This window comes from Symphalangus syndactylus, chromosome 14, assembly GCF_028878055.3.
Source record: "Symphalangus syndactylus isolate Jambi chromosome 14, NHGRI_mSymSyn1-v2.1_pri, whole genome shotgun sequence".
In the NCBI taxonomy this organism is placed as follows: Eukaryota; Metazoa; Chordata; class Mammalia; order Primates; family Hylobatidae; genus Symphalangus; species Symphalangus syndactylus.
In genome coordinates, this window is record NC_072436.2 from 37,468,605 (window position 1) to 37,612,783 (window position 144,179).

The 144,179-nt window shown below is 39.3% G+C and overlaps 2 protein-coding genes and 1 non-coding gene across 5 annotated transcripts; 1 reads left to right on the plus strand and 2 right to left on the minus strand.

Annotated features, from left to right (window-relative positions):
* The first annotated feature begins 2,354 nt into the window (after positions 1-2,354).
* KDM3A (lysine demethylase 3A) lies at positions 2,355-53,809 on the plus strand. 2 transcript variants are annotated; one of them, XM_055240468.1, is made up of 26 exons: positions 2,355-2,505; positions 3,079-3,294; positions 10,551-10,706; positions 11,853-11,963; positions 15,838-15,940; positions 17,172-17,296; positions 17,535-17,607; positions 17,710-17,798; positions 24,743-24,906; positions 27,051-27,562; positions 31,179-31,383; positions 35,562-35,776; positions 38,695-38,847; positions 38,987-39,082; positions 39,425-39,552; positions 40,970-41,162; positions 42,726-42,898; positions 43,250-43,486; positions 44,778-44,949; positions 45,738-45,825; positions 46,831-46,961; positions 50,418-50,537; positions 50,620-50,759; positions 51,974-52,150; positions 52,232-52,366; positions 53,125-53,809. In XM_055240468.1, exons 2-26 carry the CDS (start codon positions 3,109-3,111, stop codon positions 53,203-53,205), a joined length of 3,963 nt encoding a protein of 1,320 aa, XP_055096443.1. In that variant the 5' UTR covers positions 2,355-2,505; positions 3,079-3,108; the 3' UTR covers positions 53,206-53,809. The 2 variants fall into 2 exon arrangements, with proteins under 2 accessions (XP_055096443.1, XP_063473626.1); XM_063617556.1 differs by lacking the exons at positions 15,838-15,940; positions 17,172-17,296.
* A 10,917-nt stretch (positions 53,810-64,726) lies between these two features.
* Positions 64,727-119,829, minus strand: CHMP3 (charged multivesicular body protein 3). 2 transcript variants are annotated; one of them, XM_055243617.2, is made up of 6 exons: positions 119,617-119,829; positions 102,579-102,639; positions 89,917-90,096; positions 71,583-71,704; positions 68,724-68,838; positions 64,727-67,218 (listed from the first exon to the last, which is right to left on the minus strand). In XM_055243617.2, exons 1-6 carry the CDS (start codon positions 119,806-119,808, stop codon positions 67,073-67,075), a joined length of 816 nt encoding a protein of 271 aa, XP_055099592.2. In that variant the 5' UTR covers positions 119,809-119,829; the 3' UTR covers positions 64,727-67,072. The 2 variants fall into 2 exon arrangements, with proteins under 2 accessions (XP_055099592.2, XP_055099593.1); XM_055243618.2 differs by having other exon boundaries at positions 71,583-71,654; positions 89,987-90,096; positions 119,617-119,791.
* LOC129463278 (U6 spliceosomal RNA) lies at positions 76,347-76,451 on the minus strand. Its single transcript, XR_008651082.1, has one exon. It is a non-coding gene; the product is annotated as a U6 spliceosomal RNA (small nuclear RNA).
* Positions 119,830-144,179: the final 24,350 nt, after the last annotated feature.

The following is a 144,179-nucleotide window of genomic DNA, read 5'->3' on the forward strand; positions in this document are numbered from 1 at the left end:
TTCCATTCCATTTATTATTAATAATTTTATTTATTCCTTCTCCAACTGGAGTACACTTACGTTATTTGCAGATGTTTTCTTGTTCATATGTGTGTGGGTGTTTTTCTGTGGTATATAACTTGTATTCCTAGGTTTTTAGAAAGTTTAAAAACATTTTTTAAAAATTATGGGTGGTATTGAGTATGTGTGCACTTATAATCTTCTTAGTTTTCTATGTAATTTAAAAATACTCTTAAAATCACAACTGTTCAATGTGACTGCATGCTCTATTTAGCCCTGACTAAGGTGAATATATGATTTTTCTCTTTTAACCTGTCATGGTGAATTTTAGTAATTTTCTAATCTTGAAGTGTCTTTGTATTCATATAACACTAATTAATCATAGCAATTACCTAAAAGATATGCTGCTGGATTTAATTTGCTGGTATTTTATGAAAGAATTTCCCATCTATGTTCCTAAGTATAATTGAACCATAGTTTTTCTTTCTTATACTCTCACGGTTCAGAATTTGTGAAACGGTTTTATAACTTTTGTAAAATGTATTGGATATCTTTCCATCTTTTCTAAGCTCTGAAATACTGAATTCAACATAGAAAGTATATGTTCCTTGAGGTTCAGTAGAATTTTTCCCTTAAGAGTTGTTTTTCAAATTAATATTTAATTACATAATCTAAGTTCTCCATATCTTCCCTTATACTTTGAGTTGCATATTTCCAAGATATTTATGTCTTCTACTCTGATAACAAATTGTCAAATTTGTAAAATTTCTCATCGTTCACAGCATCAGCTTAGGATAGGCCATGTTTTTAGATTCGTAACAGTTCAGGAGACCATATTGTCTTCATGGACTTTGTCCTTTAATATAAAATCCTTTCTCTTTTGATACTTTTAATTGTATTAATATTGCTATATTACTTTCATTTGGCTACCATTTGATTAAATATTTTAGCCCGGTATTTTCAAGCTTCCTGTGTTGTAAGAGTTTGCTTATGGTCAATTTATAGCTGGATTGTCCTTTTATTCCCAACTGTCTTTTAAAACTTGTGAGTGAAATTAATCCATTTATATTTATTGTAAATACTGATGTTTGGACTTACTTTACACATTAAAAACATTTTTACCATATGTTCTGGTTTCTTTTGCTTATCCCGTTCCCATGTCTGCCTTCTGTTCAGCTGGATAGGTTTTTTCTTCTCATTTAGCAGCCCCCTTCCTTTAAATGGTCTGCAGATTATAAATCCAATTTAATTCTTCTGTGTTACTAACTTTAAAAACTTAAAATCACATTCAGAATATATTGAAAATCAACATCGAGTTAATTTGCATCTATAATCCCTTATATGTTTCCAAACATTCTCTGATTATCCGTTTCCACACTTATAAAATGGGAGGCATGAGTTCTTCTTAAGGATTAAATGTGATGTAATGTCAAACACCAGCCTTTATGAACATGTCTTCAATTTCTTCATTCCATTTCTTTTTCATTCAATCAAAATACTTCAGGTCCAGAGCACACAATCACCTCTAAACTCCTTTGTCCTTCAAAATCACCTTCTCTTTTATCTCTTGCATCATTCATTATGGCCTTCAACTACTTTAAATTTCTTTGTAAGTCTCTGAATACCTTCTCAATCCCCCTTTGGAGAAAAAAAATGCCATTATACATTGTATTTAAAGGTCTCTTTTCCTCTAAATTTAATGAACGTCATTATCCAGTAACTCCACGCCTTCCTTCATTTATCCTTCAAAATGGCGGACTTTAGACGTTCCACGATCAGCACCACGTGCGCCTGCGCCTCCCGCAGCCATTTCGCCCAGCAGCCTAAGCTCCGCGAGGCGCCTGCGCACGAGCCGCCAGAGCACTGTCGCTCCTCCCTCCAGCTGAGTACGCCTGAAACCGCACGTTCTCTTCCCTTCCCTCCCCCGCTAACCCTGCACCGCCCTCACCCTTTCCTGTGAGATTCTTCCGCCAAGTGGAAGGCTCATCTTCGGTCGACAGCCTACGCACTTGAGGAACAATCCAATAGGCACTTATAGCTCAGGGTCTCGCCATTCAGTTTTATCTATGCGCCACAGCAATTTTCCTCCGGGGCCCAAAGTTAATAACCGATTTCGCGGGACTTTTTTTTTGCATACTGTTAGGCAACAAATGGAAAGAATGGGCCTGTGGCGGAGGGATCATTCGCTTATTCTCTGTGTACTTTAACCTAATGGGGGTCGCCCGGGAGTCGGAAGGGGGAGGGGAAAGGGAGGAGGCAGCCAAGGAATTGTTTTTTTCTCTGGCCCCGCCCTCGCCCGGGCGGCCAATGGTGATGGTCTGTTTCCCCCGGAGCCTCGCCCAGCTCCTGTGTCTCAGCCAATGAGCGGCGGAAGCGGCTCCGAGGGGGCGGGTCCGGGAGGCTGTGCGTGTCTTGTGAGAGCTCTTGAACCAAGTCAGTGCTGGAGTCGGCTAGGCGGCTGGAAACGGCGGCTGCCGCCGGTGACTCAGGGAGGCGGGAGGCGGGGTAAGAGCGCCGCGGCCTCGGCTGCGGGGAGAGGGGGAAGAAAGGTGAAAGCGCCGAAAACATGGGCCCGCCGACCGTTGGCAGCGGCGCAGGCCCGGGAGACGGGGGCCGGGGGGTCGGGGGCCGGGGAGCTGGGCACCGGGGCGGGGCGGCGGGGCAAGTGCGGAATCGCGGCTCGCCCACCCTCCCCCGCGGGGCCGCCCGGGGCGGGGACCCAGCCGCCCGGGACCGGCGCTCCGCACCAGGGGCCTTTTCTTTTCGGGGCTGGGGGCTGAGCACTTTGAAATCCATTCGAGCCCCAGATAATTTTTCCCTCACTCCCTCTGCGTTTGCGTTTGAGCTGTTAGAAAAGCCAAACTTGGGAGAGCGAGGGTCACGCGGCGCTGGGGCCCGGGTGTGTGGCGGGGGAGGGCGCCGGGGGGCGGGAGGGCGCAGGAGGGGGGCTCGGTGCGGGTCCGCCCGGGGCCGCGTCCTCCCTCGGGTTCGGCGCCCTCCGCCCGCCCTCTCTGCTGTCTCCGCCCGGCCCCCTCCCGCCGGCCGCCCCCGTCGCATTTTGTTTTTGTGTTTTTGCAGGGAGGAGCTCTTCCTGCAGGCGTGGAAACCATGGTGCTCACGCTCGGAGAAAGTTGGCCGGTATTGGTGGGGAAGAGGTTTCTCAGTCTGTCCGCAGCCGACGGCAGCGACGGCAGCCACGACAGCTGGGACGTGGAGCGCGTCGCCGAGTGGCCCTGGCTCTCCGGGACCATTCGAGCTGTCTCCCACACCGACGTTACCAAGAAGGATCTGAAGGTACAGGCGGCTCCGGGCCTCTGCCGCCGGACGTTTCGCAGTTACCTTGGTAACGCGACTATCGGTTCCCTCCTTCCGTTTTCTGAAAACAGAGACCAGAAAGTTGGCATATGATCTGAAGGTGCAGGAAGCTAGATCTTGAAAGTCTTTGGAATGGTTGTATAGAGCCGAGTTGTGTTTGGCCCACAGCTCCTGGCTGCTTGGCTTTAATAATGGGCTTAGGGTTGTTCAGATACGCTTCATTAATGCCGGTGCTGTGTCCCACTAGGACTGTCTCATCTTTACTGCAGAGGAGGAGGAGTATTTTTGTTAGCGTTAGGTTGGGCCTGTAGGTGACGTTTGGAGTCACTAAGAATTGAGGGTTAGTGCTTGGAAGTACTTTCAGCTGGTTTTGTTTGTTCCTGTTAATTTATTCGCTCAACTTTAAAAAAAAACTTTCAGACTTGTTAAAAATGAAGTGAGTGTAGAGGGAGGAGCTTAAGTTCTGTTTGGCGTATTAGGGTGGGTGTTTGTCCGTATATGGTGGGTCAGGGCAGGAGTGGGTTCCTGGTTGTCTGTGATGAGCCTGTGGGTGGGTGTGGGATATGACCATATATGGAGGGATGGGGTGGAGCTGTCCCATATATGGTATATTGGAGGACTGGATTAGAAATACTGCACTTGGACGCTTGAGGGGAGGGAGAGAATTGGGAACAAGTGCGGCCAGTGATTTTTTTTTTTTTTTTAATCATTATGACACTCAGAACCTTTTTCTGTTAGATCTTTTCAAAGACAGATGAATTCTGATTGTGATCCCTAATAGAAGTATTGGTGTGAAAGGATTGTCTGGGAACAAGCAGTGAGGAAGCCATTGTACCAACAAAGACTCCTTTGTGCAAAAATAACTGAAAAAAGGTTACTAACAAAGACTCCAAAGTGGTGATAACTTGAAGGAAGCTTGTCAGAACAGAAGATATTTCCACCCTGCGTGGTGGATGTGTTTCAAAATCTTCACTTGGCCGTCATCTTTGCTTTTTCTTAAACTATGTTCAAATAAAGGCAGCAAGTTTTAGCATTGGCAGTTGATTATATGTTGATTTCTGAAACACTGTTCATTTGAACACTTTGAGGGTGACAGTGTATGCCCAAACTGGTATTTATCTGTAAAGAGTTGTAGGAAAGGGGTATGCTGTTAAGCATGTTTTAAAGCTTCGGTGTTGTGCCTTGTCTCATGTTGAAAAGGAGGAGTGACCGAAGAGCATTTAACCGTGTGCCAAGCACTTCACAATTATCTCGTTTAATCCTATAGCAGTTCTTGGGGGTAGGTACTAATATTGCCCCCATTTTATGGATGAAACTACTGTGCCTGAGGGACATTAAGCATCTTGCCAGGGACACATAGGTAGGAATTGACATAGCTTGTATTCTGTCAAACCCAGGAAATTTTACTCTAGAAGCTGCCCTCTTAACCATCAGGCCAGTGATCAAGAGCTGTGCCACAGCAGAGCTCCTGTCATAGGCTGTGAGGTTTGGTGTTTTCCTCCATTCCGCTCATTCTCCTTCCAAATCAGGTTTTGATGTTTATAGAGATAATATGTTGTGGTGCAAGAATGGCCAACCTTTTTGCTTTGGGCTTATAACCTTTCTGTAAGATGGGCTTTGTGTACTACATGTCAATCATGCTTGTTGTGGTTTATTTCGCCTGCCAAATAAAATTTTCTCTAGTGTATTTGTTTTTATGTGATTTGAATGGAAACAAGATTTTATTTAAACTTTCCAGTCTTTAGTTCTTTGGCAGATGTTGAGAGACTAGGCGTTCCCTTCCCTTCTCTGGCAGTGATTGAGGACCTGTTGGGTTAGGCAGGCAATCTAGGAGGAACTTCACATGTATATATTTTTTAAATCTCCTCCCTCTGCCCCAGCCTTTGAGGAGGTGGTGATATCTTCATTTTCAGAATGAGGAAATAGATTTAGGAAAAGGAATCTTGTCCAGATTTGCGTAATTAGCTGCTAAGGGAGGCTGCGAATCCAGATTGGGCCGAGTGTCTTCTCCACTGCACTTTGGTGCCTAACCTGAAGACAACTGGGAATTCATGTCAAAAACAATTTTGGCTAGGTTGGATTTTTGCCTTACTTGTACACATCACAACTCAACCCTCATGTAAGATGCCAATCTTATGTCTGTTTTCTAGTCATGATTTATCACTACATTCCTTAGTTGAGTAGCAGATGTTAAGTTTGGGGGCCATGTTGCATTAAAAAAAACCAGGATTTTATTTTGCCTTGATTTTAGAATTGGGGGGTCTTGTTGCCCAGGCTGGTCTGGAACTCCTGGGCTCAAAACACCAAAACCAATTTGTGCTTGGTGAGATGGAGGCAGGAACCAAGTAACTAAGACCATGCTTACACTAGGGTTTAGGGGCATTAAGTTTTTGGGGGGTGGGATGGGGGTGGGGCGAGGGGCTGAGATGAATGTTATTTATTAACATTCAAGTAATGTGTAACCATTCTTCTATTATTAGGACAAATACAAGTCTGTCTAGACTGGCTTGTTTAGATAGTTTTGGATGATATTAATGAGGCCAAGGCTTGTTAACTTTGTTTCACCTAGAGAGACTTTGTAACCGAATCACTTACTTAGATGACGAAAAGATAATATGTCTAGTAGTTGGTTACAGAGAAGTTAAGGTGAAGACATAGTAACAGTAGGTAACTATGATTAAATGGTTACATCAGGATTTAGCAAAGAAAAAATAATCATTAAGTGGATATTATGTGGCGATTACTTCATTTAATCCTCACAAATATCCTAGATGGTAAACTACATTTTTAGTGTCAAAAAACTGAGGCTTAAAGAAATTAAGTAACTTGAGTTTGTCTCCAGACCTTAAACACTAGGCTTTAATATTCAGGTAGAGCGAGGTTAGAGCATTTTATTTTGCTAGCCTCTATATCCCTAGCACCTAGAACACTGCTTGGCATGTAGTGTGTGCTCAACTATTTGAATGGATAAGTGAAGGAATCATAAAATTATTACCTCTTCTATGGAGAAACAGTTTAGAAAGAATCTACTGATGAGGCAGTAGCATTCTCTTCATCTGGAATAACAACAGATCTTAATTAGATGTGGCTATAAAGACTGCTTTAATCTTATTTTTATCCTGCTCTTTCTACTTGAGTATGAAATGAGTTGCTTCCTAGCTGATTTTGTTCACATAATTATGCATGCTGGGAATGCCCTGCTTCCTTAACTTGTCCTTTTCTTCTTTGAAGCCTACCTTTTCCTTGAGTCTAATGCCCCTTCTTAGTCCTTACAGGTGTCCTTAGCAGGTAATTAGTCCTTGCCATCTGTATGTACCATTTCCTGCTATTGTCAGCAGTTGGGTGCCTTGACCAATGCCTAGCCTTTCATTTTTGCACACCATTGAAACTTTAATGTTAGTGCAATCTGCTGCCAGTCAAACCATATAAAATGAAAAAACTTCTAGCACAGTATAAAAACTGTTTACCCCTTTTAATTGAATGCTGGACCTTGGGATCTTAGACAAACATTTAGGCATAAGAAGACATAAGTGGAAGCACAAGGAATTAATTTCTTTGTGGAGTAGTGAATTAAGTGGTATCCTGCATTGTAGTGCGAGGCATAAAATAGACATGTAATTAAAAATTTGTCTAAAAACCATATCATTTTGTGCTCCTACTTTTAAACTTGGAAACATTTTCCTTGGTGTTTCTGATGGCTTTTATAATCATATAGTCAGGTGAGATGAGAGTATGTAAGAGTGGGAGATTTTGATATTAGTTTATTAGATATAATATTAATTCATGTATCAAGAGATTTTCTGTTGGGGAAACATTGACTTGAAAAATGTTCTTACTGAATTTAAATGTCTTTTTAGGCCAGGCGCAGTGGCTCACGTCTGTAATCCCAATAATTTGGTAGGTCAAGACGGGTAGATCATCTGGTCAGGAGGTCAGGAGTTCAAGACCAGCCTGGCCAACATGGTGAAACCCAGTCTCTACTAAAAATACAAAAATTAGCCAGGTGTGGTGGCACACACCTGTAATCCCAGCTACTTGGGAGTCTGAGGCACGAGAATCACCTGCATCTGGGAGGCAGAGTATGCAGTGAGCTGAGATCACACCACTGCACTCCAGCTTGGGCAGCAGATTGAGACTCTTTCTCAAAAAATAAAATAAGTGTCTTTTTGTAGAAATGTCCACAGAAGGTTTTTTTGGGGGATGTCATTAAATGTAAAACCTCAGACCTCAAGGCACAAATGAAAGATGCTTTGTTTTTTCTGGAAATGGGGTCTCTGTCACCCAGGCTGAAGTGCAGTGGCACAATCATAGCTCACTGCAGCCTCAACTTCCTTGGCTCAAGCAATCCTCCTACCTCAGCCTCCTGAATATCTAGGACCACAGGTGGGCACCACCACTCCTGGTTAATTTTTGTGTTTTTTGTAGAGACGAGGTTTCCCCACGTTGTCTTGGCTGGTTTAGAACTCCTGGACCCAGGTGATCCTCCTGTCTTGGCCTCCCAAAGTGCTGGCATTACAGGTGTGAGTCACCATGCCTGACTGACGTACATGGTTTTGATAGGAAACTTTTGAACAATATTGAAGAAAACTCACAACTTGTTGGTTTTTTTTATATATTTTTTAAAGTCATTTTTTTCCAAACCAAAATAATGTGATTTTTGGCTAATACAGCGTAATATTTGAAAGTCATAAACTTAAATTGTTTTTAAGGAGCTAAACTTTTTTTTTTTTTTCCAAATCACTCAAAAATTGGGATATGAAAAGGGGCCCTGTCTGACTTTTGGTTTAGGGTTATCTTAAGCTTTAGATAGTGATCTGGTAAGAACTGTGATGTTGCTTAAGTTTTGGGAAACCACTTAAGATCTTAATCCTTCTTAATTCTGCACTTTTTTTTTTTTTTTTTTTTTTTGCTGAATAGATATTAGATAATCATGTTGAAGACCCTCTTTCCCCTTCCTCCAACTTAATGATACCTTGATAAGATTTGAATTAACCATGGAGGTATTAAAACTACCTAGTTGTCTTGCCAGACACTTTACATACGCTGTCTTTTAAAATATGCCTAACTATGCAATGAGAGGTGTTACATTTTCATTTTGAAAAACATCGAGAGAACTTAGATTTTCTAAGTGAGGGTTCTTAACCTGGGGTGCAGGTTAGTTGGTTTCCTTTGTAATCATAAGTATTTTATTTTATATATGTAAAATCATTCTAAGAGAGATTCAGTGTATCTGGGAATTCAAGATCTCTAAATCTGGATCTGGAATTTGTGCGTGCTCATTCCTGTTATACCACATTGCTGATAAATAAGAAAACTGTCTACCTAAAGCTTGGTTGAGTTTGAGATTGATGTGACTATGGAGCAGAAAGACTAGCCAATTGAGGGGAGATGTCAGAGCATATGGATTCTGTGGCTGGGAAACAGAAAGGAAGATAGGCAGTCTCTGCCCACCTTTATGAAAGACCATTTGGTTGATTACAGTGATAGAAAACATATAACTAGGGAGAAACGTACGTGGGCCTTGCCACGTGGGTGTTCACGTTTATTCTGATTCAGAAAGTATTCAGTAATAACTGCAAAGTTAAAAGCCTAAAATACCAAGAAGATACGTAGTTTCCTAGGTAAAGTTGCCTGGGAAGTTAGGGATGCATGTTTTGTTGGCTGAGAAGGGTAGGATAGATCTTAGATTTCGTTTATTTTTATCCTGTAGACTGGAGAAGGTTTGGGATTGGGGCTAATGTGGGAATTTAGTGCCTTCTAAGCAGATGGGAGAGACAAGATAGGAACCCAATGCAGAGGGAAATTTATTCATTAATCTATTCTAACAAGTATTTGAGTGCCAATTAGTTTCCATATACCAGTGATAATACAGTGGTAAGCAAAAGCAGAGACAGACTTTGACCTATTAGAATTTATTTGTCAATCAGTTAACCACAAATAAATAATGCAAAGTGTGGATAAGAGCTAAGATGGAAAAGTACAAAACTTTGAGTACAATTAGTAAGGGGACCTCTCTTGGGAGAGAGAGGTTTGATAAGGGAAGGTTTGTTTGAGGCAAGGCTATGGATTGTGTTCTGATAGATGAAGTTAACTAGTTAATAAACTGAAGGTTGAAAAGGGATGTATGAGTGATGTCTGTAAAATTATGAACAGATTTGATAGATGATACATGTATTAACTAATTTCTAGAAACCAAAATCAGAGACCTCTTTAGTAAGAGGAGGAATTTTAAATCAAATAAAAACAGTGATTTTTACACTGAATATTGAGGGAGTTTATTGTCGTTGGTAGAATACAAAAAGCATTAAAGAGGACCTAGAATAAGTTAGGGGGTAGCATATTCATAATGGGTTAAGGAAGCTGGAGTGTTTCAGTGCTTTTATATGACTTTGAGTTTTATGGTTTTGTGAACAATTCCTACTCATAGATCACTCCCAGAAGCCCACTTTCAGACTGAATTTTTTTAATGTCTTTAAATATGTATACAAATTTTAAGAGTTGTAGCCTTAGGGTTAAAAGTGTTATGCAGGTCAGAAGCAGAAAACATTACAATTACTTGGAAAACAATATACAAGGTAGTGTAACTTTCATGTAAGAAGCTGGAGGTAGTTCTGAAAAACTCTGGTCATTTTGTTAATCACTTGTTTCTATGTTATCAAACAAGTAATTTTAGACTCCAAATTCTGTGGTAAATTTCCTAGCTTATTCAACTGAAAGGGATATTGAAGATGTGCTATATATTAGGCCTTGTGCTAAATTCTACTCATTTCAGAGGAATTCAAAAGCAGGTGGTGGATTGTGGTGATGGGGGGTCGTCTTAAGCCCACTTATATTGTCAACAGAGAATTACAATGCAGTTTTATTAAGTACATCTTTGAGTTTCAAATTTTTGTCTTCCAATTCCAAAAGCTCAGATGTCTAATTAATGTATGTAAACACCTGATAAGTAGGGGTTGTTTGGTTTCTGGGCTTCCCAGGGGTTTACTTTAGGGACAGAGACTGGCCCAAAAAGCCTTGACTTCTGCATCCCAAAGTGAGTTGGGAGCCAAAGCCTGGTTCATGTGTGATAATGTATTGTGGGCTGTGACAGGAAGTGAGGGAGCTGGAAGGGGGAAAGCACAGCCAGATCAAAGATTCAAATAGAATAATGAAGGTATAGTTCAACTGGGGCATTTGTAATGCTTATTTTAATAAATTGAATCTGCTTCCCCTACCCCCCAATTTTGTCTGTCTAGGTGTGTGTGGAATTTGATGGAGAATCTTGGAGAAAAAGAAGATGGATAGAAGTCTACAGCCTTCTAAGGAGAGCATTTTTAGTAGAACATAACTTGGTTTTAGCTGAACGAAAGTCACCTGAAATTTCTGAACGAATTGTACAGTGGCCTGCAATAGTGAGTAAAACTTTGGCTTATTGAACTCCTGAGAAGAGGGCATTTTATCCATTGTGGGTAAAACAAGGAATATGTAAACGTAATGCCAGAAAGTCAGAAAAACTCCCAGGATCTCCTGCCAGCCCTTTTAAGAACTCTGCACTTCTGAGCGAGTCCCTTGACTTTGTTGGACCTCATATTCACTTGACAAATGGGGATGGAGGTAGTAGTGGGAATGTCTAGGTCAGAAGGCAGGAACTAGCAGTCATATGCAAACATATAGATCTGTTTGGTTTGGCCCTTGCAGTACTTTCAAAACATTTGAATTAATTGCCTACTTTAAAAAATGTGGAGAATACATCTAAAAATCTAGATTTCCATTGTCTCTTAAAAAATCTACAAGATAATGGCAACACTGGAGCCTTATGGCAGCAATAGGCTGGAGCCGAATAGTAGCTGTTGCCTTGCTCTCTGTAGGGTTTCCAGTCTTGATCTTATGATCTTTAAGGTTCCCTCTGGATTATTATATTTTTTGGCTTTAAAGATACTATAAGTCAGTATATGATTGTGCTATATCCACATTGTAAAGTGTGGTGCAATCAAAGAGAAGAGTGAGTGCTGTCTGGAGAGGGCACTTTAGTCTTTATAGGACTTGAGCTGGTGCTTCAAGGAGGGAAGGTTGGATCTGGATAGTTTGGAAAGGCCGGGAGAATGGTTGAAGGCTGATCAGATTGTGATCTGATTTTGCCCATGAGTGAAAAGAGCTGCTATGGAGATTCTTGAGAGATGAGGGTTGTGGTTAAAGTTTTATTTTGCTCTTTGTATTTTTTTTTTCCAGCTGTTTAGAACTGGTTAAAAACACAGGCCTGTCTCCCCAGAAAAGTGTGCATACAAACAGTTTTTGCATAAATTTTTGGGACACCGTGAATCTGTGGACCCAGTCTTGAATATTAATAACTCCCAAATGTCTATCTGGTTTAAATTATTGGGTTTGGATAAAAATTGTATTATCTATGGCTGCATAAATAGTTGTTATGAGATAACTTGCAGTAAATAAAAAAAATTAGTGGCTTTATCACTTTCTCTGTGTATGGAAAATTGACAGTTCCTATTTTCAGAATTATGCTGACAGCAGTTATGATGCTAAAGTGTTTTCTTTTGTTTTAGATGTATAAACCTCTGTTGGACAAAGCTGGTTTGGGATCCATAACTTCTATTCGCTTTCTGGGAGATCAACAAAGAGTATTTCTTTCTAAAGACCTTTTGAAGCCTATACAGGTAAAACATAGAAACAGTAGTAAACCTTAGAAACAGAAATACGAACTCCTTTAACATGAGAAGTAAAGTACAGTTGAACCTTAAATAGTGTGGGTATTATGGATGCCTACCCCTTGCACAGTAAAACATCTACATATAACTTTGATTCCCTCCAAACTCTACTAACAGCTTACTGTTGACCATAAGCCTTATCGATAAACAGTTGGTTAACATATATTTTGTATATGTATTATACACTGTATTCTTACAATAAAATTAGCTAGATAAAAGAAAATGTTATTAAAATCATAAGCAGAATACATGTAGCATTCATTAAGTGGAAGTAGATCATTATAAAGGTTTTTGTCCTTGTCTTCATGTTGAGTAGGCTTTTGGTCTTGCAATCTCAGGGGTGGCAGAGGTGGAAGGAAATCTGTTTATAAGGGGGCCTGCACAGTCCACACCTGTGTTGTTCAGTGGCCAACTGTATATTGATGTTGATTGCTCTAATTTAAATACCTAACAGGAAAGAACCCATCCCATCAGCAGTTAGGTGTTAGACATCATTCCTCAGTGTTAGCTTTTGGGTTATTGCTGTCCATTTACGGCTGAAAGGACAAGGGCATTATAGTTGATGGTGTGTGTGTATGGAAACACTTAGGTGATATGAAAATAATATTTAAAAGTAGACCGTTGTTTATATACATAATATGTGCATGCATATATAGACACTCATGCATACATATATACAAGCAATCCTCATTATTTGTAGGTTCTATGTTTGTGAATTTACCTACTTGCTAAAATATATTTGTAACCCCAAATCAATACTTGTGGTGGTTCATGGTCATTAACCAGTACTTGCAGAGCTGCAAATAATTTGAGTTGCATGATGCAGGTTCCCAGCTCCTAGCTAAGGTTAAATAAGGTGATGTTCCACTTTGTTTCACTTATGCTGTAAACAAGTGTGCTTTTTGCAGTCTATTTAGTGCTGCATTTTTGTGCTTTTTTTTTTTTTGGTGATTTCACTGTTTAAAATGGCCCCCAAAAGCAGTGCTGAAGTGCCATGATGTGTCTTAAGAACAAAATATATGTGTTAGATAAGCTTCGTTCATCTGAGTTATAGTGCTCTTAGCTGTGAATTCAAGGTTAGTGCATAAGCAGTATATATTAAATAAGATGTCTTTCAACAGAAACATATAAAACAAGATTATGTGTCAATTGGTTGATGAAAATGTGACCAGAGGCTTGAAGGAACCTACACCTGTATTTCCTCTAGGAGCAATGTTTCAGTATTTGCTAATAAAACGTTTTTTGCAACTTGATAAAACATAACTACTGCAAATGATGAGAATAGACTGCACGCATGCACACAAACACACATTATAATAATATTCATCTTTTAGATATCATTTATAAAGCTGAATAATCTTCTTTACCACCTTCTGTTTTGTGACTTCATACCTGACTTGTTTCTTTGGGGTATAGAACTATGAAATCTATTTGCTAAAAGTAGTTTGGGGTCAGTGGTTACCAGGTTGCCAAGCCTGTATTGGGAAGCCCAAAGCACTGGCTTTTCCTCTACTTGAGTCTCATCCATATCACTTCCATATCTGGAAAGTGAGTGAAGACAGGATTCATAATCTGAACCTTATTTTATAATGTTTAAGTAATGGAACAGAGAAAGATGCTTTCACTTAGTTAATTTCAGACACAAGTTCTTAGTTCTTATGTTAATACCCATCTTGATATTTTTCCTGCCTTAAAAGGAAGACTGACTTGCTTGCAGGGATCAAATAACATACAGGGAGGTTGTGGATATTTTGCTTTACTGAGTGATAAAAGGAATTTTTTATTCTTAGTGCTGTTTTCTGAATTTACATCTTTCCTGTATTTAAGGTTTTCAGTTAAGGTAGAACCCTAGTTTTGTTTCTTGGGATTGAAAAAGAAACATCTAAATTAGTAAGTTTATATTTGTTCTCGGGAAGAGGGGCTGTGAGCCATCAGTGTGAATGTTGTCATTAATACAATATTAATATATAATTAACTGGGAGAACTATAATGTGTGGTCTTGACTTTTAGTGATGTTGAGTTTTCAAAGTTTAGTACTTCAGAGAATTATCTTGTAGATACGGGTGATCACAGTAGGCTGTACGAAATTCCACTTTGAGGGATGTGATTACCTCAGTAGGATACTTGCTCTAGATAATGCACAGAGCACCTGAAAATCATTCGGCATGTGCAGAAATTGGGGTTGAAAGTTAAGGTCCGTCTTTAGATTGAATTTTACTCAGTTATCTGTGGGTGAGAAAAAGATGAGGTATCTGGACAACCATCTTGCACTTCCGTTAAGCCCTAAACTCTCCTAGGCAGCCTAATATTTTTCTACTTTATTGAAGCCCTTTGCAGCTCTTTCCGTTGATGTGTACTTTCATTTTGTAGTGGGAATTGGAGAATATAATTAAATTTTTTGAACTCACATAAACAATACATGCATGAGAAAAAAAACAAAAACTAACCCATTCTGGTAATTAATGTTGATCTCTTATGGAGACCCTAGGTTTTTCTAATGTTACTTGGCAAAAGAAATACATTTTTCTAGCACAGCTTCTTTAACAGACTAGTTATCCTTCCCAGTGGGAAAAATGGATGACCCATTCTTGGTCACTATCCATTTCACAGTGGCAGAAAAGCATAAAGCCCTGATACTGGGAAGGGCTTCTGTGTTTAGCACTGTTTTTTCTTTGCCCTGCTAGAATTCGGTTTGGCAGGTTATTCCTATTGACAGTTTCTGTATTACATTTATCATAACTGGGTGTGCACACAAAGCCAGAAGACTGTGGAATAGTGCCAAGAATGGAGCTGCTGCCAAGAATTGAATGTTTCAGAACTGGCTTACTCTGACGCCTTAGGCTATTCATTCAGATTTTCTGTTTGTCCCCCCACCTCCCTTTTTGTAAAAAAGAATGCATTTGTAATACTAGTTAGGTTAAATGAATCTGTGTGAGATGAGTTGTTAAAAACAGCAGTTTCTTACCGGGAAGGGAGGTGAAGCTTGGTCAGCTTTAAGGGGCCGTAGAAAATAGGGTTTTGGCCTAGGTAACCAGGCCGAGATGTGGTTCAAGATTTTCCCTAAAATTGCCATCATGGGTGCATGCTTGCTCATCCCCAGAGTGGCCACTGGGCACAGCCATGAGTTTACTAATGGGAATATGGAAAAAAGGACTGCCCATTATCAGTGGACTTTGGTGGAAAGAGATATGTGTACCTCTGGAGTTAATCTTTACAATGTGTCAAAAGGTTTGGAGAACATTGATTAAGGAAACATTTTTCTGATTGATGAATAAACTAACTCTCAGTTATGGTCATCTACCCGTGCTAGTAGGTTACACAGTGTATTAATACAGTACATGCAGTATGTTACATAAAATAAAAAAAAACCCAGACAGTAATTGCAATGAATTGACCATATACATCTGTCTCTTGTGTGTCATATCGGTGTTTTTTGTCCGTTGGATTTGGATTATGATTTGCCCATCCCTCGTATTTAAGATACAGAGTGTTTTTTTCTTGGATTGACCAGCTGTTTGCTTACTTTTTTCCCATTGCCAATGTTAGTCATATTTAAAATTATGCTTTGAGCTCCTCTTAATATTTCTCATGCTTCTAGCTTGGGATGACTTTACTTCAGTCTGCCTTATAGCTGTGATCATTTGATGGTCTAGGACTTTTTGAGCCATCTGGTTTACTGGAATTGGAATGATTTGGGCTATCACATGGTTTGTTGACACTACTTTAACCCATTTGATTAACCAATTGAAATAGCCCACTGGAATTTAAATAACTCTTCTTATTAACTGTTACCCTTCACATGTAATGATCTTTCATTTTTCAGGATGTAAACAGTCTTCGACTTTCTCTTACGGATAATCAGATTGTCAGTAAAGAATTTCAAGCTTTGATTGTGAAGCATTTAGATGAAAGCCATCTTTTAAAAGGTATATGCATTATCTAGTGGTGATAGTTCACGAGTTGACCAATAATTAGCTTGTGAGAAACTAGGATTTAGCCTCTCATTCATTTGCTCATTGAAATTTCTTTTTTCTTTTTTTTTTTTTGAGACAGTCTTGTTCCTAGGCTGGAGTGCCAGTGGTGTTGTCTTGGCTCACTGCAACCTCTGCCTTCCAGGTAGCTAGGACTACAGGCATGCACCACCACACCCAGCTAGTTTTTGTATTTTTAGTAGAGACAAGGTTTCACTATTTCACCATGTTGGCCAGGCTGGTGTCAAACTCCTGGCGTTAAGTGATCTGCCTGCCAAGTGTGAGCCATCACGCCCGGCCATTTCTTTCTTTTAAAATTTAAAATTCAAAAAATGTGTGTGTTGCTAAAACCTCTGAAATTTGGAAAGTTCAGGGATTATATGAAACTAACAGTAAAGTAGGGCCAGGCACAGTGGCTCAAGCCTGTGATCCCAGCACTTTGGGACATCCAAAGTGGGAGGATTGCTTGAGCCTAGGATAGGAGTTCAGGACCAGCTTGGGCAACACAGGGAGACGCCAATCTCTACAAAACATTTTTAAAAAAATTAGCCCGGTGTGGTGGTACATGCCTGTAATTCCAGCTACTCAGGAGGCTGAGGCAGGAGGATCACTTGAACCCAGGAGGTCAAGGCTACAGTGATCCCTGATTACACTGCTACACTCCAACCTGGGTGACAGCAAGACCCTGTTTCAAAAAAAAAAAAAAAAGATATTTTTAAAGTTCAGCTGTATTTTGATGTGGAATTTGGTATGTTTGGAATATCAGCCATATAAAATGGATAAGGCATTAATTTGATACTCCTTACCTTCTCGTTTATGTTACTGAGTTTCTACAATCATACATTTTTTTTCTGTGTTTTTTACATTATCAGACATAGTATTTCTGTTGGGGTTCCTGAATTTGATTCCTCTAAAACTACACAGGACAGTGAGTGAGGTCTTGATGAATTGTCTAATACTACCTTGGTCCGATGAATTGTCTAATACTACCTTGGTCCGATAGAAAATAAAAAGTTTAAATTTTCTCCTACCTTTTCTGAAATGTCAGTCATCTTATGTTTGTAGTGATTCTTTTAAGGTTTACTTTTGCATTTTTTAAAAAAAGACTTAGGAAAAGATTGTCCTGGATGATGTTGCTATTGGGAGATAATGCAAATTGCTCTAAGATTTTATTTTATTTTTTAAGGTGACAAAAACTTAGTTGGTTCAGAAGTAAAAATTTATAGCTTGGACCCGTCTACTCAGTGGTTTTCAGCAACCGTTGTAAATGGAAACCCAGCATCAAAAACTCTTCAAGTCAACTGTGAGGAGGTAAAGACAACAATAACTCTTTGTAAGATAACTCGACAAAGCATGATAACTATACAAAGCGCTTATGATTTTCTAGGCACTAAATATCTTTATTATTTTATAGGCTAGAAATAATTACAGTTGTTTTAAAAAGAAATTATTCGTAAGAAACTCCTATTGTTATGTTAATGAACCTGATTTTCAGTATGTTCTTGAGCATTTTTTATTTTCCCGTATCTTTGTTTCATTTATTTTTAAGATTCCAGCACTGAAAATTGTTGATCCGTCACTGATTCATGTTGAAGTTGTACACGATAACCTTGTGACATGTGGTAAGATACGTTATTAAAATCTTTCTTCTCCTTCTTCCTTTTCTCCGTTCTCACGTTAAGAGAAACAGGGAAGCCAACTTAACCTATTTTTAAATATTTTAGGTAATTCTGCAAGAATTGGAGCTGTAAAACGCAAGTCTTCTGAGACTAACGGAACCCTGGTTTCCAAACAAGCAAAATCTTGCTCTGAGGTAACTTTTGTTTATGTCACTTGTGTAAAACTTTCCTTAACTCTAACATTGCACGGCTAGTTTTTATTTTTTATTATTTATTTAATTATTTTAATTTTTTTAGAGATAGGATCTCACTCTGTCACCCAGACTGGAGTGCAGTGGTGCAACCAGAGCTTACTGCAGCCTTGAACTCCTGCCTCCATAGTAGCTGGGACTACAGGCATGTGCCATGCATGACACCTGGCTAATTTTTGTGTTTTTTGTGGAGACAGGGTCTTGGTATGTTGACCAGACTGGTCTTGAATTCCTGGGCTCAAGTGATCCTCCCGCCTCAGCTTCCCAAACTGCTGAGATTACAGTCATGAGTGAGCTGCTGCCCCTGGCTGCATGGCAAATTTTTTTAGTGTTATATTGCTGTCTGCTGTTCTTTGCTAGTTCCAGATCTTGGCCATAATTTCTACACTGAAGGAGATGGAGATAATATAAGTTTATGGTTCACTATTTTGTGTAAAAAAGTTTCATTTTTTGGTATTTGCTGGAGATTCTCAATAGATTTGACAATTTCGCGATGTGGAAGTGTTCTTAAAGGTAAACTGAGTTGTGTGTGTCAATGCCTGGCATGAAAAGAGGGAAGGAGCCTTAGAATTCTGAGCAGTTTGGGTGTTGAAATAGGACCCTCACCTTCTCAATAATAAGGAATTTAATTGGTCATTTATGATTGGGTAAACAAATGTATTTCAAGGAAAGTGATTGGTTTGCCATTACTAATTTTTGTCCAGGAAAGTATAGGCTTTTGTGAATGTTACTGTGGGTTCAGGTACCAGATTTAATTCTGTTCTGAAATAGTTATCATTTGGACTAAGACTATTTCTCTTTTAGGTGAATTAAATCATTAGGACCTATTCCAATACAAATAACTTTTTGGCACCTTAGGAGTCCAAATGCACTTGTCACATGGATAGTTTCCTGTGTTATAATTATCAAAAACTCCTTTATAATGCTCTGCCCCAGGCTGGAGTTGAAAATTTAAAAACTGACCAAGGCCAGGAGAAACGGCATGGGGAGTGGGCCAGGTAGCCAATGAATAAATCTAGGTTTCTTGATTAAGGGCAGACTGGACTACAGCATCGACTAGAACCAAAGCTAGCACTGTGCCACACAAACACTTGAGTCTGTGTAGGTAGCTAGGATGGTTGATTGGCTTTCTGGAATCTTTGCCTGTATACAGGCAACAGGAACTTTGATACTTCACCAAAAGCTTTGTAAACCAGTGTCTGAAGCCTCTGTCCTCCTTTGAAGGGTATAGGCTTTGACCTCTTGAGTGGAGGCTCAGGTTGTTTAGGAAAGAATGAAGACTTAATTATGGAAATTAGTCTTACTACCTTTCGTTTTTGCCTTAAAGTTTACAAGGTAATTTCAAGTACATCCATTCAAGAAACCACAGTTACTGTATTAAGTACTCACTGTGTGGTGGATACTTGGTCCTGGAGATTGAAAGGTATCTGGAGTTCCTGTCTCAGATTCCATAGGATAGTGAGGGAGACAGACTTGCAAAGTGCTCCCGTAAGTGCAGGGAGAGTGCTCTGGGCAGGAGCTCTGCAGGTGCCTCAAGAAGCAGCCTGGGCAGAGCGAAGACAGGGAGGACTTGTCTTGTTTGGTGAAGGGCAAGTGTTTCATTGTGGTTGGGGTACAGGAGGCATGGAAAAGAGAAGCAGGGTCAGAGTTAGGAAGTTTGGGTTTAATGCTGCAGATGAAGAGGGGGTGTCTAGGGTGTTCATGGGTTTTATGTTCAGGAGATTGACTTAAGCTCTGTAGATGATGGATGAGGGAAGGACATGAGAACAGAAATGAGGGCACTGATTAGGTTAGTTGTATTGCACATCATAAATAGGCTTGAGGTGAGGCAGTAGCTAAGTGGGTGGAGAGCTATTTAGGAGACAGCAGTAGTTGGATTTGGTGGAAGACTAGGTGTTAGGACTGAAGAAGCACAGGAATCTAGCTAATGAAGTAGGTAGAACAAATGGAATGTCTACCTCAAAGAACATGACAGTTCTAGCTTAGGAAGCCCAAGTGACATGGTCAGGCAATTATTTATGATAGTATATAGTCTCCCAGTATAGAAAGGGGCTGAGCTGGTGAGGAATAGGGGTCCCTGGTCTAGAAGGGAACAGATAGTAAGGCTCTGGGTAATTAATGTGGCCAGGACTACACAGAGGATGTCAAGCTCAGAGACAATATTGTCAAGTAATCCATAGTATTAGAAGCTGAGAGATAAACAGGATATAATAATAATTTCTTTATGTCAGGTTTTAACATTAGAGAAATTGTTGGCAGTCTAGAGTTAGAAGTAGTAAATATCAGTTTGGAGAAGTTGGTTGTGTGTTGCCTGTCATGGGGAATGTGTCAGTGTAAATTGGGAGTATGATGAAAAGGAGAGCTGAGCTGTGAGACTTGCTGAGGATGAAGAGTTGGGAATAGGAATGACGTATCCTGTTGGATGGTGGAGCGGTCAATCTGGGGTGCAAGCAGAACTGAGGTCAGTGGGAACCTCCCTTGGGGGAAGGTGCCTTCAGAGTGTTGAGTGTGTCAGCAATGGGAAAGGTGTTTGAGCAAGTAAATTTCTAACCTTCAAGGAGGTACTTGTAAAATGTGGGCATATAGACATATATGATATGATCCTGTCTCCTTGACTCAAATTCTTGCAAGGCTGGAAGCATTACTTTTTTATTTTTCTCAGCATGTTGCCCATACTATGTGTGCTATTGAGCTGATTGTTGGGCACATTAGAAGGTATTAAAAAAATAAGCCTGCACTTTAGCCTGGAGATAAGTTTCTTAACTTCTGCATCTAAAATGATAAACTAAATTAAGTGTTTTAAAAATGTACATTGCAGCTCTTGAGCTCTATGCTAGTCATGTCATTCTAAAGGAAGTTGAAGGTGGATTTTTACCTGGGTTTCAGAAGTTTTTGAAAATATTTTTTTGATTATGAAGCTCATCTCATTTTGAAATTTTTGGTTAACCTAGAAAAGTAAAGAATAGAATCATCACTTGTAATCATACTTCTCAGAGACTCTCTGTTTACATTTTGAAATACTTCCCTTCTCTCTCTTTTCTTCCCCTGTATTTATCACAGAGACCTGATTTTTTTTGTTAGTTTTTTAAAACTAAAAACCATACTCTTGTAGCCTCCTTGATTCCCTTGCAATGTATTATAACTATTATTTCATATCGGTAAATATCTTTCGTTCTGGGTGATTTCTTGTAATCAGATGAGTTTTGGATACACTGGCCTGGCCTAGATTTCAAGAGGGCTGGAGAGATAAAGGGAGCAGTGGGGAAAGAAAGTTTTTGAAAATGTTTGAGTGAAAGGTGAGTACAGTAACGCACTCAGCACGATTCTCACTGTGTTTGCACTTCCCAGATGTGTTGGACTGGCACTTTTAGGGTGGTCTTTAGAAGACAGGCATTTGGGACTAGGTAGGCAAGACTCTTGACTGTCTTGATGAATACTTCTGGTTAAGATAAACCTGTTTGCCAGTGATACCTGGCTCCTTGAAGGTCTTCTCTGCCTAGCAGACTATTCCTCAGAGTTACGACGTTGCCTGGTTAGTTGGGAAAGAGTCTGCTGAGGAATGTGAGCCGGCAGTGTCCTTTTTAGAATTCTATCATACACTCAATTATATTATCTCCGTCTGCTGGCAGGGAGGAACTATTGCCATGACTGGTATAGAAGACCTTCAGGGAAAACTCTTCAGGTAAGAAGAAACTTTGACCCTTTGTTGAGTCAGAGGCTAGTGCAGAGGTGCACTCGTGAACAAGGGTTTGGGAATTGGAGTCCTGTTCCTGTTGAGCTAAACCTTAGGAAAGTTGTAGAAGGAAATACTTGAGTTTCTTAAAGGAAAAGCACGCTAAGTTGTGCTAATTCTAACACACGGTGACAGAATTGAGAAAATTTTCGCAATGTTTTTCTGCTTTAAGACAGCTCATCTCTAAAATTGATTTTAGAGCCAGGCACTATGGTAAAAGCACAGCCCTATAAAGTATACTTCATGGGAAGAAAGTGCTAGGAAGTGTTAGAGACTGAATTTCAAACCAAAGGCTAACACCAAAATCCAGTACTCTTCATCACTGTGCTGTTGCCACTGCTCTCCAAATCTCCTTGGTGTGGTGAATCACCCTCGTAAAAATAGCAGATTTCTCCTTTCTTCCCTCCTTCCCTCTGTTCCTCCATCCCTCCTTCCAACAAGTATTTATTGCATATTTAGTGTATGCTAGACTGATCTACAGTGGTGATCATCACTTCCTGTCACTTCAGGTAACTCATAAGACTTATTGATTTATAGCTATTTAGAAATGTTACGTGCTAACAGCATTCACCCATTCGTATGTTCATTCCACCAGTCTTATTTATCGAGCATCCACTGTATGTTTGGTTTTATGAGGTTATAACAGTGGACACAAGAGCAGGGCCTCTGCCCATAAAGAGTGTGTGTCCCATTGTGAGGAGACTGACAATAAATAAGTGAAAGGTACTTTCATGGTGTGATAAGGGCTATGAAAGGTATAAACAGAAAAATGATAAAGAGTAAGGGACGGCTTTTGGGATGCTACTTCAGAAAGAGTAATCAGAAATTCTGAGAGGGTGACATATTAACAGACTTGAGAGTGAACAGAGAGAACCAACCAGCCACTGAAAATGATGTAGCCAGAGAGATAACAAGTTCAAAGGCCCAGGCAAGAAAGGGCTTAGAACACTAGGAGATGAGAAAGGAAGCAAGTGTAGTCAGAGTACTGTGAGCAAGAGGGGCAGTGAAAGAGATGGGGCGGGGGGGAGGAGCAGGAGTGGGTAGGAGACTGGACCACATGGGATTCTTGTAGGCAGTGGACTGCCATGATTTTATTTGATTTATGTTTTATAGAGATTGCTCTGTGGTAGAAGCTATTTTGGGTAGGATGCAGAGGATTCAACAAGAATGGAAGGAAGGTTGGTTAGGAGATGTGTAGCTTAGGGGAAAGATGGTAGTAGTAGTGACATGGAAAGAAATGGGTAGATTCAATACATACTTTGCAAACAGAGGCAAGATTTATTGGTTTATTGATTACGTGTGGGAAATTAGATGGAGGGTTTTTTTAACTTGAGCGACTTGATTTTATACAGAGTAAAAATTTATGCTTAGGTTTATAATCCAAATTTCTTAAGTATGTTGCTCTTGGGAGAGTAAGGAAAGGTATTAGTGCATCAATTCTAAACATACTCAGAATAAGGAAGGTGACCAATATGAGGAAAGATAATTGGTAAAATTGAGCCTTGAATAAGCATTTCAAAATGATTTGGCATTAAACTTTGGGAGATTAACCTCAGATTAACAGGGAATTGTAAACTATTATAACCAAAAGGGACTTTAGGAATAAACTAATTTCCTCATTTAAAGGATTAGGAAACTCAAAAAACACCCAAAACCAACCATAACACCTTCTGGAGAACATTAAGGTACTATTTAACCAAAATTGAGTTGACTGAAATAGTGTAATATATGATCAGATAATTTAGTGCCTAAAAATAGCTGAAACTATGCCAAAACTTTGCCAGTGATTAAATTCTTATTTTTCAGATATGTCTGTTTAGTATATGCTAGCTAGTCTTTTTAAGGCTGTCAAGTAAATTTCTGAGAAAAGCATCCATGAGTAGAGTACATATAAATATATTCAAAATTATCAGGTTTTGAAAACCTGCTGGCCAGGCACAGTGGCTCATGCCTGTAATCCCAGCACTTTAGGAGGCCAAGGCAGGCAGATCACTTGAGGCCAAGAGTTGGACACCAGCCTTAACATAGCAAAATCCTGTCTCTACTAAAAATAGGAATAATTAGCCGAGCATGGTGGTGCATGCCTGTAATCCCAGCTACTCGGGAGGCTGAGCCATGAGAATTGCTAGAACCCTGGAGGCAGAGGTTGCAATGAACCAAGGTGGCACCACTGCACTCTAGCCTGGGTGATAATAGTGAGACTGTCTCAAAAACAAAAAACAAAACAGAAAACCTATTAGTGGAAGTTGTAATCAAACTTTAGAAGTTAATAACTAGAAGACGAAGAAACTTTGGAGATTCTTCAAGTTTAGATTTGGTGGTAAGGCAAGATGATTGAGAAAGGTATATGACTTAAAAATTTAAGCACATGTGAGGAGCCTGGTGAAATGGGTGAATTGGTTTCACCTGGTTCAGCCTTAGACTAGTTGTCTTGAGTTTCTCCTTTCTTTTTTTCATGGTGGGAAGTTTATTTTTGTGAATGGTATAAACTGTTAAGAAGTGGATTCAATACTTACATTTTTGTGAAGATAAAATTACCTGAAAAGGGAACGGGGACAGGTATCCCAACTTTGCCCACAGGCCTGTCATAACTTGATATTTTTTGCAGCTTGGGATGACTTTCGTGACTTGATGAGCCACATAAGAGCAAGAACTGTCCTCAACTTTTATTGCATTGCAAAGGCTTATCTGGGTACCAAATAGGCATCACTGCCTACAAGAGTCCTATGTGGTCTGGTCTCCTGCCAAACTATGCAGTAAGTGCGTGGTGGGCACTCAAGTCATGCCAAAGTGAATGCATGTGAAGCTGCCACCATTTAAAACTGTCACTTAAAAGTTCACCTCTGCATTGCGTTATTAAAGTAATTGCCACCTGACTGTTTTCCTGGCACAATGGTTCAGAGGTCTGAAAAAAGATAAGCTTGTGATCCTTTGTGGGAAGACATAAGTTTTGTGAAAAGCTGGAGTGATTTATTTACAGTCTTAAAGCCCTTAATTGTATAGTTTGTCACTTGTTTCACTTTCCTGTTTCTTTTTATTTGGCAATGGTATTATGCTTGTTTAGTATTAAGCAGATGATCTTAAATTTGATAGCATTTTATTATTTCCTAACTAGGGACTTCCTTTTAATATCTTTTGGTTTGGTATCTTCTAGGCCTCTCCCAGTATGTGTCCTGTGCAGTCTGTACCTACAACAGTTTTTAAGGAGATACTGCTTGGCTGTACTGCAGCAACTCCACCTAGTAAGGACCCAAGACAGCAAAGTACTCCCCAGGCTGCCAACTCTCCACCTAACCTTGGAGCAAAAATTCCTCAAGGGTGAGTAGTGATTTGTTAAAGATGTTTAATTATAATAATAAAAAATTATTTTAGTCATGTCTCATTGTTTTTATCCCTGGTTGTCCAGGGAGGTTTTTCATTAGAGTTTCCGAGAAAAGATGGATAGATGCTATTGAAGGTGAAAAGTATAGAAGGCACACAGAGCAACATGGAAAATGGTATAGAAGTGAAAGGGGGCATGAGAAAAGAGACTGTCTTGATACAGTGAGAAGGATCAATTGAAATAGTACAGACATTTGTAAAACAGGTGTCTTCTTTTAAGGAAAAGGGAACAGATTGGTTGTACATGGAAGACTGAGGTCAGTGGGAGTGTGAAGAAGCAGTGAGACATGGTTACAGTGAGAGATTCTCCGCAGCCTCGATATGAGTTGACCCAAGTATAGTTGAGAAATGTGGCAATAGAGAGGATTCTAAGAATAATAGAAATGAGGAAGCAATAGCTGTAGGTGGTAACTGTTACTAACTTGTAGAGGAAGAAAATGAGTACGAAATGTAAAGTTTCACTAGAAAGTTAAAGTAGGTACAAGGTTGACAGAGCAAGTAGTTTTAAGGGAAGGATCTCTTCTGGGAAGTGGTGGTGGCCTGCGTAGGCAGGCAGTTGATACAGACTTAAGATATAGGTCAGAGAGACTGTGGTATAGAAAAGTAGGTTTGGAAGGTGGGAGAGTGGCTGAGCACACTGGTTCACTGGGAAAAAGTAGTCAGTCTGGGATAGAGCTTGGAGGATGGCCATGTGGCAGTCAGACAGGAGGAGGAGCAGTCTTCAAAATAGAAAGGGAGGGAACATTAGGAAGTTCAGTGATATCCAAGGAAAGATTTTTCATCTGAGTGTTTAAATGAAAAATTCTTCTCCAGGGTGAAGTCCTTTGGTAGAGGCAGGAACAAAAAGGTATAATAGATAAAAAGGACTTTGCATTTTTCTGGAGAAAGAATTATAGGATGCTAAGAAACAAAAGTTCTTCAAGGCTATCCCTAGTAATATGTACAGGGAAAATACCAGATCATTCTGTGAATAACCAAGAAATCAATCAGCTATTCTATTTGCTATGTGTCCTGATCACTGAACAAACAAGAATGAAATTATTCCCTGTTAGGGCTGGTTACATGTTGCTCATAGCAGAAAAGGGTTTTGTGCTGCTGCCAGTTTGTTAGTTTTTTTTTTTTGGTTTTTGAAGTTTTTTAGAGACAGGATCTTGCTCTGTTGCCCAGGTGGGAGTGCAGTTGCAGTGGTACAGTCAAAGCTTACTGCAGCTTTGAACTCCTGAGTTCAATTGATCCTCTTGCCTCAGCCTCCCAAGTAACTGGGACTACAGGCACATGCCACCACACCAGGCTAATTTTTAATTTGTTTGTAGAGATGGGGGACTTGCTATTTTGCCCAGTCTGGTCATGAACTCCTGGCCTCAAGCAGTCCTCTCATCTTGGCCTCCCAGAATCCTGGGATTACAGGTGTGAGCCATTGCGCCTTGCCCATTGTTCGTTTTTAATTAGATTTTGTGTGAATATCTTTGAAGGGATTTCTAACATTTTTTATATACATACATATTTTAGAATTTTTATCTTGACACATTGACCTTTACTAGAGGTTCAATTTTTGACTCTTGGCAAGTAGCAAGAATGGAGTTTTATCTTTGAAATTCAAACATAATCTTCATTATAGAAGAAAGAGTTTTAGCAGAGATTTCTCTGAAATTTACAAAAAAAAAAAAAAACTTTCAGAATTGCCCCTACACAGACTTCTGATTTTGATACTTATAAACCACAGAGCTGCTTATCTGCTGAGTATATTGTTTGGTTTCATACAATATTTTGTTTTGAGGGAAAGCTAAGGTTCATTGTGCTGTGAGAAGTAGAACTAATGTATGAAGTTAAAGATTTCTGAGAACATGCATACATAATTTAGGGTTGCATTTTTCTGAGTGTTTATGATATTTCTGCAGAACCATTGACTGATAACTTTTAACTCTAGCTCACAGAAATCTATCCTAAATTCTGTAACATATAAGAAATTATCTTTTTTCTTTCATACTTATTACCTTAGGGAACCAAACAGTTTGTTTGGGGAAGATAATGGAGAGATAAAAAGAGGCCTGGATGCTAGCTTTCTATATTATATTTTTCAGATGTCATAAACAGAGTTTACCAGAGGAAATTTCTTCCTGTCTAAATACAAAGTCTGAAGCTCTGAGAGCAAAACCAGATGTCTGCAAAGCAGGGTTGCTCTCAAAGTCCTCTCAGATTGGAACTGGAGACTTGAAAATTCTGAGTGAGCCAAAAGGCAGCTGTACTCAGCCTAAGACAAACACTGATCAGGAAAACAGATTGGAGTCTGTTCCACAAGCATTGACTGGCCTTCCGAAGGAGTGCTTACCTACAAAGGCTTCTTCTAAGGCGGAATTGGAAATGGCCAATCCTCCTGAACTGCAGAAGCACCTAGAAAATGCACCTTCCCCATCGGATGTTTCAAATGCACCAGAAGTGAAAGCAGGTGTCAATAGTGATAGCCCTAATAACTGTTCAGGAAAAAAGGTAGAACCTTCAGCTTTAGCTTGCCGATCACAGAATTTAAAGGAATCTTCAGTAAAAGTAGATAATGAAAGCTGTTGTACAAGAAGCAACAATAAAATCCAGAATGGTGAGTGTTTCTCAATGTCTTTATTGGTAGAAGGTAAGAAATGGTAATATCTCTCTCTTATCCTATGAGAAACTATGCGAAAATGACTTTGTAGAAATAGTTTATACAGTCAGAAAAGTTGAAAGAAGGTATAATTCCCAAATCTCAGAAACGATTACTGTTAATACTTTGGTGTACCTGGTTTCATGTATATAGAAATACAGATAAACTGTATTACACAAATGGGTTCATGCCAACAATTTTACCCTGTGAATTAGTGTAGGTGTCTATTAGTATTTTAAAGCAAGGATTCCATTATGTTCATTTACCATAGGATTTAACTGGTTCCTATTAGGTGGGTAATTAGATGGTTCCCAATTTTTAGGTTAAGAAAATTTTGAAACAAAATCTAAAGTAATCTGGTGATTACTTTATTTCAGCTTGTCACCGATCTTTCTGTAACATCCAGGTTGGAGTAGAAGAGGTGATCTGTGACAGGTAGCTGAGATTTGAAATTTTAGAAAAGATGCAGAACTGTATCATTACTGGAAAAAGGACTTGGGTTAAAGATGTTAAGGATAGGGCTGAAATACCAGGAAGAGTCTCTTTGCTTAAGGGGAGGTCCTGCTGCACCCACAATTTATTAAACTACTCTTCTTATGGGGAAAATGGTACGTTGTACTTGATGCTACTTATATGAAGTTTGAGGATGCATTATAATGGTGGTAGTTATCAGAAGCTCTGTTACTAGAGTTAGAAGAACAAAATGGTTTCAGCATGTCAGAAGGGTTAGAGCTATTAGAATTTAAAGATGCCTTTTGATCACTGTTAGCTATGTGGGAAATTGGTATGGATTTTGTTAATCTTTTAGGCTGGGCATAGTAGCTAACACTTGTAATCCTAATACTTTGAGAGGCCACTGTGGGAGGATTGCTTCAGACCAGGAGTTTGAGACCAGCCTGGGCAACATAGACCCCATCTCCACAAAAAATTTTTTTAAAAATCAGCCGGGCATGGTGGTGCACACCTGTTATTCCTAGCTACTGGGGAAGCTGAGGCAGGGGGGTTGCTTGACCCCAGGAGTTGGAGGCTGCAGTGAGTTATGATTGTACCACTGTACTCTAGCCTGGGTGACAGAGTGAGAGCTTGGCTCCAAAAACAAACAAATGAAAACAACCTACGAAAACTATTTATTTGGATCAGTAAAAATGAATATATCTACACTACCTTTTTAACTGCAGGCCTCTGTGAAATTAGAGGGCAAGATGGCTGGATTTGACTTGCAAATCTTTTTAGTATAGCATTGGAAGAGTAGAAAGAACTTTCTTTACCTAGCAATACTTCTAACCTAGCTTCTTCATTGAGGTTTAAGTTAATATAGCTGTTAATTTGCATAAAATTAATTGCATAAGATTATCCTGTTCTCAGAAATTATGTAACACTCAAAAGAAAGTACATATTCATAACCGTATCCTTGTTCTATTTATTCTTTTTGAATCATGAGCTCTCACACTCAGCTAGTTTTTGAAGCAAATTACTTTAATATTATGTGAAGAAACAGTAAAGATTCTAGTGCAATAAGCACGTGATAGATACACAAGTGAGTTACGGAGTACAGCTTTGTCTCATTTAATATATTATGCAGCTATTCCCCATCTAATGGATTTTAAAAGAAGTGAAAAACCTACTTACATCCTGGACTAGCACATCCTGCTATCTACTGTGACTTTTTTTTTGGTTGAGGTGTGAGAGTGTGATCAGAAGCCTACTGGGACTTCTGAGCTGTGTCCACTAGTACTGCATGTAGTACAGAAGGCTTGGAAAACTTTCTGCTCCTTTCTTCCACTTTGGGTCTAGAAAACAAAAGCAAACTGGAGTCGGGCCGGGCGCGGTGGCTCACGCTTGTAATCCCAGCACTTTGGGAGGCCGAGGCGGGCGGATCACGAGGTCAGGAGATCGAGACCATAGTGAAACCCCGTCTCTACTAAAAATACAAAAAAATTAGCCGGGCGTGGTGGCGGGTGCCTGTAGTCCCAGCTACTCGGAGAGGCTGAGGCAGGAGAATGGCGTGAACCCGGGAGGCAGAGCTTGCAGTGAGCCGAGATCGGGCCACTGCACTCCAGCCTGGGTGACAGAGCAAGACTCCGTCTCAAAAAAAAAAAAAAAAAAAGCAAACTGGAGTCAAAACAGCTGCCTTTTTTTTCTGTTCAGCTAGATACATGGCTCCTCAGAAGTGGGCATTGCATTTTTCTCTTGACTTGGCTTTGAATTCAGAGAATCACTGATGGTAGCACCTGTTGCTCTCCTCAGTAAAGAGCTAGATTTAGACAGCTCAACTTTCTTGTTTCTAGATCTTTCCTCTTGTGAGCCAGGATAGAACAGATAAGATAACCTTCTTGCCTGTGATCTGTGGAAGCCTGGCTCAACTCAAAGGATGATGTCTTTCAGTATCTGAGTAATTAAAATTACATCCTTGAACTACTAATCTCTTTATTTTCTCTCCTTTCTTACTTTACCTTCTCTTTCACTGTAACTAAGTAGGAGTGTTTAAGGGATCAAGGACTGACAGCATCATGTAGAAATTTACATGTGGTCTAGTCTTGCTTTAAAAGAGAGGTAAGATTAGATCACCTCTAAGGTAATTATTGAAGATGTTTACTTTATTTAAAACCTTCTTTGGTTTGGGATCTTCCAATGTTCTCCAAGACTGATCTCTCCCACCCATCTCTCAGCTAGTTCCCCAGAAGCTGTTGGTTTTTGACTTTCGTTTGTTTGCCTAAAAACCCACTTCCCTCTTCTCAGCTCTCTTGGACCCTAAGAAAAGGTCTTTTCTGTTTTCTATGAAATATTCCTTAAGGCTCTTGACATACAAATGGATTCCTTACTTTGTTATTTTGTCTGACACGGTGATTGCTCTTTCCTGATACATGTCTACCTTTTCTTTAGAAACCATGTTAAGATTTCAAATTCTCCGGCCCATTACAAGTTAAAACATAAAATCTGCATTTACTTAGAATGATAATCCTGTCTGTAGCCAGTGCTCTTAATCCTGCATGGACCACATGTGTGAAAGAAGTGGAAGACATGTCAGGAGTCAAGTGACAGGCATTTAGAAGATGCTCTAACTCCATAGACCCAGGGGCTACGTAGGAAAGCGATTTGTTTATTGTTATTTTTAGAATGGTTAGCTTTTGCATTGTACTTTTAAAAACACACCTTAAACCAGTCTTTTTTGAATTTGGAAAGTGACAGAATGGATGTCCACTAAGTCAGGCCTCTGCGGAGGTGAACCTCGAGAGTTTGAATTAAATATCTGATTTGAAAATGTCCTAAAATGTAGGGTTGTGAATAGAAGTATACATTAACTTTGAATTGTGAGTCTGGCTGTTTAATTTGGGGTTTTATGTTGCCAAATGGATTCAGCAAATAAGAATTGTTTTATAAAGAGAGTAAAACTTTTCTAGTTATTCTAATAGTTGTCTTCTGTTGAGCCATTTTTAGAAATTACAGTTGAACCAGGAATTGAGAAGGGAATTCTCTTTAAGGGAATATTGGGTTTTTGAATAGAATTCAGTCACATATGAATGTGATTTTTAAAAATTTGAGGTCTTGTCTCCTTAATCTTTTGTTTTCCTAGCCCCATCCAGGAAGTCGGTTTTGACAGACCCAGCTAAACTCAAAAAGCTGCAACAGAGTGGTGAGGCCTTTGTACAGGATGATTCTTGTGTGAACATCGTGGCACAGTTGCCGAAGTGCCGAGAGTGTCGCTTGGACAGTCTCCGCAAGGATAAGGAGCAACAGAAGGACTCACCTGTGTTTTGCCGCTTCTTTCACTTCAGGAGGTGAGGCATTTTGGGAAAAGTTCAGATAATCTGGGCATACTTGTTATGCCAGATCATCTGGCATACTTCTGTTACTCTTTTATCAACAGTAAATCTAGAAGTAAAAAGGTGGTAGATATTGCATTTATAATCTCTAGGTTGGAGAATCTGGATCTTATTGCATGTTACTTTTCATTCTTATTTTTGATTTTTTTTAAAGTAACAAAGCTTAAATATATAAACTTCTATTTCAAAAAGTGACAGTCATTACAGGAAAATGTTGAAGGTTCTGAAAAACCACTACAAATAACTACTGTTAACTTTTCAGTGCATTGTATGATCATAAAATGTATACCTAGTTAGTATCTTGCACACCCTGTTTTGAATCTTACTTTCCCATTACATAGTAGGAACCTCTTGATCATAACCTTTTTCTTCAAATACTTTTGAATTTCTGTGTAAGAGCACATTATAGTAATGTTTGATAATTTATTTCACCAATTCCCTTGTTGGTATTAAGATTATTTTGTATTTTTTGTGACTGGAAATAATGCAGAAATGATCTTCTTGTCCATGTCCCTGATTATTTGCTTTGGGAGGATTACTAGAAGTGGCATTTCTGGGTCAGAAGCTGTGTGTGTTTTAAGGCTTTGATACACCTGTTCTGCCAAGTTATCCTCCAGGAAGGTTGCACCTGTGTCCTTGACCACTGCAGGGTTTGAGCGTGCTCCCATGGTCTCTGTACCATTGCCAGCAGGGAGAGACATGTCTTTTTAAAAAATCTTTTCCAATTTTATAGGCAAAATTTTCATATATATATATATATATATATATGTGTCTGTGTGTGTATATATATATATTCAAAATCATTTTCTTTAAATTCTTCTATCCTGAGTGAAGAAAAAAGCAGCTCTTTTTTGTTCATATAGAAATGAACAGTGTTGGTATAGTTGAACTTGAGATATAATTCACTTTCTCAGAAATCTAGGTACTTAAAGGTTGGACTAACTCTAATCATAAACAGAAGTGTTGATTTCAATTTCTTCCTATTCTCCTCCTTCCTTTTCATTTTATCTAAGTTAAAAGTTTGCTGATGAGCTGAATTAAATGCACAGGGAATTTAGATCATTATACCTGTGCTTGTAACATTCAGATTCAGGCTTATTTAACGAAGTAAGAGTTTTTTAGGTACTAGTTTGCCCCATTCATCCATTTGTAAATTGCAAAAGCACGTCATAAAGCATGTGGGTAGCATTTAGAGCTGTAATACTGTTAACGTATGTTAACATATGCATATATTAATATATTCTGAATAACGCCTGGCCCAGAATAAGCTGTCAGTAGAGGGTAACTCTGTTTCCCTTCCTCTCGAGAATTTTCTTCTTAAACAGTGTGTTACAATGCATATTCATTTGTATGTGTATGTATTTTGAAGATACTGAAATGGTTATGCGTTGTACAGGTCTTTGTGTTTCTATTCACTTGATTGCATGTTGTTATGGCTCCTCTGCTATGAGAAGTATAACTAGATTGGATGAGAGAGTGGTTTAAGTTGCAAAGGCATTTTAGGGAAGGGATAATTTTTTTTTCTTTTGTTCTTTGTAATATGATTAGAGCTTTTTTTTTTTAACCTACTGTATTTTTGTAACAGTCTAGAAGTCATTGACTTTATTACTTAGTTGTTTTTTTCATTTTTGACATCTTTAAAGGGGAAAGTACCTTTGCCTAATGCTGCATAGTAGAAGCCAGTGTAGTAGAAACTAGAAAAAACTCATATCTTGGTAAAAGAATATCATAATTTAACTTTTTTCCTGATGTTTAGAGTGAAGATTGAGGCTGTCATTAGCCTCCTCATCAAGTTTGTATCTCATTAAACTCTTCTGCAAATAAAATAGGAGTAGGGGTAGGGTCTCAGTGGTAAGGCTCAGCGGCTAGGTCCTATTGCCATTACCTCCCACTTTGAAATGCTTTCAAATTTATTTTTTTGTGTTATGACTATCTCTAATTTGGACCGTCTTAAAAAATAAAAACTTGGATCTCTCATTTGGACTGCTTGAAATAATTTGCATATGTTAGGTAACAGTGTCTTGTCCTTCCAGTTTATTCTACACTCTTTTGGACAAATGGTTTTTCTAAAACACAACTTTGAATGTGTCTCACATGATGACTTTTGATAGCTGCCCAGTGCCTAGCAAAGTCAAGGTCCCCAGTGAAATACTGAAGGCTTTCAGCAATTGACCCCAACTTACCTCTGCAAGTTTTTCCTGATTCTTACCTATTTGAATAAACCCTTTAGTCTAATTAATCTATTGTCACCCTGTTCACCTGTAGTTTTCTTCCCTTTTATATGAAATACTGTCTCTTGGACATACCTTCTTTACCTAATTGTCTACCTTTTCTTGCCAAAGCAAGCTCAGTTACTCTCTTTACCATGAAGTCCTTGTCATATTGGCCCACAAACCTCAGTCAGCAGTCAGCACTTCCTCCTCTGCTCTTATAAGAATTAATGACTGTTACGATATCTGTTACAGGCTACTTCATTGTGTTTTATATCTATTTCTTATGTCTCCTACTAGAAATATTTGTTTGTTTGTTTGTATGTATGTATGTATTTACTTATTTATGTTTCGAGACAGAATCTTGCTCTGCTGCCCAGGCTGGAGTGCATTGGCACGATCATAGCTCACTGTGTAACCTCAAACTCCTGGAGTCAAGTGATCCTCCCATCTCAGCTTCCCAGGTAGCTAGGACTACAGGCTTGTGCTACCATGCCTGGCTAATTAAAAAAAAATTTTTTTGTAGTGACAGGGTCTTGTTGTGTTCTCTGGGCTGGTCTCAAACGGAATCCGTCTCAGCCTCCCAAAGTGCTGGGATTACAGTGAGCCATTGTGCCTAGCCAGAATACTGTACTTTTAGGCTGGGTATGGTGGTTCATGCTTGTAATCCTGGCACTTCAGGAGACCAAGGTGGGAGGATCGCTTGAGCCCAGGAGTTTGACACCAGCTTGGGCAACAGGGCAAAACCCTGTCTCTACAAAAAATGGAAAAAGAAAATTAGCTGGGTGTGGCGGCACATGCCTGCCTTCCCAGCCACTTGAGAGGCTAAGGTGGGAGGATTGCTGAAGCCTGGGAGTAGGGGTTGCAGTGAGCCATAATCGTACCACTGTACTCCAGCCTGGGCATTGGGCCTGTCTCAAAAAGAAAAAGAAAAAAAAAATTTTATGTTTTAAAAATTTAAAACTAATACATAGCTTATGAAAAAAACGTTCAAGTGTTACACAGTATTGAAGGCAAATAATGAACAAATGTTCTGCCCTTTGTTCCACTTCTTAGGTTCTGAGGCCCATTTTAATGCTTCCCTCTTTCCAGAAGCTTGTGTGCAGCTGGAATTTGTATAGGCACCAAGTACCTCACAGACCGGTGTGGTCATTGCTTCAGTGACTGTCTAGGGGTTACTGTTCTTTAGCTGAGCGTTTTTCTTGAAGCAGTAGTTGTATTTAAATCTGATCAGGTTATTTATCACCTTCTGTTTGTTAACGACTTACTTCTGTAGTAACTTGTGATTTTCCTTGCTCTTAAGCGCCAAGTCCAGCAAGTCAAACAACTATCCCTGGAGGCAGTATGATTATATTGGTTTGAGTGCAAAATATACCTCTCTCCCCTTCTCCTCCCTCCTCTTTCCCCTGTCTAGCTCGTCTTTTGGGGAAAAAGTGTTTTTAATCTTCCTACTGACATTGCCAAATAATCATTGGCTGTGATTAGCCATGGAGATTACAGAAAACTAGGAAGGACTTTGTTGATTTAAATAGTAATTACAGGTTGTGGATGGGCATGGTGGCTCATGCCTGTAGTCCCAGCACTTTGGGAGGCTGAGGCAGGCGTATCACCTGAGGTCAGGAGTTCAAGACCAGCCTGGCCAACATAGCGAAACCCCATTTCTACTAAAAATACAAAAATTAGGCGGGAGTGGTGGCAGGCGCCTGTAATCCCAGCTACTGGGGAAGCTGAGGCAGGGAGAGTTACTTGAACCTGGGAGGCGGAGGTTGCAGTGAGCCGAGATGGTACCACTGCACTCCAGCCTGGGGAACAGAGTGAGACTCCATCTCAAAAAAAAAAAAAAAGTAATTACAAGTTGTAAATCAGTTTTGTGTGTGTTTGTGTGTGTGTACATTATATCTTTTTTTCCCCTGCCTCCCCTAGGTTACAATTCAACAAACATGGTGTGTTGCGGGTAGAAGGCTTCTTAACACCAAACAAGTATGACAGTGAAGCGATTGGCTTGTGGTTACCTTTAACCAAAAACGTTGTGGGGATTGATTTGGACACAGCAAAGTACATCTTGGCCAACATTGGAGACCACTTCTGTCAAATGGTGATTTCTGAAAAGGAAGCTATGTCAACTATTGAGCCACACAGTAAGAGCATCTCTTAGTGGGTAGGATTTTTGAGCCCAATTTGATTTTTGTTCCTAAGTGACACCTAAGTCCTAATTGCTTGGGTTTTTTTTTCACCCAGAAGTTTAGGTAACTTTGGTATAATGAGGTTGCATTTTTCCTTTTGCAACAGGTTTGATCAGAGTTAGCCACCTATCTTTGGGGTTTATTTTGGGCCAATTAACAGAGGAGTGGAACTCCTTTTTTGTTAGGAAAGGTGAAGGTGAAGTGATGGTGGAATTTGCACAGCCTCACCAGCAGTGCAGTCACACTAAAAGGGGATGAGGTCTCAGATTGGTTTATTTTAAAACAAAGGTTCTTAATCATGAATACATTTCGAGGAAAATAAGAATGGGAAGGCTGACTCTTAGACCTACTGAGTTAGAGTCCGCAGGGCTGGGTCCCAGACATGAGAATGAGAACAGGTTCAGAATGGAAATGATTGTTAGAGTCAAGGTTTGAAGGGAATACTTGGAGGTTCTAGATGTGCACGTGCTTGTGTCCTCCCCTCTTTGGGAGCACTCTTACACCGATCTGGCAGCCCATTAAGCCACAGGAATCAGGGTAGGTGGCACGTTAGAGCCAGACCTCCTTCATGACATCTCAAGCTAGGATGTTTGGAGGACGGTACAGCGTCTTCCTGTCCATGTTCCTCTGTGGAAATGAGTTATCCGGCCAGAAGCACCATGGGGCGTCTGTCTTATAAGCCTCATATTTTCTTCCATCATTTTATCTTTACCAGTGGTTGAAAGTTAAAAGTGAAGCCTTTCTATTCCTCTGGTATGTCTCTTTTTAGACTTTGCTTAACCAAGTATGTTTGAATACAAGCATCCATGCCAGTCTTAAGAATTTTGATTTATTACCAGCAACTAACTGAACCTAGCTTAAGCACAAAAATAACTTACTGAATATATGTGGATACTGTCTCAGAGTCCAAGGAACAGGACTAGGTCATTCCCAGCCATAGGAATCCAGAGCTGCCTGGGAGAAAGGGAATTGCGAGTGCCTGGGACAACCAGAGTTATTCTTTAGAATTACTTCATTCTGCTGGGGTAGTGGAGACGCTAAGTCAAGAGTCTTATTATACTTTTCCCCCTGTAGTCTGTTTAAGACAAGCAATATTAGTTTTCCACTTTCAATGGAGATACAAATATATTTTATTTGTATTATATTATTTTATTAATTATATTTAAGTAAAAGTAGTAGATCGAGAGAAAAATTCCTAAGTAACTGGTCTGGCAGTGATACATACATGACTGCAATGTGGAAACACTTCTTTGGAATGTATTAGTAGCTTTGCTCCTGAATCAGCAGAGCTGTTTTAAGCAAGTGATGGCTTTTTCTTTGATAAAGATGAGTCATCTAAAAAATGTTTTTTTCAAATAGAAAAAGGCACAGTTATCTTTTACAGCATAATTAAGAAACTCTCTTCCTTGAAGATTTAAATGTGATTAACCTTTCCTCCTGGCCTTTTTGATTATCCTGTTGCTCTTTCTCTTCTCTGTGACAAGCTGGTCAGATTGGAGAGAGAAACTCAACTGTGAGTGATACTGAAATATGCCATCATACCCAGAAGAGTTTACCTCTGATCCTGAGATTAGGGAGCAGATCTCGACTATTACTACTTTTATTCTGTTATTTCAGTGACAAATAATCATTAAACAGGTGGCTAAGAGATCTAAGAGTACTTTCTGATATAACAGTCTAATCCAAGTGTCCAAGATGAAGTTCATAAGATCTCATTCGTAAGATGCCTAAAGCTGTATGAATTGTGCCCTGTGCTATTACATTATAATGTAATGGCAGAAGTTCATTCAGCAGTTGGATTGATTTTGTATAAACTAAAGCTTGGTCATTTGGGTTGTGTTCAGTCTGAAGAAGGAATGAGTTAACCCCAAACTGGATTAGGAAAAAGATATTCTCCATAGAACAGGAGTGCAGCAGCATTGATCCAGTGTTGTTCAGGAGAGAGACAGACTGACTGCCAGGAGTCTCCTAGTCAGGAGACCTTGGGCTTTTCTGTGACCCACAAAAATGTCCTCCCTTTGCTTATACTTCTGAAAGCTTGCTGATACCTGGTTTGGTTGCCTGATTTGGCACTCCTCCATCTGGGGGAAGGGTTCAATGGCCCATCCAGTTTTGGAAGGCCACTCCCTCCAGTTGTTAGGTCTTGGCCACTGGAACAGAAAATGCTGCTTTGTGGAATCCTGGGTCGTGCCTTAATCTGCTGGATGTTTGGTTAGTGTGAGTTAGTCCTGGGTGCCTGCATCATTCCTGGCACTGGCTAAATCGAATTTCTGACTGACTGGTGAAGGAACTGATTTTGGACCATTGTGCCTGCACAAAGTTAATGTGCAACTCCCTCCAGGCCCCCTGAGAACCTTGGAGTTTTTAATGGGCAGTCTGAGTGGATGTAGGGTATCTGAATAACCTGATGCTCTGTGCAGATTACTGGGTTTGTGGATCTGAGTAAATTTTTCTTTTTCCTTTGGAGAAAGCCTGGAACATGCTGCCTTTAAATTCTGAAAGGGACTCATGACTCAGAGGTTAAGAACCACTGTTGTGTGATACCCGTGTCTGAGCTCCAACTTGTGTAACTACTGCTGCACAGTCTGAATAGGGATTCTGCTTGGAGTTCAGTCTCCTAGAGAGAGGTGAGACTGTGCCTGAATACATACAGTGAGAAGAAGCATGAATCTGAAGTACAAATTCAAGTTACTAGAAGTGCTGAGGGGATCCAGGAGCACTTCATGGGGTGGAGGACAGCATTTGCAATGAAGGCTGAACAAAGTTAATTTGAAGTCTAGTCACGGGGAGGAATGACAATAACCCCTACCTTTCATGTTTGGTTTCAGAAGCCCTCTCCTTCCAAAGACTAAGTGATTTATTGATTTTTGCAGGACAGGTTGCTTGGAAGCGAGCTGTCAAAGGTGTTCGAGAAATGTGTGATGTGTGCGACACCACCATTTTCAACCTGCACTGGGTGTGTCCTCGTTGTGGGTTTGGAGTATGTGTGGACTGCTACCGGATGAAGAGAAAGAATTGCCAACAGGGTAAGAACCGATTTGATTCTCCTCCAGCCCCTCTACACAGTTAAATCAAGTTTTTTGTTGATTTGTGTTTGGTGGGTTTCTTGAAGCATGTGGAGCCAGCGTCTGTAAAGAACAGTTACTACAAATCAGTTATTTGCAGGTGCTGCTTACAAGACTTTCTCTTGGCTAAAATGTGTGAAGAGTCAGATACATGAACCAGAGAACTTAATGCCCACACAGATCATTCCTGGAAAAGGTATTTCATATGGTGCAGTGATTTTCTTTCCCCTTGTCTTGGTTAACTCATGGGGGCTGGTAGTTTGGTTTTCCTTTATTACTGGTTAAGTTTATTTTAGTGTGTATTGTAAATTGTCCAGAAATATATTAAATAAATCCTCCAACACTTTTCAAGTCAAGTTTTGTGGGATAGTTTTGTAGTAGAAAAGAAAATGCATTTTGGGGAAGGCCTCTGGAGCAGGATGAAAAGGAGGGAGTGGGAAAAGTAATCCTGTGGGGAATGCCAGCTTCTGCTCTGTAATGTTGAGGTTGAAAGTACCTAATGCCCGTGTTCAGATGTTTGCCTCTGCCCTTTGTTTAGCACTCTATGATGTTGGAGACATTGTTCATTCTGTAAGAGCGAAATGGGGAATAAAGGCAAACTGCCCTTGTTCAAACAGGCAATTCAAACTCTTTTCAAAGCCAGCCTCAAAGGAAGACCTAAAACAGGTATTTACTGCTTATGTTAAATTCACCATCCCTTGTAATTGTCATTTGTCTGTTTTTCAAATAACTCAAGGATTTCTATCAGTAAATTTGAAAGGAACCTGGGGATAGCTATCAGTGGAAAGAGAGAGAGAAAGAATTCATACAGTTCATGTGACAGTTCAGAGACCCGTTCTGACTTTTCACATTACTTTCGTAGACTCCACTGTGGCCTCTTTTAGTAGGTTTTACATTTTTGTTTCTTGAAAAAGCAAAAAGTTCTAGTCTACCTAATAAGTAGCTGTCAAATCTGTAAAGGGTTTAAAAAAAGTTTGTGTATTTTGCAGAATTAAAATTATTAAGCTTTAACATTTTTAAAATTACTAAATATTTTTCGCCTATATTTATGAAGAGTTGAAGGAAATGATGAAATGAACCTTTAGTTGCCCATCACGCAATGTAAAAAATGTTAATTTTCTCAGTCCTCATATGTCTCTCCTTGGTGGCATCCCTCTCCTCCCCACCATCACATGTACGTCTTGCTGTCCCTTCTCCCCCTCGTTCCAGTAATCAGTATGCCGCATTGTGTTTAATAATCAGAAATTTACATTTCTATAAAGCTGTGGTGTCATAGGCAGGATGGGAGAGCAGAAGACTTGTAATATTTGGAGTCAGAACTGAATTTGAGTTCTTTTCCTTCCACTTGCTAGTTGTGTTACTTTGGCTGAAGTGAGCTGATTTGTATGTGCTTCAGCTTCCTCATCAGTAATATAGAAATAATAAGTAATATTGATGATTGGGCATCACAGAATTACATCACATGTAAAGAGAGGGCCTGGACCACAACAGGAGTTTGAATATTTTTTTTCCTCCTTCTTATGTATGTATAAACTCGCTCTTGCCAGTTTTTAAAATTATTTTCTTCTATAGCAGTCATCTTAGATTTAATTTATGAGTTCTTTTAAGAGCTCCTCATCACATTTTTAAAGCTAAGTCAAAATAGCATTTTCTCTTTCTCTGTATTCCATTTCCTTCTGAAATCACAGCTTTACCTTTCCTGCCTGCCATATTTATTCGTTTTCAACCATGTTTTCTGTGCCTATGCTGGATTCTGGGATGAGTTCATAGGGGAGACACGCACAAACTGGTCATTTTAAACCAGCATGGTACATAGAGTAATAGGGATATGTACCAGCAGGGGCTGGTAAAAGGGTGCGGGGGTAAAATACCTTGCTGTGTTTAAGTTGCTAACATCTCTCCTACCTTGTAGTTATTCTCTACTAGTGCGGGATTACTGCAGCTGTGGGGATACCCAGGGCTATTAGGTGGTTTTGTTCTGGATATTTATCTTACTTGTTGGTCGGCTATTAGGAGAGAAGAAAAGAAAAGGAAGCTGTCATTCTTCAGCTTATGTAAAATCGTCCTTTAATGCTTAACACAGACTTTAGCTGGAGAAAAACCGACTCTTGGTGCAGTGCTCCAGCAGAATCCCTCAGGGTTGGAGCCAGCAGCTGTGGGTGGGGAAGCAGCCTCCAAGCCAGCCGGCAGCATGAAGCCTGCCTGTCCAGCCAGCACATCTCCTCTAAACTGGCTGGCCGACCTAACCAGCGGGAATGTCAACAAGGAAAACAAGGGTGAGTGTTTCTGCTTTCCTGTTTGTTCTTGAGTATTTTAGTCCATTCATGGAAGGAGTTGGCAACCTCACTTGCTGAGAGAACAGTGGTTAGAAGTCTTGTGGAATGCAAAGTGCTTCTCTGGAGTCATCCTGGAACCTGCCACAAATGAAAGTGTTTTTGAAATGCAGCACTGAAGAGGAATTTTGCTGCATTAAAATTTAGGGACTTCCACCTTCTGGCTGTGTTACAGAAGAGAAGAATTGCAGGCCACTTCTTTCATGCAAAGATCTGGAACAAAATTTTAATGAATCAAATTTGACACTGTAAATGAAGGAATATTTGAATGTTAGACTACATCTGAATTTCTGGAAAAACCTTTATATAGCTTTAAAAATGTGATAAGGAGCTCTTAAAAGAACTCATGAACTAAGTCTAAGATGACTGCTGTAGAAAAAAATAATTTGAAAAGCTGGCAAGAGCACAGCTGGTGAGTTTATACATACCTTAGAAGGAGGAAAAAGAATATTCAAACTCCGTTGCGGTCCAGGCCCTCTCTTTACATGTGATGTAATTCTGTGATGCCTAATCATCAATATTGCTCATTATTTCTGTATTACTGATGAGGAAGCTGATGCACATAGAAACCAGCTCATTTGAGCCGAAGTAAGACAATTAGCAAGTGGCCGGAAAAGAATTCAGGTTTTTCAAGGTCTTTCCAGAAATGAAGATAAAGTCTGACATTCAAAAATGTAGAAGAATCATGGGACAAGATGCAGGAAAACATTAAGTAAAATTCAGTACCTGTTAATGATTTATAAAAAACTTCTTAAGAACATTCTTAATCAAGAGTTGAAACCAGAAAACAAGACTGGAGACATCATAAATAGTCGTTGAATTTTTTTAAAAATTTGTTTTGAGTTTTTTTTGAGACAGAATCTTGCTCTGTCCAGCCAGGCTGGAGTGCAGTGGCAGGATCTTGGCTCACTGCAACACTGCACTCTGCCTCCCAGGTTCAAGCCATTGTCCTGCCTCAGCCTCCTGAGTAGCTAGGATTATAGACACCTGCCACCACGCCCTGCTAACTTTTGTATTTTTAGTAGAAATGGGGTTTTGCCATGTTGGCCAAGCTGGCCTTTGAGGTTTTTGTTTGTTTTTTTTTAAACAGTTTCTATGTTCAAGAACAAGACAAAAGATATCTGTTTTCACTCTTTATTAAGCATTGTACTGGAAGTCCTGGTCAGTGCATTGAGGGAAAAAAAATGTGTAAAGAGAATGCTGCCAATATTTGTAGACAGTACACGCAAAAAATCCAAAAGAATCTACATTTACTAAACATTTGTCAGGGTTGCTAGATACAAAGGTCAATTTACAAAAATCCATTGTACTGGATAGTTATTGTTTTTAACATCAGTGAGGAATCCTTGTCTAAGTAAATCATATCGTTCATACTTACTCCCTAAAGTATTTTTTTTGTTTCAGTAAATAGAAAGCAAGTTCTAAAGTAATTCTGCTAGTAGAATACTAATAAGGGATTTGCCTTTCAGAATGTTTTTTCATCTGAATGTTTTGGTTTTATTTTAGAAAAACAACCAACAATGCCAATTTTAAAGAATGAAATCAAATGCCTTCCACCCCTCCCACCTTTAAGCAAATCCAGCACAGTCCTCCATACGTTTAACAGCACAATTTTGACACCCGTAAGCAACAACAATTCTGGTTTCCTCCGGAATCTCTTGAATTCTTCTACAGGAAAGGTATGTGTTTGTTTGTTGGTACTCCATGTTGCAAAGTTGAAGACAGAACAGGAAGAGAGTAGAGAAGTTGGAACTGAAAGTAGACTGAATCACATACTTACCTTTGTGGGTTCAGAAGGCTGAGTCACTGGAGGATGGGTTTTATGGGACTATAGTTCTGGGCCGGGCCACTTTCTCCTGTTACCTCACTTCTATGAGTTGTCAAGGGGGGACAGGGGACGTACCTCTTTGCCTGGGGGTCCTGGCTTGGAATCTTCTGGATATGTAATCTATACTCATCATTATGGGAATGGAGTTTCTTGATGGTAGGGGAATGACATATTTGAGACTTCTGTTCTTTCTCCAATTCAGACAGAAAATGGACTCAAGAATACACCAAAAATCCTTGATGACATCTTTGCCTCTTTGGTGCAAAATAAGACTTCTTCTGATTTATCTAAGAGGCCTCAAGGACTAACGATCAAGCCCAGCATTCTGGGCTTTGACACTCCTCACTATTGGCTTTGTGATAATCGCTTGCTGTGCTTGCAAGACCCCAACAATAAGAGCAACTGGAATGTGTTTAGGGAGTGCTGGAAACAAGGGCAGGTAATGTAGGCCTCCTATCCTCCAGCCCTATTCAGAACCCCCTTCTCAGTTCCTTTAGCAGACTTCTGACAACCCCACCCCAGCCTTCTCCCCCTCCTTCACCTCCTGTTTTATTCTTTATTGTTTCGGGTGAATATAATCAGGTCAGGATGTGGCCATGGGTCTTACTTTTTAAAGCAGATGGTCCTAAGCTGACTTTTCCAGTCAGGTTTTTGTTGCTTCCTACCAGTCCCCGTTGGGTTTTTGATGAGGGCATCCAGGCTTGGTGATTCCTATGGTAAACCTCAGCAGAGGAAGTGAGTATGACTACAGGCTGATGGGATTTGGGAGATTAGACAAAATGTGGTACAAAATCATGCACCCCTCTTACCTGAATGAAAAGCCTGTGCTGAAGGCAATTCTAGGTGGGCTAGGGCCATGTGGTGTCACATAGTCCCCAGGTGCCTGCTTCAGAGGGCAGCGTTGTTGGATCTTAAGTGCCGGTTAATATCTTTAGGAGAATTTCTAGGCCTGCTTCTGTGCTTTCTTGTTTTGGTTCTGTTTTCTGGATCTTTGGCTTCTCTGTTTGGCCAGATAGGGTCTTTGCTAAAGGAACACTCTGCTCTTGGACAAGAATTTGGGAGAACTGCCAAACAGAAAGATGTGAGTGTTTAACCAAAAATAAATTTTCAAAAATGTTTTTCTCCATCCAGTGTACTAATAGGATTTGCTCATTTAATCATATATAGACAAGAAACAAAATGATGGGCTGAATACAGTGTATCAGCAGGCTTGCTTTCTTGCTTGTCAATATTTTAATGTTAGACTATTTCACGTAAAGGTTAGAGCTTCTGGGTTGTCTTAGACAGCCAAAAGATTTGGCACCCTCACACAGCCAGTGGTAGTGAGGGGTGTCACAGGCCATATTCCTGCTTGGCAATAACAGGCTCAAGTACAGTGGGGTCAGTCACCCTGTTTCACTGGTGACTGGTGTCACTGGACACTCCTTCCAGCGCTTGTCTTCTTCACAGTCCGTCTTGCTGTGAGTAATGAGATCTTACTAGGAAAGGTGATCGTTTCTCCTAGATGCTTACTCATGTAGTTTGAGAGCAAGGGTGTGTAGCAGATGAATGGTGAAGGTTGGAGGTGCTTTGGGAGCTCAGAGAACTAAGCCGAAACTGTCAAATCACCATCTGAGACAGAGCACCAGCTCCATGGAAATACACCAATAGCAGTGTGAAGAGGGACTGCCTTCGGGAGTGGGGACAGAGCTGCCAGAGTTCAGACTAAAGTCTTCCTTCTCTTCATTTAGCCAGTGATGGTGTCTGGAGTGCATCATAAATTGAACTCTGAACTTTGGAAACCTGAATCCTTCAGGAAAGAGTTTGGTGAGCAGGAAGTAGACCTAGTTAATTGTAGGACCAATGAAATCATCACAGGAGCCACAGTAGGAGACTTCTGGGATGGATTTGAAGACGTTCCAAGTATGTATGAAAGATCTTTTAAGGGGGTTGAGGATATGAAAGGAAGGGACACAGGAATGGCAGGAGTCTGAGACCCATCAGTAGCAGCCGCAGCATTTTCCGGGATTTTGGAGTTTAAAATTAATGTCTCTCCTCCCCTTCCTTGTTACAATGTTTATGCTTTTAAACCCTGAGGCATTATTACCTGTTCTGTTGGTCTTTGTTGTCCCTGGACAGAACGTCAGACAGGGTCAGTCTCTCTCTCTCTGAGCAGAATAAGTAATTTCTGTTGCATGCTGGCCTCAGAAAACTGGGTTTACTAAACACCTGTCACCCTTGATGGTTGACGTGCATTGCTGTTGGTTAGTTGGGATGCTGCTCACTTCTTCCGGAACACTGTAGAGGAGGAGCAGATTGGATCGATGACAGCTGTCGAACCACCACCTACATGCAGTGGGCAAAAGGGAGCGGCTGAATCTCCCAAGAATGAGTAGCAGCTTAATAAGCTTCTAGGAAAGACAAGGCCCTGACACAGATCCATTAGTTGGTATCTTTATTTTGCTGCACCTTGCTGCCTCCTGGGTACAAATGGATTTCTTTACACTGCAGAAATAAAATGGTGGATAGTTGGTAGGAGGGGAAAATTAAGGAAAAATAATATTTGTTTACTAAATTTATCAGGTTATGAAAAACTTGCAGAGATAAATATATTTTATTTGTATTGTTGAGGCATAAAATGCTAATTTGTCATTTATTTTGGTCTGTTTCTGAATTATAAATAGTAACAGCTAATTCTGGTTACCTTTCAGATCGTTTGAAAAATGAAAAAGAACCAATGGTGTTGAAACTTAAGGACTGGCCACCAGGAGAAGATTTTAGAGATATGATGCCTTCCAGGTATGATTATGAAGGTGGGGAGAGATGATTCTGTCCTTGACTTGGTAGGATAAATTCTTTTTTGAGGTAGTGAGAAAACAGTTTTCAAAGAAATAACAAAAGTTCTGTAATTATACTGCCGCTGATTTTTCATTTCTAGTCTGTAGTCATCGGAGGCATGTTTATTTTTAGAAGAGATGAAGAAGTGATTGGCTTTTAGGCCTGGCTGACTAATGGAACACCACACATTTTCCATGGTAGGCCCTGCTAGAGAAGAGGCTCACTTTTTCTTACAAGTCTGATTTGGAGGCAGTTGTGGAATCTGACCTGTCAGGGTCAGGACAATATAGTCACAGCACTGAGTTAGACAAGAAGACATCTACTGGGTAGATTTGTTTTCCTGACTGAGCTTGAAACTTTGAAAAGGGTGTCACAACTAATCAATGATATATCTCTAAGCATAACTTTTTGTCTAGAATTTATTGCTGAGATCTTTTGTCTGAACTGTTACAGCTGATTTTGACACATTTGTGTGTTGTAGGAAAGAGAGAAGATATCTTTGTAACTACTGTAATTCTTTTTTTTTTTTTTTTTTTGAGACGGAGTCTCGCTCTGTCGCCCGGGCTGGAGTGCAGTGGCACGATCTCGGCTCACTGCAAGCTCCGCCTCCTGGGTTCACGCCATTCTCCTGCCTCAGCCTCTCCGAGTAGCTGGGACTACAGGCGCCCGCCACCACGCCCGGCTAATTTTTTGTATTTTTAGTAGAGACGGGGTTTCACCATGGTCTCGATCTCCTGACCTCGTGATCCGCCTGCCTCGGCCTCCCAAAGTGCTGGGATTACAAGCGTGAGCCACCGCGCCCGGCGTAACTACTGTAATTCTAATCTTAAATATTTGATGGCTCTCTCAGTCTGCATGATCACAGATGTGTTTGTTCCTTTTGGTGTAGAAGGAATAAAACAGGTTATACAATAATGAATTAGAAAAGCAGTCTTACTTTGCAAATTCCTGGTTCTGTTGTTCTAGGTTTGATGATCTGATGGCCAACATTCCACTGCCCGAGTACACAAGGCGAGATGGCAAACTGAACTTGGCCTCTAGGCTGCCAAACTACTTTGTTCGGCCAGATCTGGGTCCCAAGATGTATAATGCTTATGGTAAGGAGGAGATGGCTAACTTTAAAATGGAAATAAAACAATTCAAAATGTTTGGAAAATTGATTTTGTGGGAGGGAGAGGTGGAAAACACCCATAATCTTAATGCGTAATACAGCCACAGCTTTCATTTTTACATATTTCCTTTCATTCCCTGGCCACATGTTTGTGTATTTCATTTTCATAGTTGCAGTTGTAGAGTATATGCAGTTTTGTGTTTTTCCCTTTACTGTACCTAATTTTACGTTGTAAAATCTTTACATGTTACTTAATAGTCTTTAGATGATACTTGATGGTGTGTGATACATCATTGAGAGAATGTACTTTTATTAGTGATTTCAGTGTTCGGACATTTAGGTCAGTCTGCTAGCATTCTAGCTGTCTTAACATCTGCTACAATTAAATGCAGTGTTTTGTGTTGGTGAGTAGAAGTTAGTTACTTAGGATTCAAAGTACTCTTTGAATTGGACTTTTATTCTTTTGACATGACTCAATACTGTCTAACAAGGAGGATGCCTGGGATAAAGATTGGTTTCTCTGTTTACCAGAGCTTTCTTTCATCATCATCATAACTGAGATCATCGTCAGTTTTACACATGGCCTTTAATTAGGGCTGGATTTGAGTTGGCCATTTTGAAGGAAGTATGTATTGTTGAATGCAGTTCTAGTTGTTTGAATATTTCAGTGAATTTTATTTACTCATTTTTACTATCTGGCCCCTACTTTTCCAGTCCTCTTGGAAATTACTTATTTTCCTCCCATAATTACTTCCATGTCATTTTCCATTTCCAGCCTTAGACCTGTGGGTGTCCTTCTCAAAAAGGACAAGGTCTGTTGTTGTCTTCGCTATGTTCTCCGAAGACTGTTGGGGGAGAGAAGGGAAAGAGGGGCAAAGACTCCAGCCCCACAATTCTGTTATGGTTGAGTCAGCTCAGGGAACCACCAGGAGTGTAGTTGGGGACTATTGTGACAGGGGAGTGTTTTTGTGTGCAAGCTCCCAGCAGTCTTCATGCCCAAGATAGTTGTGCCAGGGTAGGGGTACCAGAGAAATGGTGTGTGGGTGAGAAGACCCGGTGGGCACTAGACCTCTTGCCTGTTCCTCACTTCTCAGATCTCAGTTGGTGAGTCCTCCATGTGCTGTGGGTCTGCAGTGTGCTCTCTCGAGGTCCTGTCCCTCGAGCCCCTCAGAGACTGATTAAAGCAGCTGCATGGTTGGGATCTTGGGCAAACTTAAGTATATAAGAGCATTTTTCCAGTAAATTATATAGTTTATCCATGCTTTATAGAAATCCTGAAGCTTTAAAGGTGGGTATCTGAGAAATTTTCAAAAGAATTGCTTGCATGGTTTAACTAGCTTGGCAGCAGGTCTTTCCCCCTAGACACTAATAGATGGCAGTGTTACTCTATAAAAGCTTTTCCTATGACAAAATGGTTCCCATCCAGAAGCAAGCATTCAGGGGGTGAAAATAATGATGTGTTCATTTTCAAACACCTTATATCTTATTGTAAACATCATTAAAGAGTGGTCTTTTCAAAGGTTGCGTGATTGAGCTGTGACTCTTCAATGAGAATAAGTGCAAAGGCTCTTTGGAGAGATCATATAATCCAGCCTCTCTTCAGTTCCTGCAACACCCCCCATTTTGCAAATGAGGACCAGGACTTGAGGACAGTAGAAGGGACATTGACTTCTTCAGGATCTCCAAGGGGCAGCTAGTGGCAGGTCTGAAACTAGTACTTAGATCTCCTAATTTCCAACCTAGAGCCCATTTCTCTACTCTTCCCCCACTCTTAACTCCCCATCACCCAACAGCCCCTACTATTTCAGCTTTTTTCCATCTTAAAAGTCCATGGTGTTTTGTTTCAGGATGTTTTGTTGTCTGGCACTCCTTTCCCTTTGACCATTATGTTTTTACAATTTTGGTTTCATCTGAGTTTACCATGGTTTAGAGTCTGGTTTTATCAATGTACAGTTACCCATGACTGGGATCTGATGGACTTTGGGCCAGTGGCTGGGCAGCAGTTATTTTCTTGCTCGTTTTGTACTGTGGCACTGGCTGGATCAGCAGGCAGCCAGTCCTGCTGAGGCTTTGCCTCCTAGTCTCCTTTCCTTTCCTTCCCAGCTCCACCCCTCTTCTATTGCCCTTAGTCTTAACCACTGTCTTCAAGTCTGTGTTTATTGTTTGCTTATATTTATAATTTTAACATATATATTTGTATTCATGCACAATATTCTTTCAGTTTTTAGCCTGCTTTTGAACTTCATATAAATAGAATCAGTTTTTTAATATTCATCCATGCTGTCATATAATTATATATCATTCATGTGTTCATTTCATTCATTTTATTTCTATTACATTAATTGCTTTTTTCTGAAATTTTGCTTTTTACTATGGAACTATTTTTCAAATACACTGAAAACTTGAGAGTCTGGTAGTGACTCCATATAATTCATCACCCAGTTATATAACAGCTTCTAACTTTTTGCCATAATTGTTTCATTGTCTCCTCTCTTTATATTTTTTCATCATCCTCTCATCTATCCTATGATTTCACCCTAATACCAAATGCTTTACCTACTCCTAGGACTGATATTTCAGCAAGCTGGAAAGAAAGGAAAGTACAGCAGGGCTCTGGGGGCCCTGGTCCCAAGCTGGAGTGAAGAAATGTGCCCTCTCAAAAGTATAGCCCCTCTAAAACCAAAGCCCCAGGCAAGCCAGAGATAAAGGCTTCCTCCAAAACAGTATTACGGGGCGTTTTCAGAGGCTGGCAGGTTAGAAAACAGCCGCTGCTTGCTCACTACAAGCTATGCTTCTCCCTACTGCCCAGTCTAAGAAGCAGAGTCCTGGTGTTAGAATGGGTTGCCCAAGGTGACTGCAGGGTAAGCTTCAGGATGATTGTTGAGCAAGGTGAGCCTTCTCCTGTGAGCAAGGAATTAGCCACAGACTATGAACACTGGGGGGGACCTGTCGTTCTGGCTCACTCCTTACCCCTCCTCTTTTACAGTTGAGAGAACCAAGGAATGCATGGGGCAGTGTTCCTTCTTATACTCATGATAGCCATTTGACGTTCCAGGTTTATGTGTGTGTGTGTGTGGGGGGGGCTTTCCCTTGGACTCCCCATCTCGAGTGGTCCTTGGTCTTTGTCTCTTGCCCCAGAACTCCTAGGCTGTGGCAACAATCAAAGCCTGAGCTCACTTGATCTAGCGGATGTCCTTTTGGCAAATCCTAGCTTCGGAAGCCTGCTTTACCACTTGCATTTCCTGCTGTTTTTGGCTTCTGAGTATTCCTTCTTTTCTTGCTAGCACATTGATTAAAGAATTTTTTTTGCAATAATTTGATCCAGAATTTTTATTCTCAGCAGAAGAGTCAATCAGGGACCTACCATCCCCCAGGTAGGTAGTGGAAAGACTGTGGCAGCCTTTGTTGTCTTTCGTAAACTTAAGGCACTTTGTTTTTGCAGGATTAATCACTCCTGAAGATCGGAAATATGGAACAACAAATCTTCACTTAGATGTATCTGATGCAGCTAATGTCATGGTCTATGTGGGAATTCCCAAAGGACAGTGTGAGCAAGAAGAAGGTAGGGTGCTGAGCATAAAAGGAGGGCTTACTCTTTGAGCCAGGGCCTGTGGTCTGATATTTGCTTTCTCTTCTTGCTCTAGAAGTCCTTAAGACCATCCAAGATGGAGATTCTGACGAACTCACAATAAAGCGATTTATTGAAGGAAAAGAGAAGCCAGGAGCACTGTGGCACATATATGCTGCAAAGGACACAGAGAAGATAAGGGAATTTCTTAAAAAGGTGTGCTGCTTATGGCATGTGTGAACAGAGGCATAGAGAATAGCAATATTATGTTACTACATGTGGTGAACTGACTAGCTTGGCTAGGGGGATTGTCACAACCTGAAAAGTTAAATCTGTACCTGTCAGATTGAATAGGCTGAAGGTGGTTGCTAAGGAACAAGGATTCTAAATGATTAGGGTTACACTCCTAAAAAAAGCAGGCCTTGTCTTTTATGTCTGTGTTTTGTGTTAAAGTGCATTTAGAGATTTTTGTTATCTGCTTTCAAGTTAGTTCATCTGATCATCTCCCAGCATATATTTGTTTTTATTGCCTTGACAATCTGAGCACTTCAGATGTTCATGTATCCTTGGCCCTGAGTGACCATGTTCTGAGTGAGTTACTAAGTTTGGTTTTGTCCACTGTCGTGTAGCAAGTGGCCCTACCTGTTATTAGCAAGGGATGCAGGGATTTGGAAGATTCTAGGTTTCCCCTGTAGTTGGCAGGTTGTTTTTCAGCAAGGACCATGTGTGGAAATTCTAGGCAACTAGAAAGATGAGTCGTGTTCAGTTTTAAACTTGTTTGGCACTGAGGCTGCCGGTTGCAACTCAGGTGTCTCTGGCTGATATTCTTCAGTCATTCATGAGTCTTGGATATGAACATTCCTAACCTGTTAGCTGGCCCCAAGTATGTCTTTAACAAGCATTTGTTTGAATCAAAGTGTTTCTGGCTAAGGATCATTTGGCTCTTCCAGAAAACCTGCTTGGTCACCATATTGTTCTTTTGATATTGTCACTCTGAGTCTCTGCTTTACCAGTTACTGGATCAAGGATAAACAAGTCTAATCTGCAGCTGCCTTGGGGACTGTTCCGTAAGTCCGATTAAGTAAAGACAGGTTTCTAATAACTTTAAAACAAGTTCATTTATAAGGAGCCTGAGCCTACTTATGTTTAAAAATCTAGACTAAAATATTGTTTAAATACAGTATTTACAAACTTATGCAGAGCCTGTCAGTCATGGTTTATGGGAACTGACATCACGTTTTCTTCGTCATTCTTCTGTCGGTTCATTCAGCTGAAGTTTTTGAGTACTACTTGTCTTTTTCTGCCAATGGGGGCACTTAAGTTGAAGAAGGCCTGACATTTATGAACTGCCAACACTGTTTAGAGAAAAAAAATGGCTTATTGGGCCTTAGCATGTTACTGAGTTGCATAATATTTTGAATGTATTCTAGGTATCAGAAGAGCAAGGTCAAGAAAACCCAGCAGACCACGATCCTATTCATGATCAAAGCTGGTATTTAGACCGATCATTAAGAAAGCGTCTTCATCAAGAGTATGGAGTTCAAGGCTGGGCTATTGTACAGTTTCTTGGGGATGTGGTGTTTATCCCAGCAGGAGCTCCACATCAGGCAAGAATCATTACTTTTTCTTTAATCTCTTTATATTATGAACTGTTGGGTTTGTTACTGGTATCACTTGGTGTTTTTCAGGTTCATAACTTATATAGCTGCATCAAAGTGGCGGAAGATTTTGTTTCTCCAGAGCATGTTAAACACTGCTTCTGGCTTACTCAGGAATTCCGATATCTGTCACAGACTCATACTAATCATGAAGATAAATTACAGGTAAAAATAGCACCAATTCCTAGCATTCTCTGGCTATGGCTTCATGGCCCATTCTTCACCTTATAAAGAGAGTCAGTGAACTTGGCCATATCGTACTTAGTACACAGTGAGTCGATGAACTTGCTTTATATGTAGTACTACTATCTACTTAAGTGAGGGAGGAATAAGAGGAAATCTCACCTTGGTTTGATTTGATATTGTTTAGAATCTGTAAGGGACTGTCCCCACAGAGAAAGGCCTTAGTACTGAAAATGAATAGATGTGACTTCTGATCTTGGCCCAGCTGCCTGTCAGGGGTCTTGAACACAGTGCTTAACCTTCAGTGCTGCAGTGTTCTCATCACTCTTAGGTAGAGCAGAACTGAATCTCTGAGACTCAAAGAGGTCTGAGGGGGTGGTATTTTCAAAAGGATTTCAGTAATGAATTATGTAACATAATTTTATGTTTGGAAAATTAGGGAAAAATAATAAAAGTTGTACCTTGGAACTTGCCTCTCCCTGTACTCACTGTGAGTAGGTCTACGTGGTATCAAAACCTCTAAAAGGGGGAAAATGGGTTCTTGAAATCATGGGTTTAAAATGTGTAAGAAATACTGGTCTGAAGGAGCCCAGGAACCTTTTGCAGTGTTGACATTTCATACGAATATTGAATTTTAAATTCTGAGAGAAGGTAACAAAATTGGTAGGAGGAAGTTTATTCTTAGTGACAGGTTTTAGATTTAAATGTAAAATGCCCATATTTTCTCCTATTCTTTATAGGTGAAGAATGTTATCTACCATGCAGTGAAAGATGCAGTTGCTATGCTGAAAGCCAGTGAATCCAGTTTTGGCAAACCTTAATCTCCCTGCACATTGGAAATGAATTACAGGCAGCTGTTCAAACTCTTCAGGCAGGATTCCTGTGGACTTTGAGATTCATGTTACCTCATCTTCTTTTTTAAACTGTACCCAACTTGTGAGGGTACTCTGTCTAATGTATATTTCTAGTGTTTACAGACAGTAAATGTGTATATGTAGTAACTATTTACAGAACATGCATCCTTAAACTGTGACTTCTCAGCTAGTGCAGAACTTTTACCAGGCTGTAAAAGCAAAACCTCGTATCAGCTCTGGAACAATACCTGCAGTTATTCTTCAGCTGTTTGGACAATTTAGATTGGGTTTATAACTATTAGGAATCACTGCACAGTTTATTTGGGTTGTATTTTGTTTTGTGTCTGAGTCCCCTCCCTCTCATCCCTTAGGGTCCAGAAGAGCAATGGAGGAAGTGACAGCTAATGTTGCAGTTCTTATTGTATGGCATAGGACTGGCATTATATAGCAGAAATCAACTACTGTACAATTTCTTGGGGTTAACCATCTTTAGTTAAATGGAATTTTAATTTAAATGAAGCTTTGCTAATTTTAAGTGTTAAGCATTTTGCATTAAAATATTCATATAATATTTTGGCTCAGTTTATTGGCATTATCTTGTCATTGTGGTTTCAACACAACTTTCTTCAAATGCGGGTGTAATGGATTGCTCCAAGAACTCTTCTTAAAAGCAAAGAAATTGGATGCTATAGTGATTTTCTTAGTGATTATTACAAAGCTAACATGGAAATTTCTGCTCAGCCAGGTAGAAACCCTGTCACACTTTGTTAAGGAAACACCACCAAATTTAGAAAAAGGAATTAACCAAGAAACCAAATAGTGCCAGGTTAAATGGTTCTAAAAAGGTAATAATGAAACACTTTGTTTTATGGCCCTTCATAGTGTAAGTTTATGAAGGAAAATGAAATTATAAGTTCTAGGACAGTACTACCTAAAATACTCATCTCTGTGAAGGAAAAAAATTCACAAAGAAGCGCCTTTCTTTAACCCACTGATTCTCCTAGGCCACTCTTTCATTTAATTTCTTTAAAAAAAGGAATTAAACATTGAAATCAGATAGTACATAGACAAAGCCTAGAACCTGAGTTTTAACTTGTGAGCTGAGGAGGAGGCCAGAGGATCAGTATTAAATTTAAAAACCCATTGCCAAATCCAAGGTCAAAGATTTGCTCTAATGTTTTCTTCTAGGAGTTTTAAAATTTTAGCCCTTAAATTAAGTCTTTGACCTATTTTGAGTTAATTATTAAATATGGTGTAAAGATTCAACTTTATTTTTTTGAATATGAATATCCAGTTTTCCCAGCAACATTTGTCAAACACTTCTTTCCCCCATTGAATGGTCTTGGCACTCTAGTTAAAAATCAATTGATCATAGATGGGAAAGCATATTACTAGGCTCGCATATTCCATTGGTCTATGTATCTGTCTTTATGCCAGTACTTACTGTTTTGATTTCTGCTACTTTGTAATAAGTTTTAAAATCAACAACTGTGAGTTCTCCCACTTTGGTCTTCCTTTTCATGATTGTTTTAGTCAGGGTCACTGGAAATTCTGTATGAATTTTGGGATAGGTTTCTTTATTTCTGCAAAAAACACCATCTGGGTATTAATAGAGATTGCATTGAACCTGTATGTTCCTTTGGGTAGTGTGTCATCTTAACAATCTACTTCTTGCAATCCCTGAGCATGGGATGTTGTGTTTCCATTTATTGGTGTCTTCTTTAATTTCTTTCAGAAATGTAGTTTTCAGTTGCATGAGTTTTGTACCTTCATGGTTAAATTTATTCCTAGGTATTATTCTTTTTTTGCTATGATAAATTATTTTTCTTTTTGTATTGCTAGCATTTATGAATGCAACTGATTTTTGGCGTTGGTTTGTATTTTGCAACTATACATATAAAATCATGCCACCCGTGAACAGGGATAATTTTACTTACTCCTCTATATAATCTGGATACCTTTCTTTTTCTTGCCTAATTGCTCTGGCTAGAATTTTCAGTTCCATGTTGAATAAAAGTAGTGAAAGTGGGCATCCTTGTCTTGTTTCTCATCTTTAGGGGAAAGCTTTCAGAGTGATTTAGCTGTGTATTTTTCATCTATGGCCTTTATGCTGTTAAGGAAGTTCTCTTAAGTTTTTATTGTTTTCTTTTTTTATCCTGAAAGGATGTTGGATTTTGTCATATGTTTTTTTCTGCAACAGTAGAAATCACGTGGTTTTTCCTCCATTCTTCATTCTATTCATGTGGCATATACATTGAATAATTTTCATATGATGAACCACCTGTGTATTCCTAAGATAAATCTCACTTGGTTGTGGTGTATAGTCCATTTAATAGGTTACTGGTATTAATAGGTTTCTAGTATTTGGAGGATGTCTGCATCTGTAACCATAAGGGTTTGTTGTAGTTTTTCTTGTGGTATCTTTGTCTGAAATTGGTATCAGGATATTGCTGATATATTGAGATACAATTGTTTATAGCATTCTCTTAAAATCCTTTTTATTTGTGTAAAGTGGGTGGTGGTTTCTCCTATTTCATATCTGATTTTAGTAACTTCTGCTCTCATCCTCATTCTTCTATAATCAGTATAGCTCTAGGCTTGTTAATTTTGTTGGTATTTTTATAGAACTGTCTTTTGATTTTGTTGATTTTCTGTACTGTTTTTCTGTTTCCAATTTCATTTTTATCTGCTCTAATCTTTGTCCTTCGGCTAGCCCTGGGTTTAGTTTGCTCCTCTTTTCTGGTTCCTTAAGGTGTACAGTTAGGTTATTGCTATGGTCTGAATGTTGTTGACTCTCAAAATTCATATATTGGAATCTAATATCCAATGTAATAGTATTAAGAGGTGGAGCCTTTGGAAAATAAGTTACGAGGGCTTCACCTTCATGAGTGGGATTAGGGCCCTTTTCAAAGAGGCTCAAGCAAGTTCCCCTAACCTTTCGGGAATGTGAAAACACAGCTAGAAGGCACCATCCATGAAGCAGAGAGCAAGCCCATACCAGACACCAATCTGCTGCTGCCCAAATCTTGTGCTTTCCAGCCTCTGGAAAACCTGTGGTACTGTCACCAATAAATTTGTTTTTTTTTTTGTAAATTACCCAGTCTAAAGTATATTGTTATAGGAGTCTGAATGGATGACAATTATTGATATGAAATCTTTCTTCTCATTTAGTATAGGTATTTATAGCCATAAATTTCCCTGAGCATTATTTTTGCTGCATCCCCTATGTTTTGGCATGTTGTGTTTTCATTTTCATTTATCTCAGGTTTTTTTTTTTTGAGACAGAGTCTTGTTCTGTCACCAGGCTGGAGTGGAGTGGTGCGATCTCGGCTCACTGCAACCTCTGTCTCCTGGGTTCAAACGATTCTCCTGCCTCAGCCTCCCAAGTAGCTGGCACTGCAGGTACGTGCCACCATGCCCAGCTAATTTTTGTATTTTTGGTAGAGACGGGTTTTCACCATGTTGGCCAGGGTGGTCTCAATCTCTTGACCTCGTGATATGCCCACCTCGGCCTCCCAAAGTGCTGGGATTACAGGCGTGAGCCATGTCTCAGGTATTTTCTAATTTCCCTTGTGATTTCTTCCTTGACCCTTTGGTTGTTTAAGATTGTGTTAATTTCCACATATTTGTGAATTTTTTAGTTTTCCTCTGTTACTGATTTCTAATTTTATTCCATCCTGGTTGGCAAAGATACTTTGTATAATTTCAGTCTTTTTAAATTTCTTGAGACTTGTTTTGTGCCCATATGGTTTATGCTGGAGAATGTCCCATTTGCATTTGAGAACAGTGTGTATTTTGCTGTTGCTGGGTGGGTCATTCTGTATGTCTGTTGGGTCTATTTGGTATATAGTGTCATCCAAGCCCTCTGTTGCTTTATTGATGTTCTGCCTGGTTGTCATGTTCATTATTGAAAGTGGGATACTGAAGTCTCCAGCTATTACTGTAGAACTGTTTCTGTCTTCAATTCTGGCAATTTTTGCTTCATGTCTTTTGGAAGTTCTGTTGTTAGGTGCATATATGTTTATAATTGCATATATGTTTACAATTATCATATCTCCTTAATGGATTGGTCCTTTTATCAACATACAATGTCCTTCTTTGGTGTCTTGAAATCTTAAACTGAAATCTGTTTTGTCTGACAATTACATAGATAACCCCAGCTTTCTCGTGGTTACCATTTCTATGGGCTCTTTTCCATCCTTTTACTTTTTTAACCTTTTTTTCTTTGTATCTAAATTGTCAGCATATAGGTAGATCATGTTTTTTATCCCTTCCATCTGCCTTTTAATTAGAGTTTAATACATTTAGAGTAATTAGATGACTGACTTCTGCTTTTTAGCTGTCTTCTGTATGTTTTATCTGGTTTTTGTTACTTAAAATCCCACCATTACTGCTTTATTTCATATTTAGTTGAAACTTTGTACTGTACCATTATTTCCCCTTTTCTTTTATGTATATTTTTAAGTTATTTTCTTGGTTATTCCCTCAGGAACTGCAGTTAACATCTTAAGCTTTACAAACTTTGGGAGTTTTTCTTGTTTCATTTTTGAGACAGGGCCTCACTGTGTCACCCAGGGGCACAGTCTTGGCTCACTGCATCTGTCACCTGGGCTCAAGTGATGTTCCCACCTCAGCTTCCTGAGTAGCTGGGACTACAAGCATGCGCCACCATACTCAGCTAATTTTTTTGTTTTTTATTTTTTTGTAGAGACGAGGTCTCACTGTTGCCCAGACTGGTTTCAAACTCCTAGGCTCAAGCAGTCCACCCACCTCAGCCTCCCAAAGTGCTAAGATCACAGGCGTGAGCCATTGCACCTGGCTTATAAACTGCAATAGTATACAAAAACTCTGCCGCTATACATCTTCATCCCTCCTTATTTACAGTGTTATCACAGATTACATCTCTATACATTGTGCCCATTAACATAGATTTTTATTTATGCATATTTGCCTTAAGGCAAAAAATAGGAAAAAATGAATTACAAAACAGAAGTATAACTGGCTTTTATATTTACTTGGAATTATCTTTACTAGTGCTCTTATTACTTTTTTGTATGACTTTAAGTTAGTCTAGTGTTCTTTCATTTCAGCCTTAAGGTCTCGCTTTAGCATTTACTGTATGGCAGATCTGCTAGAAACAAACTCCCTTCATTTTTGCTTTTCAGGAAATGTCAGTTTCTCCTTCATTCTTGAAGGATAATTTCCCTGGAATATAATTCTTCACTGACAGTTTTCTCCCCAGCATCTTGAATATGTTATCCTTACAGCCTTCTGGCCCCCATGGATTCTGATAAGAAATAACATTGAGGATCACTTGTACATAATGAGTCACTTCTCTCTTGCTGCTTTAAAGTTTGTTTTTTTTTTTAAGTTTGTCTATCATGATGTCTCATTGTGGATCCCTTTGGGTTTATCCTGTTTGGAATTGAGTTTCTTGGATTTTTATCTTTCAGATTTTGGAGGTTTTCAACCATTACATCTTCAAATACTGTCTTTTTGTCTCTTTTCCCTCTGATACTGACATAATGTGTATGTTGGTGAACCTGATGGGCTTCCACAAGTCCTTTGGCTTTTCTTCATTCTTTTCTCCTTCTGTTCCTTAGACTGATTTTTTGAGACAGGGTCTCGCTCTGTCACCCAGGCTGGAGTGCAGTGGCATGATCACAGCTCATTGCAGCCTCAACCTCCCAGGCTGAGGTGATCCTCCTCCCAGTTCAGCCTCCAAGTTGCTGGGAACTACAGGTGTGTGCCACTATGCCTGGCTAATTTTTTTATTTTTTTGTAGAGATGGGGTCTCACCATGTTGCCCAGGCTAGTTTCAAACTCCTGTGCTCAAGCAGTTCTCCTGCCTTGGCCTCCCAAAGTGCTGGGATTACAGGCATGAGCCACCAAGCCCAGCCTCAGACTGTATTTTTTTCAATTATTCTGTTTTCAAGTTTGCTGATTCCTCTTTGTACCTACTCAAACCTGCTGCTGAACTCCTCTAGTGTATTTGCAAAAATTTCAGTTATTATATATTTGAGCTCCAGCGTTTCTGTGTGGTTCTATTTTATACTTTGTTTCTTTATTGAGATTTCATTCATAGTGTTTTCCTGGTTTCCTTTTTAGTTCATTTGTCCATGGTTTCTTTTACCTCCCCAGCTTTTCTTCCCAGGTTTTAGGCAGTCCATTGTATATTTCAACTATAATCTTTCACCTCAGGTAAAAGGTACACTTTTTTCCTGATTGCCTTACAGTGTTTTCAAGCAATGCCTGCAGCTTTTCTGCCAAGGAGGTTCTCAGGCAAACTGGAGATGAGCACCTTATGTTAGTCTCCCAGACAGGTTTACAGCAGACACATATAACTTGTGAATAAGGCCTGCTTTGTTCCCTCTGGAACCAAGGACCAGGGTCTGTGGACTGCTGTATTCAAGACCACTGCCATGCTGAGAGGAGCAAGTAAAAATGACACAAAGCTTTCTTACCATTATTAAGTTTCCTTTTTCTTAATCCAGATTTACTTGGTTGCTTTACAGTAATCTTTGTTTTCCAGAGCTCTGACAAAGTGGGTTCAGGGGTGTTCCCCTCTCTGGAAGGATAGGTGTTTGAACCTGTCTACTCCAACATCTTGCTGATATTCTATAAATCTATTTTTGAAACTATAATTATGTACAGGAAAGAACTTCCTTACCCTAAAACAAGGTATTTCCCCACTATGGCTTAGATCTGCATTTCTGAGATGGTTCAGTGGCTGTGGGATGTTAATTCTGATGCCTCAAAACTATTGGTCAAATAAATTTGGAAAAAGCATATGAAAGCCTTAGAAACGTTCTAAAGAAAACCTGTTTTATGTTTATTTTAACCAGACATTTCCAAGTCTAAGATCCTTTTCTTTTCTTACTGATAATCAAGATTACCATTTGAAAAGTACCTGTCACTACAGTAGGACAAGAAAAATGGTCCCAGTTAATGAAAGCTTTGAAAGCTGTATGATTTGTCAGTTGTGGGATTGGAAAAAGGCCCAAAGCAGACATGACTAGTACTATTTGGAAACAAATGAGTCAGAACCCCATCTCTCCAGGAGTGAGTTCCAAGACAAACACCTGGAAATACATAAAATCAAGGTGCCTAAAGCCATGTGAGCTGTATAATTGCTAAGTGTTCTGGAAGACATCTTTGATAGAAGAGATGAGACAGGAATGGTCAGGTTACAGCCTGCCTGGAGCGAACTACTAGGTGACCACCTCAAGCTGAAAAGTGATTTTTAAAAAGCTATGTTTCAAAACAAAAATGAGATGGTGGTATGATAGTTTGAGTGCCCTTGGAAATGAATAAATGGTTTTATTAGGGCACCAAGTAGATCCTATATGTGTTTGGGGTGAGATGTGGGATGGGGTGGGTGGGAGCTGATGCTGCTATTGCTGGATCCAAGTTGAGTACCTGAAAATGGAAAAACTTTTATTGCACATCTGTATAACCATTATTTGCCTTCCACATCATACGCCCTTCTAGGACTAAGTGTCTGACTCACTTTGTCTCCAGTGATGCATGTGTTAGTCCATTCTCACACTGCTATAAAGAACTACCTGAGACTGGATAATTTATGAAGAGGTTTAATTAACTCACAGTTCTGTGGGCTGTACAGGAAGCATGGCTGGGAGGCCTCAAGAAACTTAACGGTCATGGCAGAAGGGTGAAGGGAAAGCAAGCATCTTCTTCACATGGCAGAGGGAGAGAGCAAGCAAAGGGGGAAGTGCTACACACTTAACCAGATCTCATGAAAACTCACTGTCATGAGAACAGCAAGGGGGAAATCCACCCCCATGATCCAATCACCTTCCACCAGGCTCCACCTCCAAGACTCAGGATCACAATTCAACATGAGATTTGGGTGGGGACACACAGCCAAACCATATCATTCCACCCCTGGCTTCTCCCGAACTTCATGTCCTCACATTTCAAAACACAATCAATCATGCCTTCCCAACAGCCCCCTAAAGTCTTAACTCATTCCAGCATTAACTCAAATGTTCAAGTCAAGTCTCATCTGAGACCAGCCAAGTCCCTTCCTCCTATGAGCCTATAAATTCAAAAACAAGTTACTTACTTCCAAGGTACAATGGAGATACAGGCATTGGGTAAATGCTCCCATTCCAAACAGGAGAAATCGGCCAAAACAAAGGGGCTATGGGCCCCATGCAAGTCCAAAATCCAGGAGGGCAGTCATTAAATCTCAAACCTCCAAAATGATCTTTGACTCCCATGTCTCACATCCAGGCCACACTGACACAAGGGGTGGGCTCCCAAGGCCTTGGGCAGCTCTGCCTCTGTGGCTCTGCATATAGCCCCCACAGCTGCTTTCACAGGCTGGCATTAACTGCCTACAACAACTTTTACAGGTGCACAGTGCAAACTCTCAGTGGATCTACAATTCTGGGGTCTGGTGGATGGTAGCCCTCTTCTCATAGCTCCACTAGGCAGTGCCCCAGTGGGGATTCTGTGTGGGCTCCAACCCCACATTTCCCCTCCAGACTGCCCTTGCAGAGGTTATCCATGAGGGCTCTGCCTCTGCAGCAAACTTCTGCCTGGACATCCAGATGTTTCCATACATCCTCTGAAATCTAGGTAGAGGTTCCTAAACCTCAACTCTCCTGCACACCTGCGTAACACCACATGGAAGCCACCAAGGCTTGGGGCTTGCACCCTCTGAAGCAGCAGCCCAAGCTGTACCTTGGCCCCTTTTAGTCACAGCTGGAGCTGGAGTGGCTGGGATGCAGGGCACCATGTCCCAAGGCTGCACAGAACAGTGGGGCCCTGGGCCTGGCCCACAAAACCATTTCTCCCTCCTAGGCTTCCATGCCTGTGGTGGGAGGAGCTGCTGTGAAGGTCTCTGAAATGCTCTGGAGGCATTTTCCTCACTCTTGGCTATTAACATGAGGCTCTTCTTAGCAAATTTCTGCAGCCTTGAATTCCTCCCCAGAAAATGGATTTTTCTTTTTTACCACATGGTTAGGCTGCAAATTCTCCAAACTTATAAAAGCTCAGCTTCCGTTTTAAATATAAGTTCCACTTTCAGGTCATTTCTTTGTTCATGCAAATGAGCATAGGCTTTTAGAAGCAATCAGGCCACATCTTGAACACTTTGCTGCTTAGAAATTTTTTCTGCCAGATACCTTCTCGAGTTCAAAGTTCACAGATCTCCAGAGCAGGGGCACAATGCCACCACTCTCTTTGCTAAAGCACAGCCAAGAGTGACCTTCACTCCAGTTCCGAATAAATTCTCATCTACCATCTGAGACCAACTCAGCCTGGACTTCACTGTCCATATCACTATCAGCACTTTGGTCACAACCATTCAACAAGTCTCTAGGAAGTTGCAAACTTTCCCTCATCTTCCTGTCTTCATCTGAGCCTTCCAAACTGTTCCAACCTCTGCCCATTACCCAGTTCCAAAGTCACTTCCACATTTTCAGGTATTTTATAGCAATACCCCACTTCTCTGGTACCAATTTTCTGTATTAGTCCGTTCTCACACTGCCATAAAAAACCACCTGAGACTGGGTAATTAACGAAGAAAAGAGGTTTAACTGACTCACAGTTCCGCAGGCTGTACAGGAGGCATGGTTGGGGAGGCCTCAGTAAACTTAGTCGTGGCGGAAGGGCAAAGGCACCTTCTTCACCTGGTGGAGCGGGAGAGAGTGAAGCAGGAAGTGCTATACACTTTTAAACAACCAGATCTCAGGAGAACTCACTATCATGAGAACAGCAAGGGGAAAATCCACCCCCATGATCCAGTCACCTCCCACCAGGCCCTACCTCCAACACTCAGAATCACAATTCAACATGAGATTTGGGTGGGAACACACAGCCAAACCATATCGGTGCCCAACAAAGTGTATGAGGGAAAAAGGAATGCATGAACCAACAGTGCTCTTTCCTTACCTGAGAGCAAGAATGGAAAAAACATGACCTCTCAACAATTAAAACAAACCAACCCTATGTTTACATCATTTTATTTGAGTGGCTGGAAAAGAGGTTATCACTATTCTGGCTATCCAACCATCTACCCAGAAAAAGTTTAATTATCCACATAAAAAATACTCACGGATTATGAGCATCCCATATTTCCAACATCATCCTGTGAAGAAACTAGCTGGATTAAGGTTATCATAAAACAAACTGGCATTGCTGTATGTCAGTTTTTGCCAACTTGACCTGTGGATTCAATGCAATCCCAATCAAAACCCAGCAAGGTATTTTGTGGATCTTGGCAAACTGGTTCTAAAGTTTACATGGAGAGGCAAAAGACCCAGAATAGCTGGCACAATATTGAAAGAGAAAAAGGTCAGAAGACTGATACTACCCAACTTTAAGACTCACTATAAAGCTACAGTAATCAAGATAGGGTGGTAATAGTGAAAAAATAGACATAATCACTGGAAACAAATAGGGAGCCCAGAAATAGCCCCACACAAATATAGTCAGCTGATCTTTGACAAGGAAGCAAATGCAATACAATGGAGAAGACAGTCTTGGCTAGGGGCAGTGGCTCATGCCTGTAATCCTAGCACTTTGGGAGGCCAAAGAGGAAGGATCACTTAAGTCCAGGAGTTCGAGACCAGCCTGGGCAATATAGTGAAACCTCATCTCTACAAAAACACCTTTAAAAATTAGCTGAGCATGACAGCATGCACCAGGGGAAGGATCACTTGAGCCCAGGAAGCAGAGATTGCAGTGAGCCAAAATGGCATCACTCCACTCCAGCATGGGTCGACAGAGTGAGACCCTGTCTCAAAAGAAGTCTTTTCAACATCAACAAATGGTGAACAACTGGACACGCACATAAGAAAGAAAGAAGAAAGAAGAAAGAAAGAAAGAAAGAAAGAAAGAAAGAAAGAAAGAAAGAAAGAAAGATCTAGACAGACTTTAACACCCTTCATAAAAATTAACTCAAAGTAGATCACAGACCTAAATGTAAAACACAAAATTCCTGGAAGATAACAGGAGAAAATCTAGATGGCTGTGGGTTTGGTGATGATTTTTTAAAATACAACACTGAAGGCACAATCCATGAAAAACCCAGATAAGCTGGATTTCAATAAAAAACCTCTGCATTGTGAAAGCCGCTGTCAAGATAATGAGAAGACAAACCACAGACTGGGATAAAATATTTGCAAAAGGCACATCTGATAAAGGACTGTTATCCAAAATCGACAACACTTAAAATTCAATAATCAGAAATACCCAATTAAACAACAGGCAAAATACCTGAAAAGACAACTTACAAAGAAGCAAGCATATGAAAAGATGTTCAACATATGTCATGAGGGGACTGCAAATGTCAATCAATCAGGTACCACCACACAACCATTAGAATAGCCAAAACCCAGAACACTTACACCACCAAATGCTGGTGAGGGTGTGGAGCAACAGGAACTCATTAATTGCTGGTGGGAATGCAAATAGTACACTTTGACAGTCAAATGAGACAAACCATATGATCCAGCACTGAAGCTCTTGGTTTTTATTCAAATGAATTAAAAACATGCCCACAGAAAAACCTGCACAAAGATGTTTACAACAGCTTTATTCATAATTGCCAAAACTTGGAAACCACCAAGAAGTCTTTCCATAGGTGAATGGATAAACTGTTCATCTAGACAATGGAGTATTATTCAGTGCTAAAAATAAATGCACTATTAAGCCATGAAATAACATGGAGGAACCTTAATTGCATATTACTAAGTGAAAGAAGCCAGTCTGAAAAGGCTACATACTATATGATTCCAGTATGACATTCTAGAAAAGGAAAAACTGCGGAGACAGTAAAAAGTGGTTGCCAAAGAATGAGATCATGTCCTTTGCAGGAACATGGATGGAGCTGGAGGCCATTATCCTTAACAAACTAACACAGGAACAGGAAACCAAATATTCCATGTTCTCACTTGTAAGTGGGAGCGAAATAACATGGACACAAAGGAATAACATACTGGGGCCTACCTGAGGGTAGAGGGTGAGAAAAGGGACAGGACCAGAAAAGTAACTATCGGGTACTAGGCTTAGTACCTGGGTCGCTAAATAATCTGTATAACAACCCCTTGTCACGAATTTACCTGCACATGTATCCCCTGAACCTAATTTTTTTTTAAAGTGGTTGCCAGGGGATTAGGGAAGAAAGGGATGAACAGGTGAAGCACAGAGAAGTTTTAGGGCAGTGAAACTATTCTGTATTCTATAATTGTAGATATCATTATACGTTTGTCCAAGCCCATACAATGTACAACACCAAGAGTCAATCTTCATGTAAGCTATGGACTTTGGGCGATAATGATGTGTCAATGGAGGTTTATTATTGATTGTAACAAATGTACCACTCTGGTGTGGGATATTGATAGTAGTGGGAGGCTATGCATGTGTGAGGGCAGGGGATATATGAGAAATTTCTTTTTGTTCACTTTTGCTGCGAACCTACAATCGATTTAAAAAAATACTTTATTAAAAAATTTTTTTAATTACACTCTGAAGATGAAATCAAGAGTAATAGGAGGGTCCTCTGGACTCAAAAATGACTTTTTTTTTTTTTTTTTTTTTTTGGAGAGACAGGATCTTGCCCAGGCTGGTCTTGAACTCCTATTCTCAAGAGCCTCCCACCTCAGCCTTGTAAAGTGCTGGGATTATAGGCATGAACCACTGCACCCAGCCAAGATTGCCATTTTGTATGGTGAGACTGGAAGGACCCCATTGTTTCAGGATTTTGCTACAATATACAAAAAACAATCCGTGAGACAGTGGCTGGGCTTTTTTCCTGCCTGATTAGTTCAGTGCACATACAACTTGGACCAGAGGATCTGGGTTTGAATCCCAGCTCTGATACTTCCCAAAATGAGCTGTTTTCCTTATTTGTAAAGACTAAATGAGATCACATATGTCAAAGAGCTCTGTAAACTCTCAACACAAAGTGCTACTGCTGAAATGATTTATAAATGTATCTTAAGAATATCCCAGATGAGTGAATGTTGGTTATGATGCATGACCACACCTTAGTGTGCTCCTGGTCAGCTCCTGACTTTGAGAAAACACAGATAGGAAGGCCCATGTCCCATGCACAAGACAACCAGCTTGAAGCAGGGACAGGCAATGAGAGGTGAAAGAGACCTAGTCCTACAGCTGTCTCATCTGGGTGCAACTTGCAATGGGAAGGAAGGGACAGAAGCTCTAAATAGACCCACATACACACCCCAGGACATAATACAGCCACCAGCCAACAGGACAAGCAGCACAATTCCCAAGCATCCTCTTGGTTAAATAGATAAAAGAATGTCTGCCATACCATGTCTGTGAAAGCCGGGGAGCAGCAACCACAGAGCAGAAGTCACTTCTGCTGAGCTTCCAAATCCCATATGCCTGGCCATAGCAACTGTTTCCACACCCAGCAAATGAAGCAATCTGGGGCAGCCAACACCTTGAAAGTTTACTGCACAGGGCAATCTACAATGGGGCCAAGTGCTAAAGCAAAAATTTATTAAAATTCATTTATATAGTGTTTTATAGACAAAAGTAAGAGTCTTCGACATTCAGGCAATCACCTGTATTTTCAGAAGTGCTTCATGAGCAGATGGATTTCTTTCCCCTCCCCACAATAAGATAGATCTGTCTATACTCCTAAAAATGATGCATTTATTTATGCCACTTTTTTAAGAACAATCCCTTTGTGATCCCAAAACCTGGGCAGAGAGTGAAAAGAGACAAACAGAACCTTCTCCAAAATGGTAGTCCTCACAACAGAGGTGTAGTGCAAGAGATACATAAAATGGCAGCTCTTGAATGTGTGCACACCCAGCAGGGTAGGCAGCCCCTAGCTGCGGAGTGTGGCCAGCCGGGACTGCATGGCCTCCAGAGCCTCTTCCTCCTCCTCCTCATCCTCTGAGGCAGCCATTGCTCCTGAAGGTTCTGGCTCTGGAAGGGCATCGGTCACTTTACTGGGTGCTTTGCCCAAGGCCCCTGAAAAGAAAGAGCAAAGATAAACACCACATTGGCTTAAGGAAGCAGCCCCTCAATCTTCCCTGCCTTTCGTTCCTGGACCAATCTGACCAGATACAAAAATGGGACAGTAAAGCAAGCTGTTTTTGGGGGGTTTTACTCACTCTGGGAAATGTGCAAATAGCTACCTGTAATGATACCAAAGTCATAATAATGGTAAGGATTTTAAGAATCTTGGTTCTGAAGCTCCTAATCTAAATTCCTAAATGCTACTGAAAATTTTAAATCTTCTTTCTGAATAAAACTAAATTGTTTCTAAATCTTCACAAAATATTTTCTTGGAGTAACTGTCTTCCTTTCCCCAACAACTTAAAACCAACAAATGAACAAATAAAAATTAAACCCCACCATTTTTTTAATTAAACATAAAACTCAGAAAATCTAGAAGTAAAAATAAAGTTTAAAAACTCATTAACCATCACTTGGAGATTACTATTTTTATCATCTCCCTTCCAGGCTTCTATAGACATCTTTTTACACAAAAGTATGTATTTCAGTAAAAAGGCTTTATTCACATATTGTAAACATCATTCCATGTTAATGAGTATATTTCTATACCATCTCACAATATATAGTATTCCATTAAAATAAATATAACACAAATGATTTTATTAGGCATTTAGTTTGTTTCGAACTTTTTTTTTTTGATACAGGCTGGACTGCAGTAGCGCGATCATGGCCAACTGCAGCCTGGACTTCCTAGGCTCAGGCAATCCTCCCACCTCAGTCTCCCGAGCAGCTGGGACTAAGGTGTGTGCCACCACACCCACCTAATTTTTATATTTTTTTGTAGAGACAGGTTTTCACCATGTTGCTCCTGAGTTCAGCCAATCCACTTACCTCAGCCTCCCTCACAAAGTGTTGGGATTACAGGCATAAGCCACTGCACCTGGCCTTCAAACGTTTCATTTTTATAAATAATGCTACTACAGACATCCTTGAATTAAATATTTCAGCACATTCTTAATTATTTCATTAAACTCCCAGAAGTCAATCTGTTAGGTCAAATTTTTTTTTTAATATATATTTTTTTGAGATGGGGTCTTGCTATGGTTGCCCAGGCTGGTCTCAAACTCCTGGGCTCAAGTGATCCCCCACCTGAGCCTCCCAAAGTGCTGGGATAACAGGCATGAGCCATCGCACTTGGCGAAGGCAAGGGCTTTTGAATGGCTACGGCCAAATTGCTTTCAAGAAAGTCTACACCAGTTTAAAATCCCAACAGCAGTATATGAGAGCAGTATCTTCCTTTAAAATCATGAAAACTCTAAAAATTTTAAGAATTATTTGTGTTTTTTAAAAGATGGTTATAGATATTGTGCTTACTTTTCAAGAAATAAGCTGCACAATGTAAAACGTTAAAAATGTAGAAGGGAGTTAATGTCTAAAGAAAAAGCTACTAGCTAATTTAGTGAATGAAGGAAGAATGGCCATAAAAAGAGGAGAAAGGATAGATCTCACGGTCATACCTGCTGTAATTTCAAACAGAATTCTGTCAATTTCCATTTCTGCTTCTTCCTCCATTTCTTCCTGATCGTCCATGCTTTCAAAAGTGTCCTCTAACATCTCCTCTATGATCCCAGCCTAAGCACAGAATAAATATGTCACTTCGGTCAACTGTTAAATCTGTTCCCATCAGACACCCTACACATCACCTAGACCGAGCTCTAGCCTAAGTCCAGTCCATCCTTTCAAGAGCTGACACACAAGACAGCTGGCCAAAGGAAATACTGGATGTTGTCCTCTCTGCAGAAATGCAAAAGCCCCAAAGGGAAATGGCTCTCTAAATTTAACACCCTAGGGGTGGGGAGTGCTACTACTGGCTGTCAGCAGAGTCCTAAAGTAACCCAGACTTAATATAATGGCAGCACCTGAGAAACAGCTGACAGATGAGTGTGTTTCCAGCGCTGTTTTGGGAAGCATCTGCCCTAACACTGCAAATATAATCTGTGAACGCAGGGGTTGGAATATGGTATGAAAAGTGGTTGGAGCCGTAGTAGACGCTGTGATAAAAAAATGCCAACAGCAGGGCAAAAGCCAAAAAAGGCCTGAAGAGGACTCCAGCTTGTCCAGGTTACATCTGCCAGAATGGGGTAATCTGGTAGGTCTGCAAGGATCAATTAACCAAAATCTGATCACCCACTCCTGGGAGAACTAAGACAATATTTCTGGACTCAACAAGGTAAAGGCCAGACACTTTTCTGGAAGTCCTGTGCCTGGCAGCCCGCAGAAGCCAGCCAGTCAGTCTCCTCTGTTCTCAAGGCAGCACGGCACCACTGCAGGACACAAGCAAATGGCTTTAACACTGGCCCAACCCAACCTAGCCCTGCAGTCTTTGTGCTCAGCAGTTCCTCAACTCCCAGATAGAGCTGTACTGAATGTTCTTTGTTACTGAAGCAAAGGGTCGGAACAGCAACCTCCAAAGTCAACAAGAGGGCTGCTGACATCCCTGGGCAGAACAGGTACTGGGGGGCTGAGTGGCTGTGGTGGAGGGCATGGGTTCAGGTTTCTGTGAAGCTGCTAGAAAAAGAAAATCCTGGTTGTCTTGCCACCTGAAAAAACTAAGTCCCTTGCTTTGTACCTTGACGTTTTGGTGATTCAAGGAGCAGAAGGTCACATGTAGCAGCTCCAGCCCTGGCTCCCTTGTACTCAGCCAGGGTAGAGTTCTCAGTGACTATGCTGAAGGGTTCAGATTTAAAGCAACCCTCTATCCTGCCTGCCTGAATCTAACTAGCACCCTATTCTGCCCATCCTCAGATCTGCTCTTCCCAACCAAAATGAACAAATAAATTCACATTCATTTTCACCCAGGTGGAACCCTAGGGCCTTCCTAAATGGGATCATCTTAGTACTGGGGGCTACCATAAAAGAAGTGCAATAAATGCTTGCTAATTGGTTAAAAAGAGTCCACCAGAATCCTAATTGTAATAGCCCTTCACACTCTGGAGGTAGAAGTTGTCATTTATTTATTCATTCAATCAACAACGGTTCATCAAAGTCCTGCTCTGTGCCACACAATAGGCCTGGGATAAACAGAATGACTAAGATGTGTTCCTGCCCTTGAGGAGCTGAGCCCCTCCTGGGGCCTTCAGAATGTACTACACGCAAGCCTTCCTCCAAATCTGTATTACTCCCAGTATTCAGAAACCATTATGAAAAAGATCCCAGATTCTGAAAAGGGCTTCCCTCTCAGATCCTGGTGGCCCTGAGTTAAAATGAGCAAGCCTGAAGGCACTCCAAGAATGATCTTATCTGGTTCTAGATGAACAGTGATCACCAACTTGGGGGCAAGACACCTACATGCTATTTGTAAAGGACATACCCTTCTGACCCAGTTCCTTCCTTACTGCTACTGCCCAAGAGTTCTCATTCAAACAACCTGGGCCCTGGGCTTTCTATGTTGTTTTTCTGCAATTTTCTTTTCCAGCCCCTCTCTCCCATGCCCTAAACCCTGTACATAATTCAAGTTCATAAATGAAATTCCCTGAGAGGAAGGGAGGTGATTTCTATGCACAGCCTCTATACAAGAATTTGAGGTGTACACTCTTGGTTGTCAGCCACAGGTCTGAAGCATGAAACAGCATCTGTGTGAGGGACCTCCCATCCTCATTTCCTCTGTGACAACTCACGTGATAAGGTCAGACCAGTGCCCCAACTCCAGATCTTCACTTACAACCAAGGTGACCGTAGGGAAACTACCTGATGACCCAAAGGCTCAGTTTCTATGTAAAACGAGGACAAAAATCCCTACCTCTCAAGATGGCTAGAAGAACGGACTAGGAGATAGGACAGTATGTGGCTGCCGGGGCTCGGCAGCAATGTCTTCTTTATCCCTGTCTTTGTCTGAAGGCCACGAGTACAGGTCCTTGCCAGACCCTGATCCTGGGGGTGGCAGGTATTTACGCACCTTCTATTTGATTCTCAGTCTCTCCTTTTTTAGTTTAAAACAGGGATCAGCAAACTACAGCTGTTGCAGGCCAAATACGGTCTCTGCCTGTTTTTGTAAATCAAGTTTCTTTCCATCTCCTTGCCTATGTTGGACCCTGCAAACTTTATTTCCTTGATCCCTAAATGGTTGCTCCTTGGATCCCCCACCTCCTCTAGAGCTCTGGGTAGACTTTTGCTTCTTCTACAGAACACTCTGGCAATCTGACCCAGCCTCTGCTGTGCTGAGCTCAAATGGTTTCAATCAATGTTAACAGCTACTCCTTAAAATTATCTAGCAGGTGTAGTCTGTTCCTCCCACCCACCCTCATCTCTAGCCCCCTGCTACTTGTTTAGAATGGCTCGGGGGTTTGGAAAGGAAAGCAGGGCTAGCCCCAAGTCACCTTCATCATTTCTTTGGACAACTCCCTCATGGTGGCCTGAATCTCTGGAATCTTCACAAGACTTTGCATGGCCTTCATCACTTCTGTGCTCTTCTGCAGGGAACCAGCCACTCGCAAGACCGCTGAAAGAGAATGTGTACAGTCAGGAGTGTTCAACAGGATGGAATAAAGAGAGACAGCCAAATTATGAGCCATTCCAATAAATGACAGCAGTAGCAGATGGACTCCCAAAGTTATCTGTGTGCCTTTAAATTAATTACTGTGCTAGTTGACCAAGAGACTTTCCTAAATTGTATGCTATCTGGGTTACTACTGATGTGAATTCAGTGAGCATGCACACCACATGACCAATCTGGAGAGTGGCCTGAAGCCACTCTTGACTTTTAGGAAAGGAAGCCAGCTTGGAGTAACTGTGACACCCAGGAAAATCACAAATGGGAGAAAGAGCTGCAGACCTTCTAAAGGCCACACTAGGAAAGAGAAGGCTTCAGGACCCAAGCAGAGCTCCCCACACACCAGCCTATGAACAGTGTCTGTTCAGTACAGAGCCAGCTTATCACTGGTCCTCAGAAAAATGAGAGAAACTAGGACAGGTACAGTGAATATGTGTATGTGTGTCACTGTGAGGTGGTTCCTTACTAGAGAAAAACCTTCTGTAGTCTGAGATTGTATGCCTACTGCAATCTTCTTTATAAGAAATCATGGTAGTATCAAAAGATCATTGCCCCACCCTCAATGTCTTTAACATGTCAAAGAGTTGGCAACCATCTAAACCTGTTTTGGAATTTCATGAGACTTGAAGTTCTGAGAGCTGTCATATACAAGCTGTTCCCTAAAACTGGCACACAGACTTCCTCCTGGCTAAACCAGGAGTCACTACAGGTTTACCTCTGGTGGAATCCAGACCCTAGGAAGCTTTCACATCTAAGGGAAAACAAGAGTGACCAGAGAAATGCCTGTCTGACATTTATAGCACTGTGATTTTTCTAAAGGAGTAAGGGAGTTTGCTAGTTGCAGAGAACACTTCATTTCTCTTAACACTGAAATGGGAAAATAAAATATTTATTAATATTAGTAGAATGACAGAGGAAGTGCCAAGAATCTGTGAGGCTGAAATAAGCAATAAATTACATATGCCATTAAAATGATATAAAAAGTTATAGAATGTTAAAAATTACTATTGATTATATAAAGATGGGAAGAAAAGGGTAAAAATAAAGCAAATTCCATCCAGTTTTGTTTATAAAGCCTGATGTCTACATGAGCCTGTAGTTGTATTATTATAATTTGCATCCTGATACATCCTTATACATATTATAAGTTGTATTATTATTTGCATCCTGAGTCTGTAACCCAGAGAGAGTACCTGAACATGGTATGTGTTCAATAAACATTTTTGGGCTGAATTAGTGAAAATAAGTAAACAGATGGGAGACATGGAAAAAACTGTGACTAGAGAAGTATTTAAACACTGAATCATATGTATTTTGAAAAAGGTATAAATTTCTGATTATTAGAAGGTACAAGGAAGAGTCAATGTTGTAGGAAAAAGGGGACACAAAAATAAACTTAGAAATAAAACTTATTACAAAAACACTCAAGTTGATAATCAAAATGGATTAGGTAAGTGGATTTTTAAAAGGCCAGACTAATTGTATGTTGTACACTTGAAACTCAAGACAAAGGTGGTTGCTATGGTTTGAATATGTCCCCTCCAAAATTCAGGTGTTGCCACTGTGATAGTATTAAGAGGTGGGGTTTTTAAGAGGTGATTAGGCCATGAGGTTCCACCTTCCTGAATGGATTAGGTGCCCTTAGAAAAGGGCCTGCAGGAGGCAGTTCGTTCTCCCTTGCCCTTCCTCCTGCCATATGAGAACACAGATGCCTACCCTCTAGCAAATGCAGTCCTCACCAGACAACCAACCCTGCCAGCACCTTGATCTTGAACTTCCCAGACTCCAGAACTGCATAAAATAAAATTCTACTCTGAATAAATTACTCAGTCTCAGGTATTCTGCTATAGCAGCACAAAAGAAACTAAGACAGGTATTAAAAAAATGTATTTCCTATGTTACAAAAGGAAAGACGAAAAAAGAAGGTGTGGCAGGTAAAAATTATTTCATAATAAAAATAGCCACACCTTCAAAAGAATGAGAAGGCAAGCCCCAAGCTGCAGGAAAATATTTGCAAAAGACATATCTGATAAAGGACTGCTATCCACAACATACAAAGAACTCTTAAAACTCAATAATGAGAAAATAACTGAACTTAAAAATGGGCAAAAGACCTGAACAGCTAACTCACCAACATGATATATTAATATAAATGGCAAGTAAGCATATGAAAAGACATTCAACATCTTATGTCATTTGGGGACTGTAAATTAAAACAATGAGATACCACTAAAAACCCCTTAGAATGGCCCAATCCAGACCACTGACAATGCCAAATGCTGGCGAGAATGTGCAGCAACAGGAACTCTCATTCATTACTGATGGGAATGCAAAATGGTACAGCCACTTTGGAAGACAAAGCCAGACACACACCTACCATATGATCCAGCAAGTGTGCTCCTTGGTATTTATCATAATGAATTAAAAATATGTCCACAGAAAAACCTGCACACAGATGTCTTATAGCAGCTTTATTCATAACTGCCAAAACTTGTCAGAAACCAAGATGTCTTTCAGCAGGTGTATGGATAAACAAACTGGTACGTCCAGACAATGGAATATTATCCAGTACTAAAAATAAATGAGCTTTCAAGCCATGAAAAGACAAGGAAGAAACTTAAATGCATATTACTAAGTGAAAGAAGCCAGTCTGAAAAGGCTACATATTGTATGATTCCAACTATATGACATTCTAAGAAAGGCAAAACTATGGAGACAGTAATAAAATCAATGGTTGCCAAGAGTTTGTAGGGAAAAAAGATGAATGAACAGAGCACAGAGAATTTTAGGGCAGTGAAACTATTTTGTATGATACTATAATTGTGGATATCATTATACATGTGTCCAAACCCATTGAATGTACAACACCAAGAGTGAATCCTAATGTAAACTATGGACTCTGGGTGATAATGACATGTAAATAGAGGTTTACTGATTGTGACAAATGTACCACTCTCGTGTGGAATGTTGATAGTGATTGAGGCTATGCAAGTGAGGGCAGGGGTACATGGATCTTCTGTACTTTCTATTCAATTTTGCTGTGAACCTAAAACTGCTCAAAAAATAAGTTTACTAAAAAATAAAAACAACTATACCCTGAAGGTAAAATCAAGAGTAATAGAAGGGCCGTCTGTATTCAAGATTGCCATTTGTATGATGAGACTGGAAGGACTCCATTGCAGCAACACCTGGCATCAGGCATTCCCTCCAGAATCTACAAAACTAACCTGCCAGAGAGCCGTTGGGCTTTTTTCCTGCCTGATTGTTTTAGTGCACATATGAATTAGACTAGAGATAACTGGGTTTGAACCCCAGCTCCGCCATTTCCTCACTGTCATCTTCAGCAAGCTGAATTGTTTTCCTTATTTGTGAAGGTTGAATGAGATCACATATGTCAAAGAGCTTTGTAAACTCTCACACACATACAAATATAAAGTGCTACTGCTAAAGCAGTTTATAAATACATCTTAAGAATGTCCCAGATGAGTGATAGTTGGTTAGGATGCATGACCACACCTTGGTGTGCTGCTGGTCAGCTCCTGACTCTGAGAAAGCACTGATGGAAAGGCCCATGTCCCTCCCATGTACAAGATAACCAGCTCGAAGCGGGGACAGGCAATGAGAGGTAAAAGAGGCCTAGTTCCAACAACTCTGCTCTAATATAAGCCACGGTGGTCAAGTTTTCCGTTATTTGCTGCTGAACATATTCCTTAGTTAATACAACAAAAGAAAGCAAAAATATCCATTATATTTTATGAAGTGTATGTAACATTAATTCTAAAGTCTGAACAAAACTCTAATCATAGAGTTGCTAGATAGCATTCTAATGAACTCACGTGCTATTTAAAGTACTAAAACTGTCCTCAAATAGATTGTACAAACCCATTAAGACCAAAGTGGATTCACATTCAATAGGCAAGGGTGGCTTTATCTTAAAATACCACATTCAAAAGCCAAGAACACACATTATATACTAAAATATAAATGGCATCAGGGTAGTGACTGCGTCCCACCGTGTTAACAATATGTTGAATGCACAGAATGCAATCAACAAATAGGTGCTGAATGAATAAATGAATCAATCTATAAACAAAGCATTATTTAATGGTAGAAAGTCCCAGAAAGCATGTGTTAGACTGAAACAGAAATTCCTATCTAAAATCTTCAAAAGACCAGAGCATTCAAAGTATCCTTATATATTTAATTAAAATGCCAAATTTCCTGCTTAAAAATGGTTAAAATGGCAAATTTTCTTACGCATATTTTACTATAAAACCTCCCCCACATCCCCCAGAAAAGGTTAAAATTCTACAGAAAACATTACTAAGTCAGTAATGTAAAAGCTAGTTGACCACATTTAAAACAAAGATCAAAGTTACACAGAGAGGAATATGAAATAAACTGGGCAGCATTTCACTGGTCACAGCTCTTTTAGTTGAAATGCCTTCCCCACCCCAGGCCTGTCTGCAGATCTCTCTGGGTTCAGGCTCTCTCCAACTTCAGGGTCTCTCCACATGGTCCTCCCTCAGTGTGGAGTGCCAGTCCCACTGACAGCTCCATACTGTAGAGGCTTGGTGGACAAAGTTAAAAAAAAAAAATGGAATGCTTCAGAAGTTTGTATTTATCCTTGTGCAGGGCCACATTAATCTTCTCAGTATTGTTCCAATTTTAGTATATGTGCTGCCCAAGAGAACACTAGATTTCTTTTTTTTTTGAGAAAGTCTCGCTCTGTTGCCCAGCTAGAGTGCAGTGGCGTGATCTCGGCCCACTGCAAACTCTGCCTCCCGGGTTCTAAGCGATTCTCCTGCCTCAGCCTCCTAAGTAGCTGGGATTATAGGTGTGTGCCACCATGCCAGCTAATTTTGTATTTTTAGTAGAAGCAGGGTTTCACTATGTTGGCCAGGCTGGTCTCGAACTCCTGACCTCAGGTGATCCACCCGCCTCAGCCTCCCAAAGTGCTAGGATTACAGGCGTAAGCCACTGCACCCAGCCACTAGATTCCTTTTATTTGGAGGACAACTCACTATTTTATTCCCAGTGCCTAGCACTGTGCCTGACACAGCCAACAATCAAATATTTGTTGAAAAAAACAATAAATGAATTTAAAACTGAGGTGGTTTTATAAAGACTCAAGTGCTCCTACGTAGAATGAAAGATTTAGTATTGGGTCAGAAGTATGTTTTCTCTTTTCTTTTTTGTATTGATCATTAAAATTCCAGAACATTTCTTTATTTAAAAAAAATTTTTGGCTGGGCACGGTGGCTCACCCCTGTAATCCCAATACTTTGGGAGGCTGACGTCGGTGGATCACGAGGTCAGGAGATCCAGGCCAACATGGTGAAACCCTGTCTCCACTAAAAAATACAAAATCAGCTGGGTGTGGTGGCGCGCGCCTGTAATCCCAGCTACTCAGGAGGCTGAGGTAGGAAAATCACTTCAACCTGGGAGGCAGAGACTGCAGTGAGCCGAGATCGCACCACTGCACTCCAGCCTGGCGACAGAGCAAGACTCCGTCTCAAAAAAAAAAAAAAAAAAAAAAAGAGAAAAAGAAAAATTCATATGGCAAAAAGCGGGGAGAAGGAAATAGAAGTTCATTCTCCCAGTGTTTTAAATTATAGACAGAACATTCACATACTGGTGACAAAAAGCAACTGATGTAGGAAAAGAAATTAAAAACCAGAAATAAAAAAGGGTTCACTTTTAAACATTTCATCAAAGAGAATTTTGAAGAAAAGTAGAAAAGTATCATTTCACCAAAGAGGAGATATGGGTGGCAAATAAGCACATGAAAAAATTAGCCATTATGGAAATGCAAAGTAAAACCACAATCAGCACCATACACCTATCAGAATGCCTAAAATAAAAAATAGTGACAACAACAAATGTTGGAGAAGATGCAGAAAAACAGGATCACTCATACATTGGCTGGTGGGAATTTACACCTGTACACTTTTATAGCAGCTTTATTCATAATAGCCAACAACTGGAAGCAACTGAGAAGTCCTACAATGGGTGAATGGTTAAATAAACTGGTATAACCATATAATGGAATACCACTCAGCAATAAAAAGAAATGAACTATGGATACATGTAAACACTTGAGTTAATTTCCATAGAAGTATGCTGAGTGAAAAAAGCCAATCCCAAGAAGTTACATAACTACATAATTCCATTTATACAACATTCTTAAAATAACAAAATTAAAGAAATGGAGAATTAGTGGCTGCTAAGGAGAAGGTGGAGATGGGAGGAAAGTAGGTGTGGCTATACAAGGGCAACATGACGGATTCTTGTATTGATGGAAATGTTCTGTAGTTTGATTGCATCGATGCCAATATCCTGATTGTGAGATTGTACTCTGGTTTTGCAAGATGTTACCATCGGGGGAAACTAGGTGAAGGGTACACAGAATCTCTCTGTATTATTTCTTGCAAATACAGGTGTACTACATGTATGTGAGTCTACTATTTTCTAAAAACACAAACCTTAATTTAAAAAAACATTAAAGCATATAAAAATAAAGTAATATTACATTCCCACACCTGATACAAATGAAAAAAGGATATATGCATAAAACAATTTCTGCTATAAATATGATCACATTGTAGTATCAACAACTAAAGCTGGAAGCAAAATAACTAAAAAATTAGTTTCATGGCCGGGAGCGGTGGCTCGTGCCTATAATCCCAGCACTTTGGGAGACTGAGGAGGGCAGATCATGAGGTCAGGAGATTGAGACCATCCTGGCTAACACAGTGAAACTCCTTCTCTACTAAAAATACAAAAAATTAGCTGGGTGTGGTGATGGGCACCTGTAGTCCCAGCTACTCGGGAGGCTGAGGCAGGAGAATGGCATGATCCCGGGAGGTGGAGCTTGCAGTGAGCCAAGATCATGCCACTGCACTCCAGCCTGGGAGACAGAGTGAGACTCTGTCTCAAAAAAAAAAAAAAAAAAAAAAAATTAGTTTCATAATCAGTAGATGTGGAACCCAGTGAAAATATTCTGAAAAGAATCTGGACACCAATAATGAAAGCAACAAAAACAGAGAACTCTCTCTACCTATCACAGGCTCTCATGGGAATTACAGTTAAATTTTTAAAAAATTAGCAAATAAAAATAGGGCCAGGCATAGTGGCTCACACCTGTAATCCCAGCACTTTGAGAGGCCCAGGCAAGCGGATCACTTGAGCACAGGAGACCGAGACCAGCCTGGGCAACATGGTGAAACCCCATCTCTACAAAAAACTAGCTGGGTGAGGTGGCTTGTGCTTGTAGTCCCAGCTACCCAGGAGGCTGAGGTGGGAGGATCACCTAAGCCACGGAGGTTGAGGCTATGAGAGCCATGATCACACCACTGCACTCCTGACTGGGCAACAGACCCTATCTCAAAAATAAAATGAAGTAAAAATATTGACACACTAGACCAACAGTGTGGGTTTTAAAAGCCAACTTAAAACCGGCATTTACAAACACAATGAATCAGATTATAAGAAAATATGAAATCTTATGACATTTCACAATAATGACAAATGAAAGCTCAGAGAAGGGATATTAAAAACATTTGAGCCTCAAAAGTAAAAATCCCTTGAGAGTAAGACAACTTTTCCTTGTAACAAGGTTAAGAAAAAAAAAAAAAACAGTTAAAAGGTACATCATGATTTCCAAAAAAACCTCTAACACATAATAATAATGAACAGAAAGATAAAAATTATAAGAAAAAGGAGATAGTACAAACATTCTATAATATGGTGAACCAAAACCAAAAGGATGTCATAAAAGAATATCAAAACCATGTACATTTCAGAAACTTTAAAAATTTAAAGTCACATTTATTTATGACTTACATGCCTCCACTTGAAAAAAAATAACTTGAAGCAGTTTATTAAAAAGATGTATATGGCAGATACAATAAAATAAAAAAAGCTCAAGTGTGAGTTGATTCCATAAATGTGGGCTGGAGTATCTCAACAACCACACTATTGACAGTTTGGGCTGGGTAATTCTTTTGTTGGAGGCAGCTGTTTTATGCATTCTAGGGTGTTTAGCAGCAGCCTTGGTTTCTGCCCACTAGATGCCAGTAGCAGCACCCCTTTTCCTCCTAGTTGTGACAACCAAAAATGGCCCCAAATACTGCCAAATGTCCCCCATGGGGCAAAAATGCCCCCAGTTGAGAATCAGTGGCCTAGGCTAATAAAAGCTACTGCAACTGAGATTAAGTTTAGCTGTGAGTATCTCAACAGCTAAAATATGAAAGTTAATCATGTTTTGGGTTGTAGGACACTCACTGGTAAAAGCAACACTGTTTCACTGGGAAAGACTTTTTTTCAGGCTAAGTTCTAAGATAAATTTATTCTATGGCTTTTAATATTAAGGAATATTAAAGTATATAATCTTTATTGACTGCACCACTAATTGTATAGAAGTTATAGAAATAATCTCCATGTGGCTGTTTCTCATCCACCATAAAAAAGCAAAGGAGGGCCGGGCGTGGTGGCTCACGCCTATAATCCCAGCACTTTGGGAGGCCGAGGCAGGTGGATCACCTGAGGTCAGAAGTTCAAGACCAGGCTCGTCAACATGGTGAAACCCCATCTCTACTAAATATACAAAAATTAGCCAGGCATGGTGGTGGGCACCTGTAATCCCAGCTACTTGGGAGGCTGGGTAACTTGAACCTAGGAGGCGGAGGTGTCAGTGAGCCGAGATTGTGCCATTGCGCTCCAGCCTGGGCAACAAGAGCAAAACTTCATCTCCAAAAAAAAAAAAAAAAAAAAAAAGCAAAGGAATACTATGAAAACAGCTCAGCAAAGGCATTTCTGTGGGAAGAAACTGGAGAACAGAAAAGGGTTTCTGAGGATCCAGCTTGCTAACAGGAATTGGACTTCCAAATTCTAGAGGGAAGACTGCCTCGTGTCACTCTCACTTAATGCCAATGATGTGTTTTTATATGGTATTTACAGAGTATAAAATAAACATTCATATGAGTATATGAGTATAACGAAAATAAACATTCATACAGAGTATAAAATAAACATTCATATGAATAACAACTAAAATATGAAACAATCAATTTGTGAGGAAGGTAGATGATTTTCACTCCCTTTAAAAATTTCACTTAATGTTGTATTTTGTTTATGCAGGGGAAAATATTTCATTTGAAAAAGACAATTATGCACTGTAGAATTTAAATCTGTAAAAGTTTTGGAGTGGAAAACTTAAAACCCTTGAATAAACACCATCATGAACAACACATGACACAGATATGTATTTATTTTAGAAGATTACTTATTATTCAGCAAGCCTTAAAGAAACTGAATTTTAATCTTATATATGCTAGATCACAATTTAATATTAAATGCAAAATTTGTTTATTTAATGGCTCAAATTTGTAGACCTGAGTAATAAATGTGTGTGGTACATATAAAATGACACAATGTTAGACTAACGAAAGCAAACTGCAGGACAGTTCATATAGCACTTGAATAGTAGTTCTCAGTGGGTAAGGGGGGCTGAGGCCAAGACAAAGAAATTGGTGAACAATTACTTTTATTTTATATATTTCTGTAGCATTTTTAAAACAATGTCAATATTAGTCCATTCTCACACTGCTATAAAGACATACCTGAGACTGGGTTGTTTATAAAGAAAAGAGGTTTAATCAGCTCACAGTTCTGTGGGCTGTACAGGCTTCTGCTTCTGGGGAGGCCTCAGGAAACTTACAACCATGGTAGAAGGCAAAGGGGAAGCAGGCACATCTTCACATGGCCGGCAAAAGACAGAGAGAGAGAGAGAGAGATGGGGAGGTGCTATACACTTTCAAACAACTAGATCATGAGAATTCTATCATGAGACACCACTAGGGGGATGGTGCTAAACCATCAGAAACCATCCCCATGATCCAATCACCTCCCACCAGGACCACCTCCAACACTCAGGATCACAATTCAACATGAGATTTAGGTGCAGACACAGAGCCAAATCATATCAAAGTCTGTAACACTTAAGTTAAAAATACTAGAAAAGTCTTTAAAAATGTGTTTTGATTCAACAAATTGGTTTAAATTTCACAAACGTTATGCTTGACCCCAAAGATCCATACCTTGCAAACTCATTTTCAGGTACTCTAATCAAAGCACAGAACAAAACAAAACAAAAGGACAAAGGTAGCTAGGTGGATGTACTATCCTACCTGGGCCTCCCTTTTATTGCATGGCCTGTCCCTCTAGACTCACTGTCATCACTATATAAGAGCTTGGAGCTCTCATGCATCTCTGCCACTCAGAATCCCACGATAGCTCAGCACTCACACCTGCCCCACTGCTTTAATGGTAAAATATACATAACATAAAATACATTATTTTAACCCAAAATTATACATAACATAAAATTTGTAATTTTTATCAATTTTTAAGAGTATAGTTAAGTGGCAGTAGGTACATTCATTCACATTTTTGTGTAACCATCACCACCGTCCATCTCCAGAACTTTTCTCATCTTCCCAAACTGAACCTCTGTACCATCACTCAATCAATCCCCATTTCCCCTTACCCTTGGCAACCAACACTCTACTTTCTGCCTCTACATTTGAGAATTCAAGGTACATCATATAAGTGGAATCACGTAGTATTCATCCTTTTTTGAGGTGCTCATTTCACTTAGCATAATGCCTTCAAGATTCATCCATATTGTTGTAGCATAAGTCAGAATTTCCTCCCTTTTTAAGGCTGAATAATATTCTATTATACAGACATATCACATTTTGTTTACCCATTCATCTGTCAATGGACACTTGGGTTGCTTCTACCTTTTGGCTATTGTGAATGCTGCTGCTATGAACACTGGCATCCAAATACCTATTTGAGTCCCTGCCTTCCATTCTTTCAGGTATATCCCAAAAGTGGAATAGCTGGAGCATATGGTAATTCTATTTCCTGCCCCACCTTTGAACCTCTCCCTTAACCCTCTATTCCAATCAAAACACACTCATCATCTGTCTTACACTGCAAGGAGCTGCTGTCAGAAAGCTGTCACCTGGAAAGCACCTAATCATGACAATGTATTAATAGGTGACAAGGCTGAATAGATTACCCCTCCCCAGAGGCATCTGCATTTTAATAGGGGAACATCTGAAGAAAGAGGAATGACTTTGTCAAATCTTGGCTTTTCAACGCAGCAACAGGCTAGGGGTGGGATGGGGCCATAGAAAGATGACAAAGACATCTCAGGAACTTTGGTTACACTTAGTTTCCTCTTTTTCCACTCCCAAAATGTAGCCTTTTCCTTCCTGCCTTGTCCCAAGTTCTATCCTAGTACCTACTCTGCTGTATTTAATCTCCCAACAAGCAACATTCCACTATAAACCAACACGACAACCCTATCTAGGAATCCTTCCTGCCAGCAAAAGCTTCGGCGCTGCAGAAGCCAGGTGAACCAAATAGCCACTGATTTCCTGGGGCTAGTCTGGTCAGCCCAAGTGAAGACTCCTCTCTTAGACCTGTTCCTCTCCCTGTGTTTCCAGTGTCTGTTAATGGCCCTGCAGTCTCTTTCCAGGCTCAAAGGCTCAGAGCATCTCAGCCTTGTTTATACCTTCACTCTGCACCTGTTCTTGTGTCTTCTACTCCATTCTCACTAGACTAACCTATTCCATTCCCCTACTCCACTCCATTACCTCTTAGGTCCCACTGCCTCCAATCACACTGCACTGTCCCTCCCTGCACCTGTGCTCTGTGCTTATAATGTGCTAAAGCTTTCAAATGTCTACAGAATAATTTAAATTCCTAAGCCTGATATCTCAGAACTCTGACTCCAACTTACCTTTCCAGTCTCACCTCCCACTGCTCCCCTTCATGCATTCCTGTCAAACTGTTTCCTGAACATAGCCTGAAATATTTCAACTGTGCCTTTGTATACCTAATCCCTCTAAACTCAGATGCTGCCCTGATTCTCCCCAAAATGCTTTTCCTCTTAACTCCCATTGCACTTTATCTGCATTGCTACAGCACGTCTTATTTTGAACTTGTCTTTGAGAAGCATTGCTCTCCTAACAGCTGTAAAAATTGTCATCTTCACCTCCTTGCCCATCCTCTCCAGCTATCCCTCCCACTTGCTCGGTACCCAACCTCCCAGACCTTCCTTCTGTGTCTGGAATGCACAGTTCTTTTTGGCCCCAGGGCCTTCGCACATGCTAGCCATCCAAGTTGGCACACCGCTTCCCACACCCCCACAAACTTAATAGTTCATCTTCTTTCAGGATTCATCAGTGCCTGAAAGGAGCCATCCCTGATTCTACATTTCTCTTTTACGTTCTCCTAGTGCATATCACAGTTTGTAATTATAAATATCCATTTGATTATTAAATTTATTATTTTTAGTTTTTATTATATTTCTTCAATCATCTGCAATTTACCCCATACCTAGAGGACAGTGATTGTGCCTGTAATATTCACGATTTTAACCCCAGTGCCCAACAGTATGCCTAGCACATAATAAGGCTAAAAGAGATATTTATTAAATGAATTAACATTTTGGTTTTTGTAGCTCAGTCTATATGCCTGAAAAGACGAGGGAGGGCAGGTACTCAGAACGCCTATACTTAAATCTAGCTTCCCCTACCCTCCTCCCTTCCACTCTCTCCTCTGCCTCCCTCCCTCCCACCTCTTTCTTTAAAAAGAGAAGTGGGATAGGAAAGAAGAGGATGATTGGGAGAGGTAGTTCTGAGAAACAATACATGGAACGTAAGAAAATTTCAAAAAGACAACTGTCATTAACAAAAGACAATACTGCACCAACGAGGAAGAACAGAATGATTTTTTTAAAAATAAGAAACGGAGAACTCTTTCTTGAAAATTAAAGTTAAGATCGCCAAAATAAAGAATTCATGAGAAAAAATGGAAAATAAAGTTGAGGAAATTTTGCAGAAAGTAGATTACACAGACAAAATTGATCATGACAATGATGATAATATTTAGAACCTATATATACAGAAATTACTATGCCAGGCAATGAAGTGAGCCTCACAACCTGCTTATGAGGAAGGTACTATTATTATCCTCAAAATGGAACACGGGAAAGGTAAGACAATTAAAGGAACAGTCTGAGAAATCCAATAACTAAGACTGTTTGCTTTCAGAAAGAAACAGAAAATACAGTGCAAAGGCAATGTACATGCACACATCCAAGCACTGTAGGATACAAGTCCCCAGGACTGAAAGGATGCACCAAGGAATAGAAGGATACAACGCTTTTCTCTTAGAAATCCATATGTAAATACTTATAGATGAAATTACAGTTGGTCCTCCATATCTGTGGGTTCAGCGTTTGTAAATTCAACCAACCAAAGACAACAAAATATTCAATATCAAAAATATTCAACAACAACAAAAATGAAAGGCTGTGTCTGTACCAAACACCTATAAGCTTTTTGTCATTATTCCCTAAACAATATAGTATAACTATTATTTACATAGCATTTGCATTGTATTAGGTATTATATAATTAATCTAGAGGTTAAAGTATACAGGAGGATATGTGTAGGTTATATGCAAATACTACCTCATTTTATATAAGGGACTTGGGCATCCACAAATTTTGCTATCTGTGGGGATCCTGGAACCAATCCCCTGTGGACACTGAGGGATAAATGTATATGGATTCCCAGAGGAAAATATAGGGACTAGGTGGGATGAATATAAATTAAGTAAAATCAGCGAAGAGTTGACAATTGTTTAAGCTGGGTGATAGGTACATAGAGATTCATCTGGGTATTCACTCTGCTTTTGCATATGCTTAAAATTTCCATAATAAGAAGTTAAAGAGAAAACAATACAGGATGATTCAAACAATCCAACTTCTCTCCTCAGAAGTAAACCTTTTTCAGACCTCTGTTTATCCATTTATCATTTATTTACACACCTACACAAACACATCCTCTATTTACTTATTTACAGAGTGCTATCATCCTATATATACTGTTCTGCAACTTGCTTTCTTATTAAATGATGCATCATTAACATCTTTCTATAGCTGAATACTATGCTGAAACTTGAATAAATCATAATTTACTGATTCAGTCCTCCACTGAGGAAAAATAAAATGTTAACAGTTCCCCTGTTACCAATAACTTTCTGTTGTTGGCTTTAATTATGTGTATTTTACTAATTGGGTAAAAATGCCCAATGCCTATAATTGTACAATTATAAAACTATTTCAAAAACAAAATTAAACACAAAAAACTTCAAAATCAATAAAATTCACATTAACAACATAAATCTCATGTGATACTTTGCTGAACTAAAACACCACTTATAATGTGGGTTACGCTACAGGTAAAATACTTGAGAACTATGCATATATATGTACTGTTCTCATCTATCTGTCTGGTGACTCCTTTCCCGCTTTTCTCCATTAAGACTACTGAGTGAGCCGAGATGGCACCACTGCACTCCAGCCTGGGCGACAGTGTGAGAACTCACCTCAAAAAAAAAAAAAAACTACTTAAAATCCTTACATCAGATGGGATTCCCTCGGCAAGGACATTTACACAGTTTTGCTCTTTTCACACTGGATTGCCACAGTGAAATTTGACACTAAACCTCATAAACAAAAATGCAAATGGGGGATTGAAGTCTCATGAAATTCATCAATTATAATGTAACCCAGAGTATACATATGTTTAATTTTTTAATGATGCCAAAAATTAAAATAAAAAAAATTCTCATAGTAGAAAGACTGGAAGAAGAGAAAGTGGTGGGAGAAGGAAAATCAAGATTTTTTTTATATCAATTTTGAGATACCCCTTAAGACATCTGAGCGGAGATGCCAATTACGCACTTAAGAGATAAAGTCAGCCCTGAAGATAAAACTCAATGGCATTTAAAGGCATGGGGTTAGATAAGATCAACTACTGGGAGTAAAGATGGAAAGGAACAGAGGATCTAGAATAGAGTCCTCGAGCACCTTAACATTCAGAGGCCAAAAAGCAAATACTTTACTTTTCAATTCTGGTAAAGCTACAGTATATATGAAATGAACAACTTAACATATTGTTATGGGTGTACATTTAAACGATAGGCTCTTATGTGCAGTGCACAGGGGAGCTTTTGTTATGTATACTGCTGAAGGTGTATGATAAAAGAGTTTTTTCCATGCAGACTAATGATTACTTACTATGACGATAACTGGCTGAAAAGGTATTTTGGAATCAGGACACAGGAAGAAAGGGCAAAGAAAAGAAAAGAGAATGCTCAAATTTAGTAGCTCTGAGAGAACTATTAACACAAGATAACATTTCTCAAAAATAAAAAAGTCTGACAATACCAAGTCAAAAAGGTGAAAAGGTATGGAAAAAAACTCATGAACTGCTGCTGGAAATATAAATTAGTAAAGCTTCTTTGGAGAGCAATTTTGTAATTCTAGCAAAATTTAAACCCAGCTATTTACTTAGCAATTCTACTTCTGAGTATACAATGTCCTAAACCTTTACACACAGCAAAAACCGGAAATAACCTTAATATCCATCAAAAGGGGAACAGAAAAATAAAATGTGATACATCAATGTAATTTCATCTAGTAGTTCAAATCAATGGACTAGAGCATGCTCTCTCTCTCTCTCTCTCTCTCTCTATATATATATATATATACACACATAGATAATTTTATTGTGGTTGCTGTTGTTTTGTTTTGTCTTGTTTTATAGAGATAGGGTTTCATTATGTTTCTCAGGCTGGTTTTGAAATCCTGGCTCAAGTGATCCTCCTGCCACAGCATCCCAAAGGGCTGGCATTACAGGTATGAGCCACTGTACCCTGCTTACATTTATCCACAAGAACATATTTCAAAAACAATGATAAATGGAGAAAAAAGATGCAGAATGGTATCTATAATATGATACCATTCATACAAATTTTAAGATTCACAGTAGTGGTTTTCTCTGGAGAGGTTGGGAGAGAAGAGAATGAAACTGGGAAGGGGTATTAGAGGAGCTTCAACTTTTGTAATAATGCTTTTTTTTTTTAATATATAATATAGAAGCAGGCAAATACAACAAAACGTTAAATTTTATTAGTTCTGGGCCAGGTGCAGCGGCTCACACCTACAATCCCAGCACTTTGGAAGACTGAGGCGGGTGGATCACTTGAGCTCAAGAGTTCAACACCATCCTGGGCAACATGGTGAAACCCCGTCTCTACCAAAAAAAAAAAAAGATAAATTTTATTAGTTCTGTATGATAGGTACATAAAGACTTATTACATTATCCTCTGCTTTCATCTCCACAATTGGAAAAAAAGAGGCTGCGCATAGGCTGCTTTATTCGTAGAGGGAAAAAGGCAAAATAAGCAATAAGGAAAGAGTGAAAAATGTTTAAACAAGCTTTTCATGGTCAACTGAACATGTGTCTTTTGAGCATGTTGCAGGAAAAATTGAGAATAAATCTGAATTTTTCAAGCTGGCTATAAAAGACAGTAATACTTGAGCTTTCAACATGACAAGATTAAACTATTTCTTTATGGCACTGATATTCAGTTTGATCAAAAGGCATATCTAGGTGATATATCCAGTATTTCAAGAGCCTAAAATCATCACTTTAGGGCTGTAATAACATGGCATTTAAAAGTGAAGATAGGCCAGAAGTGGTGGCTCATGCCTGTAATCCCAGCGCTTTGCAGGGCCAAGGAAGGTAGATCACCTGAGGTTAGGAGTTTGAGACCAGCCTGGGTAACATGGCGAAACCCCGTCTCTACTAAAAATACAAAAATTAGCTGGGCATAGTGGTGGGCACCTGTCATCCCAGCTACTTGGGAGGGTGAGGCAGGAGAATCGCTTGAACCTGGGAGGTGGAGATTGCAGTTAGCCGAGATCGCACCACTGCACACCAGCCTGGGTGACAGATAAAGACTCCATCTCAAAAAAAACAAAAATAAATAAATAAAAGATAATCCTGATAGATTTTTTTAAAAGATGATGTGGTACAAACATTTTGTCATTTTTTTTTGCTCTTTCCCAGCCCATGATTATTCTCTTCAGTATCTGGAGAAAGAAACTAATGATACATTCATGGTTAGGCATACTTTAAAACCACATTCAAATGTTAAAATTAAATGTGAAGAAAGTACCTTCAGAATGAAATACAACCAAATAATGCATTAGAAACTCATTTGGCACCATCCTATAAATTAAAACACTTCATCTTCTAACTTCTTTTGAGTGTGATCAATGAAGTATCTGACAGAGAGTTGAAAATATTCTTCAGTGAAAATTTTCTCCATAATATATTTCTTTTTTAGACACAGTCTTGCTGTATTTATTGTCCACGCTCAAGCACAGTGGTTATTCACAGGTGTAATCAGAGCTCACTGTGGCCTCAAAACCCTGGGCTCAAGCACTTAATTCTCCTTGCTCAGCCTCCTGAGCAGCTGGTACTACAACTGCATGCCACCATGCCTGGCTCTCCATGATTTCTGAGTCTATATTGAATCTAAATATCTGACAGTCACTTGCTGCCATTACTAAAGAACTAGAGTTCTGAGTTAGGACTACTTCATAATTTAATGGAAATTAAGAAAAGAAACCAACTAGATGAACGACCACAAACAGTACTGTACTGGACACTGAAAGGAAACAATGTTTATTCCTATTTTAAATATCATGAGTTCCTAAAAGTCATCTAAAATGGACAGTTCACACGTATGCTGAATACCCATCACGTGGTCTACAGATTCCTAAGATGTGAGGAAGCATTAGGTAGACAGAGATGAAGCAGAAAAGGAGGTGAACCAAAGCCCCACAGCCTGTTGTAACATTTTGCCTGGGGCTGCTCTGGGCCTAGGACAAAGGTAGAAAGCTCTTTTCTTCATCCTCCCTCCAAACATCTAGGCTGGCCTCTTACTCCTACAACTCAATTCTCAGGTCACTTGATAACACTGTTCAATACATTCTAACTTCTAAACAAAGCAGATTTATATGTAGATTTCATTATTATTTAGAAAATACTAACAAAAGAAAACAAACAACGTTATTATATTTTGCATTTGTACAACACTCAACACTAAGAAAATACAAAGAATAAAAACCAGAGTTGAGTTTTTCCTATTCAAGGAATCTGTGTTGATAATAACAGCAACATTGGCATTACGAGGTGACTGTAAGGTAAGTGCAGCCTTACCAAGCTGGTTCTTCATCCCCATGAGCACTGAGTTCATGTGCGCTTTGGATGCATACAGCTTGCTCACAGCCTTCCTTGACCTGATCATCTCCTTGGCCAGAACTACACAGACATCCTTCTGGCCCTTCTTGGCAGCATCTTTCACAGATCGTTTCACTTTTTCTTCTTCTCTTTGGATATCTAAATTTAGAACAGAACACCAAAAATCAAGGGTAAGTCAGGTTTACTGGCACTCAAATACATTCTTATTGTGATCTAAATGTATCTATTAAATAGAAAAACATATAGAAGGATATACATAAAATCAAAATAACGTAGCGAATATTCATCACTTCCAGAAACAACATCAAAGTAGTTTAAAACAAAAGTACGATCCTATTACACTTGACAAAATTTCAAAACACCTTTCTTTGTTGGTACTGGCCCTAAGAATTTTTTAAAAATTACTGTAAATGCATTCCAGAGCTTGCTCCAATAATCAATAAGTAGTATTCCCACAATTATAAGAGTACAGTTTCTATACAGTCACCAATCATTTCTAAAAACCTTCAACTTAAGGAAAGCCTGAACATATCATAAGTCTCATACCGGCATCAGCTAAAGGTAAGATAAGTCTTTATTATATGCTTTATGATCAGTAGTGTTTTCTCCAATTTTTAAAACTGTGGTAAAATACATAAAATATACCATCTTAACCATTTTTAAGTGTGCAATCAGTGGAATAAAGTAACATTCACATTGCTGTGCAACTGTCACCTCCACCCAGAACTCTTTTTTTTTTAGATGGAATTTCACTCTTGTTGCCCACGCTGGAGTGCAATGGTGCAGTCTCAGCTCACTGCAACCTCCACCTCCCGGCTTTGAAGCGATTCTGCCTCAGCCTCCCAAGTAGCTGGGATTACAGGCACTCACCACAATGCCTGGCTAATTTTTGCATTTTTAGCAGAGACGGGGTTTCAACATGTTGGCCAGGCTGGTCTCGAACTGCTGACCTCAGGTGATCCGCCTGCCTCGGCCTCCCAAAGTGCTGAAATTACAGGCATGAGCCACCGCACCCGGCCCAGAACTCTTCATCTTTCCCAAAACTAAAATTCTGCACCCATTGAACAGTAACTCTCCATTTCCCCTTTCCCCTAACTCCTGGCATCCACCATTCTATTTTCTGTCTTTACGAATTTTACTACCCTTAGTACTTCCTTTAAGTGGAATCATAATATTTTTCTTCCTCTGACTGGCTTATTTCACTAAGCATAATATTTTTAAGGTTCATCCATGTTGTAGCATATGTCAGAACTTTCTTTTTAAGGCTCAGTAATATTCCATTGTATGTATATGCGACATTTTACTTAACCATTCATTTGTCAATGGACACTTGGGTTACTTCCAATTTTTAGCTATTGTGAAGAACATGAATGTACAAATATGTCTTTGAGACCTTGCTTTCTTTTGTGTATATACCTAAAAGCAGAACTGTTAGGTTATAGGGTAATTCTATTTTTAATTTTTTGAGGAACAGCTCTACTGTTTTTCACAGTGGCTACATCATTTTACATTCTCACTAACAGTATACAAAGTTCCAATTTCACCACATACTCACCAACACTGGTTATTTCCTGGGGGTTTTGTTGTTGTTGTTTTGATAGTAGTCATCCTAATGGGTATGAGGTCGTTTTGATTTGCATTTCCATAATAATTAGTGATGTTGAACATCTTTTCATGTACTTACTGACAATTTGTACAGCTTATTTGGAGAAATTCCAAAAGTCTATTGAAGTCCTTTGCCCATTTTTGAATTAAGTCGTTTTATTGTTGTGGCATTTTAGGTCTTCTGTATATATTCTGAATACAATCTCTCGTCAGATAAATGATTTGCAAATGCTTTCTCCCATTCTATGAGTTGCCTTTTTACTCCGTTGGTAACATCTTTTTATTTTTTTAATATACAATTTTTCTTTGTCTTTTTTTGTACAGATGAGGTTTCGCCATGTTGCCCAGGCTGGTCTCAAACGCCTGGGCTCAAGCAATCTACCCACCACAGCCTCCCAAAGTGCTGGAATTACAGGCGTGAACCACTGTGCCCTGCCAGGTAATCTTTTTTAAGATGCATGAAAATTTTTGATTTTCATGAAGTCCAGTTTGTCTACTCTTATTTTTTGGAGATGGATCTATGTTGCTCAGGGTGTAGTGCAGTGGCTATTCACAGGCATGATTATAGCACATTACAGCCTCATACTCCTGGCCTCAACTGATCTTCCAGCCTCAGCCTCCCGAGTAGCTGGGACTACAGGCACACATCACCATGCCCAGCAGTTTGTTCTTCATGTTGTGAAGTTTTACCCTGTGTTTTTTTCTAAGAGTTTTATAGTTTTAGCTCTTACATTTAGGTCTTTGATCCATTTGGGGTTAATTTTTGTATACATTGTTAGGTAAAGGTCCAACTGAATTCTTTTGCATATGGATATCCAGTTTTCCCAGCACCATTTGCTGAAAACTGTCCTTTCCTCCACTGAATGGTCTTGCTACCCTTGTCAAAAATCAGTTGACAACATAGTTTTTCTGGATACCTATTTCTATTCCATTGGTTTATATGTCTGTCTTTATGTCAGTACTACACTGATTTTATCTCTGTAGCTTTGTGGCAAGTTTTGAAACCAGGAAGTGAGTTGTCAAACTTTCTTTTTTTAAGACTATTTTGATTATTTAGGGTCTCTTAAGATTCTATAAGAATTTTAGGACAGATATCTCTATTTCTACAAAAAATGTCATTGGGATTTTGATAAGGATTGCACTTTGAATGTGTAAGATTGCTTTGGGTAGTACTGACATCTTAACAATATTTAATCCCCCAATCCATGAAAATGTGATGTCTTTCCATTTATTTATGTCTAATTTCTTTCAGTAATATTTCATCATTTTCATTATACAAGTCTTTTGCCTCCTTGGTTAAGCAAATTCCTAAGTATCTGATTATTTTTGATGCTACTGAGAATGGGTTTTCTTAATTTCCTTTTCAGATTGTCCATTATTAATACAGAGAAATACAATTTTTTTGGTGCTGATTTTGTATCTTGCTACTTTACTGAATTTATTAGTTCTAATAGGTCTTTTTTGAAAAATCTTTAGGGTATTATACATATAGTATCAGCTGCAAACAGAGATTTTTACTTATTCCTTTCCAATTTACATACTTTGAACTATTTTTTTCTTGTCCAATTCCTTTGGCTAGAAGTTCAGTATCATGTTAAAGAGAAGTGGCAAAAGTGGGTATCCTTGCCTTGTTCCTGATCTTAGAGGAAAAGCTTTTAGTCTTTCACCATTTATTTTGATAGTCCCTGTGGTTTTTTCCATACATGGTTTTTACTATGTTCAGGTAATTTCTTTCTATTCCTAGTTGTTTTTTTTAGCATGAAAAGGTGCTGAATTTGGCCAAATGCTTTTTCTGTGTCAATTGAGATGATAATGTGAGTTTCTTTTCCCCTTCATGCTGTTAATGTGATATATTACACTGATCAAATTTTATATGTTGAATCATTCTTGCATTCCAGGATAAATCCCACTTGGTTGTGATGTAAACTCATTTTAATGTGTTGCTGGATTTGGTTTGCTAGTATTCTGTTGAAGATTTTTGCACCAATGTTCATAAGAGATACTGGTCTATAGTTTTCTTGCAGCATATTTGTCTGATATGATATCAGGACAATATCGGCAACATAGAATGAATTAGGAAATGTTTTCTTCCCTTCAATTTCTTGAAGTTTGAGAAGCACTGGTGTTAGTTCTTCTTTAACTGTTTGATAGAATTCATCAGTGAAGTCATCAGGTCCACAGCTTTTCTTTGTCAGGATATTTTTGATCACTGATTCACTCTCCCTACTAGGTATAAGTCTGTTCACATTTTCTATTTCTTCATGTTTCAATCTTGGTAAGTTTTATGTTTCTAGTAATTTGTCCATCACATCTAGGTTACACAATTTATTAACATACAATTGTCCATAGTATTCTTATAATCTTTATTTCTGTGGAATCAATAGTAATGTCTCCACTTTCAACTCTGATTTTAGTACTTTCAACTTTCTCTTCTTCCTTAGTCAATCTAGTTAAGGTGTATACATTTTGTTGTCTTTTTCAAGAACCAACTATGGATTTTGTGAATGCTCTCTATTCTTTTTCTGTTCTGTCTCTGCTTTAATCTTTATTATTTTCTTTCTTCTGCTAGATTTGGGATGACTTTGTTCTTGTTCTATTTCCTTTAAGTTGAAAGCCAGGTTGCTCATCTGAGATTTTTTTTTTTTTTTTTTTTTGAGACAGGGTTTCACTCCTGTCACCCAGGCTGGAGTGCAAGGTTGGTCACCATCACAACTCACTATAACTTCTGCCTCTGGGTTCAAGCGATCTTCCCACCTCAGCCTCCCAAGTAGCTGTGACTACCCACAGACCAGAGCACCTAGCTAATTTTTGTATTTTTGATAGAGACAGGGTTTCGCCATGTTGCCCAGGCTGGCCTCAAACTCCTGGGCTCAAGTGATCTGCCCGCCTTGGCCTCCCAAAGTGTTGGGATTAAGGCCACCACACCTGGCCTTCATTCTTAATGTAAGCATTTATAGCTATTAATTTTCCTCTGAGTGTTGCTTTTGCTGCATCTTCTAACTTTTGGTATGTTCTGATTTGGTTTTTACCTGTCTGTAAGTATTTTCTAATTTCCTTTGTGATTTCTTTTTTCACCCATTGGTTAAGAATGTGTTGCTTAATTTCCATACATCTGTGAATTTTCCAGTATTCTTTCTGTAAACTGATTTCTAATTTCATCCTGTTGTGGTCAGAGAAGATACCTTATATATCTTTTAAATTTGACTGAGATTTGATTTACAGTCTAACATATGGTCTATCCTAAAGAATGTCTTGTGTATATGTGAGAAGAATGTGTATTTTGTTGTTGGGTAGTATTCTGTATATATCTTTAGATCCAATTGCTTTATTTCATTTTTTTTTTTTTTTTTTTGAGATGGAGTCTCACTCCGTCTCCCAGGCTGCACTGTGGTGGCATAATCTCAGCTCACTGCATCCTCCGCCTCCCAGGTTCAAGCAATTCTCCTACCTCAGCATCCCGTACCTGGGATTACAGGCACACACCATGACACCCAGCTAATTTTTGTATTTTTAGTAGAGACGGGGTTTCACCATGTTGGCCAGGCTGGTCTCAAACTCCTGACATCAGGTGATCCAACTGCCTGGGCCTCCCAAAGTGCTAGGATTACAGGTGTGAACCACTGCACTCTGCCTTCATTCTTCAAGCCCCCTGTTTTCCTACCTAATTCCTATCTAGTTGATATACCCATTGTTGACAGTGCAGTATTGTCTATTATGGAAGAACTATTTCTCTCTTCAATTCTGTCCACTTTTGCTGCATATGTTTTGACAGTCTGTTATTGTATACAAAAATATGTACACTTGTATTATCTTCTTGCTATATTTAATCTTTAATATATGATGTCCTTTGTCTCATATAATCTTTTTTTATTTAAAATCTATTTTATCTGATAATAACATAGCCGTCCCTGCTGTCTTTTATTTACTATGGCCACAAAATATCTTTTTCCACCCTTTTGCTTTCAATCTATTTGTGTTTTTGGATCTAAAGTCTCACTCTTGTAGACAGTATATATGTTCTTAAATATAAGATTATGTTTTGTAAAATCCATTCTGCCAATTTGATTAGAGACTTTAAATCCATTTACATTCAAAGTAATTACTGTGGGCTGGGCACAGTGGCTCATGCCTGTAATCCTAGCACTTTGGGAGGCCAAGGCAGGAGGATTGCTTGAGTCCAGGAGTTCCAGACTAGCCTAGGCAACATGATGAAACCCTGTCTCTACAAAAAATACAAAAATTAGCTGGTGCAGTGGCATGCATCTATAGTCCCAGGTACTTGGCAGGCTGAGATGGGAGGATTGCTAGAGCCCAGGAGGTCGAGGCTGCAGTGAGCCGTGTCACACCACTGCACTCCAGCTGGGTGACAGGGTAAGACCCTATCTCCAAAAAAAAAAAAAAAAAAAAGGAATTATTGATAAGGACAAATTTTCTTCTGCCAATTTTCTGTATGTCATAGCTATTTTGTCCCTTATTTCTTGCATTAATGTTTTCTTGTGTGTTTACTTGATTTTTTTGGTTAATGAAATGTTTTAATTCCCTTCTTATTTCCTTTTGTATAGCCATTTTCTTTGCGGATACCACAAGGATTATGCTTAACATCCTAAATTTATAACACTCTAATGTGAATTTGCATGAGCTTCTTTTTTTTTTTTGAGTCTCACTTTATCACTCAGGCTAGAGTGCAGTGGTATCATGATCTCAGCTCACTGCAACCTCCGGCCCCCAGGTTCAAGCAATTCTCCTGCCTCAGCCTCCACAGTAGTTGGGATTACAGGCGCGCACCACACGCCCAGCTAATTTTTGTATTTTTAGTAGAAATGGGGTTTCACCATGTTGGTCAGTCTGGTCTTGAACTCCTGGCCTTAGGTGATCCGCCCACCTTGGCCTCCCAAAGTGCAGGGATTACAGGCATAAGCCACCGCGCCCAGCCTGCATGAGCTTAATTTCAAAAGCAGTAAGAAAACTATGCTCTCATAAAACTCTTGTCTCTATCCCAGTTCAGTTACTGATGTCACGATGTTACATTTAGGCCCTATGTGTCCAAAAACAGACTACCTTTTATTTCTTATTCATGTCTCTTAAATCATGTAGAATACAAAAAGTAGAGTTATAAACCTTTCTAATTGTCCATGAATCTACCTTTAATGGAGATACTTATTTCTTCATACATCATCAAGTTACTGTATAATGTCCTTTCATTTCAACCTGAAGGACTCCCTTTATTACCTCTTGCAAGTCAGGTCTAGCTGTAATAAACTCCCATGGCTTTTGTTTATCTGACAGTTTTGCTAGACATAAAATTTTGGTTGATAGGCCTTTTCTTTCAGTATTGAATCCACTGCTTTCTGCCCTCTAATGTTTCAGATGAGAAATCTTCTAAAATCTTACGAGGATCCTTTGTATGTGACAAGATGTTTCTCTCTTGCTCCTTTTAAGATTCTCTCATTGTCTATGGCTTTCTACAGTTTGATTATAATGTGTCTTTCTTGGCAAGATCTCACTTGAGTTTATCCTACCTGGAGGTCACTGAACTTCTTGGAGGTTTATATTCCTATCTTTCATCAAATCTAGGAAGTTTTCAGCCATTATTTCTTCAAATAATCTTTCTGCACCTTTCTCTCTCTTCTCCTAAAATTTCCACAATGCATGTTGGTCTACTTGATGATGTCTGACAGGTCTCTTAGGCTCTGCTCATTTTTTTTTCTTTTTCTTTTTTTTCAATAGACAGGGTCTTGCTCTGTTGCCCAAGCTGGAGTGCAGTAGCATGATCATGGCTTACTACAGCCTCAACCTCCTGGGTAGGTAGGACTACAGGCATGTACCACCACACCTGGCTAATTTTTGTTTTTATTTTTTGTAGAGATGAGGTTTTGCCGTGTTGCCCAGGCTGGTCTCAAACTCCTGGCCTTAAGCAACACACCTGCCTCAGCCTCCCAAAGCATTGGGATTATAGGCGTTAGTCATTGCACCCAGTCTCATTTTTTCTTTCTGTTCCTTAGACTTGATAATTTCAATTGTTCTATTTTGAAGTCTGCTGATTCTTTATTTTACCTGCTCAAATATGCTTTTGAATCATTCTAGTAAAGTTTTCACTTCAGTTATTGTACTTTTCAGCTCCAGAATTTCGGGGTTTCTTGTTTTCTAGCTTTCCATTATTTCCATTTTGTTCACACTTTTTAACTTAATCCACCTCTTTCTTTAGTTCTTTGCACATCTGTAAGATACTTGCTTTAAGTCTTTGTTTAGCAAATCTGCCATCTAGTCTTTCTCAGCAACAGTTTCTGGTGACTTACTTCTTCCTGCTTTGAGTAGGCCATATTTTCCTGTTTCTTTGTATGCCTTATGATTTTACTGTTGTCGAAAACTAAATGTTGGAATCTTCTAATGTGGTAACTCTGGAGATCAGATGTTGATTCCCCAGGGCTCATCAGGTTTGGTTTTGTTTTCTCTTTTGTTTTTTAAAATTGGCATAGGGTGTCTGTGGTAAAGATCAGCACAAGGTATAAACTCAAGATCTTCTGAGATATTTTATGAGGCTGTACCATTCCCTGGGCAGGCACAGTGACTTCTACATTCCCTCATATATACAGTTACTTTTGAGTAGCCTAGCTCTTGGTGACAGGAATGTAAAATGGCACAGCTGCCATGGAAAACAGTAAATGGTTCCCCCCAAAATTAAAGATACAATTATTTGATCCAGTAATGCTACTTTCGTTTATGTATGCAAAAGTACTGAAAAGAATTGAAAGCAAAACAGATATCTGTACATCCATCTTCATAGGAGCATTATTCACAATAGCCAAAAGGTGGAAACAATCTAAATGTCCATCAGCAGATGAGTGTATAAATAAAATATGGTATATACAGACAACGGACTATTACTCAGCCTTAAAAAGGAATGAAATTCTGATACCTGCTACAACATGGATGATCCTTAAAAACATTATGTTAAGTGAAATAAGCCAGACACAAAAAGACAAAAATTATTTGATTCTACTTATATGAGGTACTTAGAATCGTCAAATACTTAGATACAGAAAGTAGAATAGTGGTTACCGGGGGCTGGGGGTAGGGAGAAATAGGAAGTTATTGTTTAATAGGTACAGAGTTTCAGTATGGATGAGGAAAAAGATCTGGAGATGGATAGTGGTGATGGTTGCAAAACATTATGAATACACCTAATGCCACTGAACTGTACACTTAAAAATGGTTAAAATGGTCAGCTTTATTTTATGTAAATTTTACAATAAAAATAGATAAAAATCAGCAGCAAGACTAGTATGACTCACTTATAAACAAACGTTTGGGTATAAATACAAAAACAGAAATATATCTGGAAAAGGATGATCACCAAAGTGTTTGTGGTGGTTATCTCTAAGTGGTCGAACTTCGGGGTGATTTTAACTTTCTACTTTTCTGCATTTTTACATGTGTATAACTACCTTTATAGTCATGAATGCTCACCCAAGCTGACTATTTTCATTTGAGGAGCAGATGAAATGAATTACCTAAATTCATTCCAATTATTGCCTATAATGAGTGTTCAAAATGTGTTATATTTGACTGAAAGCTAAAAATGTGGACTACCATAAATCTTCCATGAAAAGCTGAGAACTCCCTGTAGTTATATTTTGCTTTAAGTTGCTATTATTTTTAACTTGTTATTTAAGTATAACATATATACAGAAAAGTAAACATAACTGTACAGCTATATACATTTTCACAAATTAAACACGCTCATGTAACCAGGGCCTAGATCAAGAAACAGATTACCAACATGCCACAAGGCCCCCTTATGTCACCTTTAATCCACCATTTCTCCCCAATAAGCATAGCCAATAGCTTGACTTCTGAGAACATAAATTCATTTTGCAGTTGCTCATTTTTACACTAGTATTTCTTTTTAAATCCATTCACCTTGACTGCTAATATAAAACCAAATGAAAGATCCTGATAGTGTTTCTGTGATAAATCCTCATATGCTTTCACAAGTAACATTTAAAGCAATCACATTACTTCATAGTCACACTTTATCAAAGTGCCCCATCCCCTTTTTTGATATCACCATCAAGTAGTGAAGTCTCTACTGTATGCCAGGTACTGTCCTAAACATTTTACATATATTCACAGATTTAACTCTCACAACAATTCTATGAGATTCAAAGAAGTTTATTAAGGACAGGTGATAATCAGAGTTTAAACCTGGTAATGTTAAGACTCCAAAATCCATGATCTTTTTCCGATATCATGTTAGAGTAAATTAATAAATTACTATTAATGACAAATAACAGGCAACATATATGAAAGATATTGGGCTTGAAGATCATCATTTAAAAGGCAAAATGAGCTATGGATGTGAGAAGAATTACAGTGAGCATAGCACAAAAAAGGAATATGCAAGGCTGTGAGACACTAATGAAACTTACAAAGTTTCTAACATTTATTTTTGACACTGATCAATTATTATCATTGTCATACATTTTACCTCTACATGTTACAAGCCCCACAATACATCATTATTTTTACTTTCAAGAGTCAGTAAGTTAAAAACATTCTTAAGAGGAAAAAATAATTTCTATTTACTTACATATTTACCATTTCCAGCATGCTTTATTCCTTCATATAAATCCAAGTTTGTATCTGGTATGATTTTTCTTCAGCCTACAACTTCTTTTAACATTTATTGTATTGGCAACAAATTCTTTCTGGCTTTTGTTTGAAAATATCTTTATTTCACCTTCACCTATGAATGTTATTTTCATTGGACTTAAGTCTAGGATAACATGGGGTTGTTTTGTGAGTTTTTTCTCACCATATGAAAGATATTCTAGTTTGCATTGTTTCTGATAAGAATTTTAAAATCATTCTTATCACTGTTTATTGGACCTAAATTTGTCTTTTTGGGGGGTTATCTTTTTGGTTTTCAGTAATTTGATTATGCTTTGCCTTTGTGTGGTTTTGTGTTTATTCGATTTGGAGATGAGTTCCTTGGATCTGCAAGCTTAACAGTTTTCATCATGTTTGAAAAACATTCAGCTACAATTTCATATGATCCTTCCTGACCCCTCTCCTCCTGAGACTCAAATTACACACATTAGCTCATTTGATATTAGAAGCTCTGTGTTTTTTTTTTCTTTTTTCTGTCTGTACTACAGTTTGGATAATTTGTATTACAGGTTGAATATCTCTTATCTGAAATGCTTGGGACCAAATGTCTTTCAGGCTTTAGATTTTGGAATGTTTGCATCATACCAGTTGTGTATCCCTAATCAGAAAATCCAAAATCCAAAATCTGAAATATTTGGGTTGCTGACAGGATACTCAAAGGAAATGTTCATTTGAACATTTTGTATTTTGTATATCTTCAATTTCACTGATCTTGTTTTCTGTAGTGTCTAATTTGCTGTTAAACCCATTCAGTGATTCTTCATTTAATTTCACTTCATTTCAGATCTTTGGACTCTAGAAATTCCATTTTGTTCTTTTCTGTATTTTGAATTTATCTCCTCCTTATGTTTAAGTTATCCTTTATTCTCAGCATATAATAGCTGCTTAAAAATCCTTGACTGCGAATTCAATCATCCGTTTTTTTGTGGGGGTTTTGGGTTTTTTTATCTATTTCTATTACACCTGGCTTTTCTCCTGTTTCGGGGTCACATTTTCCTCCTTCTTCATAATAGTATCTCATTGGATGCTGGCCACTGTATATGTTTCATTGTTGGGTGTCTGAATGTTGTAGTCTTCCCTTAGAGTGTTAATCTTTACTTTGGCAGGTAGTCAAATTACCTGCAAATCAGCCTTCAGGTCTTTTAAGTCTTGTTGGTTGGTTGGTATGGGCTTGTGGTAGCCTTTTTTCTAGGACTACCTACCTGATCCTTATTATTAAGGTGTGACTCTTCTGAGGTCTCTACTGAACATCCCAGAGGTTCAACAAAGTCTCTTTTCTGTGTCTGATCAGAGCTCAACCACTTCTCAATCCTTTATTAGCTCTAGGAATTATTCAGCTTACAGCTTCCTGGTAGTTGTTCTGTTCCTAGTAATTGTTCTTTGCCCAGTCTCTTGAAATTTCACTCTAAGCATGCACAGCTTAGTATTCAGCCAAAGACTCCAATGGATCCTATTGAGACATTTGAAGTTCTTTCTCTGAATATTTCCCTTCTCTCTGATACTCTGCCCCACAAATTCCAGCCACTCCCTGAACCCTTATCTCTATTCTCAACCCAGTGAAACCACTATGCTGTGCCTGGAATGTCCTTCCATGGGTTATAATCCAGAAAGTATCTCCAAGCAGAATGACAGGGTCATATTAAGGCTCTCTGTCTTTGTTTCTATTCTCTCAGTGATCACAACCCTGTACTGCCAGCTGTCCAATGTTTGAAAACAGCTGTTTCACAGATTTTTGTCCAGTTTTTTTCTCTCTTGCTTTGTCCAAATTTTTATTTATGATGAGAATACAAGTTGAAAAGCAATTACTCCTTCATGGCTGGGAGTGGAATTTCCCTCTCCAATTCTTTTTAAAGAAACTGATACTGGGATACCTTTATGATATTAACTCTTCTCCAATCATGAAAGTGTTAGAAACCTTAAAAGTTTTAAATATTACCATCCCTTTGCAAATCACCTTAAATGGTACTAAACGAAAAAAATCAACTTTATTTATAAACATACTGTCCTCAATTTACAGTCATGCTAAGATAAACAAATAGAGCAGTGACAATGGAATTGTATTTCTTACTTATGTATAATTTATTTAATTTGAATTCCCTAAAAGGCATTTCTTTATAAGTAGCAAGAGGTTTCTTTTGCTCTTCCAAAATATAAAGTTTCTTCTAACTCATTATCTTTTTTTAATACTGATTACAGAATTAAAAAGCAAAATCAGTCAGACAGCTATAAATAACTGATATAGGAATAAACTATGTCTTATGATATATAAATGCAGTTTATTTTTACGAACTGAAGCAAAATATACCAAGATGGTAAAAAATAGAAGACATAAAATGATAACTTACCCCTTATTTGCCTGTCAACAACTCTCATTTCCTTTCTTATCTTCAATGACCACTCATTGACCTGGGAAAATTTTTAGAAAAGGAATGAGAAAAGCCAAAACTCCTAACTCAATCTAATTTAAGAATTTTGTATTAACTCCACATTTATTACAGACACAAAATTTTTTTTAAAAAGCCATTTTCAAAGACAGCTTTAGGGTCAAATTTTACTTTTTTTTAATTTCACCTTCTTTTATTCACAGTGCACAGGAGTTTCAAGTTATTCAAAGATTCGTAGCTGAGGGCAGGCTATAAGCAGCACTTTATATAAAACCTTGGAAAGAGTATGGTACCGTCTAGGTAAACAAAGATTTGAAGAGGTCCAAGTGCACAGTTAGCTTTAAGAGCATCAGAAAATTTTCATCTTTCACAGGTAATCATTTCAAAAACTACTCTGCCTGTGTCATGAGAACTCATCTTTCCCTTTTTCCCTTTAACAATAATGCTTTTCCATTTTACAAAAGACAAACATTCCCCTAACCTTTGTCTCTTATTAACATGGTAGTTCCCTGACAGGCAAAAATTTCTGAAGCACTAAACATAGGGTGGACTGGAAATGCTGGTGGAGGTGTTGAGAAAGTAGTAAATTACTCTAATGATTACCAGATTGTTATGCAAGTGAACTGTTTTCCAATTCTTCACGTTTCAAAAATACTGAAGGAAAACCTGAGTTATGAGTCAATTAATCATTAAAAGTCAATTTTATGTTAAATTACTATGTGCTTTTTAGTACATGACTCAGAAGCTCAAAAAACTGAGTGACACTGCTATAACTAAACTCCTTCCATTACCATTTTATGACATCAACAAGGTTTCTCCGCACTTGAGTCTAATAAATCATAAAATAGGAACAGAATTTATGCTGAACCTTTGTAGCATTCATTCATGTAGCAGTCATCTATGGACATACAGACTAAATGGCATTTTTTAAAAGTCTGTACCATTAGAAGATGTATTTCCAATAAATTTCATTTTTAATGTTTAATATTGAACAAAATCTGTAAAATATTTGTTATGCAACAACAATTGTAATAATTTGTGAAAGTTGTCAGAATCAAAATGAAGTCACTAGTGTATTAAAAATTCTGACATATAGAGCTGGAAAAGCTAAGAGGGTTCTCACACTTGCATACCTAAACAAAACCTATCACAAAAGACTGCAAAAACCACAGCCTTGCTTGCTCAAAGGCACTGCAATATTACACAAAATACTTCCGCAAGGACATCTGCCCAGCAACTGCCTGTCCAACCTTGGACTGGCATCACTCTTGTTATTGACCTCTGTAGCCAATCATAATCATTTCAAAACAATTACAAAATCCTCCTTTTCCCTTTAAAAATCTTTGTCTTCCTTTACGTCCTTGAATATATACATAGTTTACCATGGCAAGTACATTCCCACTGCAATGCTGTTGCCAAATAACCATCATTTTCATCTAGGGAACCTCTCTCTGCTTGTTATTTAGGTTGACCAACTCCACTCAGAAGAAATACTTAAGCACTTAAAACTGTATGGTCATACAAGTTTTAAAAATCTAATCAGGTTTATGCACATTTTTTGGAAGTGAAATTTATATAATTAACCATTTTAAAGTGTACAATTCACTGGCATTTAGTGCATTTACAATGTCATACAACCACCACCTCCTTATACCCTTTAAATAATCTCTTTCTATCTCCCCCTCCCCAGTTCCCTGGCAACCACTAATTTGCTTTCTATCTCTATGGGATTGCTTATTCTGAATATGAAAGGAATCACACAATGTGTTAACTTTTCGTTTCTGGTTTCTTTTATTGTATTTATTTAACATGATGTTTTCAAGGTGCCTCCATGTTGCAGCATGTATCAGTACTTCAGTCCTTTTTATGGCTGGATATTATTCCTTAATATGTGTATAACACAACTCGTTTATCTATTCAGCTGTTAATGGACGTCTGGGTTGTTTACACCTTTTGGTTACAATTTCTACCACATCTCACCAATACCTGTTATTTTCTAATTTTTTTATGATAGCTGTCTGCTGAGTGTGAAGTGGTATCTCACTGTTTTGATTTACATTTTCTTAATGCCCAGTGAAGTTGGACTTTTTTTTTTTTTTTTGAGATGGAGTTTTGCTCTTGTTGGCCAAGCTGGAGTACAATGGCACAATCTCAGCACACTGCAACCTCCGCCTCCAGTGTTCAAGTGATTCTCCTGCCTCAGCTTCCCAAGTAGCTGGGATTACAGGTGCTCACCACCACAACTGGCTAATTTTTGCATTTTCAGTAGAGACGGGATTTCACCACGTTGGCCAGGCTTGTCTAGAACTCCTGACCTCTGGTAATCCACCTGCCTCAGCCTCCCAAAGTGCTGGGATTAAAGGTGTGAGCCACTGCGCCCGGCCGAAGTTGGACATCTTTTCCTGTGCTTGTTGGTCATTTGTATAACTCCTCTGGAGAATCGTTTATTCATATCTTCTGTTCATTTTTTAATTGAGTTGTCTGTTTGTTGGGTTGTATGAGTTCTTTATATCCTCTGATAGTAGTAGACCCTTTATTAATACATGATTTGCAAATATTTTCTCCCATTCAAGAAAGTCTTTTCCCGATAATGTCCTTTGAAACACAAAAGTTTTTAATTTTGAAAAAGTCCAGTTTATCTAAAGAATGTGTTTTCTGAACTTGTTCTTAAAGTCTCAGCTTAAATGTTACTTCAGGGAGACATTCCCTGACTCACAGAATAGGTTCAACCCTCCAGGCAGTACAACTGCACAGAACCCTATACCCCCACCTCTTTTGGAGAGCTCATTATACTTATGATTACTTACAAGTATAGACTATAAGCTCCAGAAAGTCAAAAACCTTCTCTTATTCACCAAGCCCTTGCATAATGCCTGGCACAAAGGATAATAAATATCTGTTGAATTTGATTGCACGGAATACAAGATGTGATAGGACAAAAAATTTCAGCCATAAATAACACTTATGTAACAATCTTCAGAAACTTTCTATGTATGTTTTTAAATGTCAAAGAGTAAAAGTTTCATAAAATCTGTCAAAAAGAGAAATTCCTTTTAAACTTGTAAAATCAAAAGGGGCTTTGCAAAAAAGAAAAACGTACCTAAGAGAAATCTGAAGAACCAAAAGTACCCAGTCAGGTCTCTGACCAGTGCTTCTCAACCTGAACTACACAACAGTCAACTGGGAAACTTTAAAAATACTACTTTAACTGGGCTGGGGTAGAGCCCAAACGACAGGTAGCATTTAAAATCTCTTCAGGTGACTATAATGTTATGTTAGAGTTAAGAAACACAGTCTAAGACAAAGAGCTCAAGAAAATGTATCAAGCAAGTCTCATAACTGTAAAGACCACTACAATAAAAGGAAATTTAAAACAGATGTAAAGAAAATTCGACAAATATTTATTTAGTGCCGATAGGATTTCAGTAGTAAATGAGAGGCCCTTATAATTAAGTAAAACAGAACGTAAGGTGTACAGAATAAAAAACCAACTAGTAAATTAGACAATATATTTGAAAACCACAAGGAACCTATAGAAAGAGTTTCACACTACCAAAATATTATCCTTTATTCAAATTCATTCATAAAGGTCTATTATATGCCAAACTAGGCAAAGGAAACTAACACCATTAAGAGGTTATTTTCCACGAATAATGCTGAGAGACAGCTTAAGACAAATAGAAAACAAAATGATTGAATTCCTGTTCCATCCTTCACTGAAATTCATTCTAGGTGGACTGAAGACATATGGAATGCAAAACTGTGGTGCTTTAAGAAGACAGTATAGGAGAATACATTTATGATTTCAGGTTAGAGAAGGAGTTCTTAAACAAGACACAAAGGCAATAACCACTAAAAGGAAAAGGCTTGTTATTTTTATCTATATTGAAATTGAGAATTTTTATTCATCATGACTCCATTAAGAAAGTAAAATGTTACAAACTGGGAGATAATATTTATAATCATATAAATGGTAATAAATAAAAGGCATTTACTTATTTTTTAAGAATGGAATTCTCAATATTGTACAGTCAGCCCTCTATATCCATGGGTTCTACATGTGTGGATTCAACCAACTACAGCTCAAAAATATTAAAAAAAAAACAAATGGTTGGTTGCATCTGTATGGAACATGTAGACTTTTCCCATCATTATTCCCTAAATACAGTGTAACAACTATTTACAGAGCATTTACATTGTATTAGGTATTATAAGTAATCTAGAGATTAAAGTACACAGGAGGATGTACATAGGTTATATGCAAATATTACCTTTTTCTTTTTAAATCAAGTACTTGAGCAGCCATGGACTTTGGTATGGGCGGAGGGACCCTGGAACCAATCCTCCTCAGATACTGAGAAATGACTATATATGAAAAGCTGCAGGATAATTTAAGTTTCTGAGTGATATTGTCTTCTTCCAAAGAGGAATTACATATGCTTCCGGCAAACATACAGCTTAAGTGTCCTGGCAATTGGTTCTTAACTAATCTTAATTAATCCTATCAGGGGATAGAGATTATTTGAAACTGGTCTTCAGTCTCTGTGAAAGCCAGTCTATTTCCAGGTCACTATTATTGCTAAGGGGTATTCTTTCAGAGTCCCAACCAAAAGCCCTGAATATCTGCTTATGAACTCCAATTTTTTTTTTTTTTTTTTTTTTGAGACGGAGTCTCTGTCACCCAGGCCGGAGTGCAGTGGCGCCATCTCGGCTCACTGCAACCTCTGCCTCCCAGGTTCAAGCAATTCTCCTGCCTCAGCCTCCCGAGTAGCTGGGACTATAGATGCCTGCCACCACGCCCAGCTACTTTTTGTATTCTTAGTAGGCACGGGGTTTTATCATGTTGGCCAGGCTGGTCTCTAACAACTGACCTCAGGGGATCTGCCCACCTTGGCCTCCCGAAGTGCTGGGATTACAGGTGTGAGCCACCATGCCCGGCCATGAACTCCAATTTTTATACTCCACAACCACAGGGTTTGTCAAAAACTCTACTCAAATTCTATTTGTCAGCCACTGCATTAGGAATTAGAGGATCTCTTTAGGGGGAAGGTAGTCCCAAATGATTGGGTTCATGTAACTGAGCTTCCCTCTTTGCTGAGATCTTGATTTTGCAATTTCTCACTGCCCTGGTGGCTTTCAGTGATTTCAAATAGTTACACTTTTTGTTTAGCTCTTTTAGTTATTTTTGGCAAAGGGTTGGTTCAAAGCAACTTAGCCTATAAACACCTTCATGATTTTTTAAAAAACATGTTTCCTAGTTCTGTTCCATAAAAAGGCTTAGAAGCAGGGACACTCAAGTAGCAAGAAGCATCATGTGCACTCAAATTTTGGTTTCTAAATAAAAACCACTTTTTTCTTTTCCCGCTAAAAGAAACCACTGCATCTTGGAGAAATGGCCGATTTCAGGTCTCAGGCTAGGAATTCACAAATCATACCAGGATATATGCTAGAAAACAAGGAAGTCTTCAAAGATTAGTAAAGTTATGCTAAAAGCAGATAGGAACTGGCTTTGAAATAGCTCCCACTGACCAAATGTGTAAGTTTTTCAGTATCAAGCGGAATAATGGTTAGGACTATAACACACTAAATATATAAAAATCCATGAGTCCAAAATGGTGCTTCTGAGAGGCACGCGTGGAGAGAGAATGCAGTTGATACCACCGGATATTATTATACCAATTCTTTATTCTAAATATTAGCGATTAAATAAAAAGCATTAAGCACTTATCCTGCATTTTCAATAGAAACCATATGTCAAGGTAACCAAATAGCCCCAGCTAATAAGGGACAGATCTTTATAGAAGACTGCCAGCTAAAAATGAAAAAGAAATCAGAGAATTAGAAAAATCACCACTCTAAAAACCCTTATAGAATAGCTGATTCAGGAAAGGGACACCTATAAATGCTAATGTGTCTAAGTGAAGGATTACTGAAGAACTGGACATTCACATGGTGCTAAAATATCACCCCTCAGGTTAGTTACCAGCATAAAAAGGAAAAACATAATGTAAAGGTCTGGTGTGTCACTACCTCAACCAGGTGGCCAAAGTTATTAGCATCATTAATTACGAGACAGACATTATATGCCTCCTGATGTGATACACTATGAAGTACACAGGTTACCTGTGAGGCATTCTTGCTAAAATTGTTTAACCTGGATCTTATCAAACTTAGATCCAACTTCCATTTCACAGAAAATGCAGGGGGTAGAGAAAAAAGCTAACCACAAAAGGAACAAGATCATGTCCTTTGTAGGGACATGGAAGGAGCTAGACGCCATTATCCTCAGCAAACTAATGAAGGATCAGAAAAACAAACACTGCATGTTCTCGCTTATAAGTGGGAGCTGAATGATGAGAACACATGGGCACATGGAGGGCAACAACACACACTGGAGCCTGTCAGCCGGGGGTGGGGGTGGGGTGGGGGGGCAGCTTGGGGGGATGGTGGGGGAGGGAGAGCATCAGGAAGAACAGCTAATGGATACTGGGCTTAATACCTAGGTGATGGGATGATGTGCGCAGCAAACCACCATGGCACACGTTTACCTATGTAACGAACCGGCACATCCTGCACATATACTCTTGAACTTAAAAGTTGGAAAAAAAAAAAAAAAGCTAACCACAAGACAGACAAATCCAGAACAAGGAACATTCTACAAAACAAATGCCCTACTTTACAAACAAGCCTTTATTCTTACAATGCTATAAGTAGAAAGCAGGGGATATTTATTTATTTATTTATTTATTTTTTTGAGATGGAGTCTTGCTCTGTCACCAGGCTGGAGTGCAGTGGCGCAATCTCGGCTCACTGCAACCTCCGACTCCCTGGTTAAAGCGATTCTCCTGCCTCAGCCTCCCGAGTAGCTGGGATTATAGGTGCACACCACCACGCCCAGCTAATTTTTGCATTTTTAGAAGAGATGGGGTTTCACTATGTTGGCCAGGATGATCTCAATCTCCTGACCTCATGATCCACCCGCCTCGGCCTCCCAAAGTGCTCGGATTATAGGCGTGAGCCACCGCGCCCGACCCAAAACAGGAGATTTTTAAATAAAATCAAGTAACAGCCAAACACAAACCTCGCTGAATCCTAAGTTTTAAAAAGTTATAAAAGATATACTGGGAACACTTGGGAATATTTAAATATGGACTAGATATTCAATGATATGAACGTATTTTTGTTATATAGAATTTCCATACATTGTAGAGTTGCAATATGAAATGTTGCAAAATGTGTTATATTTATAATCTACTTCAAAATGACTGAGCTGAAAAATATATATCAAATAATAGCAAAGTGCTATCAACATTTGATTATACGGGTTTTCACTGTACTATCTGCTGTGGTATGAATGTTGGTGCATGTCCCCAAATTCGTATGTTGAAATCCTAATCCTCAAAGTGACAGTATCAGGAGGCGGGGCCTTTTGAGAGGTGATTAGGTCCCTTCGGAATGGAATTAACAAAGTAGCTCTTTTGCCCCTTCAACTATGTGAGGACAGCAAGAAGGCACCATCTATGAACCAAAAAGCAGTCCCCTCACCAGATACTATATCTGTCAGGGCCTTAATCACAGACTTCCTGGCCTCCATAACTGTAGAAAATAAATTTCTATTGTTTATAAATTACTCAGCTTGTAATATTTTGTGATAGCAACTCAAAGGTACTAACCACTGCTATTACTTCTACTTTTCTAAAAATTTAAAAATTTTCATAATAAAACTTTAAAAAAAAGTACTTGGCATTCATAGGTGTTCTATTTTAAGAAGAAATTAAACTTGACAAAGTCTTTATGATAATATATACAATAGTGAAATGACAAGTCACATAATTGGAGAAGATAAAGATGTTCAATCTCACTGGTATCCAGGAAAAAGCCTGATATTCATTTCATTCTTCTACGACTGGCAAAAGTCAAAAATTCAGTTAACAACAAGTGCTAGAGAAGATATAGAGACAAGCAACTTTCATATATTGCTGGTGAATGTACAAATCAGTTCAATCCCTTTAGAAACCAATTTGGCAGTATTTTTGTACAAAGAAGTCATATCCTAAGATCCAATAATTTCCCTTGTATATAGCCTAAAGAAACTCTCTCACAAATACACAAGCATACTGGTATTAGAATGTTCATTGCCTTGTTGTATTACACAAGGAAACAATCTAGAAGTCCATCAATAGAATAAATATACGTGTGTGTGTGTGTGTGTGTGTGTGTGTGTGTATATATATATATATGTTTTTTTTTTTTTTGAGATGGAGTCCCGCTCTGTCGCCCAGGCTAGAGTGCAGTAGGTGATCTCGGCTCACTGCAACCTCTGCCTCCTGGGTTCAAGCGATTCTCCTGCTTCAGCCTCCTGAGTAGCTGGGATTACAGGTGCCTGCCACCACACCTGGCTAGTTTTTGTATGTTTTAGTAGAGACGGGGTTTCACTATGTTGGCCAGGCTGGTCTTGAACTCCTGACCTCAAGTGATCTGCTCGCCCCAGCCTCCCAAAGTGCTGGGATTACAGGCATGAGCCACCGCTCCTGGCCTTAGAACTAATATGTTGTCATAAATCTATACAATCAAATTCCATGGAGTTAAAATACATGAAATACATCTACATATATTGGTATGAATAAACTTCATTTTCAAAATATACAAAAACACTGAGCAGAAAGGAATCATACCAAATTTAGGACAGTGACTGTCACTCTGTGTGCTGATGTAAGAAAATGGGATAAAGAGAGTAAGCACGTATATAAGTGTATTGTTTCCTGAGGCTGCCATAACAAAGTACTTAAAACATAAATAAGAATCAATTGAACCCAGAAGGCGGAGATTGCAGTGAGCTGAGATTGCACCACTGCACTCTAGCCTGGCGACAGAGCAAGACTCCGTCTCAAAAAATAAAAAATAAAAATAAATAATAAATGTACTGTTTCACAGTTCTAAAGCCAGAAATCTGAGTATCACTAAGCCAAAATCAAGGTAGCAGGAAGGCCACGCTTCCTCCAGTGGATCTAGGGAAGAATCCATTTCTTGCCTTCCAACTTTTAATGGCTGCCAGCATTCCTTAGTTTGCAGTCTCATCATCCAGTCTTCAAGGCCAGCATCTTCAATGCTGTCTCTGCTCCATCCTCACATTGCCTTCTCTTCTTCTGTGTATGTCAAATCTCCCTCTAAATCCCTCTTACAAGGATACAGGTGATTGCATTTAGGAGCCATCTTAATAACTCCCCATCTCAAGAACCTTAATTTATTCATACCTGCAAGAACCCTTTTTCCAAATAAGGAACATATATAGGTTCCAGGGATTAGGACCTGATCTCTTTGGGGGTGGGGAGCTTCTTCAACCTACCACAATGGATATGTTATCCTCTGTTTTTTAATTTAAAATATTAAAGATTTTTTTACATATTTAAGAGTGAAATTAAAGGACTGGAAAAATATAACAAGCAAATCCTTAGAAAAAAAAACAGAAATACAGGCCAGGCGTGGTGGCTCACGCTTGTAATCCCAGCACTTCGGGAGGCTGAGGCGGGCAGATCACGAGGTCAGGAGATCGAGACCACGGTGAAACCCCGTCTCTACCAAAAATACAAAAAATTAGCCAGGCGTGGTGGCAGGCGCCTGTAGTCCCAGCTACTCGGAGAGGCTGAGGCAGGAGAATGGCGTGAACCCGGGAGGCGGAGCTTGCAGTGAGCCGAGATTGCGCCACTGCACTCCAGCCTGGGTGACAGAGCGAGACTCCGTCTCAAAAAAAAAAAAAAAAACAGAAATACATAAAAGTCAATTTAACGTAGGAAAATAACTACTGACTCCAGAAAACATTTTTCAGATAATTTCAGACTAGACAATACATTTTAATGGTATAAATTCAATAGCTATAGAAAGGCAAACAGTGAAAAGTAAGTTTCCCTCCCATTTTTGACCCTCAGCTACCTAGCTCCTCTTCTGGAGGCAATCTAGGATTTTGTATATCTTTCAAGACAATCTAAAATATACATAAAACTAGAAATCAGCCAAAAGCAACAAATACAAGTGACCTTAGATCAAAATCTGCCTATTCCTGTCACTGTCAGCTGAGTATATATCAGCTCAATCATGCTATATTTCAAATGTCCAAGTGTTTTCTCTTACCATTGTAGGAGATCCGTCAGGGTAGTGGGAAAAATTGTAAAAAGATGCAAACCTTCATGGAAGGTCGGGAGGTTTTACAAAAGCTTCAGAAAAGGATTTGGCTGGAGGCAGCCAGATTCTCTTATCTGGGAGATGTAAGGGGATGTAAAGAAACTGATCTAGGTAAGTTAGCTTACTTAAGCCTTGGAACCTGGCCTTTAATCATCCGCCAGCAGGACTGCTCTCTCGGGGAAGGGGGGTTGGGGACTATGTTAATTACTCACAAGTGTGTTGACTCAAAGCCTTTGTCATTAAATCTGTACTGAATAAATACCCACAGCTCTGGCTTGTCAGGGCCGCGGTTGCTACAACACCCTCCTCAGGGTCTGTGAGCAGCCTGGTCCCCCAGCCCGCTTTTTCACTGGATACCTGTGTCTGAGTGTATTCTTTCATCCGTCATTTGGCCAGGATCTGCGGGTCGGACCTGGCACACCATCCCTACTTCTGTCCATGAAACAAGTACCTGACGAGCTCTTTACTCTTCCTGAGGAAGTTCAACATTATGCCAGCCCAGTGGATGATAGAGAATAAATAGAAACATAATTCTTGCTCTTAAGTTTACAATTTTGCTGAGGACACAAAGCAGAAGAGAAAAATATTCTTCCAGGATTTCCCTGTGTCTATCTTCTCTCATCTCTTAAATTCTGTCCAAAACTGAGCTCTGGCTCCTTTTCCTCCACTATCACCATTCCCATCGAACTTGCTCCTTTCCTGAATTCTCTCCATTTCAGCTCATGGCACTGCCATTCAGGGGGATGAACAGGTTTGACTGGGGTAGGGTTAAACAGAAACCTAAAAATCATCTTTGCACTCATCCCACATGCAGTAGTTCAGCAAATTCTGACTATCTATGCTAAATATTTCTAAAACTCATCCTATCCTCTCCATTCTCATTGCCATTCTAAGGCTCACATCATCTATCACCTGCGCCACTAACCAGCCTCCCTACCTAAATCTCTTCCTTCTAGTTCATGCCCTAACCCACTGTTCTGAATGCTCCCCATCTTTAGTAGGCATGACACACAGACCTTTATTAATCTGCCCTCTACCTACCTCTCCAATGTTACATCTTACCACTACCATCACTCCTCTTGCATTCCACACAGAATAGCATTTCATCCTCCAACCATTCTGAATTTTTTCCCTAGTTCCTCTAAAATACGTTCCACACTTCTAAACCCTGCATATTCAGTTCACTTTGCTAGAGATGCCTCCCCTTTCCTGATCCTATACCTACCTGTCCACCTGGTGAATGCCACTTGTGACAAGACCTAGAGACCCTCCCTGACCAGCTTCCCTTCCCCATTCTGAATAATCACTCCCTCCACTATGGCATCAAAGACTTTGTACATACTTAAATTATTGCTCCTATCTCCCTACAGTGTTTATTTACATGTCAGTCTCTTCCAGTAAATTACATTCTTTGAAGTCTAGTGTCTTATTTTTGTAAACCTTATTCCAATCCAATGCACGCCAAAATCACTCGATATTTGTTGTATGAACTAAGTGAATGAAGCTTTATCTTTTTCTCCATTTCCCCATCTCATTTTCTTCCCTTTTCTGATAGAATCCCACAACCATGAGTCATGACCCAGTCTAAGAACATAAGTTAGTCATATGATTTAAGAATTCTGATGCCACGGAAGGGGGCACTCTACCCCAAGACTAAATCAGTGAAGTCCCTAAGTAAGACAGAACAATTTTCCCAGCAGAACCTCAAGTCTAAGAGAAGGATCTGTTTCCAGCAGAATTCCATGTCCTCCTGACTCCCACCCCAAGACTTACAGGTTTCTAAATGGATTTTAAGGCATCCTCATCCTCAGCAGGCCCAGTCTGGTCTTTACTTGCATCCTTTAAAACAGAATAGGTTTCACCACTAAGATGTCTCCACCAAAGTCTGTGCAGCGGCAAAGATTTTAGTCTGTAGAGGCTCCTAATATAGTTAATGTTTCCCTAGAGAGTTCCTTGAAACATTGCTCATCTTGGGACTACCTGACCTTAAACCCTACTAAACCTTATTCTGATACTCACTCATCATTTAACAAATATTTACTTAGCACCCACTGCATGCTGCATATTATATCAGAGCTCTGGAGATACCACCCATAATGTATCTTACTTGCCCGAATTGACCTGTCACCATGGCCTAAATGGTACCATGTGTGACAACCATGATGGTGTGATATGACTACACCTAGCCTCTGCTTATCCTGTGCCAGGACCCAGACCCACATGCCTGCATCTTTCAGCCCCCAACGGAAAGAGCTGTTTTGTAAGTTTATCCCAACTCAAAAACTGCCCAGCTGAGACTACAGCATTTAGTCAATTCCCTCTCTAACGCCTCTTCCATTTCTGCCAACATTTTCTTATCTTTAAAAAAATTTCCTTCACTTGGCCTCTTAAGTATTTTCTTCCTCCCTTAAAAGAAAAAAAAAAAGCCAAACTAACGTTACTTGGCTTCTTATTCATATACAGCTCTCAATACTTTATCAGTGCATCAGCAGTTCTACAAAGAAAAAAGTATTTCCCATCTGTGATGGTTAATTTTAGGTATCTCCTCAGCTGGGTTGAGGGATACCCAGATAGCTGGTAAAGCACTATTTCTGAATATGTCTATGAGGGTGTTTCTGGAAGAGATTGGCATTTCAATCAGTGAACTAAAGATCAGCCCCCACCCAATGTGAGTGGGCACCATCCAATCAGTTGAGGGTCTGGACATAACAAAAAGGCAGAAGAAAGGCAAATTCTTGCTCTCTTCTGCATCTGGGATACCCTTCTCCTACTCTTGGACATCAGAACTGTAGGTTCTCTACTCTCTGGACTCTGGGACTTCCATCAGTGCTACCCCAACTCACTAGGTTCTCCGGCCTTCAACCCCGGACTGAGCTACACCACTGGCTTCTCTGGGTCTCCAGCTTACAGACAGCATATGATAGTACTTCTCAGCCTTCATAATCCCCAGTCAATTTCCATATTAAATTCCCTCTCAACTACCTATCTATCTATCTATCCATCCCCATTGGTTCTACTTCTCTGGAAAACCCTGACTAATACACCATCCCTGCTTTATTGGCACCTTCTTGAATCACAGACTAATGCTAAGTAACTATGGCTGGTGACAAAACACTTTCTTTGGTCACAAGTCACAGGTGTGAGAGAAAGCCTAGCACTTGGTAGAAGCTGACCCTAAGGTGGATGGACATTCTTCTAACAAACTAAAACATATCATCAAAACTGAAGGGGTAACTTGAAGAACTGAGGAGGAACTTGAAGAAAACCTTGGGCAGGGTATCTCCAGCACCAGATAAAGTGGATCATCTAACACTAAAAATTCTACTAAATAGTCAAGAACCCATTCATAGGCAGGAAGAGGATGGAACACATGACAGAGAAAGGTCAAACTGTTTCTGATTATCTCAGCCTGGAGATAATCATTCCAACCACTGAACTCCTATACCTGTGTATGTGGTACTGTATTAGTCGGTTCTCACATTGCTATAAAGAAATACCTGAGACTGGGTAATTCATAAAAAGAAAAGAGGGCCAGGCGTGGTGGCTTATACCTGTAATCCCAGCACTTTGGGAGGCCAAGGTGGGCAGATCACGAGGTCAGGAGATCAAGACCATCCTGGCTAACACGGTGAAACTGTCTCTACTAAAAACACAAAAAATTAGCCAGATGTGGTGGCACGCACCTGGAGTCCCAGCTACTCGGGAGACTGAGGCAGGAGAATCCCTTGAACCCAGGAGGCAGAGGTTGCAGTGAGGTGAGATAGCGCCACTGCACTGCCTGGGCGACAGAGCGAGACTCCATTTCAAAAAAAAAAATTATTGAGGCACTATTCACAATAGCAAAGACTTGGAACCAACCCAAATGTCCATCAGTGATAGATTGGATTAAGAAAATGTGGCACCATGGAATACTATGAAGCCATAAAAAAGGATGAGTTCACTTCCTTTGCAGGGACATGGATGAAGCTGGAAACCATCATTCTCAGCAAACTATCACAAGATCAGAAAACCAAACATTGCATTTTCTCACTCATAAGTGGGAATTGAACAATGAGAACACATGGACACAGGGAGGGGATCATCACACACTGGGGCCTGTCAGGGGTCGGGGGCTAGGGGAGGGATAACATTAGCAGAAATACCTAACGTAGGTGACGGGTTGATGGGTGCAGCAAACCACCACAGCAAGTGTATATATGTAACAAAACTGCATGTTCTGCACACGTAACCCAGAACTTAAAATTTAAAAAAAAAAAAAAGAAAAGAGGTTTAACTGGCTCACGGTTCTGCACACTGTACAGGAAGCACAGCAGCTTCTGCTTTTGGGGAGGCCTCAGGAAGCTTCCAATCATGAGGGAAGGCAAGTAAATAGGCATCTTACATGGCAGGAGCAAGAGAGAATGAGGGGGAAGGTGCTACACACTTTTAAACAACCAGATCTCATGAGAACTCACTATCTCAAGGACAGTACCAAGGGTGATAGTGCTAAACCACTCATGGGAAATCTGCTCCCATGATCCAATCACCTCATACCAGGTCCCACCTCCAACACTGGGGATGACAATTTGACATGAGATTTGGTGGACACAGATCCAAACCGTATCAGGTGCCCTATCCAAACTAGCTCTAGTTTATCTTACTTGCTAGAAGTTAAGTTCTTTGGCTTATTTCACCTTTATAATCCCTCTTTGGGAGGTAGCATAAATGGCATGATAATTCTAAGTATAGGCCTTAGAATACATAACCTCTGGTCTGTAATTCACAAACCGTATGACCTTGGGCAAATTACCTAAATACTGTATGCCTCAGTTGCCACCTGTAAAGTGGAGCTGATAACAGTTCCTACCTCATAAAATTGCAGAGTGCTTAACACAATGCCTGGTTCAATATGTTAGCTAAAGGTGGTGGTAGTTAGGGCTAATCTTAATTCACTCTACAACCTTGCTACTCAAGTGCAGACCACCAGCATCAACATCACCTGGGAGCTTACTAGAACTCTCAGACCCTATCCAAGACCTACTGAATCACATTTTCAATGCTGACAAGATCCCTAATGATTAGTGTGCACACTAATGCTTGAGAAGCACTGCTCTACAACACCCAGACTTGTCCATAATGGGGGGAAAAAAATCTAAAATTTTTTATTCAATAAATGATCTTACCTGTTCGACTCTGGCAAGCATAGTTTTAAAAATCAATCTCATGCATCAATCCTGCCATTTTCCAGTGTCAATCAGCTTTCTCAGGTAGATTACCCTACCGAAAAGTGTACCAACATCGTGTTCTTAGCAATTTATCATTTAAAAACAATCTAAGTGTACAATATACTATAGTAGTATAGTAGTACATATACTAGAGACTAGTTTAAACAATAAAGCAACCATTTCCCCAGCATCTTTTTTGCTTCTCCATAATCTTATCTCAATTTACGAATGGCAATGCCAAGGCCAAACACTGAAGGCAACAAATAATCTCTCCCTACCACACTTCTACAATAACAAGAATCTTAGAATATACAGATGTCACAAAATGTGCATCTATATGTTCTATAGCTTCCAAAGTGATGTTATACCATTACTTCATTTAAGCGCCACAATTTTTATTTTACCAAGGAGCAAAATTGAGTAAGTTTCCTGACGAAAATAATGAGTGTCTACTGTTCTAGGGCCTTTAACAACAACAACAAAAAATTTACATTAACGCACATTATGTGCCAGGAATTGCAAGATGCATAGTTTTTAAAATGTGCCTGCTAGAGCTGAACAGGTAAGATCATTTACTAAAGGATTTCAGGATTTTTTTTCCATTATGGACAAGCCTAGGTGTTGTAGAGCAGTGCTTCTCAAAGCACCGATGTGCACACTAATCATTAGGGAGCTTGTCAGAATTCAAAATCTGACTCAGTGGGTCTGGAGTGGGGCCCGAGATTTAACAAGCTCCCAGGTGATGTTGATGCTGCTGGTTGGCAAGTCTGTGCCGTATTTAAAGAATTAGCCCTAATTACCAATATGAAAACTTTGCATCCCTGAATCTTCAATTACTCTGAGGTAACACTACTATTATTCTGGCTTGACAGACGAGAAGGCACTGAGAAGTGAACTTTCCAGAGATCACAGAGCTGAGATGTGGGAAGGCAGGATTCAAACTTAGGTTGACTGACTCTGCAGGGCACTTTCAACTGTTTGCCTCCCAATAATTATCTCAATTAATAGCTAACGAGAGTTCGAAGCCGGGTCCAGAGCTATCTTCTGTAACATTCTTCAGGTTCGAGTCCCTGCCCCGCTATAATATGTGCCTAGGGTCCACACAAGGTTGTAGGGCTGGGGAAAGAGGAAACTGCGCCTCTTTTTCAACACAACGGGGAGGACGGAGAACAGACGGCTCCTCCGGCAGACGCGACCCGGCCCGCTCCAAACAACGCTCCGGGCAGGAGAAGGTTCTCCGGGTGGTCCGCAGACGGGCTAGAGGGGTGTGGCCTACACTGGGAAAAGGTTCCGGGCGGGTCGTACCAACGCGCGCAGGGGGAAGGGTTTTCCGAGGCAAGAACGGTGTCGCTGCCTACGCGCTCAGTAGCGAGGTGGGGAAACTCTTCATCCATCCCTCGGCTACCTGGTCGAGAGCCGTAGCACCAGGAGCTCTCGCTCCCCACAGCCGACTCCTAAAGGCTCTTCCTCTGGCCCCCCTGTCGAGTGGGAGGCCCCGGAAATGGGGGCCGGGCGATATCGGGCAGGCGGTGGGGAGAAGAGTGTCCTGTCATCTACCAACTCCAGTGCGCCCCACACAGATCCACCCGCTTATCTGCAGCCGCCGTAGCCCTTACCAGTTCTTTGGGCGGCTTCTCCTGGGTCTTTCCAAACAGCCCCATGACGAACTGAACCCGTCTTGCCCCTTCCGGCTTTCCGTTCCCCGCGCCCAGGCAGGTCACGGGCAGCCGCCTGGGCGGGGCCCGCGGAGAGGGAGGTAGTCCCAACGCCCAGAGTAGGGAGCGGCGGCAGTGAGGGATGGTGCGCATGCGCTGTACGCATGCGCGGTATTGAGTGAGTGGGAGACTAGTCGAAAAGGCTGACGTCATTGTGCATGTTCTGGGCGTGTCTGTGTGGGGGAGACCACGGATTCGGTGTTTTTCCTAAGGTGTAGAAATGATTGCTCTGAAAGATACGAATTTGTTGGCCACAACTGCTTCTGATACGTCACCTAAACCTAGATGTTGCACCAGAAGTCTGGATCTCCACGGAGACGTGTACACTTAGCATCACTTTCCCGACAGCTTCATCTTTGTGTCCAGTAGGCAACTCACAGGTCACAAACCAAAAATAACCTCTTTTTTCTCCCGCCAACCCACTGCTCCCCTCTGCCTGCACCACCATCACCTGATCACTAAACCCTAGACGTCGTCCTCTCTCCCCTCTTACCAAGTCCCAACCATTCTAACTTCAATATGTCTGAACTTCAGCCCTCCCCTTTCCATCCCAACTGCGGTAGTTTTTGTTCAGGCCATCGCCCTTTCCAGAGTGGGTGATTCCTGCCTAGCATTTGTCCATGTGTGTCCTGTCCTACACGCCACACTGACCGTGAGCTTAATCACACTATCAAAGGAATCTGACTAAAGAGAACTAGACACATTTTAGCACGGACAGTTCCTGATTAGGCCTATACGGTGAGCTGATGGTTACTATCATTACCTCATCTGAGGATGGTGAAGGGATCATTTGTTACCTCGCCCCATACTCCTGTCTCTGGTGGAATCATAAAATGGTTCGGCAGCTTTGAAAACATTTTGACAATTTCTTAAAATGCTAAACAAAGCCAGCCTTCCATTCCTAGCTATTTACCCAAGAGGGAAAAAAGCATATGTTCTTACAAAGACTTGTGCACCAAAGCTTATAGCAGCTCTATTTGTAATAGCCGTAAACTGGAAACAATCCAAATGTCTATCAACAAGTGAATGGATAAACCAATTGTAACTGATCCATACGAAGGAATAGTACTGAGCAATAAAAAAAGTAAACTATTGATAAATGAAACAGCATAGATGAATCTCAAATAATTCTGCCAAGCGAAAGAAGCCAGAAACGTATGATTCCATTTATTTTTTTTTTTTATTTTTTATTTTTTTTTTGAGACGGAGTCTTGCTGTGTCACCCAGGCTGGAGTGCAGTGGCGCGATCTCGGCTCACTGCAAGCTCCGCCTCCCGGGTTCAGGCCATTCTCCTGCCTCAGCCTCCCGAGGAGCTGGGACTACAGGCGCCCGCCAACACGCCCGGCTAATTTTTTGTATTTTTAGTAGAAACAGGGTTTCACCGTGTTAGCCAGGATGGTCTCGATCTCCTGACCTCGTGATCCGCCCGCCTCGGCCTCCCAAAGTGCTGGGATTACAGGCTTGAGCCACCGCGCCCGGCCTGTATGATTCCATTTATATAACATTCTGGAAAATGCAAACTAATACATAGTGACAGAAAGTACATTGGCGGTTGCTAGCAGATAGGAGTGGGGTCGGAAAGAGGCAGAAAAGAGGGATTATCAAGAGACACGAAGTTTAGGGGGATGATGGATAATATCTTGATTGTGATGATGGTTTCACAGATGTATACAATATCAAAACTTACCAGGTTGGACACTAAGTATGTGCAATTCATTTTATGTCCATCATACTTCAATAAAGTTCTTTTTAAAAAAGCACTGCCTGTTCATTGTGAAAAGTTAAACCCCATTCTCACTTCCTCAGGGGAAAAGGTCTCAAAGGATTCACACCGACTATTAAATATAGTGTGAATCTTCTGAAACCTTTTCCTTTGGAAAATATACTTTTATTTTTATTTATGTATTTGTTTTTGAGACAGGGTCTCACTTTGTCACCCAGGCTGGAGTGCAGTGGCAGGATCTTGCCTCACTGCAGCCTCCACCTCCCAGGTTCAAGCGATCCTCCCATCTCAGCCTCCTGAGTAGCTGGGTGCCAGCCACCACGCCCACTGTTTTTTTAATTTTTCTGTAGAGACAAACTTTAGCCATGTTTCCCAGGCTGGTCTCAAACTCCTGGGCTCCAGTGATCCTCCCACCTCAGCCTCTCAAAGTGTTGGGATTACAGGTGTGAGCCACCTTGCCCAGGCCTAGTTTTACTTAATTGAGATTATATTATATACATTGAGCCACCGCACCCAGCCCTGTTTTTACTTAATTGATACTATGTTATATACATTGTCCTACAATTTCCTTTTAAACAAATTTTATATGGATTTTCATCAGTGTCAATACCTATGGCAATCCATAGCAAGAATGTACCATAATTTATTTAACCTCTTCCCTATAAGATTAAGTTGTTTCTAGTTTTTCCCTAGTAAATAATCCTGCAAATATAGGCACAGTTAAAAATTTTAAACTTAATACCAGTATCTTCCATATACATTGCACTATTGTGAACTCCTACCAATAGTGTATACCAGCACTCTTATTCCCTAAATCCATGCTAAATGTGAATTTTGTCAATATTTTAAATTTTTGCCAGTCTAAGGGCATAAAATATTGTTTTTAACTTTAATTTCCCAGACTACTAGTCTGGATAAGCATCTTTTCATATATTTGTTGGCCATTTGAATTTCTTCTGTGACTTGCTTCTTCATAACCCTTGTTCATTTTCCATTTATCTCCTTCCTTCTCTTCCTTATTTCCTTTATTCCTTCCATTTTAAAGGTGAAGGACTTCTTTGAAAATGTGGAATTTTTTTAAGTCTCTTTCACCGCACCCTTCTTCCTTTTTTTTTGCGAATAAACTATAAGCATTTTTTTCAAGTAGGAGGATACTGGATCGCCAATTAGTCAACACTATTTCTCAAATGCCTACTATATGTCAGGCATTCTATAGGCTTCAGGAAAATGGCAGTGAGCAGAAAAGAATCTCCTGCAATCTGATGAGAAGGACAATAATATTAAACAATGGTTATAAATGAAATTGTATTACTACAAATGTGCAAAATTCTGACTGTAAGAACGTGCTGATCAGTGACTCTTCCCTGAGCAGACGACAAATAAGCTGAGACCTGAAGGATGAGCTAGCAGAGAGAGGAAGAGTATCCAGAGTAAAAGAAACAGCATGTGCCAAAGAGCCTTCCCAGTTTCTCGGTGGAGGATTTAGGCCATAGCCATTTCAGATCCTAAAGCTGCAGTTGTTCTAAAGCTGGCCATCAATGGCAGAGAGGCCTGGCAGGGTGTGGAGGAAGGTTTGACTTGGCACATGGCCTCTCAATGTCGTGCAGAGCTCATAGGTACTGACAGAGCCCTATCAACACATCAGTGCAGTTCCTCTGCACCGTGCATCTTGCTTCCACACATTTTCTAGGCTCTATCTTTAGAGTAACATGTACTCTCCATTTGCGTCCTGATACTGCTTTTGCATTGGACAGAGCACTCCTTAGTTGCGGCTAGGGCTGAAGTTTGTCCTTCCTACATGGACCTCAGGAAGCAAGCTACAGATCCTCCCACCTGCTAAGACTCACACATCTGAGGGGGTGGGAAGAACTAAGTGAGCAGGCATTCTAGCTCTTTACTCCTGCCAAACACAGCAAGTGTTTAACAGGATCACACTCCCCTACCATATGTTCACATAGACGTTTGTTCACACACATTTTCAAAGGCTTTATGTGCATTCTCCTCCTGATCTCTGAAAAATATAAATAGATGTGTATCCTTGAGAGGTACTTCAATGCCTAAGCTTTAAATCCTCCCCTGGATTTGAAATGAAAAATCGAAAGGACTGTTTTTCCTCCACTTTCCAGTTTTCCTTGCTCATTTCACTAAGATATCCAGTCTTAGGGAGCTTCCTGGCTCACAACTGTTCCCCATTCGCCAGGTAGATTTTTAAATGAAATGCTTTGGGCAAGAAAATCATAACCCAATTCCTGGCAAGCATTTTGGCTTTCTAAAGCCAAGATACACCTTGTTTTATACAACAGATGGACCCTGGAAATGTTAGATATAAATCAATGTTTGGAAATTGAACTCCCTCCCATGACTTTAATTTTGGAGTGGATTTATCTTTGTTTCTGACTAAACTTCAGGATCAAGGGGCTCCCAACCCACAACTTATGACTTGAGATAAGGCAAAGACAGACCTTGAGTCACCTCCTGTCCATTTCCAACCTTTCTCCACCAAACTTGACAATAATCCTTGTGTTGATTTCCTAGGACTGCCATAACAAAATGCCACAAACTGGGTGGCTTAAAACAATAGAAATGTATTCTTTCAAAGTTCTGGAGACTAGAAGTCCAAAATCAAGGTATCAGCAGGGCCATGCTCCCTCTAAAACACTCTGAATAGAATTCTTCCTTGCCTCTTCCTACCTTCTAGTGATGGCTGTCAATCATCAGCATTCCTTGGCTTGCTGCTGCATTGCTCCAATCTGCTGTGAACCCATAACCCAATTATGTGTTCTCCCCATATGTCTCACTCCAGTCATATTGGATTAAGGGCCGATCCCAAACTCAGTATGACCTTATCTTAATTTACTGTTTATATCTGCAGTTATTATACTTTATTTTCAAATAAGGGTCATATTATGAGGTACTAGGGGTTAGGACTTCAACATAATCTTAACAGGTCACAATTCAATCTATTAACAACCCTCATAGACACACATGGGTGCCTCACTTTAAAGAAAAAAGAGGGTGGCCAGGCACGGTGGCTCGCACCTGTAATCCCAGCACTTTGGGAGGCCGAGGCCAGCGGATCCTGAGGTCAGGACTTCGAGACCAGCCTGGCCAGTATGGTGAAACCCCGTCTCTACTAAAAATACAAAAATTAGCCAGGTGTGGTGGCATGTGCCTGTAGTCCCAGCTACTCGAAAGGCTGAGGCAGAAGAATTGCTTGAACCCAGGAGGCGAAGGTTGCGGTGAGCCGAGATCACACCACTGCACTCCAGCCTGGGGACACAGACTCCATCTCAAAAAAAAAAAAAAAAAAAGAAGAAAGAAAAGAAAAAAAAGGGTGATAGAGGGTGAGGGGAGAATCGTTAGCTGGATCCTTCTAAAATAAACAGACCTCTATCCTCCATGACTGGGAAGGGAAAGTAGAGCTCTCAAGCTTGAACCTTGCTTGGAAGTGGCACCTTCCCCCGGGGAATCATAAAAATCACTGTGGCCGCCTCACATTGCCCTGTAGAGCACCATTTCTACCACTAAAGGTCCTCTCATGGAGGATTCACACACCTTTCCTTATTTCCCCCACAGCAGAGAAAAAGCCGAAATTTAATTTAAAAATCCAACTGGAATATTTAAACAATACTAAAGTCTCCAAAAACAGTATCAGAATTAGAAGAGTGGCATGTGACTTACACATTCAACATTATGGTGGAGTGGATGAAAAACCCACTATAAATACAGAATTTTGGTAAATTATAACCAGAATTATTTTATGTGCATGGATGATCTCTTTAAAAAGTAAGAGAAATCAGGAATGTCTGCCAATAACAGGAACCCAGAACTTTGTTTGCATAATTTTTTTGACATGATAAAGCCTATAGTCAGTAAAATGCACAGATCTTCAGTGTAAAACACGATTAATTTTTACAAATGTGTGTAAAAGTGCTATGTAAATATTTAAAACATGTTCTAAATCTAAACTGACTCCTTCATGCCCATTCTCAGGCAGTACCCCCAAAAAGTAACCATTATTCTGATTTCTACCTCCATAGATTAGTGTTGCCTGGGCGTGGTGGCTCATGCCTGTAATCTCAGCACTTTGGGAGGCCCAGGAGATCGAGACTATCCTGGCCAACACAGTGAAACCCCATCTCTACTAAAAATACAAAAAAAAAAAATTTAGCTGGTTGTGGTGGCGGGCGCCTGTAGTCTCAGCTACTTGGGAGGCTGAGGCAGGAGAATGGCGTGAACCCGGGAGGCGGAGCTTGCAGTGAGCCGAGATCACGCCACTGCACTCCAGCCTGGGCAAGAGAGTGAAACTCCGTCTCAAAAAAAAAAAAAAAGAAAGAAAATAGTGCTTGGTTTTAACGTTTGGGCAGGGGAACAAGAGGCAAGGCTTTTGGCTGTGCAAAATGATGAAGCAAAATTGAAATGCCCTAAAGCTGGGGGCTTTAAAGACCTCATTCTCAGTGAAAAGACAGGCTAGGGAAAAACATATATATCTCTGCCAACAAAGGGAGCCAACCAGAAAATGTTTGTTTAGGCTGTAGCTCTGGTGAAAAAATAAAAATAAAAATAGTGGTTTCCTTGAGAAACCACAATCATAAGGCTGCCCTCCTTTATGTCTAAATTTATCTACTTTCATGGTATTGGAAATCCCAAGCCTAGATATTAATTTAAACTGTTCTTAGATTGATAACATCCTGGGGATCTGAAGAAAGCAGTACAGACTCTTTTTGAATGAACATACTCCAAATCCAGACACTGTAGTATTTCTACAAATTATGGCCAACAAAAATTACCAAATATATGAGACAAACATTAATGGCCAGGAGTAAATTTTAAAAGCATCACATTTATGTTTCAAAGCACTTCAGATATTAGAATTCTCAAATGTAGAGTATAAAATGTTATGCTTAAAATGTTCACAGAAATAAAAGAGAGACTTGAAAGAAACAAGAGACCGTTAAAAAATGACCAAGTAAAAGAAAGAAAAAAAAAGAAAAAACAAAAATAGATCAGGTAAAATTAAAAATAAAAGAATTTCCAGACATGAAAAATGTAGTAACTGAAATAAGAAACATAGTCACTAAATAAACTTCAAGGAATAAATTAAGCAACAGATTACACATAAGAAAGAATAAGTAAATCAGAAGATAGATCTGAATTATCCAAAATAATAATAATGCCTGAAGACACAAAGATATGAATATACAAGAAAGAAGATGAGGTACAGATGTTAGAATATGTATATCAATTACATGTTTAATTGAAGTTCCAGAAAGATTGACATGAGAAACTGGAAGAGACAAGATTTTGAAAAGATAATGGCTAAGAATTTCCCCAGATTTATTAAGATGTTAATCTTGAAGATTCAGGAAGTAGTCATGCATCACTTAATGAGGGGGATACGTTCTGAGAAATGCATTGTTAGGTGATTCCATCATTGTGCAATCATCATAGAGTGTACTTACGCAAATCTAGATGGTATAGCCTACTAGATACCTAGGCTATATAACCTATTGCTACTAAGCTAAAAACATATATGGCATGTTACTATACTGAATACTGTAGGCAGTTGTAACACAATGGTATTTGTGTATCTAAACAGAAAAGACACAGGAACAATATATATGATATTATAATCTTATGGGACCACTGTTGCCTGAAAGGTTGTCATACAATGTGTAACTGTACATAAATCTTAGGCAGGTTAAATCTAAACAGCTCCACGTTATAGTGGCAGTGCAGAACATCGAAGACACCGAGATTTTAAAAGCAACCAGAGGCCGGGCCCAGTGGCTCACGCCTGTAATCCCAGCACTTTGGGAGGCCAAGGTGGGCAGATCACGAGGTCAGGAGATCAAGACCATCTTGCATAACACGGTGAAACCCCGTCTCTACTAAAACTACAAAAACAAAATTAGCCGGGCATGATGGTGGGCACCTGTAGTCCCAGCCACTCGGAAGGCTGAGGCGGGAGAATGGCGTGAACCCGGGAGGCGGAGCTTGCAGTGAGCCGAGATTGCGCCACTGCACTCCAGCCTGGGCGACAAAGCGAGACTCCGTATCAAAAAAAAAAAAAAAAAAAAGCAACCAGAGAGAAAAGATAGAATACATAGAAGAAGACAGCACACACTGTCAATATCCTACTCAATAGCAACAATGGAAGCTTAAAAGAAAGTGAAAGAACGTCTTCAAATTACTGAGGGGAAAAAAAAATCCCCAAAGATCTAAAAATCAAAACAATTGAACTCATGGAGATCAAGAGCAGAAGGATGGTGACCAGAGGCTGGAAAAAGTAGTGAGGGGTTTGGGGAAGGTGGGGATGGTTAATGGGTACAAAAAAAATTAGAAAGAATGAATAAGACCAAGTATTTGATAGCACAACAGGGTGACTACAGTCAGTAGTAATTTAATTGCACATTTAAAAACAACTAAGACAGTATCATTGGATTGTTTGTAACACAAAGGATAAATGCTTGAGGGGATGGGTACGCCATTTTCCAGGATGTAATTATTATATATTGCATGTTGTATCAATACATCTCTTGTGTCCCATAATTATATATACCCTATGTACCCACAAGAATTAAAAATTAAAACATTTTTAAAATTCTCAAAATAATAACTTATAGTCATGCCCTGCTAAATTATCACCCTTATGTGAACGTAAAATAAAGACATCTTTAATGGGGACAAAAACCCAACGACAGACACAAAAACCCCACAAACCAACAGATCAACACTAAACAAAATTATAAAGAATGTAGTTTAGGGCCGGGCGCGGTGGCTCACGCTTGTAATCCCAGCACTTTGGGAGGCCGAGGCGGGCGGATCACAAGGTCAGGAGATCGAGACCATGGTGAAACCCCGTCTCTACTAAAAAAAAATACAAAAAAAAAAAAAAAAAAATTAGCCAGGCATGGTGGCGGGCGCCTGTAGTCCCAGCTACTCGGAGAGGCTGAGGCAGGAGAATGGCGTGAACCCGGGAGGCGGAGCTTGCAGTGAGCCGAGATTGCGCCACTGCACTCCAGCCTGGGCGACAGAGCGAGACTCCATCTCAAAAAAAAAAAAAAAAAAAAAAAAAAAAAAAAAAAAATGTAGTTTAGAAATAATAACCATGATCTCAGAAGAAAGGCCCTTACATATAAGAAGAAATCATGACAATTTAGTTAACTTGTGGTTAATCTTTAAAAAGCTGATCATATACAACTTATCTAATTTGGGAAGTTCAAAAAGATGGAAGTAAAGCATTTTACCACAATCATATGAAAAAATAGATGAGAAATCATTGAAGTTAAAATGATTCTGGACTCTAATTTTTTTTGAGAAAAGGTAAAGACATTGACTAATTTATATATTAAGTAAGTTTGTTGGAATTTTAAGTATAGCTGCTAAAATAAAAGCAGTGCTTCCAAATGGTAGAGAAAAAAATGGAATTAAGATTATTACTCGAAATAAGGTAGGAAGGACAATACAGAAAAGTGGAAGACACAAAAGACAATTACAGAATTAAATTAAGTTAAATTAAAGATACATTTGTATTCATAATAAAATGGACTAAATTCTCCAGTAAAAACAGATATTTTCAAACTAGATTTTTTTATATCTAGTTTCAAGCTATTTAAAAGAGACACACATACAACATAGGATACAGCAAGACTGAAAGTAAAAAAGTAAGAAAGACATGGAAAATCATACTTACCAGACAAATATTAACCAAAATAAAGCTGTTATAACTATATTATTCTCAGAAAAAATAGAGTTTCAGGCAAAATAACTTTTTAGGGATAAAAAAGTTTATTACAAAATGATAAATTTTTCAATTTACCCAGATGCTAATCATATAGTCTCAAAAAAAGCAAAGCAAAACTGACAGAATTTCAAGGAGAAATATAAACCCATTGTATTAGTCTTCTCAGGCTGCCATAACAAAATACCAAACACTGAATGGCTTAAACAATAAGAATTTATTTTATCATAATTCTGGAGGATAGAAGACCCACACTTCTCCCTGTGACTGCACATGGCCTCTTCTCCATGTACCCACAAAGGGAGAGAGAGAGAGATCTGTGGGAATCTCGTCCTCCTTTTATAAGGGCACCATCAGCTCTATCAGATTTGGGCTTCATCCTTATTATTTCATTTAACCTTAATTACCTTTCTAAAGGCCCTATGTGCAAATACAGTTGCATTGGGGGTTAAGGCTTAAACATCTGAATTTCATGGGGACACAATTTAGTCCATAACACCCACCATCATGAAGGGAAATTTTAAGATTTTTCTTTCATCAATTAATTGCTTAAGAAGACAAACATTTGATAAAGACAGAGAAGACATGAAAACAAGATATTGTTGATTGAATTGTCACATCCTGCCCACATCAAGTAAATAATAAGTTACCACATATGGAATATTTATAAAAATTGACCATGTACTAGAATATAAAGGAAATGAAGAAATCACTCTAATGCACATCACATTTCATGACCACATTTCAATTGGGTTAGAAATCAATGACAAAAAAGAAATCAAAACAAATATTTTGTAAATGTAAGAACATATTTCCAGGCCGGGCACGGTGGCTCACGCCTGTAATCTCAGCACTTTGGGAGGCCAAGACAGGCGGATCATGAGGTCAGGAGATCGAGACCATCCTGGTTAACATGGTGAAACCCCATCTCTACTAAAAATACAAAAAAATTAGCCGGGTGTGGTGGTGGGTGCCTGTAGTCCCAGCTACTCGGGAGGCTGAGGCAGGAGAATGGCGTGAACCTGGGAGGCGGAGCTTGCACCAGACGAGATTGCACCACTGCACTCCAGCCTGGGCGACAGAGAGAGACTCTGTCTCAAAAAAAAAAAAAAAAAAGAAAGAAAGAAAGAAAGAAAATAACATATTTCGAAATAACTTAAAAGTCAAAGAAATCATAATGGAAATTGGGGAGCCTGGATTTGCAACCACATCTGGTAGTAACAAGACAACCGTGGGGTCGTGTCAGAGAGGGCCAGTGGAGACCCAGAACTTTCACCATCACCCAGTGATAATGAGAGCACCCCTAACACTGTGTCTTTTGAAAATGTGTAGAGAAATGGAGCTCCCACCTCTGCTCAGCATTAAGCGGGAAGCTCTCCTAGATCTCACTGGAACTAAGCAGGGAACTTGGACTTCTACGTCTGCCTAGAAGCAACAAGGTAGCTCCCCGACTTTTCCTACCAAAGCAGCATCAGAGAAAGCCAGCAGAAACTGAAGTTTGAGTGGAATGCAGAATCTCAAGGCATAATATGAAAGTCCAGATTTCAAATGAAAATCACTCGTCATACTAAGAACCAGGAAGATTTCAAACTCAATGAAAACAGACAATCAATAGATGCTTTACTGGATTGAATAATGTCTCCCAAAAATTCATGTTCACCCGGAGCCTGCGAATGTGACCTTATTTGGAAATAGGGTCTTTGCAGATAAATCAAGTTAAGATGTCATACAGGGCCAGGCGTGATGGCTCACACCTGTAATCCCAGCACTTTGGGAGGCCGAGGCAGGTGGATCACTTGAGGTCAGGAATTTGAGACCAGCCTGGCCAACATGGTGAATCCCTGTCTCTACTAAAAATACAAAAATTAGCAAGGCATGGTGACACAGGCCTGTAATCCCAGCTACTCAGGAGACTGAGGCATGAGAATCTCTTGAACCTGGGAGGTGGAGGTTGCAGTGAGCTGAGACCACACCACTGCACTCCAGTCTGGACAACAGAGCTGTCTAAAAAAAATGTCATATAGGACTAGAGTAGGCCCTAAATCCAATATGACTGGTGACTTTATATGGAAAATTTGGATATACACACAGAGGGAAGAAAGTCATGTAGAGACAGGGGCAGAGACTAGAGTGATGCATCTAAATGCCAAAGAACACCAAGGGATTATCTGCAACCACCAGAAGCTGGACGAGGCAAGGAGGATTCTTCCCTAGCACCTTTACAGGGATTATGACGATGCCAACAGTTTGATTTCAGACTTCTAGCCTCAACAGCCATGAGAGAATAAATTGATGTTATTTTAAGCCATCTAGTTTATAGTAATTTCTTACTAATATAGTTGACAAGACCTAGATGATAGAGATGTTAGAATTATCTAATAAAGATGTTTAAAATGTATTTTTAATTGACAAATAAAAAGTATATATTTATGTGTACAACATAATATTTTGAAATATGTATACATTGTGGAATGGCTATATTGAGCTAATTAATATATGCATTACCTCATGTGTATCATTTTTGTGTGTGCCAAGAACACCTAAAATCTACTCTCTTAGCCATTTTCAAGTATATAATACATTATTATTAACTTACAGTTACCATATTGTCCAATAGGTCTCTTGAGCTTATTCTTCCCGTATAACTAAAATTTTGGATCCTTTAGCCAACATCTCCCCATCCTCCTTCCCACACCCCAAATCCCTGGTAACTATCGTTCTATTCTCTGCATCTAGGAATTTGATGTTTTTCAGATTCCACATATCAGTGAGATCATGCAGTATATCTATGTGCCTGACTTATTGCACTTAATATAATGTCCTCCAGGTTCATCCATGTTGTCAGAAATGACAAGATTTCCTCATTTGTTTTTAAGAAATTGGGTAACTATGTTGCTCAGGCTGGTCAAAACTCCTGGCCTCAAGCAATCCCTCCACCTCAGCCTCCCAGAGTGCTGGGATTACAGGCATGAGCCACTGCACCTGGCTTCCTTGTTTTTTTTTTTAAGTCTGAATAGTATTCCATTGTGTATATATGCAACATTTTCTTTATCCATTCATTTGTTGGTAGACACTTAGGTTGATTACGTATCTTGGCTATTATGAATAATGCTGCAATGAACATGAGAGTGCAGCTATCTCTTTGACATGCTGATTTCATTTTTTGGGATATATATAAAATAGTGGATTGCTGGGTCAATCGTAGATCTATTTTTTTTTTTTCACCCAGGCTAGGGTGCAGTGGCTTGATCTTGGCTAACAGCAACTCCACCTCCCAGGTTCAAGCGATTCTACTGCCTCAGCCTCCTGAGTAGCTGGGACTACAGGTGTGCACCACCACATTTGGCTAATTTTTTTTTTTTTTCTTTTAGCACAGACAGGGTTTCACCACGTTGGCCAGGCTGGTCTCAAACTCCTGACCTCAAGTAATTGGCCAGCCTCGGCTTCCCAAAGTGTTGGGGTTACAAGTGTGAGCCACTGTGCCCGGCCAATCGTAGATCTATTTTTAATTATTGAGTAACCTCTATACTGTTGTTTTCCATATGACTGTACTCTAACAAAGGTGTAACAGCTACAATTTTAAAAAAATGCTTCAATAAGCGATTAAAAATATGCTTAAAACGAAAAAAATACAAAGTCTCAGCAATGAAAAGGAATACATAAAGAAGAACCAAATGAAAATTTTATAATTGAAAAATACAATAACCAAAATAAAAAAGCTCAGTGGATGGGCTCAACAGTATATTGGAGAAGGCAGAGGAGAAAATCAGTGAAGTAGAAGATAGAAGGCACGGTGGCTCACGCTTGTAATCCTAACACTTTGGGAGGCCAGAGTTGGTGGATCATTTGAGGTCAGGAGTTTGAGACTTGCCTGGCCAATATGATGAAACCTTGTCTCTACTAAAAATAAAGATAAAAAAAATATACCTGGGCATGGTGGCAGGTGCCTGTAATCTCAACTACTTGGGAGGTTGAGTTAAGAGAATCACTTGAACCCAGGAGGCAGGGGAGGCAGGGATTGCAGTGAGCCAAGATTATGCCATTGCACTTTAGCCTGGGTGACAGAATGAGACTCCATCTCCAAAAAAAAAAAGAAAAAGAAAAAAGAAATCACCCAATCTGACCAACAGAAATAAAATGGACTGGAAAAACAAACAAACAAACAAGCAAAATACAGAACAGAGCCTCAGCAACCTGTGGGACTATACCAAAAGATATAACATTTATACAATCAGAAAAATGGAAGAAGAAAGAGGGAGGGTTAAAAAAGTACTTGAAAGCAGCAAGAGGAAAATAACACCTTACCTCTACAGAAAAAAACAGTTCAAGTGACAGTGGATTTCTCATCAGAAACCATAAAGGACAGCAGGAGGAGATGCAATATTTTTCCAGTACTAGAAGAAAAGAACAGTCACCCTAGAATCCTGTATCCAGAGAAAATATTCTTCAAGAATGAAAAACGTGGTGATTAATTTTAGGTGGCAATTTGACTAGGTTAGGGGATACCTAGATAGGTGATAAGGCATTATTTCTGGGTGTGTCTGTGAGGCTGTTTCTGGAAGAGATTGACATATGAGTCAGTGCACTCAGTGGGGAAAATCTGTCCTTAATGTGGGCAAGCACCATCCAGTCGACTGGGGGCCTTGATAGAACAAAAAGGCAGAGGAAAGGTGAATTCACTCTTTCTGTCTCCTGGAGCTGGGACCCCCTTTTCTCCTGTCTTTGGACATAGAACTCTAGGTCTCCAGCCTTTGGACTTCAGGACTTGCACCAGTGGTTCCTTGGGTTCTCAGGCCTTTGGCCTTAAACTGAGAGTTACACCATCAGCTTCCTTGGTTCTGAGGCTTTCAGATTTGGACTGAGTCATGCCACCAGCTTTCCTGGATTTCCAGTTTGCAAATGGCCTATCATGGGACTTCTCAGACTCCATAATCACATGAGCCAATTTTCTTATAAATCTCTTCTCATCCATCTATGTGTGTATGTGTGTGTGTGTGTGTGTGTGTGTGTGTATCAATCAATTTACCTCCTGTTGATTCCATTGCTATGGAGAACACTGATGGGAAATCAAGACATTCTCAGATAAAAGTAAACTAAGAGAATGTGTCACCAGAAGACTACCCTAAAAGAATGGGTAGTCTCTAAACAGAAAGGTCTCTAAACAGAAAAGAAATGATAAAAGAAGGAACCCAGTAACACTAGAAAGGAAGAAAGAACACAGTATTTAAAAATATGGATAAATATTAATACCATAGGTTTTTATTCTCCTTTCAAATTTTCTAAGATGCATTTGACAACTGAAGCAAAAATTTTAACACTGTCTACCTAATGTGGTTCTAAAAATACATAAAGGAGATAGTTAAGATAATTATATTGTAAATGGAGAAGAAAAGGGGACTTAAAGAGAGGTAAGCTTTCTATACATCATTCAAACTGGTAAAATGATGGCACTAGTAGATTGTAATAAATTTTGTATATATAATGTAACACCTACAGCAACTGCTAAAAAGCATATACAAAGACATACACTCAAAAATGCCATAGACATTAACCATCAGGGAAATGCAATCAAAACCACAATGAGATCCACTTCACACACTAGGATTGTATAATAATTTTTAAAAAGACAGATAATACCAAGTGTTTGCAAGGACCTGGAGAAACTGGAACCTTCATATACTGCTGGTAAGAAGGTAAAATGTTGCAGTAATATTGGAAAACAGTTTGGCAGTTCCTCAAAAAGTTAAATATAGAGATATCATATGATCCAGGAATTCCACACTAGGTATATACTGCCAAGAAATTTAAATGTATGCTCACACAAAAACTTGTATACAGATATTCATAGTTGTATTATTCAAAGTAGCCAAAAAGTGTAAACAACACAAATGTCCATCAACTGATGAATGGATAAATAAAATGTGGTATATCCATATAATGGAATATTACTCAACCATAAAAAGAAATGAAGTACGGGTTCAACCTACAACACTGATGAAAAATTGAAAACATTACACTAAGCGAAAGAAACCAGACCCAAATGACACATGTTATATGATTGCATTTATATGAATTATCCAGAATAGATACCACAGAGAGAGAAAGTAGACTGATGGTTTCCAGGGCCTAGGGGGAAGGCAGACTGGGTTGTAACTGCTAAGATACGGGGTTTCTTTTGGGGGGTGGTGAAAATGTTCTGGAACTAAATAGTGGTAATGATTACACAGCCTTGTGAATATACTAAAAGTCATTAAATTGTATGCTTTAAATGGGTGAATTGTACAGTATGTGGATTATCTCTCAATAAATCTATTATAAAACCCTATAGACATATCAAAATGGAGTTCTAAAAAATGTTCGAGTTACACACAAGAAAAGAGGGAAAGAAAACAGAGAAGACAAATGGGAAACAAAATATAAAAGACATATTTAGTTCTAACATGTTGATAATTACATTAATTGTAAATGGTTTAAGTATAACAATAGAAGAAATTGGCAAAGTGGATTTAAAAACATGACCCAATTATATGTCATCTACAATAAACTCACTTCAAATATAATATGAGAAGGTTGAAAGTAAGAGGATGGAAAAAAAACTTTATCATGTAAACATTAATCAAAAGCATGAGTGGCTATATATATATATATATATATATTTTTTTTTTTTTTGAGACAGAGTCTCACTCTGTCCCCCAGGCTGGAGTGTAGTGGTACAATCTTGGCTCACTGCAACCTCCACCTCCCGGGTTCAAGCGATTCTCCTGCCTCAGCCTCCCAAGTGCTGAGATTACAGGCGCCTGCCACCATACCTGGCTAATTTTTGTATTTTTAGTAGAGACGGGGTTTCACTATGTTGGCTAGGCTGGTCTTGAACTCCTGACCTCAAGTGATCCACCTGCCTCGGCATCCCAAAGTGCTGGGATTACAGGTGAGTGGCCATATTAATATCAGATAAAGTAGACCTCAGAAGAAAGAAACTCACCAGAGACAAAGAGACATACACATCATGATAAGAGTGTCAGTGCACCAAGAAGATACACTAATCCTAAATGCGCATACACCAATAGTAGAACTGCAAAATATGTGAAGTAAATTTGATAGAACTGAAATGAAGAAATATACAGATCCATAATTATAGTTGGTCGCTTCAACACCCTTCTCTCAACAATTGATAGAACAACTAGACAGAAAATACACAAGGATATAGAAGAACATCATCAACCAACAGGATCAAATTGAAATTTATAGGACACTCCACCCAACAACGAAAGAATACACATTCTTTTCAAGTGCCCACAGAACATCAAGATAGACTCTATCCTGGACCATGAAACAAACCTCCAGAAATTTGAAAGAATTGAAATCATACTGAGTATGTTATTCAACTACAGTGCAATTAAACTAGAAATCAATAACAGAAAAATCCCCCTTAAAACTTGGAAACTAAACAATACACTTCTAAATAATCAATGAATCAAAGAGAAGCCCCTCAGGAAATTTTAAAAGACACATTGAACTGAATGAAAATAAAAATATAACATATCAATGTTTGTGTGGTACAGCTAAAGCTGTGTTGAGAGGGGAATATATAGTACTAAATTCATATATTAGGAAAAATTTCAGATCAGTAATCTAAGTTTACACCTCAAGAACATAAAAGTGAAGAGCAAAATAAACCCAAAACAAACAGGAAGGAGAGAAAAATAAGAGCAGAAATCAATAAAACTGAAAACAGAAAAGCAACAAAGAACATTAATGAAACAAAGAGCTGATTTGTTGAAAAGACAAACAAAATTCACAAACCTCTAGAAGGATTGACAAAGGAAAAAGAGCGAGGACATAAATGATCAATATCAAGAATTAAATAAAATATCACTACAGATCCTGCAGACATGAAAGGAATACTAAAGGATGAAATGGACTAATTTTCCCCAAACACAAACTACCACAACTATCCAATATGAAATATGTAATATAATAGATATTGATAATATAATAGATGATATTTAATTAAGAAAATTGAATTTATAATTTTAAAACTCCCAAAAAGAAATCTCTAGGCCCAGATAGTTATTCTACCAATGTTTAAAGAAGCATTAACACCTGTTATACAAAATCTCTCCCAGAAAACAGAAAATCGAGCCTTTCCCAATTCATTTTATGAAGTTAGTATTACCCTTATATCAAAACTAGATACAGAAAACAGTATAAAATAAGAAAACTACGGACTAAAGTCCCTTGTGATATAGCCATAAAAATTAACAAAATATAGCAAATAGAATTCAGCAATATAGAAAAAGAGTTATAGACCATGATCAAGTAGAGTTTGTTTCAGGGATACAAAGATATATCTATCTATCTATATCTATTTATCTATCTATCTATCTATCTATCTATCTATCTATCTATCTATCTATCTATCATCTATCTATCTATATCTATTTATCTATATCTATCTATCTAGCTATCTATCTATCTATCTAACTAGAGATATCTATCTAGATCTAGATCTATCTATCTATCTATCTAGATCTAGATCTATCTATCTATCTATCTCGATAGATAGATAATGGATATCTAGATAGATATCTCTAGATAGATAGACAGATACAGATATCTAGATAGATATCTCTAGATAGATAGATAGAACTAGATAGATCTAGATAGATAGATAGATAGATAGATAGATAGATAGATAGATAGATAGATAATGTATATATAGTCCCAAACTCCTGGCCTCAAGTGATCTTCCCACCTTGGCCTCCCAAAGTGCTGGCATTACAAGTGTGAGCCACTGCACCCAGACTATTTTTAAAAAATAAGTGTAAGCCACCTTATTCATGGACTAAAGGAGAAATATCTCACGACCATATCAATTGATGCTGAAAAAGCATTTGACAAAATTCAATACCTATTCATAATTAAAACAAAGCAAAAATCTCTCAGAAAAATAGAAACAGAGGGGAACTTTCTCAACCTGATAAAGATTGTCTACAAAAAACACAGCTAACATTAAACTTAATGGTGAAAGACTGAAAGTTTTCCCATAAGACTGGGATATCCACTTCCACCACTCAACATAGTGCTGGAAGATCTAACTACTGCAATAGGGTAAGAAAAGGAAATAAAAAAATACCAATCAGAAAGAAAGAAATTAAACTTTTGTTGTTTGAAGACAATATGATTGTCTATGTAGAAATCCCCAGACATCTACCAAAAACTCCTAGAACTAAAGATGAGTTCTGCAAGGTTGCAGAATAAAGATAAATTTACAAAAATTAATTTTATATATCATTCTATATACTAGCAATGAATACATGATCACCAAAATTTAAAATATATACCATTTACAATCACTCAAAAATGAAATACTTAGATCTAAATCTAACAAAACAGGTACAGGACTTCCATGCTAAAAATCACACAACACTAATGAGAGAAATTAATGATCTAAATAAAATGGAGACACACACTATGTTAATACACTGGAAAATGCAACGTAGTAAGGATGTCAATTCTCCCCACATTGGCATATATAGGTTTAACATAATTTCTACCAATAAAAGCCAGTAAAATATATATATATATAGTGTTTCTATACACAAGCAATAGTTACAAAATGAAATTTATAAAACAGTATCATTTGCAATAGCATGAGAAAAATCAAATTCCTAAGAATACATTGAAAGAAAGATATACAAGACTTACAGGCAACCACAAAACACTGATGACAGAAATTAAAGATCTAAAAACATGGAGAAATATACCACATATGGGAAGACTCAATATTGTAAAGATAACAATTCACCCCAAAAGTGATCTACAGATTTAATGCAATCCAGTTAAAATCCCAGAAGTGCTTTCGGTAGTGGGTTTTGATAAGTTAATTCACAAATTTTATGTGGAAATGCAAAATACTAAATTCAGAAGATTCATGCTACCTGATATGAATGGTATTTTTAAATTCTGAAAACTAAAATTCAATAGTGTTGTGAAATTATTATAGAGAACAATGGAACAGAATAGAGAATCGAGTAGCAGAAAGATACATAAACACTGTCAGCTGATTTACAACAAATGCTACCACAATTTAGTGGAAGCCGTGATATTCTTTCCATTAAGTTTTGTTAGGTCTATTTAGATATCCACAAGAAGGCCAGGCGTGGTGGCTCATGCCTGTAATCCCAGCACTTTGGGAGGCCAAGGCAGGCGGATCACGAGGTCGGGAGTTCGAGGCCAGCCTGGCCAACACGGTGAAACCCCGTCTCTACTAAAAATACAAAAATTAGCCGGGTGTGGTGGCAGGTGCCTGTAGTCCCAGCTACTCAGGAGCCTGAGGCAGGAGAATCGCTTGAACCTGGGAGGCAGAGCTTGCAGTAAGCCAAGATCGCGCCATTGCACTCCAGCCTGGGTGACAAAGCTAGACTCCATCTCAAAAAAAAAAAAAAAAAAAAAAAAAAAAAAAAATATATATATATATATATATATATATATCTCCACAAGAAAAAAGTGAACATTAATCTCTACCTCACCCCCCACACAAAATTAATCTGAGATGGGCCAGGTGCAGTGGCTCATGCCTGTAATCCTAGCACTTTGGGAGGCTGAGGCAGGTGGATTGCCTGAGTTCAGGAGTTCGAGACCAGCCTGGGCAACATGGTGAAACCCCATCTCTACTGAAATACAAAAAATTAGCTGGGCGTGTGGCATGCGCCTGTAGTTCCAGCTACTCAGGAGGCTGAGGCAGGAGAATTGCTTGAACTCAGGAGGCGGAGGTTGCAATGAGCCGAGATCACGCCACTGCACTCCACCCTGGGACAGAGGAAGACTCCATCTCCAAAAAAAAAAAATTAATCTGAGATGGATTGAAACTGAAATAAGACAGGTAAACAGACAAAGCATCAAAAACAGGAAAATATTTTCATGACTTTGAGGTAGGCAAAGGTGACTTAAACAGAACACAAATTTTAATTAGCTATAAAAAAAATCGCTAAATTGGATTTCTTAAACATTAAGAACTTCTATTCATTAAAAGACACCATTAAGAGAGTAAAAAAGGTCTGGATGTGGTGGTTCATGCCTGTAATCCCAGCACATTGGGAGGCCAAGGCAGGTGGATCAGTTGAGGTCAGGAGTTCGAGACCAGCCTGGCCAACATGGTGAAACCCCATCTCTGTTGAAAATACAAAAATTAGCTGGGTGTGGTGGCGCACACCTATAGTTCCAGCTATTTGGGAGGCTGAGGCAGGAGAATTGCTTGAACCCAGGAGGCGGAGGTTGCAGTGAGCCGAGATCGCACTACTGCACTCCAGCCTGGGCAACAGAGTGAGACTCCATATTAAAAAAAAAAAAAAAAAAAAAGAGAGAGAGAGTAAAACAAGAAGCCAGAGACTGTTAACATATTTCCAACAGAATACTCATATCAAGAATACAGAACTCTTGCAAATTAATAACTCATCATAATTTTTAAATGAGCAAAATACTTAAATAGGCACTTCACAAAATAAGATATTAAAAGTGCCAATAACAGTATGAAAGGATGATTAACATCATATTCATCAGAGAAATAAAAATAAAAACCATACTGAAATACCATGGAAAGCACTCACAATATCAAATGTTGGAAAATGATATGGAGCAAACAGGGACTCATACACTGCTAGCTACAGTGTACATTGGTACAACCAGATTGGAAAATCCTTTAGCAGAATCTACTAGAGCTAAACATATTAAACCTTATGATAGAACAATTCTATTCCTTACATATGTTCAACATAAATAAGTGGTTATGTCCACTGAAAGTCATGTACAATAATATTCAAGGCAGCTTTATTCATAATAGCAAAAACTGGAAACAAATGTTCATCAGCCAAAAAATGAATGCATAAATTGTGGGATATTTATACAATATAATATACAACAATATTAGTTTTTAAAGAAAGAACTATGGATACATGCAGCATTATGGCTGAATCTCATAGGAACCACCACGCTTTGCTTGGACTCAAGCTTTTTGCACTGCAGTCAGGAAACTGTCCTATGCAGACAGCTGGGTAATCATGGAGCTTACCCTGTTAGTTTCCTTTCTCTCAAAGATCTCAATCTTGTACTTCCTGTTATTCATTGCCTGAAAACAACTATCTCATGTATTTTTGTCTGGTTTTACAGTTATTTGTAGCAAGAGGACTAGTCCAGTGCCAATTACTCCATCACAGCCAGAAGTAGAAATCCTGAGTCATTTTTAAGAGGTAGCACTGCACTTAGGAAAACTGGATGTTGGGGTTGAGAGCAGAATGAAGATTAGATGACTACAGGAGCCTTTACTCAGACTGGCATTATAGCATACAATATATAGGTGGAAAGATGACTAGCAAAGTTTGGATATGGTGTGATTAAGATGCTGTCATAGTTAAAGGCTAAGCTGCTATAACAGATACCTCAAACTGCAATGACTTAAATAAAATAGAAGTTTATTTCTGTTTTGTGGAATAATCCAGTAATGTCCATAGTAGGGCATCTCTGCTCTGTGAAGTCATGCAGAAACATTGGCTGGCTAAGCAACTCTGTCCGCCAGTCATACCTAACTTTCAAGGTTGCATCCATTATTAACATATCTAGCAGGTTAGAAGTAGGAAGAGAAAGTAATAACACACATACCCAATGTTTTAAGTCAAAACCCAAAACTGGCATGCATTATTTTTGCTTACATTCTATTGGCAAGAATTAGTCACATTGCCCATACCTAGCTACAATGTGGGTTGAGAAATATAGTTAACAACTGGGTATTCGTTCAGCTAAATTTCTAGTATACTGATCAAAATCAAGGCAAGGATGTCCCTTCTTATCCTTCCTTTCAACATTATACTGAAAGTCCCAGTGAATGCAATAAGACAAGAAAAGAAAATAAGAGGTATACTGATTGGGAAGAAAGAAATAAATCTTTGTTCAAACATAACACGATCATCTATGTAGAAAATCCAAAAGAACAGACACAAAAAAAGAGAAAATAAAAAACCTTCTGGAGCTAATAAGCAATTATAGCAAGGTTGCAGGATACAAGGTTTATATATGAAAATCAGTTGCATTCCTATACAAACGGTCCCCAACTTACAATGGTTCAACTTACAATGGTGCAAAAGTGATTGGCAACCATGAAATTTCAGATTTTAACCACTGATGATTCTTTGTCCAAAGACTCTCTGGGCTGCATTTCAGGCTTACAACATTTTCAACATGGGTCTATTGGTACATAACTCCACCGTAAGTCAAGGAGCATCTACATACAGCAATGAACAAGTGGAATTTGAAATTTAAAACACAATAACATTGACATCAGCAACCCCTCCCCAGGAAGTACTTAGATGTAAATCTGACAAAGTAAGTACAAGATCTATATGAAGAAAATTACAAAACTCTGATGGAAAAAATCAAAGAACTAAATAAATTGAGAGATATTCTATAGGATAGGAAGACTCAATATTGTCAAGATGCCAGTTCTTCCCAACTTGATCAATAGTCAATGAAATTTCAATCAAAATCCCAGCAAGTTATTTTCTGAATATCAGCAAACAAATTCTAAAATTTATGCGGGGGACAATAGACAGAATAGCCAACACAATATTGAAAGAGAACAAAGTTGGAGGACTAAGATTACACAACTTCAAGACTTATTTTTAAGCTACAATAATAATACCACGATTAAAACAGTGTGATAATGTCAAAAGAATAAACAAATAGACCAATGGAACAGAATAGACAGCCCAGAAATAATCCCACATAAATAAATTAGTCTATTGGTATCCACAGGGTATTGGTTCCTGGACCTCCTGCAGATATCAAAACCCACAGATGCTCAAGTCTCTGATTTAAAATGGCATAGTATTTGCATATTACTTATGCACATTCTCCTGGGTACTTTAAATCATCTCTAGATTACTTATAATACTCAATACAACGAAAATGCTATGTATTAGCTTGGTGCAAAAGTAATTGCAGTTTTTGCCATTACTTTCAAAGGTAAAAACCACAATTACTTTTGCACAAATCTAATAAATAAGTTGTTACACTGCATTGTTTAGGGAACATGTTCAGTATATTTCTAATATTTTTGATCGATGTTTAGTTGAATCCATGGATGTGAAACCCATGAATATGAAGGGCCGAATGTACAATCAACTGATCTTTGACAAAGGAGCAAAGGCAACACAATGGAGAAAAGATAGTCTTTTCAACAAATGGTGCTGGGCAACTGGACATCCACATTGAAGAAAAAAAAGGAATCTGGACACAGACTACACCCTACACAAAAATTAACTCAAACCGGGTCATTGACCTAAATGTAAAATGCAAAACTATAAAACTACTGGAAGATAACATAGGAGAAAATCTAGATGACCTTGGGTTTGGTGATGATATAACTCGGTGATGATATAACACCAAAGTCACAATGCATGAAAAAAATTGATAAGCTGAATTTCATTAAAAGAAAAAACTTCTGCTTTGTAAAAGACAATATCAACAGAGTAAAAAGACAAGCCATACAAAATGGGAGAAAATATTTGCAATAAACTCATTTGATAAAGGACTATTATCCAAAATACATGAAGAACTCTTTCAACTCAGCTGGGGATGGTAGCACGAGGATATAATTCCAGGTATTTGGGAGGCTGAGGCAGGCAAGTCTGTTAAGCCTAGGAGTTTGAGACTAGCTTGGGCAACATGGAGAGATACTATCTCAAAAAAAAAAAAAAAAATAGAGCTTTTTAAGCTCAACAATAGGAAAACAAACAACTTAATTAAGAAACAGTTCAAAGACTTTGACACCTCATTAAAGAAGATATACAGATTGCAAATGAGCATGTGAAAAGATGCTCCACGTTATAAGTCATCAGGGAAATGCAAGTTAAAACAGTAATGAGATACCACTGCACACCTACTAGAATGACCAAAATCTGGAACACTGATAACAGGAAACACTGGTGAGAATGTGGACCAACA

Coding starts and splice junctions, on each gene's coding strand:
- KDM3A (XM_055240468.1), top strand. CDS start 3,109: ATGGTGCTCACGCTCGGAGAAAGTTGGCCGGTATTGGTGGGGAAGAGG. Junction 31,384..35,561: donor CGCTTCTTTCACTTCAGGAG/GTGAGGCATTTT, acceptor TGCCTCCCCTAG/GTTACAATTCAACAAACATG. Junction 52,367..53,124: donor ATCATGAAGATAAATTACAG/GTAAAAATAGCA, acceptor TATTCTTTATAG/GTGAAGAATGTTATCTACCA.
- CHMP3 (XM_055243617.2), bottom strand. CDS start 119,808: ATGCGCACCATCCCTCACTGCCGCCGCTCCCTACTCTGGGCGTTGGGA. Junction 68,839..71,582: donor TGTCCAAAGAAATGATGAAG/GTGACTTGGGGC, acceptor TTCTGTGCTTAG/GCTGGGATCATAGAGGAGAT. Junction 67,219..68,723: donor TCTGTTTGAAATTACAGCAG/GTATGACCGTGA, acceptor CTTTCTTTTCAG/GGGCCTTGGGCAAAGCACCC.